This window comes from Mus musculus, chromosome 17 (assembly GCF_000001635.26).
Source record: "Mus musculus strain C57BL/6J chromosome 17, GRCm38.p6 C57BL/6J".
Lineage (NCBI taxonomy): Eukaryota > Metazoa > Chordata > Mammalia > Rodentia > Muridae > Mus > Mus musculus.
Window position 1 is genome coordinate 26,886,765 of NC_000083.6, and position 126,543 is coordinate 27,013,307.

The following is a 126,543-nucleotide window of genomic DNA, read 5'->3' on the forward strand; positions in this document are numbered from 1 at the left end:
CCTGATTATCAACATACTGAGTGCTGAGTTCTGTCACTTTGGATACGTTTGACGTTCACTTTCCACAAATTTAAACTGCAGGTAACAAAAGCTAAGTTAGATGTCAGACGAGAAAGCAAAATAATGTCCATGAAATCCCTCGAGTACGGGATGCTCTGTGAACAGCATTTGTCATCTTATGGAAGTATCTGCTTTTGTGAGGAAGGCGGGATGCAGGTTCATGCAGCTGGGGCACACACTGTTGTGTGATTGTAAGGCACATACGAGCAGAGCCATTGTGTGTAGGCCGAAGGCTAACGCAGTGTGAAGGGAGGGCTGAGGGCTTGGTCTGGCATCATTAGCCTGATTCTCAAGAGATGGGACTGCAAAACAGAAGAGGAGGTGCCTGGAGAAGGGATACCTCAGCAATGATGATTGTCAGCCATGGAACCCCCCACAGCAGGTGGGCCCCATTCCTGTTGGAGGCTGAAAAACATCAAGAGACCTGATTTGTAAGTTTTTTAAATGATATTATCCAGGAGTCCTCTGTGAAACCAGACAGAAATGACTTTATCAGCTATTCTCAACCTGTGGGTCGAGACCTCCTTGGAGTCGAGCCACCCTTTCCCAGGGATCACTTAAGGCCATCTGCACATCAGATGCTTACATAGTATGATTCATACCAGTAGAAAAATTACAGTTATGAAGCAGCAATGAAAATAATACAGGGGTCACCACAGCCGACTGCAGAGGCGGAATTCAAGATTCTGACTGAGCGGGGCGTGGTGGCGCACGCCTTTAATCCCAGCACTCGGGAGGCAGAGGCAGGCAGATTTCTGAGTTCGAGGCAACCTGGTCTACAGAGTGAGTTCCAGGACAGCCAGGGCTACACAGAGAAATCCTGTCTCCAAAAGCAAACAAACAAACAAACAAGATTCTAACTGAAGCAAGCAGGCACCTTCTGCTTGCCAGTGATTATGAAGCGTCCTCTTCTTCATGTGCCTGTGAGGTGGGGCCATTGCACATGTGTTTGAGGAAGAGTCTGAGGGTCAAAGAGGGTAAATAACTCACCCAGGACATCCCTGACTTCTCTCATATGCTTCTTGAAGGTTTAACTCCAGGCAAGAGCTACCTCGCTCTTCCTGAGTCTTTCAGGCTGGCCTGAGCTCTTGCTTTTCCAAGACAAGACTTAAGTGGCCCCTCTTTGTCAGGAGTGACTGTCAGGATTTCCTCTCTTTAGAAGGGAACCTGAGCCTCAGCCCAGGCTCCCCCAGCTCTCCAGTCCATTGAGTAAGACGATCCCTGGGGACTTGATAGGGACAGAGGCATGCTTCCTGCCCTGGGCTGTCTGCTGGAGGCTTACTGGCTTTTCTTTGTAAATACTCTCTGAAATACTTTAGTATTTCATTTGATTTAATTGCATGTGTGTGACTCATGTGCTGTATGCATTCTGGGTACCATGCACATTCCTGGGCCCCTTGGAGGACTGCCACATGGACGGGAACCAAACTGGGCTCCTCTGCAAGAGTAGTGAGTGCTTTCAACCAGAGTCGTGCCTCCAGCCCCCTTAAAGCAACTCTTTAAAAATCAAAACAGTTTGATTTTACAAATAAGAAGAAATTAAGAGCTCAAGCCGTTATTGCAGATAGATCTGTGTTCCAACAAGTTGTCACGAGGAAGGTGACAGCATCTACATCTAGGCAGGCTGGGAATCTACCTTCATAGGGGCCCTTGGGGGAAGTAGAGGCATGGGGAGTGGACTGCTCTGCGAACCAGGGAGTAGCTGCTGCTCTGTGACTGAGTAAGAAGGCAGGGGCAAAGCCCCCAGCAGACAGAGGGATGGGCACATTGCAGGGAAGGGCTAGGCAGCCTTGATGCAAAGGAGGGTAGCTACAGGAAAAATGGCTGTGCAGAGGGAGACATTTGATATCTGGGCCTAGGGTAGCAGGGAAGCCACGTGGAGTGAGAAGAGTAGGGCTTTCTTAGGGTCCCAGGCAGGCTGCACAGAGGCTCTACCCACCAGCATCCCTAACCCACATGTGCCAGGTGGGAGCCATTACCTGACACCCCCACACTGTTTACTTGTATTAGGTAAAAAAACAAACTCAGAAAACAAAACCCAATGGTTCACACTTCAACTCAGTACTCCTTCCCCTAGAAATGGGTGAAAATTAGTCTCCCAGGTCTAGGTGCAGGGACGCTCAAGAAGCTGTGGCAGAAAAGGAGGTCGAAGGGGTGAGGGAGAAAAGGGGATCAATGTTTGTTTATTTATTTATTACCCTAGTGAGGAGGACTGGACCTAGGCCCTACGCATGCTAGGCACACTTCCTGCCCCTGAACTAGATGCCCTTTCTGTCTTGTTACTTTTAGTGTTTTGAGACAGAGTCATTACTAAGTTGCCCAGGCTGGCCTTGAACTTGAGATACTCCTGTCTTAGCCTCCCATGTACCCGTGATTATAAACCTATGCCACAAGGCCCAGCTAATGTCAAGAACAGACCCTCTGTGTTCAATGAAGGAAGTCCAGGAGGTAGGTGTGGGTACATCAGACTCTTGTCCCATTAGAACACACCATGAACTCCCCTTTGGGAGGAAGAGTAATGACTCAGCTGAATTTTCACCGTTTTATTGATGGGGCTATCAAGATGGAGGTTCTCCTGGTTTTGAACCTAGGAATCCTGTACTATAGAAGGTCGCCTGGCAGTGGCTGATGCACCACGTGGCTGTTCTCCCTCTGAAGGAACATCAAGGAGTCAGGAGACACCTGGAGTGTGAGATAGGAATATGGAAGTGGAGAAGTAGCTGAGACATGGATATTTGCTACATGGAATAGGGGTCCTCTCCTTTCTGTTTTTCTGTCTGTTTGTTTTTTATTTTGTTTATTTGTTATTGTTTTAAGACAGGGTTTCTCTGTGCAGTCTTGAGTGTCCTAGAACTCACTGTGTAGAGTAGGCTGGCTTCGAACTCACAGAGATCCGTCTGCCTCTATCTTATGGGTGCTGGGATTAAAGACATGCCCGGTATGGCCTATTCTGAGTTTCATGTAAGTTGCCAATAATAGCAATCAGATTTTGTGTTGCTATGGTTTGTGTGTACCCCAAAAGTCTGCATCTGGGAACTTGGTCCTCAATAGAGCAGTGTTGAGGTAGGGCCTTTGAAAAGTGATGCGGTCCCTTAGGAATGGATCAAAGTATGGATGGCTTACGAAGACACTGCTTTCTGTGACACATATGCAAATCTCACTGTGTGATGATGAACTACCCCACGATGTGCAGGAAGCAGGCCCGTGTCAGAGGCTAACCCCATGCTCCTGGGCTTCCCAGCCTCCAGAGCCAGGAGCTAAATATGCATCTGTTCACAAGATACCAGGTCTAAGCCCCTTAGACACAAGATCATAAAATGAATTAAGACAGGTTAAATCCAGACAGAACCCTCATTTCTGCCATCCCTCAGTTTATGGCCTCCAGGCACCGTTGTCCCACGATCCCTTCTGTCGCTTTCTGAACAGCTTCACTGTGATGTGAAGAGGTGAAATGGAAGCATCATGGAGTGCCCAGCCAGAGCATCCATGCTTCACCTGCACCCCCTGGTTATGTGATGTGGCCAGATGAGCTAACTCTCTGCTATCAGTTTACAAATCTGAAAAGTGGAAGCAACACTAGAGCCTGCTCCAAGGGCCTAAACTGCTATGACTGCTTTCCAATTGCAGGTACAGTTAGGCTGCAGGTAAGTGTTTGGGTCTGTGACAGACTGCAGGATAATAGTGAGCCCCTAAAAGGGCAATGGAAGCCATCAGGACCCAGAGCTAAAGAAGGGTGGGGACACAGTGAAGGCCTTGGCCAGGCTCCGCACACTCTGTGTGCTCTGTCAGAAGTGCAGAAGTGTGCACTGTGGGGCTAGCAGTGCTCACAGGCATATCAGGATGGGCAGAGACCCTGGCCACCGAGAACACAGCTCCTATTCAGTGACAGGAGCCTCAGCAGGTCCCCAGGTTTTTGAAGGAGGTGGCTTTCCAAGCATGTTACTGTCCCTGGCTATCTCAGGGAGGCAGACCCTGCCCATCCAGCTGCCCTGTGGCCCTGTGTGGAGGGGAAGTCAGCCCACACTTACAACCAGAAAGCTGAACAGGTGGAAAAAATACAAAGTTTCCAAGTGAGGGAAAGCCTGTGACAGAAGAAGAAAGATATCTTGGTACAGATGTGCAGTTTGTAATTTAGGATGTTATAAAGCAATCAAGACATTTTAACAAGTAAAAAGTTCATGAACTAGAAATGCTGTAGTAAGTTAACTGATCACATAGGGCTGAAGAGAGAGACTTTTTTTTTTGTTTTTGTTTTTTTTTTTGTTTGTTTGTTTTTTTGAGACAGGGTTTCTCCGTGTAGTCCTGGCTGTCCTGGAACTCACTCTGTAGATCAGGCTGGCCTCGAACTCAGAAATCTGCCTGCCTCTGCCTCCCAAGTGCTGGGATTAAAGGTGTGCGCCACCACCACCCGGGTGAGAGAGAGAGAGAGACTTTTTCCATGCACTTTGGGGTCCAGGTGTGCAGTGCATTTGATCATTAGTGTTAGCAGAGTGTCGGGCCTGCCCTACCCTCCATGCTCTTGAATGGACTTACCCGTAGCAGCTCCAGCCTAGCCGAGGGCGCTATTCACTGTGAGTGCCCTAGGTAATGAATGCATCATTTAAAAATCTATCAGTCAGTCAGTCAGTCAGTCAGTCAGTCAGTCAGTCAGTCAGTCTCTGTCTTTCTGTCTGTCTGTGTGCACAGGACAAGTGTGTCTTCGCCTATTGCTTTCTGTTTTATTGCCTTTAGAGAGGGTCTCTCACTGACTGGAAGGTTCCTTGTTTTTGTTAGACTGGCTGGCCAGCAAGCTTGCAAAAGCCACTGTTCTCTGCCACCAACACTGGGATTCCAGGCACGTGCAGCCATGTTTGGCTTTTTTGTGGTTTTGTTTTGTTTTGTTTTGTGACTGGGTCTCCTTATGTAGCCCTGGCTCCCTGGCGCTCCTGAAGCTTGTTATGTAGACCAGGCTGGCCTCAAATTTACAGAGGTCAAGCTGTCTCTGCCTCTCAAGTGCTGGGATGAAAAGCACGTGCCAAGCACACCTGGCCTTTGAGAATGGCTCTCACTCTAGTTTTACTGTACTTAGGTATGGCTACTACACAGATAAAATTATTTTACAGTTACCTCCAGCATTCTGTACAGAAGCACGCTTTGCAGGTTTGGAGCCCAAGTACAGTCCTGGGCCAGACATGTTGGACCTCTCTATCCAGCTTGTCTCCTAGGCTACAGCATGGAGCCTAGATGTACAGCACACTCCATGATGGTTACATAAGAAAGAAAGAATCTTGCAAGGCTAAGGGAAGAGTGCTGGCCTAGCACCCATGAGGCCTGGGTTCTAGTACCGAGAAAGGAAATGCAGTGAGGAGAGAGGGAGGGAGGCAGAAAGGGAGGGAGGAGAGGAGAGATGGAGGGAGGAAAGAAAGGAGGGAGAGAGGGTGGGAGAGAGGGAAGAAGGGAGGGAAGGAGAGGAGAAAGAAGGAGAGAGGAAAGGAAAGAAGAAGGGAGAGATGGAGAGGGGGGAAGAGAAAGGGAGGGAGGGAAGGAAGGAAGGAGAGAGGGAGGAAGAAAAAGAGGGAAGGGGGGAGAGATCCATTACTACAGGATGAAATCTGCCAATTTGCTAACCACAGTCCTCTCAGAGTGTGTACCCATGGAGGATACATGACTGTGTTTCTTGGCTGTGGGACTCCCTTCCAAAATGACCTGTTCTGGCAGATACAAGGTCTGCTGAGAGGGTGAGCGTGTCAGAAGGCTGGCCAGGGGAGGCCAGGGGAGGAGGGTCTGGGACCTTTGCCCTCAGCTGTACCTTTGTGAGTTCTGCTGGCTGGGACCTGCCAGGCAGCCTGTCTCTCTGGTCACCAACACCTCAGCCTGTCAGGAGGAGGCTCATTCCCTCTGCTCAGTACAGACACTGCAGCCCCAGGAGGGAGGGAACACAAAGGCCATATCTAGCCCTAGTCTCCTGCTGTGGAGCTGTGTCTACAGTCTAGGCTCAGATGACAGAGACAGAATTGAGCTCTGGATGACAGCTGGACTCGGAGCTGTCAGTCTGTCGGCCAGGGAGGGTGGACACACTCCGGGCTTGCTGGTTCTGCCTAGAGAAGCTCGGCCCTGACGCTATGCAGAACCTCTATTTATAATTTCCCGTGATAACAGGGCCATTCATCCGCGCTGTTGGCCCTAATTGCGCCGGAGCGGGGGATGACAGCTTAATTATGAACCTCACAAAAATTGAACTTGGGCTGTATCAACAAAGTCCAATCGCTGTCACTCAGGGGTAGCTCTTTGCCCTTCATTGTGGCAAAGGGCACTTGGAAAAAAAGAGAGAGAAAAGAAAAAGAGAAAGAGAAAGGAAAAGCTTGGCCGAGTTCCATTTCCAACAGACTTTTATTTTCTGGCTCCAAAGCATCCCAGTTTGGGAGACAGAAAGAAGCCCTTTTCTGTTTGCTGGGGAGGTAGCTGGCTGGTCACTGCCTGGTTGGAGTGGTGCCCCCCCACCCCGGAGATTCGGGATATGAGCATTAAAAAGGGGTCTTGGGGATTGCTTGTTAGGGATTGAAAACCGGGTGCAATTCAGCCCACAGATGTTTTATTTGGCAAGCAGAGTTTTCTTTTTTAAACTTTAAAAAACGTTGTGGTAAAATCTACATCGCACAAAATTAGCCATTTTAGAGCCCTCAGTTCCCTGCTCTGTGACTTTTACAGTATGGCCACCAGCTGTCTCCCAAGTGTTTTCACCACCTCAGAAGAAACCTCTGTACCCGTTAAGCCCCAATTTCCTGTTCTATCCCTCCAAGGCCCTGGCCAAGGCATTCTGGTCCTGATGTTGTGGATGCAGCCACTGTGGCCCTCAGTGTCTGGCTTGGCACCACATCTTTCCCTCCCGAGGGAGGTTCCTTCACACTGTCTCAGCACAGGAGAGGCTTTGTCCTGGTTCCCGGCCGCCTTATGGAGACACAATTCCTGGCTGTGTCGTGCATGAAGCCTTCTCTACTTTCTCTTCCTTGTCCACGGTCATCCATTGTGTCACCATGTCAGAATCAAATGAGTTGTCAACAGTGAGCTGAAGTTCACAGAAGAATGGAACAGCTTTACAAGCCTATGCGTCCCTGCTACCCAGCGCTGGGAGTCTGGCTGCCCTGGCTAGACATGAAGGAACAGAGGCTACTCAAGCCACTGTGCCCGTGAAGATCACAGGGTGACAGTGTCTAGGGAGAGCCACCTTCTTGCTCCCCACCACTGTTGGCTTTTTCTGGCGGGGAGAGACAGTAAGGATCAGGAATTCTGTCTTAAGGGAGGTATGACCCCTGCTCATGGGAGGCCCTGCCCTGGTGTTTGGTTACTCTGTGCTTTTGCCCTTTGTGTTTCTCTTGAGAGACACACCAAATACTTGCGTGGTCTTGGTGGGCAGGGTCTGTGCTGTATTCTCTTAGGCTGAAGATCTGGCTGTGTTACATTAGGTGCCTAGATCAGGCCCAAAGGACTCTGTGGGAAAGCCTGCCTGGGCTTCTAAGTAGGGAAGGAGGGATTTGAGTGCTTGATGTGGCTGCACCTGAAACCCTGATGGTTTTGGTTTCCTGCTGGAGATGGCAGCCAGGGCCTCACATACATTGAGGAGCAGTCTTTACTGAGCTGCACCCCCAACCCAGCTCTTTCTGTTGTATAACTCAATTTGGCAGCACATTGTGTTGGGAATGTGTTCTGAGACATGCAGTTAGGCAGTCTCATCACCATGGAAACATGCGCTTACACAAACCTAGATTGTCTAGGTCAGGCACTAAGCACGAATGACTCCTTGATGCCTCTAGGGAGTGTGCAGTAAATCCAAATGGCTGGGCTGCTGAGAGCACGGCATGGTGTTATGCACTCGAAGCCGACAGCAGAGACGGAGCTGTGGCAGCCACTTACCACAAGCACTGTGTGCAGACCACAATCACAGTGGCTGTCCTTTGTGATCCTGCCAGTTGTGCAGGTTTGTTTACACCAGCACAGCTACAAAGTGCAGCCTTGCACTGGCTGTATCACAACAGGCATGGCCACAAAGGGCCCTCTTCTACTATATTCCTATGGGACCACCATCACATATATGGGCTTCTTTCCTATTTCTGTGATAAGACACCATGACCAAGGCAACTTATAGAAGAAAGAACATATTGAGGTCTCTCAGTTTCAGAGGCTGAGTCCATACATAGCATAGCGGGAAGCATGGTGGCAGGCAGGCAGGTATGGTGCTGGAGCTGAGAACTTACATCTGAGAGCCAACCATGCAATAGAGAAAGCTAACCAGGCCTAGCGTGGGCTTTTGAAACCTCCCAGCCCATCCTCAGTGACACACCTCCTCCAACGAGGCCACACCTCCTAAGCCTTTCCAAACAGTTCCACCAACTGGGAACCAAGTATGTAAACCCATGAGAGCTTTCTCATTAAAACCACCATATGGTCCATTTGTCACCTGGAGAACAAGCATAAATTTTATCTTTTGTCCCCTTAATGTAGTTTCATTAATCCCCCGAAGTCTACAAAACACGGCTTGCTGTTGTCATAGTTACTGGTCATTTATGGAGGATGGGATGGAGGTTAGGGAGGTGACTCCTATTTTGAGTAGCTGGCCTTGGCATTTAACAAGCATAAACACCTGTGCACCTGTGTTTAAAGTATCCAGGAAAGCTGGAAAAGTTGGAATCGTAGGGAAATACACTGAGAAGCCCATCACTCACAGATCACTATCCCTGAAGCTGTAAGAGAGTTTAAGGTCCATTCACATTTTCTGTAGTTCTGTTTCCCCCTGGCAGAAGTGGAGAGTCGTTCTTAGCATCTCCCTGAGTCCAGGGACGTGGGGAGGCCACAGGCTCCAGGCCACTCTGCTGCTAGAACTTTGTCCTGAAGGCTGCTGTCAGTCTCCTCTTTCACGACGGCCCCCCTTGTTCATGCTACCACTAGGTGGCGCTGTGGAATACTGACCAGCTCCTCTAACTGGATGTGAGAGGGAGACTACATGGAAGGACACCAGCTGTGAACACGCAGCTGCTTAACGTGTGGGTACCACTCAGGGCAAGTGAGGAGGGTGTGGACCCTGCAGAGAGAGGACTGAAAGTCGCAAATCAACGAAGGGGTGATCATGAAGAGCTAATAGGAAGGAGGGCGAGACAAGGAGATGGTGGGAGTTCTGGAGTTGCCTGGGGAGGGGTCAGGGGTGAGAGAGGTGAGGTGGTGGGGGCTTGGGCCAAAACTCAGAACAGTAGTATAATGGCAGCAAAAAGCTACCCAGAGGCTGGAACCTGAAGAGGGACTGAATTCCTGTCCTCAGCCTAAGCATGGAGTCTCAGAGGCTGAGGCAGGAATGGGCTATTGGGGTAAGCTTAGGGAGTTCACTGAAATAGAAGCATAGATTGTGTGTGTGTGTGTGTGTGTATGTGTGTGTGTGTGTGTGTGTTTTCTGTTTCTGTTGAGTTCAGCTAGTCCTGAAGGCAGTGGCTCTTTCCTCCTGTGATGAATTCTAACACACCCTGTGAGGAAGCCCAGATTTATAGGAACCAACCCTGGTTGCCTTACTGTGGACACACAAATAGGGTGATAAGTAGGGACCAGTCAGGAAGAATGGTGGAATCTGGTGTGGGAAGGGAGCCATCAAAAGTTGCTAAAATTATATAGTCAGATCTACAAGCCCATTTGCCGTTTCTGCCCACCCTGGATCCATGCGGCCCCTGCCCACTACTTCCTTGCTTTCTTGGGGGTGGATGTGGGAGGGGGTTGTTCTTCTATCAGCTCCTGCTGCCTCACAGTATCAGCAGTCTGACTTCACGCCTGAACGTGCCACTCGTCGTACTGGGAGCCCTCCCAAGTCTGAAGCCTGGGTGGTCCCTGTCTGTGGCGATGATGAGGATATAAGGGGGCCTTCACACTTCCTTGGCTCCTTGCATCCTTCTCCTCCATGGCTCACACACCTGTGGAGAAAATACAAGATTCAATGCTGTGAGTCTTAGTGTGGCCATTTTTGCATCTCTCCTCTCCGCCCAATACTTTTTGGGTACAACTGAGATGTCCATGCACTGCAAAGCACCATGGGATAGGAACAGAAGCAGAATACGGTCAAGAGGCTGGGAAAGCTTTTTAGAGCAGGCAAGTCTTGAGCTGGCCTTCAAAAAACAGGAATCCATCAAAGGAAAGACTAGAATCTGAGAGCTCGGGTTTGGGGTATAGCCTGAGCAGATTCTGGGAGGGGACTTCCTGCCTCCTGGTGCAGGGAGGAGAGACAGAGGAAAGAAGGGCATCTAGGGAGGAGGGGTGCCTTCCCCAAAGCTCGGAGAGCTCTGTCAGACTACGCATGTTTGTCTTGTCAGGGAGGCGCTGGGTGCTCAGGCCCAAGAGGCCTGACCCAGGGGCAGTTACCAGAAAAGCCCATCTTAGAGCTCAATGTTGGTAGACACCTACCAAGTGCAGCGGCTTTCAGGGCAGGCAGTGGACATGGGTACATCTGCACAGGCAGTAGATCTGATTGCCTAGCTCAGAAGGACGCCAGTGTGGGCACTGTAGTCTGCATGTGTAGCTCCTCTCGCTGTCAAGGTTGCCTCTCTGTCATCTCTTAGCCAGGGTGTGTCTGAGAGGTGTTTCAAGAGATGACAATGGCTTATTCCCTTGATGGATTCAAAATTTGAGGGAACTGAGAGGCAGTGGGATTGTTGAAGGTGAGGCCTGCTGGGAAGACTCAGTCACTGCCTGCAAATGCTTCTAGAGGGCTGTTCCTTGCCCTGGCTCCTTCCTGTTGCCGTTCTACTGTTTCCTGTCCATTATTGGTAAGTACTCCTTCAGTCATGTGCTCCGGTGACCATGATTATCTGTCCCAATGTCCTTCCTACCCACGTGCATAGGAAGCAGTGACAGAGTGCTTTGAAAACACCAGCTAAAGCCAACTTTCTCTCCTGGACTTGTTCTTGTCAGATATTTCGCTTCAGTGATGCACAAGTGATGACTCCATCCTCCATCTGCAGGGCCCAGCAACTTCAACAGAGAGTATTTGGAAACAAAGTGAGGAGTGCTTGCAGTCTTTCCAGCCTTTCCTCCTGACACTCCCTCAACCCAGCCTGGCGGCTGTCTGCAGGGCATCGTAATATCTGAGATAAGCGAGTCATCTAGAAGCGGTGTAAAGTGCACAGGAAGTCCTGCTCACACCTATGCCTATGTCCGTTTTCTAGAAGGAATGTGAGCATCCCACGGTTTGGTAGCCTCAGTTTCCCTGGAATCCATCACATGTATACTGAGAAATAACCATGTGTGAATCCAGTCAGGGTGGCCCCCAAACACATGTACTGAGCATTTCTGTTTCCAGGGATCCCCACTGCCATACTGAACATGGATGGGTCACACTCAGGAAAGGCCAGCGCTGTGCTGTTAGGCTGCTGCCATGCTGGACCCGAGGCTCTTTCAAGAGAGGCCCTTGGCACTATCCACAGTAGCCACACTATGGAAGCAACCTGTGTAACTAACCATCGATGGGCAGGTGAAGAGTGTGGACTGTAGATACATAGTAGAATTTATTCATCCATGAAGAAGAAGAAAATTATATCATTGCAGGAAAATGGGTAGTAAAACAGAAGAGCAAGATGAAATGTTTTACCACAAATGTGGAAACGAGAGGTTGAAGAAAAAGATGACCTGGATATAGAGGAGAGGAGAGACTTTTAGGGAGCGGCAGAGCCTGGACCAGGGAGCAAATGGACAGAAAGAATGTAGAAAGATGAGAAGACATTAATCAATGCTCAATGCCTGTATGAAGATGCAAGAGTACATCCATTCCTTTGCATAATTAATATGTATTAATAATCATGACAAAAAATATGGTGGGTTATAGCATATGCTCATTACAAGGTTTCTCAAACTAGCATATCTTGGTTTCAGGTTCACTTAAAACTATTGAAGAGCTCAGTGAACTTGTGTGTGTGTGTGTGTGTGTGTGTGTGTGTGTGTGTGTATAAGTATGCTCACAAGTGCATGTGTGCATGCTGTGTGTCTTGGGCATATATCTCAAATAGTTGCCATGTTATGAGAGAAGTTAGAATTTCTATGTACATATTGTTATTGATTCATTGCATATTAATTGAATTATAAAAAGACACCAATATTAAACATTATTAACATGGTGTGGCATATGGAGAATGAAAGCTCGTTTGGTAAAGCACTCACCTTGCAAATGTGAGGAACTGAGTTCTATCCCAGCATGCGTGTATAGCGAAAAGCTGGATGTAGCAGTATGCCTGGGATTCCACCAATGGGGAAGCAGAGACGAGAGGGTCCTGGGGTTCACTGGCAAAGCCAGTCTAGACAAACTGGCAAGCTCCAGGTTCACTGAAAGAGACTGAGCAAGACCCTCAACATTGATCTTTTGCCTCCTGATAAACACATACATACATACACACACACACACACACACACACGTATTTAAAGGATTTTTAAAAAAGGAGTTGCCCTTTGGTCCAAGTCAGGGGTTTTTGCTGTATCTCTGTGGAGTGCTACAGCTTTCCCAGGATCCCTGGCCCCTCCCAACCTGCCCTGCGAGGTGACTGGGTTCAGCCTCTGTCCAGCAGTGGCATAGTTCACTTCTGTGCTGCCCAGCTCACTGTACTGCCAGTCCAATCCAGTGACCCCAGGGGACAGTGGTTCTGTGAAGATGGTCACAGTATGAGTGTTCCTGGCTTTTGGACTCTGGCTTGCCTTTATGCTATGGGTTGGATGTTCCCTTCAAAACATGTGCTAGAATATAATTGCTGCTGTCTAGTGAAGAAGTGGAGCCTTCGAGAAATGATGGATTAATGTTGTTGTTGTTGTTGTTGTTGTGGGAGTAGTTCCCTCTGTGTTTCACATGGGGTCTTTCTCACCACAAGATATCATGCACTAGGTGATGACAGAAGAGGGGAGGGTCCAAGGCCAGCACCACCTTGGCCTTCCCTGCTCTAGAATTTTGAGAAATAACTTCCATCTTTGTAAGTGATTCAGACTCAGGCATTCTGTGACAGTAGCAGCAGGACAGAGACACCCGAGTTTTTCTCCCAGGAGGATTCCCTGCTGAGTCTGTCCTGAAGGTGTGTGTGTGTGTATGTGTGTGTGTGTGTGTGTGTGTGTGTGTGTGTGTGTGTGTGTGTGTGTGTGATGACTAAGGAGGGACCAATCCCAGCAGATGTTCATTCGTGCAGAGACACAGCTGAAAGACTGTCAGCTTCCTTACCCTGTTTCTGGTGCCTGGCCTCTGATTCTGCCTGGCTTTCCCTCTATTCTAAGCCCCCCTGAGCTGGCTTCTGTCCTGAGTTCTGTAAGCTGTGCACACAGTCCTGTCTTTCTGCAGGGTGCAGGCCTGGCCTCCATTGTTGACACAATGCCTTATGTCCTTACCTCACTGGGACTCCATAAAAGCCTTCTCCATCTCTCCTCCCAGGTGTTGTCATAAGCCCCACATCCTCTGACAGCTCTGAGGACTCCGCACTTTCAGATCTTGTAGGATGGTGCAGGCCGTACAGTGGTGGCTGCTCTCTGTTCTTTCCTATGTAACTCCAGCCTAACAGTGGGCGCTCCTGGGACCTCTCCCCTGCAAATCAGACATTCTGCCTCAGAGCCTGTGTCTAAAGACCAGAGGGTTAAAGAGAGTCTCAGCCACAGGCAGGCATCTTGGCCAGCTTCAACAGCAACCTCTTCTAGGTCCCATGGCCTGGGTCTCAGACCCTGTGATGGATTGTATATGCTTGACCTAGGGAGTGGCACTGTTGGGAGGTGTGGCCTTGTTGAAGTAGCTATGACCTTGTGGGTGTGGGCTTTAATACCTTGGTTGTAGTTGCCTGGAAGTCAGTATTCTGCTAGCAGCCTTCAGATGAAGATGTAGAGCTAGCTCTCAGCTCCTCCTGTACCACGCCTGCCTAGATGCTGCCATGCTCCCACGTTGATAACAATGGACTGAACCTCTGAGCCTGTAAGCAAGACCCAATTAAATGTTGTCCTTTATAAGATTTGCATTGGTCAAAAAAAAAAAAAAAAAGATTTGCATTGGTCATGGTGTCTGTTCATAGCAGTAAAACCCTAGACAGGCCCCCTTCTTGAGCACTGGTTCATACTGAGTGCACACCCTGGGATTGCAAGGAGGGACAGGACCACATGGACTGAGCAGAGTTGCTGGCAACTGATGTGGTTGAGAAAAGATATCAAGTTTTCTACAAAGAAAGGGGGTTGGACAACTAAGGAATTTTTTTTTTCTCGAAAATGCTGCCATTTTATAACACGTAAGCTCACTGACTATGATACATAACGAAGTCATTCACGGAGTTGCCTAAGTGCTCCTTGGCAAATACCTTAGGACAGCCAGCATAGAGCCAATGAAAACAAACTCGCTCATAGCAATAATACTTCTCAAAAAAAATTATCGAGCCTTTTCAAATATTTTAAAGAACCCTAGAGAGATTTTCATAAATAGATTTTCTTTTAGCATTCAGGAATTATCTAGCTAGTGAAACTTTCAGTTTTTTAGTTTTCACCAATAAGTGTTAATGTTCTCACTCTATACAACACTTAGGCTATCTAAACTAAAACTACAAAGGCCTCCTGAGTTCCCAAAGCCACTTCTATCTAAAATTCAGGGCAAGACTTTATTTACCATGTCGTAACATCCTAATCTATGAAACAATGGAATATTTTAATTTTTTTCTACCTGATAAATACTTACTGGAGTTTTGAGAAATAAAGCTAGCTCTAATTGTATATTTAAGTGAAATAAAACTGTTTTGTAACCAATATCAAAGACAGTTACTCCCCTCCTTGCCCATAGAGAAGTCTGTGATATAAATATTTATACTTACTGTTCATTTCTTTTAAAATCATAATATTAGTTAAGAGTTCAATCTCAAAAATATTGGAGATTTTTTTGCAAACAGGAGTATTGCCATGTGAAACGCAGAAAAACAAACCTCTCCCCTTTGCTCTGCACTTCTTGCTTTAGCTTTCTCCCTCTCTGAGTATTCCATACTGTGACCATTATTTATGGTTTCTAGAAGACAAAGGTTAATATATTCCATTATTCAGTTAATATTTAGTTAGTATCTGTTATGCTCTCAGATATATGTTTTGAATCCAATATATTTGTTGTCCAACGAAACATATATTTGTCTTTTTAAAAAAATTATTTTATTTATAATCCAGTCATTGCTCCCCCTCTCTCTCCCCCCTCCCACAGTTCTTCACACCATTCTGCCTCCACTATGCCTCTGAGAGGGTGTTCCCTTCCCTCCCAACATCCTTCTCAGGGGCCTCAAGTCTGTACAGAATTAAGCACATCCTTTCCTACTGAGGCCAGACAAGGCAGTCCTCTGCTTTATAAATGTGGGGGCCTTGAACCAGCCCATGTATGCTCTTTGGCTGATGGCTGGTTCTCTGGGAGCTCTCAGAGATCCAGGTTAGCTGAAGCAGTTAGTCTTCCAATGAGGTTGCCATAAATGTGAGAAACTGCTATTTTGACTCAAGAAGCTATAAAAGAAAGGAAGAGAGAAAGAGAGAAAGGAAGAAAGGAAGGAAGAAAAAAGAAAGAGTGGGGCATGGTGGCACACGCCTTTAATCCCAGCACTTGGGAGGCAGAGGCAGGCAGATTTCTGAGTTCGAGGCCAGCCTGGTCTACAAAGTGAGTCCCAGGACAGCCAGAGCTTCAGAGATACCCTGTCTTGAAAAACAAAAAAAACACACACAAAAAAAAAGGAAAGAAAAAAAAAGAAGAAAGGAAGGAAGAAGAAAGAAAAGAAAGTCATAGATAATAAAAATGAAACAAAAACTCTAAAGCCAGGTTCATAGAATGCTGAAGTCTTGCTATACGCAAGGAGAAAACAAGAATTATGGTCTGCTAAAATGAAGGATGAAAATAGTATGTTAACAAAAATTGAATTAATACCTTGTATTTTTTGGTGAGAAATCTGGTGACAGAAATCATTTCAGAGAAAGCAAACTGAACAAAAGCTTCTGTCTGTAACTCATACTGATTGTAATCTCATGAGGAATTGGATTTTCTGTAGTCTAGATGGGGGTTAGTGCTCACTTGTGGAGTACAAGCATTGTTACTACCTGAAGGAACAATGAATCCTTGGGCTACTTTTCATATTCTCTTTGAATAAATCATCCACAGTATACTCGGTAGCAGAAAGTAAAGAGAGGCAGAGTCCTCAACAGTCAAGGGTTGTTACTGGGACTCATTAACCCCCACCTATGAACCAAAACCAATAATTTACAATATGTGTGCTTTTACTAGCTAGTTTTACTCTGATTAACAAAAATAAACAAACAAACAAACAAACAAGCTTTTTTTTTTTTTTTTTTTTTTTTTTTGGTTTCTCTGTGTAGCCCTGGCTATCCTGGAACTCACTCTGTAGACCAGGCTGGCCTCAAACTCAGAAATCCACCTTCATCTGTCTCCGAAGTGCTGGGATTACAGGCGTGCGCCACCACTGCTTGGCTATGTCAGCCTTTTCTTAACTGAGTCCCCTCAAGTAACATTTGGTGCTGAACACCCAGGAGAGAACAAATGAACTCCCAGGGGCCTGGCCTCTCCTAACTGAACAGAGCTGCTAATCTGACTCTCCTAAGAGAATTCATGTTACTGAGTCAGGAAGTTTCTCTCACCCTAATGAGCACCTATTACATGAAAAGGGATGCCTCTCCTCTGTGACTCCGAACATTTCTCTCTAACAAGTCTCTTAGTCTGGTTGGGGCTGGTGCTAACTGAAGTTCTTGTCACTAGGGTGTCAGGTCCAAAGGAAAACTCCCAGTTCCCCAAATCCCAAAGGGCAGTCGGAATATCCAGCAATGAGCTCCACCTGGCCTATAGGAGGATTTCTCATAGATAAAGCCTGAAGGCAGCATTCCTTGGGAACTTGTGAATCTGGCTCCCACTTTCTGAAAGGAGTCATTTCCCTTACTTATGGCAGAAGGGACATGTGACTACCTGTGGCACCTATTGGCATATCAAAATACATGGTGGTCTCCAGCCTGGGTCTCCATCTGCTTGGATATGGGTTTAAGCCAATAGAAAGTCTTCATGTGCCAGCCAGAGACTACGCTGTGTGCTTGGGATCCCAGTAGCATTGAGCTGTCTGCAGGGCGAGCTTTTAAGGGCGGGGGGTGGGGTGGGTGCACGAGCAAGCACGCATGTACGTATGCACACTGATATTCTGGGTTGCCATACTTCAGTTAACAAGAACAGTTAGCCAGAAGTGGAACTACAGAAACCACAGGTCAGCACAGGTAGAGAGATTTCCAGAACTACAGACTTTGATGGATTAGGTCTTTCTTTACATTTTGTCAGGGGATGCTGTCTTGTGCTGAGCCTTACAGCCTGAATGGCACTTGTATCCTAGAGCCAGTAGTGCTAAGGTCTGGGGACCTCCTAAGTCCTGGGGCTTGTTTCACAGGCTCCATCTCTAGCCTTACTGGGAACCTGTCACATGGAAAGAGACACCTTGGCCAGTTGGGACATTCCTCTCTGACAGGTCTCTCAGTCCACTTGGGGACACCCTGAATTGAAATTCTTGCTGACAGGATTCTTGCCCTTCCCTGTCCCATCCTTGTTGGCCCCTTTCCTAAAGTCACTCCCATCTCCTCCTTCTCTGCCCCAGGCTCCCTCCTCCCTGGTCCCTCAGCTTGTTCCTGGAGCCAGAGCTCCCTCCACAGGCTCATAATCTCTTTTCCTCCTCAGACCCTGAGACTCAGAGATGTCGCTAAAGCCTCCCTGTTTTACTGCTTGGCTCCAGAACATTCAGTCGCCAAATTCTGGTGCATTGTGACAACTTTTACCCCCGAGAATCTCTTATCTTTAAACTCTCACCACTCCCAACATCCTTCTGTCCCAAGCCTTCCCTGCTCCATGCTCGCACTAGTTCCGCCCTCAGATCACTAAATTCAGTCTTACAAAGATTCACACTGCTTTTCCATATGGATAATATTTTTAAAATTGTTTTATGCTGTTCTACTCTATAAAAAGGCTGACTCTGGAGTTAGGTCATGGCCCCAGCTTTCTCCAGAACCAAGCATGCTTGTTTCAAAATTTCCTCCAAAATCTCTATCCCGGGTGAGGCAGGCCACCTGACTCTGAGACAGGGTGAAAGAGAGCAAAACAGAAAGGGCCAAGACGGGCTAGAGAGATGGCTCAGTGGTTAAGAGCACTGACTGCTCTTCTAAAGGTCCTGAGTTCAAATCCCAGCAACCACATGGTGGATCACAATCATCTGAAATGGGATCTGACACCCTCTTCTGGTGTGTCTGAGAACAGCTACAGTGTACTTAGCTGTAAATAAATAAATAATAAATAAATAAATCTTAAAAAAAATGTCGAGGCCAGCCTAGTCTTCAAAGTGAGCTCCAGGACTAAAGAGAGAAAGGGCCAAGAAAGATGCTATGTGCTCGAAAACAGCTAAAAAGTAAAGTATTCCCCACAGCTTACAGCTGCATATCCCACACTCCTTGGCTTGAATTCTCTCTCTGAATCACTCTGTTCTCTTAGAGCTCCAGAACTTTTACTAAAGTATAAACTTTATCTCAATATTTGTAAGACCATTGTGTAATAAACTTTCTGTTTCTCAGGGTAAGTTCGTAGGGTGTGGCTAAAATCAAGAACAACACACAAATAGCTTAAGACTTGTAACAGCAGGCTTGTATGCAACCTGAATTCCACTCTTGTTTAGGAAAATAGATTTTGTTGTTTATCACTGGCTGTCTCCCCAGCCAGCTTCCTAAGTGATGACACCGGGACATCTCATCAGTTATGAAAGCTGGGCCCCAGCTTAGGCTTGTTCCCCACTAGTTGGTATGACTTAAATTCATCTATTTCTATTAGTCTACATTCTGCCACAGGGTGTGTTACCTCAATCAGTTTTTTATGAAACCAATCAGAAGGGGTTGGAGGGAGTGTGTACAAAATACAGCTTTAAGAATAAAATACCGAAGACAACCTTTATACAATGCACAAAAGGATCACCCCCAACAGTCTTTGTGGTTGAAAGAGTGTGCCCCAAGGGCTCATCTTAGCTTACATAGCAACTAATGAAAGGAAATAAAACTTGAAACCTGTGATTCATGTAATGTATGTCAAATAGCCCAAAGAGTTGTTTGTGAGCTTTAAAACCTGGGGCTGAGAACATAGCAGAACAGACCAGGACATGCCCGGGCAGGCCCATCGCCTCCCTATCTCCCACCCCTCTGACCTAAGTTAAATGTTACAGGCTGTTGATGTTTAAATGGACCAATCATGTGAAACCGCGTCAATTCCTCCCCCAGCCCCACTCCTTTTCTATAAAAACCCCTAGCTCCCAAGCCTCGTGGTCGAATCCACTGGCTCCTGTGTGAGATACGTTTCGACCCAGAGCTCCGCCATTAAAATACCTCGTGTTGTTACATCAAGGTGTTGTGTTCTATTCGTGATTCTTGGGTGCACGCCGAATTGGGAGCTGAGTGGGGGTTTCCCCACTAGGTTCTTTCATTTGGAGGCCCCAGCGAGATCTGCGTGACACCCAGGAACCCCGAAGAACCCCTTGGAGGTGCGTTTGTTTGTGTGAGTCTTGTTATGTTGTCTGTTGTCTAAGTGTCTAAGTGTGGCACTGCTGAATTTGTGTCTTAGTTTTTTAGTTCTGAGATTGTGGGTTTGAGCCCCACCTGTGTTACCAGTTCTGGTATTCTGTATTCTGGCAGTTGCCACTGTGGACCGTAAGGACCCTAGTGGCTGTGGGAAGATGATGGTCTATTTCCCCACAGGCTGCACCCTTGGAAGACATTCCAAGGGAGACCCTGGAGTGCCCGGGGTACAGAACAGTCAGGAGGACCTGGCTGTTGCCTGGCAGAGTGAAGAAGAGTGAGTGCTTTTCCTGCCAGAGGAGTGGACATGGAATCCCATTCCATCAGAGGTAGCGTTTGGCTGGTTGTATAAGTCCAGACGCGGACGAGTGTTTTGGATGTCTTAGTGTTTTCCGTCTCTGTCATTGTGTTGTGTTTATTCTTATTCTTCACTATGGGACAGACCGTGTCTGCTCCTTTATCTTTGACTAAGGACCATTGGACGGACATTAGGGCTAGAGGACGAAATTTGTCAGTAATAGTGAAGAAAAAGCCATGGATGACTCTCTGTTCCTCGGAATGGCCTGTTTTTGGAGTAGGTTGGCCACCAGAAGGAACTTTTTACTTACCCACCATAAGAGCTGTGAAGGCCATTGTTTTTCAGGAAGGGCCAGGGTCGCATCCAGACCAACAACCGTACATCACAGTATGGGAGGACTTGGCACGCTACCCACCCCTGTGGGTTTGCCCATTCCTCCCGCCTCTCCACCCTGGCACCAAGATTCTAGCCATCCCAGAAAATGGTGAGAAAGAGAAACCGAAACCACCGCTCAGGGGAGATGATGATCGCAGCACACCAGTGATGAAACCCCCCAAGATCTACCCAGAGATTGAAGAACCCCCTGAGTGGCCCGACACCCCTCAACCCCCATCGTATGCTCCCCAGACCGAACCTTCAGCTCCCTCAGGACCCCTGCCTCAGGCCCTGGCCGGAGGAGAGGGTCCCTCCACAGGAACAAGGAGCTGGCGAGGAGTCACCCCTGAGGGGCCTGCAGATTCAACCATGGCGCTCCCCCTCAGGGCTATTGGGGCTCCCCCTGCGATCCGAATCGTCTACAGCCCCTACAGAATTGGCCTTTTCCCTCTTCTGACCTCTATAACTGGAAAGCTAATCACCCCCCTTTTTCAGAAAACCCTGCAGGACTCACTGGGTTGGTTGAATCATTAATGTATTCACACCAGCCGACCTGGGATGACTGCCAGCAGCTTCTGCAGACTCTATTCACAACTGAGGAGAGAGAGAGGATTCTCCTCGAGGCTCGGGAAAACGTCCGAGATGAGGCTGGGCGCCCTGTTCAAACTCCAGCTGAGATAGATGAAAGATTCCCACTAACCCGTCCCTGATGGGATTATAATACGGCACCAGGTAGTGAACGACTGTTCAATTATCGCCAGGTCCTAGTGGCGGGTCTCAGAGGTGCGCCCGGAAGCCCACGAATCTGGCCAAGGTAAGAGAGGTTATGCAGGGAGCGACTGAGCCCCCCCCCACTCAGTCTTCTTTGAAAGGCTCATGGAGGCTTATAGGAGATATACCCCATTTGACCCCACATCTGAGGGTCAAAGGGCCTCAGTAATTATGGCCTTCATTGGCCAGTCGGCTCCTGACATTAGGAAGAAGTTACAGCGAATTGAGGGCTTGCAGGATTACACCATAAGGGATGTAGTTAGAGAGGCAGAGAAAGTGTATCATAGGAGAGAAACAGAAGATGAAAAGTTAGAGAGAGAGAAAAGAGAGAAAAGAGAGGATGAGGATAGGAGAAACAGGAGGCAAGAAAAGGTTTTGACTAGGATCCTGGCCACAGTTGGAGAAAGAGATAATGGAAGAAGAGGTAGACAGTCAGGGAACCTGGGAGACAAAAGACAGCAGGGACCAAAGAGACCCAGAGAAGGCAGGCAGCGCCTGGAGAGGAACCAATGCACATATTGCAAGGAAATGGGCCACTGGAAGAGCGGCTGTCTGAACAAAAAACTAGAGGTAAAGGTGCTTTCTCTTGGAGAAGATGAAGACTAGGGGGAATGGGGCTCGGTCCCCCTCCCTGAGCCTAGGGTAACCTAAGAAGTGGAGGGGACCCCCGTGGACTTTCTAGTCGACACGGGAGCCGAATTTTCAGTACTCAAAAAACCTCTAGGAAAAGTGAAGAAAAATGAAAAAACCTTGGTGATCGGGGCCACGGGATAAAAATCGTATCCATGGACCACATCCCGAGTAGTAGACATAGGGCAAAATCGAGTAACTCATTCGTTTCTAGTCATTCCAGAGTGTCCTATGCCTTTATTGGGGAAAGACTTACTAACCAAGTTAAAAGCACAAATAACTTTCACCTCTCATCGACCGGAGGTTTTCTGGGGAATAAAAGCGCCCCAGACTCTAGAGCTGTCTTTACAACTAGGGGAGGAATATCAACTTTACCAAAATAAAGTAAAGCCCCCTGAGGGATTACAGGACTGGTTGAATCGATACCCTCAGGCATGGGCAGAGACAGGAGGAGTGGGGATGGCAAAACTGGTCCCCCCAGTGGTGATTAAACTTAAGTCTGGGGCCACCCCTATAGGGGTCCGACAATATCCCACGAGCAGAGAAGCTCAAGTGTGGGAAGCCACATGTGCCATTGCAGAGTGGCACTGACTACTGCTGGCCACCACACATAAGTTTGGACAAACAACCAATGTGTACATATGCAGTAAAGTTTTTTGCAAAGACACTGCCTGGCCCGGGCATGATAATGAGGCTTTGAGAGTATAACCAATCAGATGTGAGACATGCAAATGAGGTATGATAATGAGGTTCTGTGAGATACAAAGAGAGAGAGTAGCCAATCAGATGAGGAACATGCAAATGAGGCGTAGTGCATAACCAATCCAGGTGTGAGACACACCTCTCCTAGGCCTATATAAGCAGCACCAGTTCTGGGCTCGGGGTCTCTTCGCCTCTGTAATCAAGCTCTCCCAATAAACGTGTGCAGAAGGATCCTGTTGCAGCGTCGTTACTGCTGGCCAGTCTGGCGTGCGCAAGACTCAAGAGGGTATATGCCCCCAAATCAACAAACTGCTCCAACAAGGGATTTTGGTCCCATGCAAATCCCCTTGGAACACTCCTCTACTTCCAGTAAAAAAAAAAAAACAGGGACCAGTGACTACCGTCCAGTCCAGGACCTTAGAGAAGTCAACAAGAGAGTTCAAGACATACAGCCCACGGTGCCAAATCCTTATAACCTCCTTAGCACCTTGCCACCTGGTCGGACATGGTACACAGTCCTGTATCTCAAAGACACTTTTTTCTGTTTGAGGTTACACCCCAACAGCCAGCCCTTGTTCGCTTTCGAATGGCGAGACTCCGAGAGTGGACAAGCCGGACAGCTCACATGGACGAGGCTGCCTCAGGGATTCAAGAACTCGCCCACTTTGTTCGGTGAAGCCCTACACCGAGATCTTGCTCTTTTCCTAGCCAATAACCCACAGGTGACTCTTCTGCAATATGTAGATGACCTGCTCCTAGCTGCAGAAACACGCGAGGACTGTGAAATTGGGACCCAAAACCTCCTGGGCAAGTTAGGTAAGCTGGGGTATCGGGCCTCTGCTAAAAAGGCTCAGTTATGCCAGATAGAAGTGACCTACCTAGGATATGTCCTGAGAAATGGACAACGGTGGCTCACAGAAGCCAGAAAACAAGCTGTTATGCAGATCCCGGCCCCAACCACTGTTTGCCAGGTAAGAGAGTTCCTGGGGACCGCCGGGTTTTGCAGACTCTGGATTCCCGGATTTGCCACACTGGCAGCTCCCTTGTATCCACTAACCAAAGAGAAAGGGGAATTCACCTGGACCAGAGAACATCAGCTAGCCTTTGAAACTCTCAAAAAGGCACTGATGCAGGCTCCAGCATTGGCCCTGCCAGATTTAAACAAACCTTTCACCCTATACATTGATGAAAGAAATGGAGTGGCAAGGGGAGTCCTTACCCCGGTTTTGGGACCATGGAAGCGCCTGGTAGCCTACCTATCAAAGTAACTGGACCCAGTAGCCAGTGGATGGCCCTCCTGCCTGCGAGCGATAGCAGCCACAGCTATGCTAGTAAGAGATGCTGACAAACTGACTATGGGCCAGAATGTTACCATAGTGGCCCCACACTCTCTTGAGAGCATCGTCAGGCAACCACCGGACCGCTGGATGACCAACGCCCGAATGACGCACTACCAGAGCCTATTGCTGACAGAGCGAGTAAGTTTCGCACCCCCAGCCATTCTCAACCCCGCCTCCTTACTACCTGAGGCTGACGAGGCCCCTGCACATAAGTGTGAAGAAATACTGGCAGAAGAGACTGGAATCCGGCCAGACCTCACAGACCAACCTTGGCCAGGGGTGATGACTTGGTTCATGGACGGAAGCAGCTTTGTGGTAGAAGGTAAGCAGAGGGCTGGGGCAGCAGTAGTGGATGGGAAGTCTGTCATATGGGCCAGCAGCCTGCCGGAGGGTACATCAGCTCAAAAAGCGGAACTAATCGCACTAATTCAAGCCTTAAGGCTGGCAGAAGGAAGGGCTCTTAATGTCTATACCGACAGCCGGTACGCTTTTGCCACGGCTCATGTTCACGGAGCAATATACCGACACCTTGGACTGCTGACGTCTGCCGGCCAAGATATCAAAAATAAAGAAGAAATTCTCAGCTTATTAGAAGCTGTTCATCTGCCCTGTAGGGTGGCAATTATCCATTGCCCAGGACACCAGAAGGGAACTGGGCCCGTTGAAAAGGGAAATCAAATGGCAGACCAAGAAGCTAAAAAAGCAGCCCAAGGGCCAATGACTCTGGTGGTGAGAACCCAACAGCCCGCTGCTGAGGAAATAAATAAAAGAACCCTCACAGAAGAAGAGGGGCGAGATTACTTAGCTAACATACACCATCTGACTCATTTAGGAACTAAAAAAATACTAAAATTGGTTAGTAAGCCCCCCTATTACTTTCCTGGATTAAAAAGAATTGTGGAAGAGATAGTAAAAAACTGCCATGCTTGTGCACTTACCAACGCTGGGTCTAGCAGGCTCCAGGAAGGAAAACGACTGCGAGGAGACAGGCCTGGAGCCTACTGGGAAACTGATTTCACTGAGGTGAAACCGGCTAGGTATGGAAATAAATATCTCCTAGTTTTTATAGACACCTTCTCGGGATGGGTCAAAGAGTTCCCCACCAAGAAAGAAACGGCTAATGTAGTGGTCAAGAAGATACTTGAAGAAATCCTTCCCCGCTTTGGGATACCTAAGGTAACAACGGACCTGCCTTCGTCTCCCAGGTAAGTCAGGGATTGGCCAGACAACTGGGGATAAATTGGAAATTACATTGTGCATACAACCCCAGAGTTCAGGACAGGTAGAAAGGATGAACAGAACGCTAAAGGAGACTCTGACTAAAATAGCCTTAGAATCCGGCGGGAGCGATTGGACAGCCGTTCTCCCTTATGCCTTGTTCAGGGTTCGGAATACACCTGGACCCCTTGGCCTAACTCCATTTGAATTAATGTATGGGGCGCCCCCACCCATTTTTATGACCGTAGGGGATAAGAATCGCCCAGATGTGTCTTTCTCTCCTTCTTCTAGTCTTTTGGCTCGATTAAAAGCTCTCGAAATAGTAAGAAAAGAGTTCTGGGAACAGCTAAAAGAAACCTATGTTGCTGGTGACACACAGGTGCCACATCAGTTTGAAGTAGGAGACACAGTCCTGGTGAGGAGACACCGAGCAGGAAACCTAGAGCCGAGGTGGAAGGGACCCTACTTGGTGCTACTGACAATGCCCACCGCGGTCAAAGTGGAAGGAATCCCCACTTGGGTCCACGCATCCCACGTCAAGAGAGAACCCCCTGGAGTCAGCCATGATGAGTGGACTTTGGAGAAGACTACTAATCCTTTTAAGTTGTGCCTGCTTTGTAGGAGCCATCCCAAAGGACTTCAACCCCCACAGTCCTGTTCAACAAACGTGGGAGGTACTCAATGAGGGGGGTAGGGCTGTATGGACAATCGCCGAGGTACACCCTCTGTGGACTTGGTGGCCTGATCTTTTCCCTGACATCTGTAAGTTGGCTATAGGAGCCCCTCCTGGATGGGACTTGGAGGGGTACCCTGACATTCAGAGGGTACCTTTAACACCCCCTCCGTATGTAGAAAAACATTCGAGAGACCCATGGGGTGGTTGCTCTAACCAAAGAAGTATGCTTCGAACTCATCCCTTCTATGTCTGCCCCGGGCCCCACCGAAGTCAGTCCCTCAATTCAACATGTGGAGGTAAGGCTGACTTCTTTTGCAAGAGCTGGGGTTGCGAGACACTTCAGGTACAGCCCGCTGAAAGCCCTCCTCGAGCTGGGACTATATTAGAGTAACAGCCAACTATTCCCTAGCGTCTTATGTACCTGGAGGATTTGACCTAGACGAGTGTACTGACTGGTGCCATCCGCTCCGTGTCACCTTCACTGAACCAGGGAAAAGAGCTCTGGGATGGACAAAAGGGTATACCTGGGGTCTTAGGATTTACAAGAAAAGATATGATGAGGGATTATTGTTCACTATCAGATTAAAAATAGAGACCCCCTACAATCCTTTAGGCCCCCAACCAAGTCCACACCCCTCACCCATATTATTACTCAGCCTACTCCAGTGATTGCGGACCCCCTTAATATGGCCGCTATCACCCAACCTCCCACTCCTCATGTATCTCTAACTATTACCCCCGCGATTCCTTCAACAATGTTTAACCTAGTGAGAGGAGCCTTTTATGCCCTTAATAGAACTGATCCAAGCGCTACTGAGGACTGCTGGCTATGCCTGTCCTCTGGTCCGCCTTATTATGAAGGAATCGCCTTCAATGGAGATTTCAACAGAACCAGCAGCCATACTTCCTGCTCTTGGGGAACAGGACAAAAACTGACCATGACTGAAGTATCCGCGAGGAATCCAGGTCTCTGCATAGGCATCCCACCTTCCACTCACAAACACCTATGCGGACAAATTCAGTCCGTGTCCAGAACGGAAGCTAATTACTATCTTGTATCTTCCCCATACCTTCAAAACCAGTACCAGGGTGACACTTACACATTACCAAGCACAGCTGTAGCACAAGGTTCAAGTTGGCTATCTCTGGAACATAGCTTCTTTATGCTCTCAGGAAACACTTCCCAGAAGATTTCACCTCAGTGATGCTGGTTTTTTCTTAATCATCACTAATTTCTTAGCTCCAGTCAACCAGCATCAATTATCCCAGTAGTTCCTTCTATTCTGGACTCTAAAGCCAGAGCCATGTGTCCAAAGCTGCCAAATTCTGCTGCTTGCTGGGGCTGAAACATGGCCCCTTGTTCTATCACATTATCACCAGCTTTCAGGGTTTTTTTTTTTTTTTCGGTTTTTTGTTTTGTTTTGGTTTTGGTTTTTCGAGACAGGGTTTCTCTATATAGCCCTGGCTGTCCTGGAACTCACTCTGTAGACCAGGCTGGCCTCGAACTCAGAAATCCGCCTGCTTCTGCCTCCTGAGTGCTGGGCTTAAAGGCGTGTGACACCACCGCCCTGCTGAGTCTCTTATCCTTAGCCTCAGGCAGACTCTTCAGAAAAGGGCAAGAAGTAGTCACATTCTACACCAAATACCACAAGAATACTCTCTAGGCCACATATTGATATTCTCCCCTGAAACCTCTTGGGCCAGGTCTGCACAATTCAAATTACTCTCAAAAACAAAATCTTCTATATTCCAACTAGAATAGCCCATTAAGTCTCATTTAAAGCATTCCAGGCCAGGCGTGGTGGCATATGCCTTTAAGCCCAGCACTCAGGAGGCAGAGGCAGGCGGATTTCTGAGTTCGAGGCCAGCCTGGTCTACAGAGTAAGTTCTAGGACAGCCAGAGCTATACAGAGAAACCCTGCCTTGAAAAACAAAACAAAACAAAACAAAGAAAGGAAGGAAGGAAGGAAGGAAGGAAGGAAGGAAGAAGGAAAAAGGAAAAAAAAAGCATTCCACTGCTTTCCAAACCCAAAGTCCCCAAATCCACATTCTTCCAAACAAAACCATGGTCAGGCCCATCACAGCAACACCCCAGTCCCTGGTACCAACGTCTGTCTTAGTTAAGGGTTTTACTGCTGTGAACAGATACCATGACCAAGGCAAGTCTTATTTTTTTTTTTTTTTTAAGATTTATTTATTTATTTATTATATGTAAGTACATTGTAGCTGTCTTCAGACACTCCAGAAGAGGGAGTCAGATCTCGTTACGGATGGTTGTGAGCCACCATGTGGTTGCTGGGATTTGAACTTCAGACCTTCGGAAGAGCAGTCGGGTGCTCTTACCCACTGAGCCATCTCACCAGCCCCCAAGGCAAGTCTTATAAAGAACAACATTTAATTGGGGCTGGCTTACAGGTTCCTAGGTTTAGTCCATTATCATCCAGGCAGGCATGGTGCAGGAGGAGCTGAGAGTTCAACAACTTCATCTAAAGGCTGCTAGCAGCATACTGGCTTCTAGGCAGCTAGGAGTAGGGTCTTAAAGCCCACACCCACAGTGACACGCCTACTCCAAAAAGGGAACACCTCCAAATAGTGCCACTCCCTGGGCCAAGCATATACAAACCCTGACTATTGGCAAGGTTAAGCCTAAAGCAAATAACTAAAACAAGTATTTGTTTAAAATCAGGTCTACCTAATAGAAGGATTACATATTGCCTCTCAAACCCCTCAGAGCTCTGCTGACTATTGCATTTACGGTTCCCCTGACCACAAATACCAGCTCCTGATAGCAGCAGGAGGCTGTCTCCAAAGAAGATTTGCAGCAACTCACTCCCCTGGAGCTCGCTTCAAGTGTGGTACTACTGACCACTGGGCAAAGAACTGCCTGCTGGCAGGGCCTGCCCAAGTTGTTGGGTTGACTGTTTCACCAAGGTGAGTCCGTTCTCCCAAGTTCTTTCTCTGCAGAAAAATCTCTCAGACCTTCTGGGTGTGGCTGCTGCAGTCTCCAGCTGCTCTGCCTGACAGCTGAAGACTGACCTAGCCCCCAAAGAAGCCACTGAGATCACATACTGTGAGGATCCTGGGCTGGCTGGGGGTAAACCTCTGTTATTCTAATTGATACATAAGGAAGATATTTGTTTTCCCTTTGCTGTCCAGATGTGTCCTTCTCAGAGCTGATAGCCTTGGAGCTCTGGCTGCATCAGAGTCCTTCCTGAGCCAGCTCCTATCCCAAGGCTGCAGGGGCCAGGTCAGTCCATCCCATGTGTAAAATCTCACAGGTTGGTTTACCTTGCTGTCAAGCTTCATGCCAAGAAAGATAAACTCCCAAAACAGGTTTCAGTAGAAGACAAACTCATATTCTATCACACAATAAAACTTTTGCTTTTTTTCTAGAAAGTCACTAGGGAAATACTGTCTAGTTTAAAATTATAACCAGTTTGTAAAATTATAACCAGAAATTTTTTAGTGTTCCCTCATTAACATTTGTAGACTTGGAAACATCTCAAGTAAGAGGGCTGTAGATTTACAACTTGGTGTCAAGAAACATACTGTTTATTTACCCAGTTATGTATGTATGTGTGTATGTATGTATGTATGTATGTATGTATGTATGTATGTATGCAGGTATGCATGTGTGTATTTCTTTATTTAAGACAGGGATTCTCTACAAAGCCCTGGCTGCCCTGGAATTTACTTTGTAGACCCGGTTGGCCTTGAACTCAAGAGATCTGTCTGCCTCTGCATTCTGAGTACTGGGAACTGGGATTAAAGGTGTGTGCCACCAAGCCTGGCTTATAGTTTTGTTTTGATTTTTTAATCTAAAAGATTGTTTATTGACCTGGGCATGGTGGCACAGGGTAGCCCTGGCATCTCTAAGTTCAAGGCCAGCCTGTTCTACAAATAGAATTCCAAGACAATCAGGGCTACACAGAGAAACCCAATCTCGAAAAAACAAAATAAATATATAATTTATGTTATTTATATATATTATATATGCTTATATATAATAGGTATTATTGAGTATATATTATGTATATGTGTAAAGATATGTTTATGTATATAATACATATTGTTTATGTATAATATATATTATTGGAGGCAGGAGGGGCACAGAAAACTTTGTGGCGAATTAGTTCTCACCTTCCACATTATATGAGTTTCAGGGATAACCAGTTTGCTATCCTCCCGGACCTGCTCTAGACTTATGACTTTATTACATCTCCAGATATGGGCTCCAATTTTTCTTTTACTTTTTTTCTTTTTTGAGGACAGGTCAGCGCCATCAACCAGCTCCCACTTTTCGGACCTGAGAAAGCGGACCAAGAGCAACCTCGGTTTAACAGTCTCCAGTCTACAGGTTTGTCGAGGAGGTGTGCAGGTTCAGCAGCAGCCGCTAGGTGGCGCTCGCTCCGCCCCGACACCGCTCAGGCACCTTTGCACATGCGTATTGCCTCCCCCACGCCACTCCTCCACACACGCGCACTTCTGACGCAACCAGAGGCCTAGCTCCGCGCTCCGGAGGGGGAGAGGGAGAAATAAGGAAGAGCGGATCCGGAAGTAGGATCCAAGGGGTCTAGTTCTCTTGCTCCGGCGGACTAGAAGAGTCGCGACTCAGGGGGCGTGGCCCCGGAGGCGGAGGGCGCCGTGATTGGCTCGCGACCGCAGCGCCGGCGCGGATTGGCCTCTGCGGATTGAAGTGCGTTGACTGCGCGGAGGTTGAAATTCAAAAGTGACTGGTGTGGCGGATTGGCTTGGCCGATTGGCCTGGCGAATTGGCCTGGCTCCGACGTTTTGCGGCGCGAGCCCTTGAGAGGACGCGGGTCTCGTCACCCTGCCTGCTGCCTTTGCATCCCTTCCTGTGCGGACCACCATGGACGTGCAGGCGCAGGTGAGTGCGGCGGTGACGGCCTGGCGCCAATAGCGGAGGACGCAGGCCGGCCGCCCGGAGACCCGAGTCCCGGGGACAGGTCGGGGCAAGCCGTCCTGCAGGGGAGGGTCGCACCGCCTCGCGCCCAGGACACCAGCGGCCGAGTCAGTGAGGGCACACACACACACACACACACACACACACACACACACACACACACGGCGAGGTCCCAGGACAGTCGCTGCGACGTTGGTCCGCCATTCCAGTCGTGCAGGCGCTACCATCCCGTGTCCCTTATCCCCCTCCAGCATTTCCCATTTCGAATTCTCAAGCGGATTCGACATGTTTGTGCTTCTCAGTTCTTGCAGATCGCCTTGTGGGAGAAGCGAGGGTTCTGAGAGAAGCCTTGTCGCTTGTCCGCAAAGTACATTTCTTGCTGATATCCTGTTGTGTTGCTGCTGGATCGAGATAGAGGAAGGGGAGAGGAGAAATGGGGGCATCGGCCCAGAGGATCCTTATTCCCTCGCCTGCCTCTTCCTTTTGCTCATTTGGACTGCTGACTAGTTTATGGGGGTGCCCTTCTCCACCACAAGCATCTGAGGCGTATGTGTGTGGTAATTAATGGACTGATCTCTCTGGTGTCAGGAAAGACCGGCCTGCATTCTTTGTTTACCAGCATTTCAGTCTAGACTGACTCACAGTCGGTGTTCAGCTTGAAGAGACTTTCTGGTATACTCACAGCCAAAAGGGAGAGCACTGCACTGTGACAGGTGACAGTTAAAAAGTAAAATAGTTTTTCTCAGATTTGTTCCTGCAGTATTTGCCAAGCATCTTCTGGCCCTGCACAGCTGTACTTATGTAGGAGACAGGAGTCCTAGCTACCAGTGAGCTGACAGTCCCTGGGGAGACAGACATAATACAATTTGTATCTCTATTGGGAGGGAGTGAAGGACTGTAAAGGTTCAAGCAGATGGAAGGGGAAGAAGAAAGCTAGGAGGAGCAACATTAAGGTACGAGTTAAAACTGGAAGGAAGAGGTCTGTGGTGCAGTGCTAGGGAGCATCCAAGAAACACACCTGGGTCTATAATCCCCTGAACCAAAAGCAACAAACCATCCTGAGGTCCGTTGTGCACCTGAGGTCACCTGTGAGGAGGCTCAGACCAGAGCTTGGAGATTCAGGCCATTGATACATTGTCTCCAAAAAAAAAAAAAAAAAAAAAAAAAAAAAAAAAAGAGGAAAACAAACCCAAAAGAAGCAATATATATTTGATCTAGTAACCTGAAGCTGGTAGCATGCCCAAGTATAGCAGGGTTTGCTTGCTGATTTTTTGTTGTTGTTTTGTTTGGTTTTGTTGGGGTTTTTTTGGGTGGTAGTGGTAGTTGTTTTCCCTGTGTAGCCCTGGCTGTCCTGGAATTTACTCTGTAGACCAGGCTGGCCTCAAACTCAGAAAACCTCCTGCCTCTGCCTCCCGAGTGCTGGGATTAAAGGCGTGCACCACTACGCCCGGCTAGTAGTGCTTTTCAATTAGTAATAAAGTTGGGTTTTTGTTTTTTGAAATAGGGTCTTACCATGTTACTTTGGCGAGTCTAGAACTGGCTAGAACTGGTCTACCCACTGCTGCTTCCAGAGGGTTGGGGTCACTGCTCCTGACTTTGTTGTTGTTTACTTTTTAGGAAAATGTATGAGAACCAATTTAGTGAACATCTTTCTTTTTTATATACATCACTGTCAAGGTGTGACTTTTGACATTATGGTGTAACATTGTTCTCTACAAACTCTGCCTTCCACATAGCTTAGCCTGGGATGCATATGGCTGTGGCAGCTAAGGAATTGGTTACTGTAATTGGTTACTGTACTGGCTAGTTTGTGTCAACTTGACACAGGCTGGAGTTATCACAGAGAAAGGAGCTTCAGTTGGGGAAATGCCTCCAGGAGATCCAGCTGTAAGGCATTTTTTTAACTAGTGATCAAGGGGGGAGGTCACCTTGTGGGTGGTGCCATCTCTGGACTGGTAGTCTTGCTCTCTTCTATAAGAGAGCAGGCTGAGCAAGCCAGGGGAAGCAAGCCAGTAAGGAACATCCCTCCATGGCCTCTGTATCAGCTCCTGCTTCCTGACCTGCTTGAGTTCCAGTCCTGACTTCCTTGGTGATGAACAGCAGTATGGAAGTGTAAGCTGAATAAACCCTTTCCTCCCCAACTTGCTTCTTGGTCATGATGTTTGTGCAGGAATAGAAACCCTGACTAAGACAGGTACTTTTTAAGTTATAGAGATGCTGCAACCCCCTTGTCCTGTCCTGTCCCTAACACCACCCCATCCATGTAGCCCAGACTGACCTGGAATTTTATGTAGCTGTGGATGGATGGCCAGGACAGCTTCTTTTAATGCTTCTAGCCAGAGAGTCAGTGAGTTGAGTGCAAAGTTTAAAGTGCACACGAGCTGAGGGAGACTGGAAACAGTGGTGGGCACATGCTCGGGTTCACTGCCAGACAGTTCAAGTAGTGCTGCAGCTATCAGCTTGGAGAGCTTAGGATTTGCAACCAAAGCTGTCTGTTTATTTACTCTGGGGTGTGTGTGGCTGCCAGTGAATGCCCTTATCTCCTGAGCTCCCTAACCAGCCTTTCTGTTTTTGTGCTGGGATTGAATGGTTCTCGCCACATGTTCTACTCACAGGCCATCTCCAAGTCTCTTTTGTTCATTTGTCCAATTGTAGTTAAACAGCCTTGCTAAGTTGCCTAGGCCAGCCTCAAGCTTGGAATCTTTCTGCCTCACCCTCTCCAATAGCTGGGATTATAGGCATCTGCCATCATGCTTAACCAAGATCATTATCCCGAAGCTGGACCAAAAGCAGTTAGTTCATTAGGCTTTGTAATATGTCCAGGGGACCAGGTGTGGAGGCATATGTTTATAGTCCCAGCACTAGGGAGGCAGAGGCAGGTGGATCTCCATGAGTTGGAGGCCTGGATAGTCTGTCTACACTGTGAGTTCCACGACAGCCAGGGCACAGAGAAACCTTGTCTCAATGTCCCTCCTCCAATAATATGTGCAGGGGTACATGAGTGCTAAGGCAGTTCAAAACGTGGTCTTATCAAAGTACATTCTTGCAGGACTCCCATCTTAATGACCTGTGTCCTTTTTTTTTTTTTTTTTTTTTTCCTTCTCTGAGACAGGGTTTCTCTGTGTAGCCCTGGCTGTCCTGGAACTCACTCCGTAGACCAGGCTGGCCTCGAACTCAGAAATCTGCCTGCCTCTGCCTGGAGTGCTGGGATTAAAGGCGTGCACCACCACTGCCCGGCCTGTCTTGTTCTTAAGAGTCTCTTTGCCCACAGGGTGTGGTGGTGCACACCTTTAATCCAGGGGCTTGGGAGGCAGAGGCAGATCTATGTGAAATTGAGGCCAGCCTAGGCTGCAGAGCAAGTTCCAGTACAGCCAGGGCTTCACAGAGAAACCCTGTCTCAAAAAAGAAAAAAAGAAAAGAAAAACAAAAGAAAAAAAAGAAAAAATGACTTTGTCTTTTTTTTTTTTCTCAACAGAGAAAGGGAAGGGAAGGGAAGAGGAACGTAGAACTGAAGGCGGCCCTGGTCAAGTCCTCCTCCCGACTGCCCCTGTCAGCAAGCAGCCTCAAGAGGGGTCCTGACCAGATGGAGGATGCCTTGGAGCCTGCAAAGGTGAGATATGTTTTGAATGCAGAGAGTAAGAAAGGCAGGGAGGGATAAAGACCAGTCACTATGGAAACTCATCTTTATCTCTCCCCAGAAACGGACACGAGTCATGGGTGCAGTGACCAAAGTTGACACATCCCGTCCCAGAGGACCACTCCTCAGCACAGTGTCACAGACCCAGGGCCACAATGCAGGTGGGCTGTGGAGGTGGGTGAGACCAAGGGTGTGGAAGTGTACTGCTCTCTCCCTCTTTTTTCTTTCCATTTGTATCTGTCTCTGAGTGGATAATCCCCTTTCACTTCGTTCAGAACTCCAAAGGCACAAAGGTTGTTCGGTGGAGTTTGTACTTCCCACCTCTCGTCTTGGACACCTGGTTCTTCCAGGCTGCTGTGCATGCTAGGGGAGAGTTTGAGTAGACCAGGGTGAGGAAGCAAGCGTGAACTGCTAACAGCACGCTGTATGCACAGCACGGCTGGCTTAGGCTTCTTACTCATTCGGTTTGGGCATAGTGAGTCGTTCCTGGTCCTAGATGGGCATCAGGAGCTGGACAGACACTGTAAGGACAAGGACAGGAGAGTCCTTTAAAAAAAAAAAAAAAAAGGAATGACTTATTTCTTTTATGTATTGTGAGTACACTGCTGCTCTCTTCACAGACTCATCAGAAAAGGGCATCTGATCCTATTACACATGGTTGTGAGCCACCAAATGCTTGCTGGGAAGTGAACTCAGGACGTCTGGAAGAGCAGTCAGTGCTCTTAACCTCCGAGCCAGCTCTCCAGCCCCCAAGGAGAGTCATCTTGTTTCCAACACTTTAACGAACATATATACCGGTGCATGCCACCTAAGTGTTGTACCATCTCGTTTTTCCCATCCTCGGACAGCTCAGAAAGGCCCTAAGAAGACAGGACCTGGTGGGTGCTCTGCTGTTGGTACAGGTAATAGTGCTGAAGCTGGGCTAACCAGGGAGGGCTCTGGTCCATGTAACAGCAATAGTGATGGAGGGGCTCTGGTCCTACAAGTCTTTTAGGGGAGGGCTCGTGTTGGGATCACATCCGAGGACTTGCACATTAGGAAACACAGCCCTGGGCTGGTGAGATGGCTCAGTGGGTAAGAGCACCCGACTGCTCTTCCAAAGGTCAGGAGTTCAAATCCCAGCAACCACATGGTGGCTCACAACCATCCGTAACGAGATCTGACTCTCTCTTCTGGAGTGTCTGAGGACAGCTACAGTGTACTTACATATAATAAATAAATAAACCTTAAAAAAAAAAAAAAAAAGGAAACACAGCCCTTGAGTCTATTTGGTTGGTTGGTTTTTTTTTTTTTTTTTTTTTTTTGAGACAACTCACTTTGTAGACCAGGCTGGCCTCGAACTCTGAAATCCACCTGCCTCTGCCTCCCAAGTGCTGGAATTAAAGGCATGTGCCACCAAGCCCGGCTTGTTTTAAATTTTTATTTATTTATTTTTTATTTTTATTTTGCTTTATGTGTATGTACCTAAGAATGCATGCATGCACGCGCACTAGATCCTCTGGAGCTAGAGTTACAGTGGCTTGAGGCTCCTGACAAGGATGATGGGAGCCAGGCCTGAGGTCTGTGAGATCAGCAGGTGCTCAGCCTGCTCAGCCAGCTTTGTGGTTTTTGATGATTTTTCACTGTGGCTCACATCAGCCCCCTAGTGCTCGGGGACAGGTGTGTCCTAGGTCCTATTTGTCCAGCCTTTAACTCCATGTCCATTCTACTTCTCTAGTGCTGAGGAGCCAGAAGCCAGCTCCCGCTGCTCCTGCGAAGCCTGGCAGTACGTGGCATATAAACCTTGGGTGAGAGGTGGGGGTGGGGGGAGGGGAGGTGGGAGTGCCCAGGAAGCTTCATCTTCTATCTTCCTGTCAGGAGAGGAAAGAGGTAGCTGAGGGCTGAAGACTGAAGGGTAGAAGGCCAAGGCTCCTGACCCGTGTTTGCCCCTTGTGTGCCCATGTTAGCATCCACTGCTCCTGTGGTGGTAGGGAAGAGAGCTGGCAAACGCCCTGCCTGGGACCTGAAGGGCCAGTTGTGTGACCTCAATGAAGAGTTGAAACGCTATCGGGAGAAGACTGAAACGCTGGAACTGGAGAACCGGGGTCTTCGGGAGCAACTCAGAGAGGTCCAGGAGCAGGCCACGACCCTGGGGACAGAGCGGAACACCCTGGAAGGGGAGCTGGCCAGTGTACGCAGCCGAGCTGAGCAGGACCAGCAGAGGCTGGAGACGCTGAGTGCCCGTGTCTTGGAGCTGGAGGAATGTCTGGGTACCAGGGAAAGGCTGCTTCAGGAGCTTCAGGGAGAGCGGCTGCAATTGCAGGAGGAGCGGAGCACACTGAGCACCCAACTGGAGGAGCAGGAGGTAAGGCCAGCCGCACAGGTGACCCTCCCTAGCTGGGACCAGGCTCCCCTGAAGCCTCAGAAGGCCTGAGCTCTCTCTGCAGCAGAGTGTCCACTGGGCCTGAGCAGCTTCTCACACTGCTGCCCTCGCCCTCACGGCTCCCTTCTCCCTCCCTCTTCCCATGTGTGTGAGCTCTGCTGAGCACCAGGCGGCTGTGTGGTGTGGCCTGGCTGCCTCTCAGGCACTTGGGAAGAGCATGCCCGCCTTGCCTAGCTCACTCCTGTGTCTTAGTGTTGCTCTGAGAGAGCTTCCTAGATGGCCCCTTCCCACTCCTCGTAGTGCTGGGACTTTGTTTTCTTCTCTTTCTCTCCTTGGCAGCAGGGCTGGGGATTACTGAAGCTCACTCCTCTGGCTGGGCCAGCCAGGTCCTGGGTTCTTCCCGCCTCTGATCCTCCTATTTGGGATTACAAGTACACATAACCAGGTCTAGCTTCTTTTTCTTTTTAAAATCATGGGTGCTAGGAATTTTAACTTAGGTCCTTCTGCTTTTACATCAAGTGTAAGATCACTGTGAGATCTCTGAAGTCCGTGGGGCACACACACCCCCACCCCGCCCCCTATTTTCTTCCTCTTTCTTTCCCAGACTGCGAAGTCCATGTGCCCCATCTTGGCACAAGACCTGCTCTAACTGTTTGCATCCCACCCTCTGTCTCTCTGCTCTGAACAGAGGAGGTTTCAGGCCACAGAAGCAGCTCTGTCAAGCAGCCAAGAAGAGGTGGTGTGTCTTCGGCAGAAGACTGAAGCCCAGGTGACCTTACTGGCTGAGCAAGGAGACCGGCTCTATGGGTTAGAGATGGAGCGGCGGCGACTCCACAACCAGCTGCAGGAACTGAAGGGCAATATCCGGGTGTTCTGCCGCGTGCGCCCTGTCCTCGAAGGGGAATCCACTCCATCTCCTGGCTTCCTCGTGTTTCCTCCTGGCCCTGCTGGACCCTCTGATCGCCCGACGGGCCTTAGCCTCTCACGATCTGATGATCGGCGCTCCACCCTGACTGGGGCCCCGGCACCCACTGTCCGCCATGATTTCTCCTTTGATCGGGTGTTCCCGCCGGGAAGCAAGCAGGAGGAAGTGTTTGAGGAGATCGCCATGCTTGTCCAGTCAGCACTAGATGGCTACCCTGTGTGCATTTTTGCCTATGGACAGACAGGCAGTGGCAAGACCTTCACTATGGAAGGAGGGCCTAGGGGAGACCCCCAATTGGCAGGGCTGATCCCTCGGGCCATGCGGCATCTGTTCTCTGTGGCCCAGGAGATGAGCGGCCAGGGCTGGACATACAGTTTTGTGGCGAGTTACGTAGAGATCTACAATGAGACCGTTCGAGACCTGCTAGCTACTGGGCCCCGCAAGGGACAAGGGGGCGAGTGCGAGATCCGTCGGGCAAGCCCAGGGAGTGAGGAGCTTACTGTCACCAATGCCCGCTATGTCCCTGTTTCCTGTGAGAAAGAGGCAAGTAGGAACTGAGCAGGGGGAGCGGACTGAGGGGCAGAAGCTCAGCAGGGACGGAGGATGGGCTGTGAGGGTGGCAGCTCCTCCGACTGAGAGGGTGGACTGCGAGGAGGAGTGGAGAGTGGTGACACTCTACCAGGTGAGTCTCAGGACTCACTTCCTGCCACTAACATTGCCAGTTCACCCTAGCGGGGATGCTTACCTGACTGTTCTGTCTCAGGGCTCAATTGCGCCTCTGGAGGTCTTCAGGCACTGAGGCCTCTTGGGTTGTCTATCCTTTTATTCTTTTTGAGAGCATTGCACTGTAGCCCTGGCTGCCTTAGAACTCAAGACAGACCTGTCTCAGCCTCCGGAGTGCCGGGATTATAGGCCTAAGCCACTACACCTGGCCTGTTTTTATTTCGAGAGCCGTGGCCTCACAAGAACCCTTGAGCTACTCCCTCTGTGTCTCAAGGAGGTTTTGAATGTCTGGTTGTTGTCCTTTGCCTCCCAAGCAGCCGGGATTACAGGCTGTGTGTTTAGACCCCGTCTGGTTCTGTCAGGTGCGCACACACTCACTCTGTTGCTCTGCGGCTTTGCTCCAGAAGGGCAAGGACGCCTGGCCAGCATGTCCCAGCTCTGAGCGCCTATCGCCTTGTCAATCCCATCCCTAGGTGGAGGCCCTGCTCCATTTGGCTCACCAGAACCGGGCTGTGGCCCACACTGCCCAGAATAAGAGATCATCACGCAGTCATAGTGTGTTCCAGCTGCAGATTTCTGGAGAGCATGCAGCCCGGGGCCTGCAGTGTGGCGCTCCCCTCAACCTTGTGGACCTAGCTGGGAGTGAGCGGCTAGACCCTGGCTTACCCCTAGGCCCTGGGGAGCGTGATCGTCTTCGGGAGACACAGGCCATTAACAGCAGTCTGTCTACATTGGGACTGGTCATAATGGCCCTGAGCAATAAGGTAGGAATGGATGTATGGGCAAGTAAGGTGAGGGGGCCATGGCATAGCTGTGAGAACCCTGCTTGTCCTAACTGACTGCCCTTAACCCTCCAGGAGTCCCACGTGCCTTACCGAAACAGCAAGCTCACCTACTTGCTGCAGAACTCTCTGGGTGGCAGTGCCAAGATGTGAGTAGAAGGGAGACTGAAAGGACTGTAAGGGGGCTGGAGAGATGGCTCAGCAGTTAAGAGCACTGACTGCTCTTCCAGAGGTCCTGAGTTCAATTCTCAGCAACCACATGGTGGCTCACAACCATCTGTAATGGGATCAGATGCCCTCTTCTGGTGTGTCTGAAGACAGCTACGGTGTACTTAAATAGATAAATCTTTAAAAAAAAAAAAAAAAAGGAAGGACTATAGGAACTACAGTCTTAGATGAGGAGGAGAGAGACGCTGTGTATGTTGTTGGCAGACCACTGATGTGGGCTTGGACCCTTTTCTTTCCACAGGCTTATGTTTGTGAATATTTCTCCTCTGGAAGAGAATGTCTCCGAGTCTCTGAATTCACTACGCTTTGCTTCCAAGGTACAGTGACTATTCTGCATAGTTTTCTATTCTTGTGACAAGACATTGTGACCAAGGAACTTAGAGTTTACTGGGGACTTACAGTTTCAGAGGGTTAGAGCCCATGACTATCATGATAATAGAACAAGGCAGTAGGCAGGCAGGCAAGGCTGGAGCAGTAGCTGAAGCTCACATCTTGAGACCCCACCATCAGGCAGAGAGACCGGGAGTTAAATGCATTCAGAGCCCCCTCTTCCCTGCAAACACACATACCCTTCTCTGGGAAGGCCACACCTCCTAATCCTCTCCAAACAGTCTCCACTTCTCTCCACCAACTGGGGCCTGAGTATTCAATACACGAGCCTATGGGGCCATTCTTCTGTGAACCGTCACACCTGCCCACACTGCAGCATCTCCATCATGCCTCCTGTTCAAGCTAGGGCACATCTATCCAGAAAGGACTTAAACTTGCTAGGCATCTTGGGTACTGCCCACCTGATTCCTTTTTTTTTTTGGTTTTTTGAGACATGGTTTCTCTGTGAAGCCCTGGCTGTCCTGGAACTCACTTTGTAGACCAGGCTGGCCTCGAACTCAGAAATCTGCCTGCCTCTGCCTCTCAAGTGCTGGGATTAAAGGCATGCGCCGCCACTCCTGGCTCTGATTCCATTTTTAACTTCTGGCATTTGAATTAATATTTTTAGAAGAAATAACCAGCCAGGACTGTATTGCAAGAAGAAGCTCTGTCCATGTTCTGAGACCTCTCCTATCTGTTGGTACTCTTGTCCCTTGCTGCTTTGCTCTTTGAATGGCTGGAAGATTACTCCCAGCGCACTGGGATTGCGAGTTACTTTCAGCTCTGTGTCGGACTCTACTAGAGTGTTCTCTCCAGTCCCCACTGCTGGGCTGGAGCATTTCCACCTTGTTCTGATTGCAGACCAGGCTCCCTGGACACCTCTGCATTTCCCAGTCACATCTGTCTAGAGAAATGTGTTGGAATGGAATTGCCAGAACAAAGGACATGTACAGATTTTTGAAAATTTCCCAAATAGTTATTGAAACTCTAAATCCCACCAGGGGCTAGACAGTACCCATGACCTCCTCTATTGTAGGGATGAGCAGGCCTCAGGTTCATTACTATCTACCTTGGTGGGTCATTTTTCTCCTGGTTTCCCCTTTTCCTGCAGGTAGAAGAGCTTTTTGAGTTCTGACTTAATTTGGTGTCTGATCATGACTGGGTCTGCCCTCTGCCAGGCAGAGTGGTCAGGCATGTAACCACCTGCACTGTGCTGCCTAGAAAATTACTTGACCTGTTTATCACCTGCTTGTCAGGGCTTAAACCGGGTCCTCGTCACAGTAAGCATGAGCTATGTGATGAGCCTAACTTCTCAAAGCTAATGAGCAGGCTTGAGCCATATATGGTGGCACACATTTTTTTGTCCCAGTACTTGGTAGGCTGAGGCAGGCTGATGTCTGTAAGCTTAAGGCCATCAGGGTCTACAGAGTGAGTTCCAGGACAGCCAGAATGATTTAGAGAGAGACTGTCTCAAAAGGGGGTGGGGGACAGCTTTAAAGTGTTTTACAGGTTCCACAGATGGCTCGGTGGTTAAGAACACTTGCTGCTCTTGCAGAGGACCTGAGCCCCACCCAGCACCTGACATCCTGACATCTAGCTCTAGGGACTGCTACACCCTCTGCAGGCACCAGGCATCCTACACATAAAATAAACGAATCTTAAGTTATTTTGTGTGTGGTTAGAGGATAACTTGTAGGATTGCAGGACTTGTTTCTCTCCTTCCTTGTGGGCCCTGGGATCAAACTTAATTTGTCATGGCATCAGATTTGATGGCAAGCATCCTATCTAGCTGAGCTGTTTTCCTGCCCCCAGTCCTAACATCCAATATGTTAATGTCAGCCCTGTATGGGACAGGAGGGATGCTAAGTCGGCTTCTCATGCCTTTTAAGATTTCTTCGTTTTTATTTTATGTGTATTGGTGTTTTGCCTGCGTGTATGTTTGAAGGTACCAGATGGCCTAGAATTAGAGCTACAGACAGTGGTGAGCTGTGATGTAGTTGCTGGGAATTGAACCCAGGTCCTCTGGAAGAGCAGCCAGTGCTCTTAACCACTGAGCCATCTCTCCAGCTCCTAAATAGAACTTTCATTCTCCTGTTGTCTCTGGGGTTTACTGCCCCTGTCTGCTAACCTGGTCCTGGCCCTGGAAGCTTCTAGCCTTCCTTCAGTCTAATCTAGGCCTAGGATGATTTCAGCTTCTGAGACTTAATGCTGAATAAGTTCACCCTTTCTGGTTCTTTCTGAGCTCTGGCCGGCTGGCTCAACTCACTGTTGTGGCTGAAACTCCTCTCCACGCTGACTGATCAATCTGGCTTCTCTCAGCCTTTCCTAAATCGACTCTGCTTGGCCTCCTCATGCTAGGTCTGGCAGTCTGTGCGAATCTTCTGGCTCCTTCTCAGACTCTGGCTCGTCTGACTTCACCTGTGTCCAGCTTGTTCTCTCTCTGCAGCCAGCTCTGTAAAACTGTCTCAGTAAAGCTGCCTTTCTCCACTTCTCTCTCTGCACTGCCCCTCTTAAGTAGCCCCCTCTTCCTCTCTGTTCTCCTGAGTTGGGCAGATCCTATTCTATCAAATCTTTCTTTGATTTGTCACTTTGTCTGCCACTCAATTAGACATCACTTTCAAACATGGGTGCTTCCTTCTACAAACTCACTTCACCTTCATTGTTTGAGATTAAAAGAGTGTACTAAGGGCGAGTGCATTCCAGCCAGAGGGGTTAGAGGTGTGTGCAGAGGCTGAGCCACACCTCAACTAAGCAGGTTCTTTTCAGTAAATCACACAAATCTGTGGGTTCATAGAGTGATGGAATCCTGCAGCCATGATCTTCTACCTCCACCTGCCAAGTGCTGGAGGTGGTGCTGCTTCCCTGGCCGTACTCGTGTCGTGATGTCCACTTCAGTCTCTCCCAACCACCTCAGAAGGTCTGTGCGTTAGGTTTGTCTAGTGCGGGCATCCTCTCACTTGGAGGAGATGGGTCTGTTTGCTGGGAGTACTTGTTTACTGTACTGTGTTGTGAGGCCGTGCCTCTTGTGGCTGTCTTTACTTGAGGCAGGATGTCTGTGTCCTGGTTGCTCACTCTTCCCCTCAGCGTTTTGCTGTTTGGTAGTTAGAGATTTGGTTTGGTTAGATTGGTAATTCTAGTTCAAATTCTTGACCTATTTAATAGCTGGGACAATTGGTATGCCTGTTACATCATAAGTACCCAGTCTAGTTCTACATTTATTAAGTGTTTGCTTAACTTTTTTTCTCTTTTTTCTTTTTTTGGTGGTGTTAGAGGTCTCCCAGAGAGCCTGTGTGTGTTCAGCAAGTGCTCTATCCCTGAGCTGCCTCCTCTGCTGCCACTGCCATCTCATCTCTCCTTTATTTCCTGTTTGAGGCAGGTCCCAGGTAGCCTAGGCTCACCTGGAGCTCATCTCCAGCCTGCCTGTCCGTTGCTGAGACCGAGACCTGTGTCCAGGCTCATTGGTTCTCAGTAGTGAGTTTATGAAATAGTAATGCTACATCCATTATTTTGTTAGAGGGCTTTAGAATGGTGATTTCTAATCAGTATTCATTACTACTGACTTTTTTACAAAGAAGCCCTTACCAAGTAAAAGCATTCCTCAGATGCTGTTGTGGGTCAGTCTGTGAACACGTGAAGCAGAGGTCTGAATCAGAGTTAGAATAGCTGTAGCCTGTTAAGCGTTAAAGGTATGGACTAACTGACGCTGACATGGGAATGTGCTGTGCTGAGGTGGACATGCATGAGGTGAAGGGAAACATGCATGCAGACATGCTGTATAGGAAAAGGTGCATGCAGCTCTTTTTTGGATAAGTATTTTGTGTGCTTGTATATGTGTGCACTATGTGTGCCTGGTGCCTAAGGAAGCCAGAAGAGGAGGCTGCATTCCCTGGTACTGGAGTCATAGACAGCGCTGAGCTGCTGTGTGGTTCCAAGGACCTTTGAAATTCAGCCTGTGCTCTTAATCTCAGGACCTTTTTCCAGCTGCAAAATTTATTTATTTCTTTATTTATTAATATTTAGCTGTGTGTGGTGGCACATGCCCTTAATCCCAACACCTAACTAAGATGCAGAGACAGATAGATTTCTGAGTTTGTGGCTACCTTGATTTACAGAGTAAGTTCCAGGACAGCCAGGGCTACACAGAGAAATCCTGTTTCAAAAAGAAAAAAGAAAAAAAGAAAAAGGAAATAAAAGTTGTATTTCATGTGACTGTTTTGCCTGCGGAGGATGTTTGTACATTTGTACTTGGTATCTGAGGAGGTCAGAAGAGGGCATTGGATTTCCTGGAACTGGAGTGGGTTGTTGTGAGCCACCATGTAGGTGCTAACAACTGAACCCAGGTCCTCTGCTAGTGCTTTTAAATACTGAGTTGTCTCTCCAGCCTCAAGATGCTGAATCCTCTATAGGTTTTCATTATTGAGTTCCTATCCTGAGTGACTCCATATGTGCCCATAAGCTTTTATTAGGAAGGCATGCATTATAGGTGTGTACATACTTGACACCCATCCGTCTTTGATCATCACAGTGCTACATCTTTGGTCAGTATGAGGACCTTCAAGTTAGCTCCTGTCTCATTTCTTTGGGCTGGGCAAGCTCTCTACCACTAAATAAAAATCCCACCACTCATGTATCCTTTGATCTGTACCTAGTAGTCTATGTCTCCAATTTTCTTCTGTGGTGATTTTTTTTTTCCTCAGGAGCCCTAGTTTTCCTTCTTTCTTTCTTTTTAATATTTATTTATTTATTATATGTAAGTACACTGTAGCTGTCTTCAGACACACCAGAAGAGGGAGTCAGATCTCATTACAAATGGTTGTGAGCCACCATGTGGTTGCTGGGATTTGAACTCAGGACCTTCGGAAGAGCAGTTGAGTGCTCTTACTTGTTGAGCCATCTCACCAGCCCCTCTTTCTTTTTTTTAAAGATTTATTTATTTCCTGTATGTAAGTGTACTGTCACTGACACACCAGAAGAGGGCATCAGATCTCATTACAAATGGTTGTGAACCACCATGTGGTTGCTGGGAATTGAACTTGGGACCTCTGGAAGAGCAGTCAGTGCTCTTAACTGCTGAGCCATCTCTCCAGCCCCAGGAGCTCTAGTTTTCAAAGGAGTTTAATGTCTTGACAGGAGTGCTTTGGTGTGTCTAGTCCAGGGTGTTGCTGAAAATGGAGACCTCTCTGCTACTGTAGTTTTTGTGTAGGTGTCTCAGTTAGCTTTCTAATAATGTGATAAAACTCCATGATCAAAAACAAGGTGAAATAGAAAGAACTAGTCCATGTCCAGGGATGTCAGATCAGTAACTTCTTTAGGCCATAATGGAGTGCTGTTTACTGCTCGCTCCTCTTGGCTTCCTCAGCCGGTTTTCTTACCTCATTGGGGAACCACCTTTTCAGGGGTGGCACTGGCCCACACTAGGGTTGGGTCCTCCAACATCAATCATTGATTAAGAAAAGGCTTGCTCACAGGCCAATCTGATGGGATATTTTCTCAATTGAGGTCCCCTCTTCTCAAATGAGGAGTAGCCGGTGTCATGTTGACATAAAAACTAGCCAGCACTATAAAGCTTCGTCTTTTCAGTCCGGTCTCTTCCAGGCTTAGTGGACATAGCATCACCATCCCTCCAGGGGGCAGGCTGGACCTGCTTCCATAACAGAGACTTCAGAGATTCAGATGTGGGCCCAGCACGGGGCAGAGTGGGAAGGCTTCTCATCTGTAACCCTTGACCTTGTGTGACCCTGTTTATCTGTCCACAGGTGAACCAGTGTGTCATTGGTACTGCTCAGGCTAATAAGAAGTGAAGTCGGATCCAGAGCCCTTGCAAGCCAGTGCGCATGCGTCTCTGTTTTAGTGTGTATTTATTCGGTGGGGGTGGGTGGGAGTTGAGACATGATATTACTGGGTATTTATTATGTAATAAAGAATAATCTTTTGTATGTTAATCCTTTTCTTAATCTTAGATTTTAAAAAATTGTGTGCAGTTGTTTTGCCTGAGTGTATATGCATGCACCATGTGCATGTCTCCTGCTCCAGTGAGTTCAGAACAGGGCTTCAGGTCCTTCAAGAACTGGGATTATGGAATACATGTGGGTCCTCTGCAAAATCAGTCAGTGCTCTTAACCGCCCAGCCATCTTCCCAGCCCGGCCCTTGTTACAGCTCTAAACGGTTTTATTAACTTAACGGTTTTAGCTGCCAAAGGAAGGTATTGTAAATAAATACTGTAAGCACGTAGAAATGTCCATTGTGATGTGTTTGCAGAGTGAGGCTATGGGCTTTCACTTGGTGGGGCACACTTTGCCGTCCTGATGCCTCTTCTCTACCCTTCGGCACTGGGCCCTCTTAACAATTTCTTAGGACTGCCAGGCCCCAGCCCCAGCCCAGAACAGGAATGCTCTTGTCTGGTGTGACTGCCAGTGCACTCCACAATCTCTTTCTTTCCCTGCCCACCGGTTCGAACCATGGTTCCGTGCCGCCTAGTGCCTATTGGCTGGTGTGGGCACGTCACTAACTCAGTACTAGTTCCAAATAGCCCCTTGTCCTTTCCCTCCCAGGAGGAGCAAACCTACACCAGTGCTCTCGCGGCCGGAGGAGTGGCCGTGTGCCCAGGTGCGGCGCACAGGCGGGGTTACGCGTGCGCAGAAGGGCGGGGCGACAGGCAGCGTGAATGGGGAGGGCGGTGCCGCGTGCGGAGGCGGAGCTTGGAGTGGCCACGGGGGCGGGGCAGCTAACGGATGTGGCATGGGGCGGGGCCCGGCCCTGACCTGCAGGCTAGCTGCCAAGAAGGTTATTTCCTGCTGACCCAGAGCAAGCCTCCCATCCGAAAAAGGGGCTGCAGGGATTTCCTCGACCTCCGCGACCGGCCGCGCCCCCAACAGCGCAGCGCCCTCCGGGCCCGCTGGAGGTGAGGGAGGTGCTGCCTGCCCGTCCCTCTGTCGTCTCCTCCCCCTGGTGCTCCCCACCCTCCACTCTCCTCCCTCCTTCTGTCGACTCCTCCTGCCGCTGCTGCTGCTTTGGCTGCTGCGTCATACGCCCCAGAGCCGCCAGGACGGAGGGGCTGGGCCCGGGGACCCCCTGGCCTCCGCCTGCACGCCCCCCGGCGCTCACACTCAGTCTTCCCGCACCGGAGACTCATCCAGGTCTCTTGAGTCTGACCCTACCTGGCTTCCAGCTGCCCCGGCTGTCACCGGTAAGGAGGAGGCGGGAGGCCTGGAGAGGGGGGCAGGGAGCTGGGGGTCGGTGAGGAAGAAGGGTTGGAGAGCCTCCTGGTCTCAGCTTAGGGTCTGTGCTGGGGCGACTCAAGTCCCTCCTTGGACTGACAGTGTAGGGGAGTAGAGACTTGGACAGGGACACGCCCCCCTCTTGGGGCACTCAGGGAAGTTATCTAATCCCGGGTCAGAGAGCCCCAAATTTGAGGGTGACCTAACATCACCTGGCACCAGGGTGGTGGTTCTAAATAAGACACACAGGCCTGGGGAGGCAGCTGTTTCTACTCGGGAAACGTCTTCAGAAAAGCTCCCAAAACATCTCTGGGCAACAGATTGCCCCATTTAGGATCCCTGTAAACAGCTGGGCAAGGTGAAGCTAAGCGGTAACCTTGATTCCGCAAAGATCATTTCACCTGAGTCCCTAGGAGCTGGGAAACTACAAAACGAGGCAGGGGAGATGGAAAAGAGTAGAGTCGAGAAGCTGACCAGAGCCACCCACCTTTATAGGGCTCAGGATTAGAAGACTGGGGCGTTGGAGCTGCTCCACCAGGAACAGGGTTTCTTTATCCATAAGAGAAAACAACGAGCTCAGGGAAACTTTCTCAGCACCCATAACTCTAACCATCCTATCTTGGAATAGGCCCCCCCAGGATGCAATGGCGCAGCTCCCCCGGCTGAGCCGTTTGGGTGCCCCCTCTCTCTGGGATCCAGCTTCCCCTGCTCCCACCTCAGGCCCCAGACCTCGGCTTTGGGAAGGCCAAGATGTGCTGGCCAGATGGACTGATGGGCTGCTGTACTTGGGTACCATCAAAAAGGTAAGACCCACCTCTGATCTCACTGCCTTCCCAGTCTCCAGTCAGTTCTCATTCCCATTTTAGCATCACTGGGCACCCATTCCAGGTGGACAGTGCTCGAGAGGTGTGTCTGGTCCAGTTTGAGGACGATTCCCAGTTTCTGGTTCTATGGAAGGATATCAGCCCAGGTGAGACCTTCAGACTGAAGCCTGTGACAGCAGAAGCTGGAGTGGGTGGGGACACTGGTTGTTGGTAGGCCTCCTGACACTTTGTTCCCTCACAGCTGCCCTCCCTGGGGAGGAGCTGCTCTGTTGTGTGTGTCGCTCTGAGACCGTGGTACCTGGGAACCGGCTGGTCAGCTGTGAGAAGTGTCGCCATGGTGAGAGGCCAGGATACTTAGGTGGTGCAGTCTGCCCTGGGTCTTCTGGGTTGCCACTAGCCCTGCCTTATAGCATGAGTTATGTCTCCTGTCCTGGCCAGTCTTCACCCTGTCACCACATCTCTCAGAACAGGGCGAGGGAGCCATAGATCAGGTGACCCAGGCCATGCAAAGCTGAGGGGCTTACATTACCTTTCTTAACCGTGCTTCCTTGGGCTAGGCCCTCAGCTGTGAGAAGCTTGTTGACTCACCTGCAGTGTCAGGATAACACACACAGCAGGACTTAGATGCACACAGTGGTCTACCCTCAACATTGTCCTTATTCAGCTTATCACCAGGACTGTCACGTTCCCAGGGCCCCGGCCCCTGGAGAAGGAGAGGGCGCATCCTGGGTATGCCGCCAGTGTGTCTTTGCAATCGCCACTAAGGTAAAGGTGCCTCTCTGCCCCTGTGTGGGAAGCTCCTGTGGTCTCTCCTCCGTTCCTGCCTCTCTGAGGTCTCCATCTGTCTGTCCCTCTGCAGAGGGGAGGCGCACTGAAGAAAGGTCCCTATGCCCGGGCCATGCTGGGCATGAAGCTCTCCCTGCCATACGGATTAAAAGGGCTGGACTGGGATGCTGGACATTTGAGCAACAGACAGCAGAGCTACTGCTACTGTGGAGGCCCTGGAGAGTGAGTGGAGAGGGTGTTGTCAAGCTATGGGATGGGGGTTGTTGTGGTGGCAGAGCCCGGGAAAATGGGTGAACAGGGGGCGAGGGGGCCCTGTGGTTTCAAGAAGGCTGTCTGAGGGCCACAAGCGCTGTCTCCCCTCCAGGTGGAACCTGAAAATGCTGCAGTGCCGGAGCTGCCTCCAGTGGTTCCATGAGGCCTGCACCCAGTGTCTGAGCAAGCCCCTCCTCTACGGAGACAGGTGAGACAGGACATGCACGCATGCTCGGGAGTCCACCTGTGCTCTCCCGCAGTCCTCTGCAGCCGGGGTCAGAGGGCTGAATGAGGTGCATCCTCTGTCCTGGCCCATGTGCAGATTCTATGAATTTGAGTGCTGTGTGTGCCGGGGCGGCCCTGAGAAGGTCCGGAGGTTACAGCTTCGCTGGTGAGATGGGTTGTGATTCATTTCTGTTGTCCACCATGTTACCCTAATGACCCCTGATTTTGATAGCGCCGATGCTGCTGACAATTCCATGCTCCTCCAGGGTGGATGTGGCCCATCTTGTCCTCTACCACCTCAGCGTTTGCTGTAAGAAGAAATATTTTGATTTTGACCGAGAGATCCTCCCCTTCACCTCTGAGAATTGGGACAGTCTGCTCCTGGGGGAGGTAAGGGTTCTAAAGTGTGGGAACTGGGGTGGGAGGGACAAGGAATGTCTGCTTCCTTGACCCATTTACCCTCTTCTTCAGCTCTCAGATACTCCCAAGGGAGAGCGCTCTTCCCAGCTCCTTTCTGCTCTTAACAGCCACAAGGACCGGTGAGTCAAAAGAGGGAGGCTCAGGGGTGAGGTGCTAGTCTGGATGAGGAGAACTTTGCTACAGCACGGACCTGCCGACATTCCCCTTGTCCCAGTTTCATTTCAGGGAGGGAGATTAAAAAGCGAAAATGTCTTTTTGGTCTCCATGCTCGGACCCCTCCTCCTGTGGAGCTTCTCACTGGAGATGGAGCCCCCACCAGGTCACTGGTCCAGGGGGGATGGGGAGAATTCTCAAGGATCTGTTTGGAGGGTGCATATAAAGAAAATGGGGGTCTGGGGTGGCTGGGAGGGGGCTGGGGGGATAAAGAGACCTCTTACAGCTTCCCTTCAGGGCAGGGCCCTGGGGGAGGGGTCTCACGTCCCCTGGGGAAACGATGGAGGTCGGAGCCAGAACCCTTAAGGAGGAGGCAGAAGGGGAAAGTGGAGGAACTGGGGCCACCCACGGCAGCACACAGTCGGCATGGGTCCCGGGAGCAGAGGGCCCTGCAGGTACACGGGCAGGGAATTTCAATGAGGCAAACCGGAGGGGGTGTGAAGAAACCCAGGGTCACCTCACAGCCCCACTGCCTTCTCCTACAGGCCTCGGTGTCTCCACCACCCCCCAGCCCTAACCAGAGCTATGAGGGCAGCAGCGGCTACAACTTCCGGCCCACAGACGCCCGCTGTCTGCCCAGGTGAGTGCCTGGTCCAGATGTGCCCCAGTCATTCCAGACTCTGTCACCTGCAACTCTTTTCCCTTTCCACCTTCACTTGTGGATTGTTGTCCCAAAGAGCTGTGCAGAGGCAGCCTCTACCCAGCTTTGAGTATGTGAGCGCTACCCTTCCCTGCTTGAGGTGCTGACTTGCCTGTCCCCAACCTCAGCAGCCCTATCCGGATGTTCGCCTCCTTCCACCCTTCTGCCAGCACTGCAGGGACCTCTGGGGACAGTGAACCCCCAGATAGGTGAGTCTATCCCGTCGACACCAGTTCCCTCCTTTCAGGCTTTAGTCTCTGAAGCCCAGACTAGCATCAGTCCTGCCCGCCCTCCTGCCACCCACCCACATCTCTCAGGCCTGTCTGGTCTCACTGTTTGTCCTCTGTCTTCCAGGTCACCTCTGGGACTTCACATTGGCTTCCCCACAGACACCCCTAAAAGTTCACCCCACTCAGTGACGGCCTCATCTTCCTCGGTCCCAGCCCTGACCCCAGGCTTTTCCAGACATTCACCCCCTTCTCCCTTGTGCCGTAGTCTGTCTCCGGGGACTGGGGGAGGAGTCCGAGGTGGGGTTAGCTACCTGTCCCGAGGGGACCCTGTGAGGGTCCTTGCTCGAAGAGTGCGGCCTGACGGCTCTGTGCAGTACCTAGTTGAGTGGGGAGGGGGGGGCATCTTCTGACAGCCTGCTTCTGCTCCCCTCCCCATTCACACACTGGCACTTTCATGCCCTGACCTCTGACCTCACCTACAGCTGGGATGTACCTGGAGAGATGGGGAGTGGTTCTCCCTCCTGCCCAGGCTGGAATCCAGGGGAGTGAAGAGGTCCTCTTCTCTGCCCCTTCATGACTCCTAATGCCCCCCCTCATTTCCTTTGATGTTATTTTGTTACAGCTTTTGAGATAATTTTTTAAGACTATTTAACCCCTGGGATTAGAGATTGGGGGGGGGGGTTTGGGTGGTCCAGGATTCCAGACTGTATGACTGTAATAAAGATAAATAAACCTAGTAGGCATGAGTCATTTTGAAAGATTGACAAGAGGCGCTCTCGATCTTCCCGACCACATCCATGTCACAGAGAAAAGGCATCAGGAGCAGGAGAGGATTTATTGGGGGTTCGGTCATCACATGGAAGCCAGGGGGCATTAAAACAGGAACAGGGCTCCTCATGGTAGGGCTGTGCCAGAATTTGAAACCGATTCTGTGACCTGGTGCACCCAGTGCAGGTACGGGGGATTTCCCTGCTCCACAGGCAGTGCAATCACTTCGGCCACTTCATAAGGGTGCACAGATCTGCGAAGTGATAGGGCGAGGTTATTTGGACACCCAAAGATACACCCCCTAAGACACCAGCCCTGGACTCCCCAGTAAGTTCCACCACACAGTGTCCACCTCAGCGCTTGGGGGAGGGGAGGCGGGGAGCGGGGTTTCTTCTCACTCAGTGGCAGAGTGTTTGCCTGAAATACTCAAGGCCCTGCCTGGTTCATCCCCCAGCCCCACCACCACCACCAAAAGAAAATCTCAAAGTTCTTACCGAACAAACTCTGTCAGAGCAGGGACCAGGGAGCTTTGGGTTTTAATCATCTAAAGGGCAAAGACAGACATAGTTCAACCAACGGGGTAGAGAACTGGTGTCAGGAGAGGGCCAGAGTTGTCAAAGGAGCCAGGCAGGGGGGGAATTTTCTCACCATCAGCACCTCACTATCTTCCTCGATCTTTCCTTTCCATTCATAGCTGAAGAGGTCAGAGAAAGAAGGGAACAAAGTCTTGGGAAAGGAAGATTTCTCCCAGAAAAAGCTCTCAGCCCCTCCGGGTAGATTTCCGTTTCTAACTGACAACTCACATGGATGTGATCTGCGGGATGAGGTTGACGCAGGCTGCCAGACGCTTCTCTACCACTGCCCTGAGGGTGAAGCGAGATCAGAGTGTGCACGACCCGGAAACAGCACCCTTCCCCTAACCCCAACGCTCTCTCTAGGTCATCTGGCCGAGGTCCCCACCTGGCGATCTCCTTGGCGACTTTTTCGTTGGGACAAGTGACAAAGGCTGCAGAGACTGATCCTGGAACGTAGCCGGAGCCCGAGGCCGGAGGGGGCTGGGACGGAGGGCTTCCAGAAGCCATTGACAGCAGAGCTCGGGGTAGCAACAGAAGGCGGGAAGCCACCGGCAGTAGCGCTGGCATCCAAAGAAACGACAGGAGCAGAGTGGCCTGGAGCAGGGGGGAGGGCGGATTCAGTGTCCCCACAACTGCCCCAGGAAATTGCACCTGGGCTGCCTTCTGGGGCAGACACCAAGCCTCTGCGCTGCCTTTTCTGCACCAGGAAGAAAAAAAAAAATGTCCCTGAAACTTAAAAGAAACTTGGGACAGCTCCTCTGTTCCGCTGCAGAAGCTGGGTGAGACTTCGAGACCGGAAAAGGCGGGGCCAGACTCACCCCTCCGCCGAGCAAGACGCCGGGCGCCCGCCCCCAGTTCATGCAGCCCGCGCTGGTAGAGAAAAGAAGAAATCAATGGCCGCTCATTGCACGGACGAAGGACCCCGAGCCCCGGCGGAGCGGCCGCCTCTTACCTGCAGTAGCCACGTGACGCGAAAACAGTGTGCACCACGTGACAGGAGCAGCCCTGCCTTCCCGGAGTCTCCAGACCTGGCCAATCCCGGCCCTCAAGTGGCCCGGTAGCCCCGCCCTCTTAAGTGGGCGTGGCGTCGAGCCCTCCGACCAATCGGCAGCTTTATCTGAGGTCGTGCGCCCCAGCGGCCCGCCCATTTCCGTGAATCCTCAACCGGTTGCTGGCAGGGGAACGCCGCTGCGGCGACCCGCCGTCACGTGATGAGGCCTGTCCTTTCAGGCGGCGCCGCCTCAGGAGCAGCGAGCGGAGGCCAATTGCTGGCCGGCCTCGCGGTCCACGTGACGTGAGACCTGGCGACCCGCGCTGTCGCTGCGTCAGGCTGGGGCCGGGGAGTTGTCCTGAGCTCCGGAGTGTGCCTAGTAACAGCCCCCCTCCCTCCCCGCGCTGACAGGCAGCCTTGGGTGGGGACAGTTCCCCCCACCCCCCGCCACCGCCCTTGCGTTAGCACCGAGCTGAGAAGCCAGCTGTCCCTGGGTAGGGGGCAGTGATCAGGCAGGCTCAGACCTGGCACTGCCGTGGCTGGGAGAGGAAAGACACCTTTTCAAAGCACTGGGTGACACCTGTAAATGGGCTAGTGGGTGATGGAAGATACCCAGAGCCCAAAGCTTCGGACAGAGGCTGACAAATGAGTGGAGAGGAGAAATGAGAGTTGCAAGTTAGAGTTCAGAGTGTGACCCTGTTCTTTCCCCCTTGCTGACTCTTCTCCCCAGGACTGGCCCACCTCTCGGTCTTGGGTCTCCTTACCTTCATCCATTCCCCCAAGGAACCAGGACCTGCCCTACATAACCTCCCTGGAGCCTAAACACATCCAGTGACCCAAAAATGGAGAGGGGACCAGTGAGAGGACAGAGAAGAGGGTGGAGACAGCAGGAAAAAGGGCCCTGCCGCCCAAATATTAGCCCTCCCTCCAAGGTCTGGGGTCCTTGGCATGGGTGGCTCCTGTTAGGCTTCTGCATTTTCTTGAGTTGGGGGGGGGGTTCTCAGAGATCCTTGTGTGTGTAGGTGAGGGGTTGGGGGTCCAATATTTGGGTCCTGTGGGGGTGGGGGTCCAATATTTGGGCCCTTCCTAGGGTCTGGGTTACCTGGGGAGTTGTTTCAGGAAATTGAACCTCGCAATCGGTCACTAACTCACATCTTTCAGATGTAATGTATTTTAGATCTCTATGTGGTCATCTTCATCTTTGGGTCAGCCGAATGTCTCCTCCTTCATCCCCAAGTTTGCAGTTTCTTTGAGATACGAATGTGGGGTTTCTTACCTCTAGCTAGATTCTAAAATTTAATTCTGGCCTGGGGCACTTTCTAATATTGGCTTCATCTTTTTCTTTGGGTCTAGGTCTCTGTTTTGGGTCTCCCAAACTACAAGTCCAGGGTTCGAATAAGATTAACATGGGTCTGGAGAACCTTGCTGACACTAGAGTCTCATATTCTGGTCCCTGACTCCTTTCTTTAATTTAGGGGGTGGGGTCTGAGCTCAGAGGTCTCTTTCCTTCTAGATTTGGATCTGTGAGACCCAATTTGTTGAGTATGGAGGTGGGGGGGGGGTGAGGTGGTGAGTATCTTTCTCTGGGTCTGGGGTCTGTCTGAGGGTCTTGGGTCAGCTTCTACGGGACTTCCCTGGTGTGTATGAGTCAGGGGTCCCTCGTTCTCTCCTTTTCCGGGTCTCCCTGGGTAGGGGTGGGGGCTGCAGTCTCTCCCTCCTCCTCCTGCTCTCTCTTCTCTAGCTCGCTTCCCCCGCCCCCCCTCTCTCTGCTGCCGCTGCTGCCGTTGGCTCTTATTCTCCTCCTCCTCCTCCTCTCTCCTCCTCTCTGCTCCTCTCCGCTCCTCTCTCCTCCTCTCTCCTCCTCCTCCTCCTCCTCCACCTCCTCCTTCTCCCCCTTTCTCTCCCCCTCTTTCTCTCTTCTTTTTCTCCCCCCGTCCCCCCGCCCCCTCCCCCTCAGGCCTGATGAGCAGGTCTCGAGCCTCCATCCATCGGGGGAGCATCCCCGCGATGTCCTATGCCCCCTTCAGAGGTACGGTGGTGGTAAGGGGAGGGGAGGGCCAAATGGGGGGGCAAGAGGGGGAGGGGCAGCGGGCGGGGGAGGGCCGGGGCCACCGAGGGGAAGGAGCGGCTGAAATGGAGGGAGAGGGGAGGGTCGGGAAGGCAGAGGTGGGAACAGTGGGAAAGGAGGGATTAGAGGCATAGGGGTAGGATAGAGGGGCTGGGACACGGGCCTTTTCAAGGGGGCTGAGGGGAAGATGATGGAGGGGAAAGCGCGTCAGAAAGGGATGAGAAGGGAGGACTGAGTTTGGGGAAAGGCTGCAGAAATGGTTTGGATTTGGGAGCAGAGTGAGGAAGAAATTACCAAGGAAGTAGAGGCATGGTCTTGGGAGAGGGTAGGGGGGAAATGAAAACACAGGCGGCATGAGAGACCAAGAAGGTGGGAAGGGAATTTGGTGAGGGGCTCAGGGTGGTAGGACTTAGGAAAAGAGAGGAGGATGGAGGGAGGGAAGGGGCCAGATGGAGAAAGAAGGTGGCAGTGGGGGGGTGTGGGGGGTCCAGATGGAGGGAAGAGAGGAGAGAGAAAAAGGATTGGGGGAGGGGACACCAGAGAAGGGGGAGGATCAAGTGGTTTTTTTTTTTTTGGTTTGGGGGGGGGGATGCAAGTAAGATTGAGGGGTGGGGACAAGGGCCAGATAAAAATCCTGAGGGTAACTGGCCCTCATTAGGACTCTGGAGAAGTGAGATGCAATCCCTGAGTCTCATTTGCTTTCTTAATCGCTTTGACCCCTTCCCCCACCCCACCTCTTCTTTCCAGTCCCCCTCCCTGCCTCTGCTGTCCATCACTTATATCTTTCCCCCCATATGGTGTCCGTTTCTTATATGAGTCCCCCTTCTGTTCTTCCCCTGTATTGGTCCCTATCTCATATCTCTTCTCTTTCCCTCCCTCTCTTCTAATAACTACCTTAATACACCACTGCTGCTCCTGGGCCCCGTGTCTCAGATCCCCTGACAGGTCTCTCTCACTCCCTCTGCCCCATGTTGGCTGAAACCTTCTGGTCCATTCCCTTGCCCTAGGCAAGCAACCACCATCTTTACCATCTTCCTTTTCTCTTAGGTTCACGCTGTTACTTGTCCCTCAGCTCACCCTCTGTTTCCTATCCCACTTCCCATCTTGTCACATGGTCTGTGCTTATTTCCTCTTATTCCCCAACCTGGTGATTCCTCTCTTCTTGTCCCCTCTGCTTCCTGGGGTGATAGAGATTGGGGGGGGGGGTTACCAAAACACAGGTTTTGATCGTTGGAACAGGGCTCTAAGGAATTCCCCCATCTTGGACCCTTGTGGAACTTCTCATTCCAGTAAAAATTTCCCATTTCCCTGTCCTCTGCCATGTTCCATTGCTTCCTAGGGTCATTAGTATTCTTAACTATAGAATCTCTCTGTGTGTGTGTGTGTGTGTGTGTGTGTGTGTGTGTGTGTGTTGTACCTAAGCTAAGATTCCCTGTGTCCCTTTCCTGTTCCCAGTAGAACAGTGTCCCTTGAGGTCTATCCTGCTTGCCCAGCTGCAGCCTAGAGCAGCTCCTCTGTTGTGTTTTGGTTATATGTATTAACAGATTTTTCCCCTGGATACACCATGCGTTGAGATGTACTAGGCCTCAAGTGTTTGTGATCTAAGTTATGGAAGGTTGTTGTTGCTATTGTTGTGCTGGGGCTTTGAATCCTAGTGGGGTTTTTTTTGTTGTTGTTGGTTTTTGAGTTTTTTGTTGTCATTATTGTTTTGGTTTTTTTCCCCGACCACTGAGCTATAATGACCAACCCTGTCAGTGACCTTTGATATTTAGAAAATATGAGTAGAGTTTCCAAGAAAGCATCGAGACAGTGAAATTTTGAAAGCATTGTGAGGTCTAGGCACAATTCCCAGGTGTTTATCTTTCTGTCTGACCTGCAATTTGGGTAAATTTGAGAATGGTGGCCATCATCAGTAAGGGGATGGAGTTTCCTAAAGTTACTCTAGGGCCTGGAATGAAGCTCAAAGGCCAGTTCTCCTGAAACATGCCCAAGTTAATTACCCTGCACAGGTGATAGCCCTGGACTTTTCTTCCTGTGAACATCCTCCAGTTGATCCCTTAAGCCTAGTTTTATCACTCCAATATCACCAATCTAACTCTTCTGACTCCCTGAAGGCCTTTCCTTCACTGTGTCCCCATAAATGGTATGTGGCAACGATGCTATCGAGACAGCAAAGATGGAGCACCTGAGTGTGCATAACTGTTGATCCCATTTTTTTTTTTCTGGAAATTTGTTTATTGTCAGATTTCATCTTGGGAAGTTCCTCTGACATGAGGTGTGGCTGTTCCACTCTTTCCTCCACTCTTTCTAAGTTCCTCAATGTGCCCAGTGACAGCCAGGTGCGGCTGTCAGCTTGTAGAGTTGGCTCCTCCCTATCTATGAAGATTGGGTGGGAAGAGGAGGGCTGACTCCGGAGCCTGCTGTGGACAGAGAGGCCAGACCAGTCTTTGGTCATCGGAGCAGATCCCTGATCCCTGCACAGCCAGATGCAAAGACGAGCTACCTTCCCCTTGGTAACGTCTCCAAAAGGGTGGCCAGGGTAGGAGTAGGGAATTAAGGGAAGAAGAGAGGGGAGGCCTCACGCCTCTCTGAACATATAAGACCCCCCCCCATTCCTTTCTTTCTTCTTAATTGTTTAGTTCTCAGAATCTCATGACTCAAATATGCTTCAGTGCACCATCTTCTTTTCCACAGCTGGGTACCTCATATTCTCCTAAATATGTGAGGCCGCATCCATTGTAAGCAGCTTATTAATGCCCTTCCTCTCTGTGTCTTTTGCCAGTTTCATAAATCTCTACCCCTCAACACTAGTGAACAGGCCGAGTTTTCCCCCTTCTACTGCCCCTAGTAAAGTCCCTCTCTGTCATGTGACTAATTCTCATCTTTGAAGCCACGCTCATCCCCTTCCTGGAACCTCCCATGATGCCACTCAGCATGAAGGACCATCCCCCGACCCAAGACCTCTCCAGGCGGGTGGTGCCCCTTTTCCCTCTCTGCAGACTCTCCTTCCCACTTTAGGTTTCTACACCCAGCGTATAGACCCTCCCTCACTGTCTGTGTGTCTCTGTCCCCCAGATGTACGGGGACCCCCTATGCACCGAACCCAATACGTTCATTCCCCGTACGATCGTCCTGGCTGGAACCCTCGGTTCTGCATCATCTCGGGGAACCAGCTGCTCATGCTGGATGAGGATGAGGTGAGCGGGGTGAGGAGGAGGTGGGGCAAGCGGAGAAGACTGACCACGGAGAGAGGACGATGGGGAGAGTCCTCTTCAGTGAGCGGGAGAGAGAGAGAGAGAGAGCCCTAAGAACAGGAAGGAAAAGAGACAGGAGGTGGGAGGAGGGCGGCCATTGGGGTTGTTGTACACAGCCAAGGTGTTAAGAAGATAGACAACCTTTCTTTGACTTCCACTAGAAGGTCTTTGAGGCCATTGGAAGTGCTGCGGAGGAGCTATGGTTCTGAAGTCGTGAGGGTGCCTACTGATTTCACCCTATCCATATTATGGGGGAAGGAAAGTGAAGAGCTTAAAGCAAGTGAGGAAGGGGGGCCTTCCTTCCTCCAAAGGGGTCCTCAGCTTTCTCCTCCCCGCCTCTCCTAGCTCTTCATCACAGGGCACAGTGCAGGCTAAGACTAGGCGATCCTGAGGAAAGTCAGGAGAAGTGGGAGCGGCTGGAGGGACTGACAGACCACAGGGGTCACTGGATTTTGGCATGAATGGAAACAAAAATGGTGTGAGCTTCAGACTAGGTTTCCTTCTGCCTCTACAGGGAAGGTTGGGTTTCAGGAGAGGACATGGAAGGAAGAGGTAGACAACTGTAGTGTGGGGACCTGTGCACAGGAGCAGGACTTGGACTAGCCAGAGTGAGGAGGTGGAATGGCCAGGGCAGGGCGTCTGGAAGGAGATGGTTAGTGGTCATGTGAGGTCTAAGAGTCTAAAGGGTGTTGGTTCCATAGTAGGAATGGGCCCAATTCTGAAGGGTGAGGCCCCCATTTGTGATTTGGGGAGCCATCTTCAGAGAGTGTAGGGTGCCCCAGTAGAGGCAATGAGAGTTGTGCCTAAACACTGTGGGGGCTGGGCTGGATTTGGGGCTAACCAGGGTGTAGAGGAGCCTTGAAGTCAGGTGAAAATGTGGACAGAGAATGTCCAGATCATGAACTACAAGTGTCTGACAGGGAGCATGGTAATTGGCCGCAGGAGAGGTGGCCTGGTGGACCTAAGTTTGGAATACTGGAAGGCCTTTGAGTGATTTGCTATTGGTCATCAGCCTTGACTAAGGATTTGAAGTCCATTGGGTGGTCTGGGAAAAAGAGCCGATAGGAGTGGGAAGTGCAGCAGTGAGAAGGAAGGAATCAGACATGGAGACAGGGGACCCACTAGCCACCCGAGGCCAACAGGAATAGCCTGTCTGGTAGGAAGGTGGGAGTGGGAAGGCGAAGATGGAGCTGGAAGAATGAAGGCCCTTGGGAGCTAGAATTGGGCGGATGGTGGGGCTGGGGCCTCGTGGGAGTCTAGCTTCTGGTAGGGGTGGAGGTTAGGATGACGACTCCCAGGGGGAGCTGAGGTGAGGCCTAGGGAAAGGTAGAGCTGAGGGGAAGAGGGTAAAGGAAGAAGATGCAAAGGGGGGTGGGGGGAGGTGACCAGGCCTTTTTGGGGGAGGGGAGGTTGGGTCCCAGTCTGGCCGCAAGCCGGGCTGTGGGAGGGAGACAAGCTGTGGAACTGATTATAAATGCAGCTGTGACAAGCTTGAGAGAGAGAAGGGGGCGAGGAAGGTAGGAGGTTGGGAGGGAAGCGGGGGAAAATGGACGAACTGAAGGTCACAGGGAAACCAGACTCAGGAGGTAGCTAACTCCTGTGGATTTGCTGGAAGCGCTAGTGGGGTTTGGGAGAATTCTCTAAACTGTTTGAAGAGAAATGGAGGGAGAGCAGGGAAACGAGAAGTCCCCTCACCAGGGCCAAGGGAAATGGGCAGGGGTGGAAGGGGCAGGTGGGCTGGCAAGGGGCCGGCCTTCCATGAAAGGGGAAAGGAGGGATGGCGCAGGCCCGTGAGGTCTGACACACTCCCCAATCCCCTAGATACACCCCCTTCTGATCCGCGACCGGAGGAGCGAGTCCAGCCGAAACAAACTGCTGAGACGCACCGTCTCTGTGCCAGTGGAGGGGCGGCCCCACGGCGAGCATGGTACGGCGGCCGAGCAGGCTCGTGCCCCGGACAGTCTCGGGGAGCGCGGGCGGGGGCGGAGAGCAGCCGTGATCCCGATCCCGATCCCGAGGACAGGGCGCCCTCGTCCGGGCTGCCGGGCTGCGCGGGGTACCGGGGCTGTTGGTGAGCGGCCCCCGCGCGTCCATACACTGCTTAGCTTTGCTCCCCTTTCCTCTCCAGCAGTGAAGTTTGACTGTTTCCCTGGTGCTTGTAAAAATAATCTGCTTAGATCTTTAGTCTCCTGTCTGTGCTCCTGGCCCAGGCCCTCGCATCCTCCTTCTGAGAACTTGGAATGACCTATTCCCTGCCCTCCCCCAGACCCGAGTCCCGCTCGCAAGCTCCCATCTTTTTCCAGATCTTCAGGCCTGTGGCCTTTCCTTCATCTTTCCCCCTCAATTGATTCCGTTTTCTGCAGTCGTATCACTCCCTATTTTCTTGATTTTCCCCATTCTCATTTTCCATTTCCCCTTGATCCCCGTGTTCCTCCCCTCTGCTCTGGGAACTCCGTCAGACCCCCATCTCCTCACTGTCTCTCCAACTCTCTCCCTCTCTCCATCTGTCTCTTCCCCTTCCTCCTCCCTTCTGCCCCCCACCCCCCTCTTTAGTCATTTAAAAAAAGATTTTTGTCTTCCTCTGAGAAGTTCGCTTAAAAGGTTTCCATGGGAACAGTGAGGGGAGATGAAGGCAGAGAACAGGGATCTGCAGCCAAGGTGCAGAGAGACGCCCTCAGTCCCCGGAAGCCCCCTGCCACTGCCCAGTTCCTCAGCATTTCTCTTCCATGACGCCCACCCAACCCCATGAGACCCCTTTATCCCACCATTTCTTCCTCCCCAGGGTTACAGGCTTCCTTAGAGAACCAGAAGCCCCTGTTATCCAGCCAGCTGCCTGCTGATAGGCCTAGGCCTCACTGCCCTTGGGGGCCAGCTTTGGCACCCCAGGCTGGTGGTCAGGGATGTATGTCACTGTCATGGAAACTGACATGAGGGTGTAGGTAGCACGCTGAGGCTAACCAGGAGGCCGCTGTGGTGAAGAGTGTATAGAGAATGGGTGATGTCTGTCTGTCGAGTCCATGTCAGGCATGTTTTTTGTTTGTGCAGTGTGTACCTGTGTGCACTGGAATGGTAACATGCTCACAGAGCGTGTTTGTCATGTGTCCTGCTGTTGGCAGTTGGCCGCTCTGCCCACACAGTTCTGTTTCCTTAGAGTCCTCAGAGTGCTGAGGCCTTTGGTGTGGGTCTCCTGTGTTTAGGGTGAAGTTAAGGTGGCCTGTAAAGGTTACTGACTGTATTGGGGCTTAGTAAAGGCTGGGAATGTTTCGGAGATATACATATATATCTCTGAAATATTCCCAGCCTTTACTTTATATATATATATATATATATATATATATATATATATATATATATATATATATATATATAGGCAGGGTTTATTAGAAGTTAGTAGGTGGTGAGTGTTTGGAATCTTCTGAGGAAAATAGAATGTGTAAAGGGCATGGAGGATGTGCAGGGGACATAAAGGGTTTTGGGATTGGGGGGGGGGGCTCCACTTTGCAAAGGTGTTTGCTGAGGCTGTGGACGCTCCAGCCCGGGAGAGGTCGCCGGACCTTTGAGGGCATTGGAATCTAGGGCTCCTCCTCTGCTGGGTGGAGCTGCAAACCCTCACTCCCTTCAAGGGTTTCTAGCTCTCTCTTTCTCTCTCTTTTTGGGGGTGGGGGTCCTGTTCACGAGGCGATGATGGGAGGCCTAGTTGGTTTTGGGGGTCCCTCTGTCCCCCTCCCCCGTCTCTCTCGCGCTGTCTCCGGGCGACGGGGCTCGTGACAGAGGCGGCCACGGCAGCAGCGGTCGCCTAGCAACGGCGGCGGGGCCCGGGCAACGGCGGCAGCGGCGGGAGCGGCGGCGGAGGGAGCCGTTCCCGCGGCTGTCACCGCGCGGCCGTCCAGGCCGTCCCGGGCCCCGCCACCGCCCCACCGCGTCGGGCGGCGCGAGCCGGGCCGCCGCCCCCTCTCCCTCCGCACCCGCCCCTCCCCCGCGCAGAGCGGGCCCCTCCCCCATCGGGGGACACCCTCGACCCCCCGGGGGGCGGTGCGAGGTAAGGGCGGGGCCGGGCGGACGAAGCGCGCGCGTGGGGGGCTGCGCGCGTGGGGCGGGGGCGCGCGTGTGCGTGGGTACGGGAGGGGCCTGGGGAGGCCGCGGTGGCGGCGGCGGCGGCGGCAGCTGCTCCCTCCGCATGTTCTCGCTGCATCTTCCGAGTGGGGGGAGTTATGGTAACCGGAGCGGGGGGGGGGGGCAGTAGAGGTCGGGAGGGAGGGGGTCTGGGCAGCTTCCTGCTTGTGACCGCGCGTGGGGGCGGCTGGTGTGAGGGGGTCTTGGAGCCCTACTGGAGGGCCAGCCCTGGTGTTTGCGTATGTGATCTTGACCGTGGTTGTGCCCCTGTGTGTCGGTGCATGTGCACATGGGGCCCAAATCCTCTTGCACACGTGTAGCCAGCACTGTGCAGGTATGTCCTGTCTTGCCCCGCCTCTGCCAGTTAACAGCCTGAGGGCCTGTGGGGCCAGCCACCGGTTTATGGGGCAGTCTGTGGACATACTAATTCATGTCACCTCTGACCCTGAGTGTGCATGTCCCCGGTTGAGGTTGATGTGTAGGAATGTGTGGCTGGCCAAATGAGAATTTTCAGTGTCCCTGGTGGCAGGTGTGTGTCTTTGCATGTGTGTTCCAACACTGGCCTGAGAATCTGTGTCAGTCCCAGCATGGGTGTCCAGGGCGTGTCTGGATGTGGGTGGTGGTATGCCAGTGTTCCGGTGGTGAGGACAAAGTGTGTGAATGGTTCCTTACAGTCTGACTGCATGAAACACCTTTGGACTAGGCAGATATGAGCCTCTCTGCCTGGCCCCTAGATGGGGACAGAAAAGCTTGAAGGGAAAGAAGTGAAGGGGTAGAGGGAAGTAAGGATGAGAGTCACCAAGAGGAGGAGAGCAAAGAGCAAGGGAGAGAGAATGTCTGGAGAATGGGAATCTAAGAGCACTGAGCTGGACTTAGAGAAAAGAGGGCAGAGGACAGGGAAGTTGGGAGGTAGCTGAAGAGCCAGGCCTCTCTGTGGAGCATTCTGAGAGGGTGGAGAGAAGTGGATGCAGGAGGGCCTAGGCTGCCCCGTCTGTAGGAGGCTATCCAGTCACAGAGGCTGCTTCCCAGTGAGGCCTGTCACCACGGAGACTGCAGAGCGTGCCCTCCCCCCAGGTTCTCTGCTCCCTCTCTAGCCCAGCTCCTCATCTTCCTCTGGCACCCTCTCTCCCTGGCTCCCTTTGAGAGCTGTCAGCTGGATATGGAGAAGAAAGGCTACACGTAGGGTAGGGATTTGGGGGATTGGAGGGTAGGAGAAATGTTTGTGGGTGATGTCAAGATTAGAGACATTGGAGAGGCGGAGTCCAAGCCCTTGCTCTGTGTGTGTGTGTGTGTGTGTGTGTGTGTGTGTGTGTGTGTGTGTGCAGGGTGTGTACTGTGTGGGTGTATGCACAATGCCTATGTTACGGGTCTGTGTAGGTGGCTGTTGTGTGTGTGCTTGAGTGTATCTATCATGCAGGGATGGGACATAGAGACCCAGCATGGCAGTGTGTGCTTTTCAGGTTTGCTGTGTGTACATGGCTGTGTGCTTTTCTCTGTCTATGTCACCGCAGGCAGCACTAATGACAGGACACCCCATGTTCCTGTCAGTCTGCCCTCTCCTGTGCTTTTTGCCTCGTTCTTGTGTCAGAGTCCTTGGGAACATGTGTGTGGCCTCCATGCACCTATGACTTATTTTTGAGGTCCTGATATGGTGTGTCTTTCCTCCAGGAACTGTACAAAGCAATTAGCTGATTTTGCCCCCTCTGCAAATGCTTGTAGTTCCAAAAGAAGGTTTTAGTGGATTTAAACTTAAGGCCTCTATGCCTTTATTAGAGATGCATGTGTGTGAAAATAATGGCTGACCCAGGTTCCCTGGAGTGAGAGTAAGGCAGCCATACCTGAGAGATGCAGAAGAGTGGATGAGGAGGGAGCCATGCGGGGCTCTGGGTGACACAAGGCTCACTAACACATTTGCTCCTCATTTTTTTGTTTTATTTGTTCTGTTTTCCTGGTAGCCATCACAGATGCTGGTGATTAGAGTCATGGAAAAGCTAGAAGAAAGCTGGGGGGGGGGGTGTTGAGAGGAGGGAGCTGTCCCGAGTCAATGAATGTGTTTGTACTGTTAATGTGAAGGATGAGTGTTTGTGCTTTATCTGACCATGGTCAGGATGTATGTGTACACGGTGCAGGGGCGACCCAGGGGGCTACAGCCTACTTAAGCATGGGTCTCAGGGTTTACATGTCCATTTATGTAGGGTACTGCCCACATGATGGCCGCAGAGTCCACTCCAGCAGTTCTCATGTGGCTGTCTGAGTTCAAGTGTGTCTACCCCATGGCAGTGCTCACAAATGTCTAGGCATGTGGGGGTCCCCATGCTCAAGGCTGTCTGTACGTCTCCCCGAAGCACATACTTTCCTATTATTTCTCCTAATGCGGCTGTGATATACATGGTTGCTGTATTTTTGTGCTCTACACACGATTCCTGGGAGACTGAGAGGGTTCTCGTCTCGGGATCCAGACTTGCTTGTGTGTGCAAACCTGAATCTGTCCGTAAAAGGAGCAGGGAAGGACCGGCTCTGAGGCAGTGGGCAGTCTGGAAGCAGACATGAAAATGTAGTGGGGTTTTCACTGTTTTCTTCTGGAACCTAGCGGGTTAACAAGCCGTTCTTCCGGTCGCACCCCCCCCCCCCAGCCTGTAGCTTCTTGTTGCCATGGAGATGGTGGCCCCGCCCCTGATGCAGCACCAGCCCCCCCATTGGCTGCAGTGGTGACTGTGGGGCTGAGGGGGGAGCCCAGGCCTGGGCAGCCATTCTGGAGCTGGAGCCGGAGCTTGGCATCCCCCCACTTTCATTCTCCTTCAGCCCTTCGGCCCCTCCAAATTCCCTAGCAGCAGACCTTCGGCTCCCTTCCTCTAAGCTCCTGTTCCTTCGATTCTTGACAGGCTGAGCTTCATCCGCATTCACCTCCCCCCCACCCCCCCTTCTCGCCAGCCTTTACTTGGGAGTCCCCAGAATCCCACTGCCCTTCCTCCCCACTCCCCTGCATTCTTTTCTTCTCCAACCATTCACTAGCACTGCAGTGCACGTGGAACCGGCTCTTCTGCCCGCTCCCTATCGGTCCCTTCCTCCGATCTTCTGTTCCCCTCACTCAGCACAGGTCTCTTCTGAGACCTCCCCCTCCAGTCCTGGGAGGGGGTCATGGGAGGCAGCCCTGGACCTCCAGACAGACAGGGTCTCTGGGAGGTGTGGGGCAGGGGGAGGATGTGCCTAGCTGGGAAAAGAGGAAAGCCCATCCATGGGCAATGACCTTTAACCTATCTCCCCAAGCAAGCCCCTTCTTTTGGGTGGGGGACAGGCAAACTGAGGCTCCCTGGGCCGTGGGTAATCTTCATTAGGGAGGTTTCACTGACCCTCCTGACTATGCCCCCCTGCTGACTGACTGCCTATCCAAGTCATGGGCTTAAGGCCTCCCACCCCGACCCCGTCAGGGGGCTCCGGCTCAGGTTCCTTGCCCCCTCCTTCCCACCGCCAGCCTCTCCGCCGCCGCTGCTCTTCTTGCTGCTTTCCGGGGGGTAGGTGAGGCCGGAGCTGAGGGACCGAGGGAGGTGGCTAATACACTGGCCCAGGGTGGAAGTCGGAACTCATAGTTCCCCAGCCCCTTCCCCAACTTTCTGTTGGGCCCTTTCCTCCCCTCCAGAATACCACTTGGGTCGCTCGAGGAGGAAGAGTGTCCCAGGGGGGAAACAGTACAGCATGGAGGCCGCCCCCGCTGCGCCCTTCCGGCCCTCGGTGAGTGAATGAATGCCAGTGCCTGCCAGATGTGGCTCAGCCTGACCCTATCTCTCCCAGCCCCAGCTGGAGCCCCATGGTTCTGAAAGAGAGGACCAAGGAAGAGTGTGCATGCATCCCCACCTCTTTGGTTTACCCCTTCTTGGCTCTGCCCCCTACTTCTTGGACCAGCCCTCCCACCTTTTCCAGCTAGTTTGTGTGTTTGTGTATCTGCTCACATCATACAGCACCCGTGGGAGCAAGGAAGACAAACTGGTGTCAGGGCTCCTGTCCCCTTTCCTCTTCTCCATGTTCTTCCAGGGATTCCTTGCCAGCTGAGGGTGTCCAGGGAGACTCTGAGCCGCCCCAGTCACCCCTATTCCCATTTGCTCCCCAGCAAGGCTTCCTGAGCCGGAGGCTAAAAAGCTCTATCAAACGTACAAAGTCACAACCCAAACTTGACCGGACCAGCAGCTTTCGACAGATCCTGCCTCGCTTCCGAAGTGCTGACCATGACCGGTAGGTACTGGACCTGAAATTAGATGGGGACTGAGAGGAGTGGGGGATTCCCTGAGAACAAAGGTTAACGGGCTCATGTTGGTCGGGGTGCAAGAGACATCTGAGAGGAGCTGGCCTAAGCCACGAGTAACCAGAAAGAAGTGGTGACAAGGAAGGACCTGCTGAGGCAGGGAAGGAGGCGAAGGTGAAGCCAAGGAGGGCAGGACTCGTGGGGAGGAAGGAAGGTGGCTCCCACCCTGGGTAGGACTAGTGACAGAGCTTACTGGGTGGTGAGAAGAAGCCAATAGGACCCACCCAGGTGGGAGGTGAAGAAGGGCAGGGATTAGGGACAGCAGGCTGGACATGGGTAGCTGGTGTTGAATGAGAAGGATGAGGGCTCTGAGGTCCCAGTAGCAGGGCCAGTGGGGAGCAAGAGAACAATAGGAAAGGTAGCGTCTGGTATGCAGGTAACAGAATGGGGACAAAGGCTGGGGTTAATTCAGGGCCTGAGGAATAAGGAAGGAGACCTGGCTGCTTGCCTTTGTCCTTCTCTGGGCTTCCCCTAGTCCAGTCACTCCCTGGAGAGAGTCTGTCCTTTTCCCTTGTGTCTGGCTGTCCTAGGGACTGAGCAGGGTAGGAAGGTTGGGATCAGGTGAGTCACACCTTTCCCTGCCCCCTTCCAAGTAACCAGTGCTGGATTTGGGGCTGGAGGGGGGGGGGTGAGGGCATGGTATTCCTGGCCGCGGGGGCGGGGGGGGGGGGCGCCGGGGGAGCGTGGTGCTGACGGCAGCCAGAGCCTGTGATGACGGGGCTGCTATAAATAACTTCATGGAGGCTCCCACACCCGAGCTCCCCTCCTGCTTCCCCATGCTCTCCATCTTGGTCCCCTACCCATTTCCACACCACTTGCTATCTATCCTTTCTCCCCTTGCTCGGGTACCTCAGCCCGGCTTGTCCTGTGCTCCCCGCGCAGCACAGCGCAGCGCAGCGCTGTCCTCTGCACAGCACACGCTTGCTCTTCCTTAGCCTTACTGCGCCTGCTTTTGCCCCCTGCTTGCTGTTCTGCCTCCCCTTCTTCCCAAGTCTGCTTTCCAGCCTCTGACCTTTACTCTGCCCCGTCTGCTCCTTTATTTGCCTGGGCCTTTCTCTCTTTATCTCTTGGTTGTACTAAAAACTTACTTCATTTATAGTTTGAATCATAAAATGTTTATTAGGCACTAACTGTGTGCCAGGTCCAAACCAAACATTACTGTATTTCCTCTGTGACTCGAGTCTTTGCTTCCAATTTTTTCCTTTATATTGAGATTCTCATTTCTGGAGTCACCTAGACATGTCCAGGCCATTTTGTTTTTTCTTTCTTCTCTTTTCTTTTCTTTTCTTTTCTTTTCTTTTCTTTTCTTTCCTTTTCTTTTGTTGTTGTTGTTGTTTCGTTTTCGACATGGTTTGTGTTTGTTTTTAAAGATAAGGTCTCACTGTGTGACCCTGGCTAGCCTGGGGCCTGCTATGTAGACCAGGCTGGCCTCAGACTTAACAGGGATCTACCTGTCTCTGCCTCTTGAGTGCTGGGATTAAAGGTGTGTGTTACTACGCCCAGCAGTTCTGAGCTATTTCTAGGTATCCTGAGTATGAGTTGATGCAGATAGGTCTCTTGAAGGGTTTTGGTTCCCCCCTGCGCCCCCCACCCCTACCCCGTACCTCCCACATCCACAGGAGGAGCCTGGGCTTCCTCTGGTGAGCAGAGTCCTCAGTGAGGAGAGAGGACCTTCCCTGATGTTTTTCTGACCCCTGTGCTGCCAGGGCCCGGCTGATGCAGAGCTTCAAGGAGTCACATTCCCACGAGTCCCTGCTGAGTCCCAGTAGTGCTGCTGAGGCCTTGGAGCTCAACCTGGATGAAGACTCCATTATCAAGCCAGTACACAGCTCCATCCTGGGTCAGGAGTTCTGCTTTGAGGTAGTAGCCTTTGTGCTGAGATGGACTGAGTGGGCAGGGATGCAGGAGGGTGGGGCCTCGAGGGCCTGGAGTACGGGCATGTGGAGCTGTCAGGGAAACAGCTGGACCAGGGAGGAAGGTGTGGTGTAGTCTCCAGCCTCTAGGAATCACCCCTCCTTGGAGCCCCACCTCAAATCCACACTCCTCTCCAGGTAACAACATCATCTGGAACAAAATGCTTTGCCTGTCGGTCTGCAGCTGAAAGGGACAAATGGATTGAGAATCTGCAGAGGGCTGTAAAACCCAACAAGGTACTGGGGAAGAAGGGAACCAAGGAGGCTGGGGGCCTAGTGAGCTAAAGGGTGGGGATTTGGAAGGAGGGCCCTGGGGTGACTTCCATTATTCAGAATTCCCCTTTATTCCCTTTTTCCCCCAACTGCTACCTTCCATCATGCTCTACTTCCCTGCCATGAAAGCCATGAGCCAAGGATCTGATGGAAGGCCTCGCTCACACCTCACACCTAATGGGTGGTCTTCCAGCTGCACTCGCAGTACTTTGTGAACCCTGGCTCTCTTTATAAAGTCTACCAAGTACAGTTGGCCTTGGTGACCTCAGGGTCCCCTTGACAGAGCCAAGACTTATGTTCCCTGAGAAAAAGCTGCCAGTCTGTCAGCTGGTCTGACTCCAGTTTGTAGCAGGCTCACAGTCCTGGCCATCTTCCTCTTTTTCCCCCAGGGCCTTTATTAAGAAATCCCACTTAAAATACTAGACACAATCTGAACCACACATGGCCCAGGTACCACACTGCTTTCCACATAGTGCCGTAGCATGTGACTCTCACCAGGAGCTTGGGCCCTCCTCAAGTCAGCCCTCAGCTCACACTGTACTGGCCCTAGTACTTTTTTTTTTTTTTTGAGACAAGGTTTCTCTGTGTAACCCTGGCTGTCCTGGAACTCACTCTGTAGACCAGGCTGACCTTGAACTCAGAAATCCACCTGCCTCCGCCTCCCAAGTGCTGGGATTAAAGGCATGCGCCATCACTGCCCAGCTGTTGGCCCTATGCTTAACGCAAGTATTATTTTGTTTTGCAACATCTGATGTTTCTGTGGGACTTTCTCATTTGTATCTTTGAGGTCTTCCTTACTTAAAAAAAAAAAAATGTTGCAGGCCGTGGTGGCATAGGCCTTAATCCCAGCATAGAAGCAGGTGGATTTCTGTGAGTCCAATCCAGAGTGAGTTCCAGGATAGTCAAAGCTGTGTGGAGCGATCCTGTTTCAAAAAAAAAAAAGTAAATAATCTAAAAACTTCCATATTTACTTGTAGGGGGGGAAACGGGGGAGGTCACAGTGCTCACGTGGAGGCCAGAGCCCCTCCCACTCTGCTGTGGGTCCTAAGGCTCACACTCACACTGGCACCTTCACCAAGGAAGCCATCTTGCTGGCCCTCAGTGCGTTTGACTCATCACCTAAGCATCTCCTAGCATTAATCCTGTAGGAATTCCTTTCTCTGTTAGCATCCAAGGCTGCTGTAAAAAAAGTCACCGTGAACTGAGCCAGCCAAAGCTCTTCTCTCACAGATCAGGGGTCTAAAGTCCAAGATGAGCAAGGCCATGTCAGTTCTGAAAGCTGTCACCTTCAGTCTGTCCCTCTTTACATGGCTAGCTTCCTTCTGTATGTCTCTAATGTGATAAAGTCACCAATTGCTGGATTAAGAGATGACATTAATCAAGTATGCCCTCATCTGAATTGACATCTGCCAGGACACTATTTCTCAGATTCTAGAGAGAAATAATTCGCCACTATTCGAACCCAGTGTACTTACTGCTCTCCTTACGGCCACCATCTTGATCTCGTGTGCTCACTGTCTTTCTGGTGTGTCTGTCTTCACCCTTTTATCTGCCCCAACCACTTCCTCATGCCAGGACAACAGCCGCCGAGTAGATAACGTGCTGAAGCTATGGATCATAGAGGCTCGAGAGCTGCCCCCCAAGAAGAGATATTACTGTGAGCTGTGCCTGGACGACATGCTGTATGCACGAACCACCTCCAAGCCCCGCTCGGCTTCAGGAGACACCGTCTTTTGGGGCGAGCACTTTGAGTTTAACAACCTGCCTGCCGTCCGGGCCCTTCGGCTGCATCTGTACCGTGACTCAGACAAAAAGCGGAAGAAGGACAAGGCTGGCTACGTTGGCCTGGTGACTGTTCCAGTGGCCACCCTAGCTGGGCGCCACTTCACAGAGCAGTGGTACCCCGTGACCTTGCCGACAGGCAGTGGGGGCTCTGGGGGCATGGGCTCGGGGGGAGGAGGAGGGTCAGGGGGTGGCTCAGGGGGCAAAGGGAAAGGAGGTTGTCCTGCTGTGAGACTGAAAGCCCGTTACCAGACGATGAGCATCCTGCCCATGGAGCTGTATAAGGAGTTTGCAGAGTATGTGACCAACCATTACCGGATGCTATGTGCAGTGCTGGAGCCTGCCCTGAATGTCAAAGGCAAGGAAGAGGTGGCCAGTGCACTGGTTCACATCCTGCAGAGCACAGGCAAGGCCAAGGTGAGCACTGTGGCCCCAGGGAAAGCTGGCTTGAGCATGGCTGCCAGCTTGTGGGCGGTGAAGAGAGAATAAGATCATGAGGTTGGACTCTGTAGAGGCTGACCCTGGGGTTTTCCTGGGCTCCAGGACTTCCTTTCAGACATGGCCATGTCAGAGGTAGACCGATTCATGGAGCGGGAACACCTCATATTCCGAGAGAACACGCTCGCCACTAAAGCCATAGAAGAGTATATGAGACTGATTGGCCAGAAATACCTCAAGGATGCCATTGGTACTTCAGGCCTTCTTCCTGAACCTCCTTGTGCCCACCCCACCTCCCCTAAACCTGGCTTCCCAGACCCCATATCCACCTTCCTCAGAGTCCCAGGACCCCAGCCTCCAACCATCTGATTCTGCCATTCCTCCAACCCAGGGAGCCCCTGTCCCTGCCCTTGGAAAGTGTGACCGCTCCCTGTTGTACATCCTCCCAGGGGAGTTCATTCGTGCTCTGTATGAATCTGAGGAGAACTGTGAAGTAGACCCCATCAAGTGCACAGCGTCCAGTCTGGCAGAGCACCAGGCCAACCTGCGGATGTGCTGTGAGTTGGCCCTGTGCAAGGTGGTCAACTCCCATTGGTGAGACTGGGAACGCTGGGCTGGGGGGCCAGGGCTGGGCAGTTGTGTGTTCATCTGTTCATCCATCTGTCCATCCTCAGAGGACTGAGCATCAGTACGGGCAAAGCATTTTCTGGGGTATCATAGAACAAAGAGGTGAATGAGGGCTGCTTCCTGACCTCAGATGGCCTCTAACCAAAGTGAGCAGGGACACACGAGATGCAAGAAAAGCCACAGAGCCATTATGATGTGTGTTAAGGGAGGGCCCCTGGGTAGATAGAGCAGTGATGAGGTGCCCAGGGCTGGGCTGTGAGGACCGGCTCAGGAGCTGGCATCTGTACACAGTAGGCAAAGGACATTTCCAGGGCCGTGAGATAGCACAGGTGTGATGTGAGGAGGCCTTTGAGCTTCAGAGGATGGCTGGCAGCTGGTGCACATGGCTCTAGTGGAGGCAATAGGAGAGAGCTGTGCTTTGGGAATGAGAGAATCTGGAAGTCCAGGGCTCAGGAGTCTGCAACTGTCAAAATGCTTTGGGGTAGCTTTGAAGGAGTTGGTACCAGGAGGAAGCATGACTGAGACTGGCTCACAAGTCAGTGAGCTATATGGGGAGGGAGAGAAAGCAGCCCAGACCATTGGAGGCTCTGGTCCAGGTGTGGAAACCAGATGTTGGATCAGGGTGTAGTTAGAAGGCCTAGAAAGGGTCTGCTCAAGACCAGCTAGAGGAAGGATCAAATCAGTAGGGGTCGTCTGAGGGGTTGTGTGGGAGTCAGGATGACTCAAGAGGTCATGAGACTGCAGTGCTTAGGAGACCCACAGCCTCATTGACAGAACCAGGGAGTCAGAAGGAGGAGCCAGCTGGCAGTGTGGGGGCGATGGTGAGCTCTGTTTTACACTAGTCAAGTTTAAGGTGTCAGTGGGACATGGAAGTAGCACTGGGAGGCGGGAAAGAGTGAGCTGAGCCATTCCAGGGACTGGGGATCATGCCTGGGGCACGTCCATCCCCATTTCCCTGGAATCCAGAAGAGTTGGGGGGTCCGAGCTCCCTGTACCTCAAGTGACCCTCCATCTCTCTCCCATCTCTGTCTCTTCCCTGGTGTCTGTTTTTCTTCTCCTCCTTTCCTTGTCTCTCTCCCACCCTCCGTCTCTCTCCCACGTGTCTATCTCCCCTCACCCCTCTCCCCCTCTCCATTTCTCTCTCCAGAATCTGTTCCTCTACTGTGGCCCTCTTCTTCAGCAGCCTCCTGTCTTTCTCCTGCAGTCCCTCCCTCCCGGTCTCTCTCACCTGTCTCCACACCCTCACCTTCTACCACCCCCTCAGCATGTTCCCTGAAAGCTGAGGGTCTCTGGGGCTCAGTCCCGGTCTCTCTTTCTCTCTTTCTCTCTCTGTCTCCCCACCCCTTCCCCCCAGCGTGTTCCCGAGGGAGCTGAAGGAGGTGTTTGCATCTTGGCGGCTGCGCTGCGCAGAGCGGGGCCGAGAGGACATTGCTGACAGGCTGATCAGCGCCTCGCTCTTCCTGCGCTTCCTCTGCCCGGCCATTATGTCGCCCAGTCTATTTGGGCTTATGCAGGAGTACCCAGATGAGCAGACCTCACGAACCCTCACCCTCATCGCCAAGGTCATCCAGAACCTGGCCAACTTTTCCAAGTGAGGGAAACTTCAGGAAGGGTGGGATGGCCGTGGGCTTCTGGAAGGGTCTCCCAAGTCACCACAGCATCTGTGCCCCTGTCCAGGTTTACCTCAAAGGAGGACTTCCTGGGCTTCATGAATGAGTTTCTGGAGCTGGAGTGGGGCTCTATGCAGCAGTTCTTGTATGAGATATCCAACCTGGACACCTTGACCAACAGCAGCAGTTTTGAGGGCTATATAGACTTGGGCCGCGAGCTCTCCACACTTCACGCCCTGCTCTGGGAGGTGCTGCCCCAGCTCAGCAAGGTCAGTGGAGGTCCCCTCTGTCCCATCTCCAGGTACTTCCAGAGGCACCTGGGCTGAGAGATTATCTCTGCACAGAACTCTTGTCACCTTCCTGTTCCCAGAAATGTCACCACCACTTCCAGTACACATCACAAAACCTCTACCCATGGCCTCTGAGGCCCTCTTAGAACTGGGCACTTACTCATCAAGTGACAGCCTTGTCCTTCCAGGAAGCCCTCCTGAAGCTGGGCCCACTGCCCCGGCTCCTCAATGACATCAGCACAGCCCTGAGGAACCCTAACATCCAAAGGCAGCCAAGCCGCCAGAGTGAACGGACTCGGTCTCAGCCCATGGTGCTGCGAGGGCCATCAGCCGAGATGCAGGGCTACATGATGCGGGACCTCAATAGGTGAGCACCCTGCTTCCATGCTGCTATGCTCTAGGAGCCTGAATGCTCCTGGATGCTTCTCGCTGGGCCTGTCTGTATCTCTAGCGCTCAGAAGGGAAGAAGGGAAAGTTCTTAGGGACAGTGGTAAGGGTGCAGGCAGTGGGACCCTGCCACAGCTGGCTCACTTGGTTCCCTTGCCAACCTACTGCTTGTCCTTAGGCTGTGGCTCAGCCATGTGGTACCTAAGTCATCAGGTGTCTCTAAGAGACCTAAGCCCCTGCTCCCTCATACCACCTTGCCCCAGAGAGCTCTCCACGATCCAGCATTCAGAGAAGCAGCAGGTGGAGCCGAGTGGGCCCTGGAGCCCAGCATCCGATTTGATGAGGGAGGGCAGGGAGGGCCTGGGCCTCAGCTCAGACGGTGTCCTTCATCTTGTGATTACTCTGCTGTTCCTCACCCGTGTCTTCCGTCTACAACACCACGCCCCTCCCTCCCACCATTCCTCTATCATCTGTCCACACCGCTCTCCTTCTCCTGTCTGTGCTTGCCCCTTTGCATCTCTCTCCAGCTCCATCGACCTTCAATCCTTCATGGCTCGAGGCCTCAACAGGTGAGGGCTCTGTGCTCCCCACCCTCTGTCCTGCTGCACTGGCCTTCACCCACCTCTGCTCCTGTCCTTCACAGTGCACCTCATCTCCTCCACGCCTGCCCAGACCAGCCCTCACTCCTCCTTCTCCAGGCCTTAACGCCCTTCCTAGGCCTTGTCCCTTCCCTTCTCCCATCCTCCCGGCCTGCCTCTTCAGGGCTGCCACCACCAGCTCTCGGCCCTCCTCCCCCGTGGGCCCCACTTTCACCTAAGGCCAGCACCAGCCCACAGGCTCAGGCGCCAGTTGTCCTGGCCTCACTCTGCCTGTGTCCCCCTTTGCTTCCAACAGCTCTATGGACATGGCTCGCCTCCCCTCCCCAACCAAGGAAAAACCACCACCACCACCACCCGGTGGGGGTAAAGACCTTTTCTATGTGAGCCGGCCACCACTGGCCCGGTCCTCCCCAGCATACTGCACGAGCAGCTCGGACATCACAGAGCCAGAGCAGAAGATGCTGAGTGTCAACAAGAGTGTGTCCATGCTGGACCTTCAGGGCGACGGGCCTGGAGGTCGCCTTAACAGTAGCAGTGTTTCCAACCTGGCAGCTGTTGGGGACTTGTTGCATTCCAGCCAGGCCTCGCTGACAGCAGCTTTGGGGTTGCGGCCTGCACCTGCCGGGCGCCTCTCCCAGGGGAGTGGCTCTTCCATCACAGCAGCTGGCATGCGCCTCAGCCAGATGGGGGTCACTACAGATGGTGTCCCCGCCCAGCAACTGCGCATCCCCCTTTCCTTCCAGAACCCTCTCTTCCATATGGCTGCTGATGGGCCAGGGCCCCCAGCAGGCCATGGAGGGAGCAGTGGTCATGGTCCACCTTCCTCCCATCACCACCACCACCACCATCACCACCACCGAGGGGGAGAACCCCCAGGGGACACTTTTGCCCCATTCCATGGCTATAGCAAGAGCGAGGACCTCTCTTCAGGGGTCCCTAAGCCCCCCGCCGCCTCCATCCTTCACAGCCACAGCTACAGCGACGAGTTTGGACCCTCTGGCACTGATTTTACCCGCCGGCAGCTCTCGCTTCAGGACAGTCTACAGCACATGCTCTCCCCTCCCCAGATTACCATCGGTCCCCAGAGGCCAGCTCCCTCAGGGCCGGGAGGGGGCAGCGGCGGGGGCAGCGGTGGGGGCCAGCCACCCCCCTTGCAGAGGGGCAAGTCTCAACAGTTGACAGTGAGTGCCGCCCAGAAACCTCGGCCGTCTAGCGGGAACCTGTTGCAGTCCCCGGAGCCAAGCTACGGACCTGCCCGTCCTCGGCAGCAGAGCCTCAGCAAAGAGGGCAGCATTGGGGGCAGCGGGGGCAGCGGGGGCGGAGGGGGTGGGGGGCTCAAGCCCTCCATCACCAAGCAGGTAGGTGAGGGCAGGGTGAGGTGGGGCGGGTGACAAGCAGGGAGGGAAGCAACAGTGTAGTCTGGTGTGACAAGTCTCCTTCTTTGTGGCCGGTAGTCCCACCACTCAAGAGGCAAGATGGAAGGAAGCTAGGGCTAGGTAGTGAAATTGTCTCTAAACAAACAAAAATCTCACAAACATAAGAGGGCCCTCAGCAATGTCCCATGAAGTGTTGAAGTACCAAGGATGTGTAGATGAACAGTTGAGGACCCCAGCCTTAGCACTTCATCCAGGCAGGCAGCATAACTTCACTAGTTCAGACAGAAAAGGGCTAAGGCAGGGGAGCAGGTGTGGGGGGATCATTTGTGTTTTCTTCCTCTGAGCACGCCCTCCCTCTCCCACCTTTCTGCTGTCTGCCCTTCCTCGCTGGTCTCAGCATTCCCAGACTCCATCCACGCTTAACCCCACAATGCCAGCCTCGGAGCGGACCGTAGCCTGGGTCTCCAACATGCCTCACCTGTCGGCTGACATCGAGAGTGCACACATCGAGCGAGAAGAGTACAAGCTCAAGGAGTACTCCAAGTCCATGGACGAAAGCCGGCTGGACAGGGTACGCTGGCCTTCCCTCTGCCCGTCCCTCCTTTACCATGCCAGGGGAGGAAGGCCGTCAGTGCTTCCAAGGGAAAACACCCATGCTCAGTCAACAGGGTAAAAAGAAGCAGACAGTCCTCTTTTCTATTAAGAGTAGAAAGAGTCTTTTAGTCCAACTCTCTCTGTGGGTTATCTATACTATCTCTACTAGAGATGGAGAGAGCTGTTTCGTTTCAGCTCTGAGGAAGAGAATTGCTCCAGGATTAGGGCATATGTGGAAACCACCCAAGCTGAGCCTGCTAGCACAGGCCTGTGAACTGTTTGTTACTCAGGAGGCTGAGGCAGGCAATGTCAGCTCAAGGCCAGCTTGGACAACCTAAGGAGACCCTGCTTCAAAATAAAAAGTGAAAAGAAAGCTGTGGGGCAGATGTTTGCTAGGACGCATGAGGCCCTAGGTATCAGCAAATTCTACCAGAGGGCTAAGCACTCTTGTCCCAAGGCAGCCATCTATCCCAGGCCATGAATTCCCTCTGCTGTTCGCCTAGAATGGCATGGCTTAGGAGTAGGCCTTCAGAGCATGGTAAAGGCCTCTTTTTTGGTTTTTTTTGAGACAGGGTTTCTCTGTATAGCCCTGGCTGTCCTGGAACTCACTCTGTAGACCAGGCCGGCCTCAAACTCAGAAATCCACCTGCCTCTGCCTCCCGAGTGCTGGGATTAAAGGCGTGCACCACCACACCCGGCCTTTTTTTTTTTTTTTTTTTAATTTATTATTATACATAAGTACACTGTAGCTGACTTCAAATGCACCAGAAGAGGGCGTCATATCTCATTACAGGTGGTTGTGAGCCACCATGTGGTTGCTGGGATTTGAACTTGGGACCTTCAGAAGAGCAGTCAGTGCTCTTACCCACTGAGCCATCTTGCCAGCCTGGTAAAGGCCTCTTAGGTCGCCTCTCCCAGCTGTATAGTAGATGAGGAAAGCCCAGTTCAGCACCACACACAAGAGCTTCTAGAAGGGACAATCAGCTGGGAAGATGCACTGCCTATGGCTAGTGGTGCCCCGTGTGACCCCTGTGTGTGCCGCTGCAATTCAGGAGCTAAAGCTTTAGCGTTATTTAACTGCTGAGTAGCTATGTGTAAGCTGGGAATAGAGATAGTAATGGGGCTTTGGGTTTGATCCCTAGCACCAGAAAAAAACAGAACATACAAGTACTACATGTATTGACTACATTAAGCCACATGGAAATGAAGAGCCTGGTCTGAGCTCTTCTGTTCCTGGAATAGTTGTATTCTCAGTCTGGGAGCCCCTTGACTTCTTGTCTGTAGGACAGGACTAGGGAGGGAGTCATACCCGAGACAGCACCTGCCCCCACCTCACCCAGTGTGGCTTGTTTTTTTTCCCCTATCCCCATGTGCTCAATCTTGCTTTGGAATGTTTGTCCCTCTGGCTTTAATCTGTAGAGAAGCTTCTCAGGGAGTGGCCAGGAGTCTTGACAGACCCTGTAGCCCCATATGCCCCACGCATGCGTGAGAGCAGGGCACACTTCGAAGGTGTGGGGCTGACTTTGACTTTGCACCACCTTGAAGAAGCCTCAGTATTATTTCAGAGCTTTCTTAAAAGCAGATAAGAGTGTTCAGTAGGCAGAGAAAGGATGGGGGTACTCCTTTGCCATGGCTGAAATGACAGGGATGGGAGTGGGCTGGTAAAGCCAAGGCTGGGCGCCTCTCACAGTACGGGGTCATGTGCCCGGCGGGCAGGTGAAGGAGTATGAGGAGGAGATACATTCGCTGAAGGAGAGGCTACACATGTCCAACCGGAAGCTGGAAGAGTATGAGCGGAGGTTGCTGTCCCAGGAAGAACAGACCAGCAAGATCCTGATGCAGTACCAAGCCCGCCTGGAGCAGAGTGAGAAGCGCTTGAGACAGCAGCAGGTGGAGAAGGACTCCCAGATCAAGAGCATCATTGGCAGGTGAGGGGCGGCCCGGGGAGGGAGGAGGGGCTGAGGCTGCAGGGAGAGGGAGAGGGGGAAACCTGCTTAAGGCATTGAGCTGCTCTTACTGCGGCCCGCCACTGCTTGCACACTAACTCCTGAAGCCCTAGAGATACACCAGTGACTGTAGCCTAGCCACCAGTGTCTGGACTTAGGCCTGGACTCCCTATCAGTTCTTCTTAGCCCAGCCTGTGGGGTTCACCACAGAGCTAAGAGGCAGTTCCTAGCCACAGGAACTCTTAATCACTCCTGTGTCCCTGGCCAGAGCTCCTTGCCCAGGCTTAGAATGGGTTCCATTAGAGGGCTTTTAGCTTGTCAGTGTTCCAAAGAACCTGCCTCCTCAGGGGCTATCACAGCCAGCGCCAGCTGCACCCAGATCTGCTGTAATGTTTTGAGTGAGATTTAATTAGAAGAAAATGGTCTCTGCCTGAGACACTTGAAGTCCATGGCAAGGACTCTCTTATGAGATGAGTCCTCAGTAACTCGTGCATGGTGCACGGGGCCCAGAAGCTCCATCTCTGCACACAGGGTCTCTAGGAGGCCGGCTGAGCTGGGGGATCTGGCTGGCAGGAGACTTTGAGATACAGAAACCTAGTTGTACAGAGTTGTGCACACTTTTGTGGTTTTTTCCAGACAGGGTTTCTCTGTGTAGCCCTGGCTATCCTGGAACTCACTCTGTAGACCAGGCTGGCCTCAAACTCAGAAAATTGCCTGCCTCTCCCTCCAGAGTGCTGGGATTAAAGGCGTGCACCCACACTACCTGTTTACTTGTGCACACTTTGAATCCAAGCTTTCAGGTGACAGAGGCAGGTGGATCTCTTAGAGTGTGAGGCCAGCCTGGGCTACATAGAGAGTTCTAGCCAGGGCTGCATAGAGAAACCTGTCTCAACAAACAAACAAACAAACAAACCAAACAGACAAACAATGACATAGAAATCTCACCAGGAGCACCCATGGCTGTAATCCCAACGTTTAGGAGGCGGAGGCAGGAGGATACAGCTACACAGGGCGTTCTAGGCTTCCCTGCCTAGAATGTGAGACACTATCTGAAAACCACAAATCAAGTCTACTTTCATGAGTTTGAGGGATGAACTCAAGTGCTTAAGAGGATATACAGCTCTTCTAGAGAATCTGAGTCAAATTCCCAGCACCCACTTCAGGTAGCTTATAATTGTCTGGAACTCTAGCTACAGGGGCATCTCATACATCTGGCCTCTGCAGGCTCCTGAACTCGTGTGCACAGACCCACACACAGATACACACAGTGAAAAATATATATAGGCTTGGCGGTGGTGGTGACACAAGCCTTTAACCCCAGCACTCTGGAGGCAGAGGCAGGCAGATCTCTGAGTTTGAGGCCAGCTTGGTCTAATAGAGTGAGTTCTAGGACAGCCAGGGCTACACAGAGAAACCCTGTCTTGAAAAACAAAGCTGGATATGGTGACACATGCCTTTAATTCTATCACATGGGAGGCAAAAGCAGGCAGATCTCAGTCTAAGGTCAGCCTGTCTACACAGTGAGTTCCAGGCCAGCCAAAGATACACAGTGAAACTGTCCCCCCAAAAAACCAACCAACATACATACATAATTACATACATGTCTTTAAAAAGGCCCCAGAAGGTAGGCATGAAGATCCATGGGAGAAAGTGGAAAGCAAGACTCTGGTGACAGGCATCTTTTAGGTAATGGGGGAAGAAGAATTCTGCGAGGGGAAATATCAGAGGTTTTTCCAGATATGCAGGGGTTCCCCAGGGTCAAAAGTACCTCAGGTGGGCTCTGAGTCCGTGCCCGCCACTAACCCCACTGAAGCCCGTCCCTTCAGGCTGATGCTGGTGGAGGAGGAGCTGCGTCGGGACCACCCCGCCATGGCTGAGCCGCTGCCTGAGCCCAAGAAGAGGCTGCTCGACGCTCAGGTGGAAATTACAATGTCATTTATCTTCTCCGTGTCCCATCCCCATCCATCCCACCGTCTCTGTGCACTCACCGCACCAGCCGCGCCGCCCTGGCCCCATCACCGTCTGTCTGTCTCCTGTTGTCCTGTCTGTCTATTCATCTGCATCCCGTTGTCTGTGCCTCCGTCACTCCTGGCAGAGCCAGCCTTACTCCTGTGCCTTCCTGTCCTGTCTTCCCACTCTTGCCTGCATCTCAGGACCGCCTGCCACCAGAGCCTCAGCCTCTCAGCTCCCCTGCCTCCTCCCAGCCCACTCCTGTCTGTTCCTTCAGCTCTTCTTAGCCAGAAGGCTGAAGGTTCTCCTGGATAGAACGGAGCATACTGTAATCTGAGCTGTCATTTATCTAGCCCTGGGTACCCTAGAGACTCAAGGTTCTCTTGACTCTTGACTCTTCAGATCCAAAAGGCCTCTCCTGGAGACCCCTTTCCATAGTTGAAGTTCAACTTCCCTTTGACCTGTGGTGTTTCCCGAGGCTACTGTCTAACTCCTTGTGGCCACCCTCTCTGCTCCTCAGCCAGCTTCCAGGCCTTTCTGCACCCTGGCCCCTGCTTCCCTCAGATCCTGCTCTTTCCTATCCATACTCCTCCTCCCTTTGCTCTAACCACCAGGCATCCCTGCCACCACCACCAAGCTTCCTGACCCCATGACCCCACTCTCTCCCCCTGCAGCTCCTCATCAGGTAATTCTCCTGGTTCCGCTTTGACCACGGGCGGAGGACACTGGGGGAGGTGACTCCGGACCACTGCAGGTTGGTGGTGAAGCCCACCCCCTCCAACTCTCTGGAGCCTCTCCCCTCTCACTGCTGTGCACCACACCCAGAGACCCTCCACAGACCCCTCCCTCCCGACACCTCCTGCACAGACCCCTTCCCAAGGTACAACCAGAGCTCACCTGCTGACACCCCACACCTACCCTTTGATGCCTAGTAGTACCAAATTGGACCCTTAGAAAGACCAAGCAGAGTTACAGGCTTCCCAGTTCTCTCCAGACTGGCCCACCAGCCACCTCCTGGCACCACCCTCCTTTCCTCTACCTATCCAGTGTCTGTCTGTCACCCCCCATTTCACCAGAGCGTCCTTGGGAGCTGGGATGTTGGAGTGGGTGGGACAGGGTGGAGGGATACTGCGCTGGGGCCAGGCTAGAGAGCTGTGCTGACTCCAGCAGGTAGGTCAGGTTCCTGCTTCCTCTCCTGATCCCTCACCCCCTCCTGCTGTGGCCTTCTTTGCTCCTTCTCCTTTGCACCTGTGAGGCAGAAGGAATCTGAGGCCTCCTTAGTTCTGCTGGGCGGAAGCCCTGGAAGAGCTGCTGTTGAGATGTCCTGGCAGTGACAGAGCAGGCAGCACAGGCGAGCACAGGTCCTGGGCAGATTTGAGGCCGGACTGTGAGTCACAAGTGAGGGAAAACTGCTCCCTAGAATGTATTCAGGGGCTCAGTCGCCAGATTTAGTACCAGGCAGGGACACCAGGAACAGCATGTTAAATAGCCTCTTCTGGCAGAGCCCAAGTTGCTGTTGGTAATGCCACTCATCTCTCCCACTGCCGCCCAGGAGCCTTTCAGGACACATATCCTACCTAAAAGCCAGTGAATAGGGAGCTGTCGGGTCCACCTGTCCCGAGGCACGTTTCTGTGGGAAGGATCTGTGGTGGGCAGTGGCTCCACAGTGTAATTTTTACTCTCTGCCTGCCCGGCCTCTGTCACAGTTGTCAGTGATCTGTAAATAAATGCTGAGAGACACCAAGGAGCCTCACCATTTAAAGAGGACTCCTGCAGTGAATTCTTTTGTAAAATGAATAATGGTACCCTAATTTATCCAGTTTCTAAATTTGGGTTCATGAGGGCGTAGGGGGCATGCCCATGTGTCGTTATGAGCAGACATGCAGAGTGGAGACGATCTGGGGTTCCTTCCCTGCTCTCCTGCTGTGTGTGCTCAGGGTCTTCCACGACTGACTGCCTGGGACATACCCTGAGCCCAGAGGGTAGCTTGTCTAAGGTTATATTTGGGGTGGCCTTGTAACAACAGGTGAGTCTTTGATTCTGATACGGAGGTGGGGGAAGCTGATCTCGGGAGGCTGCATTTTTTTTGTGTGTCCTTTGGAGATAGGGTCAGATATAACTACATGCTGCCCTACCTAAATGTCTTGTAGCTTAGACAGTAATTTGGTTATTTGTTCCAAACTATTTGTAGGCTTTGATCTCACTGCAGCCCAGCTGCTACTTAAACCTAATAGAATTCATTTTAAGTTGGATTTTAAAGGCCAAGTACGTGTCCAACATTGTGGGGCCACACGGCCCCCTCTTCCAGCACAGACACAGAAGGCTGCGTTGAGAGGAGGAGCCATGAAGTGGGTAAAAGAGCCATAGAAGCTTCTGAAAATAGGCCCAAGAGTGGCCTCTAGGGTCTGCTACTCAAGCTGGAAACCTGGGGAGGGGAACCAAGGCAGAAGAAGGATGGAGGGTTGGGAGGAAGGGACAGCCAGTCTGGGAATTCACTCTGGGCACAGTGAATGGCTTTAAACCAGTGGTTCTCAACCTGTGGGTCATGCGCCCTTTGGGGTCTAACAAGCCCTTTACAGGAGTTCCCACATCCGATATGTACATTATGATTCATAATGGTAGCAAAAGTACAGTACTGAAGCAGCGACAAAATAATTGGATGGTTGGGGTGACCACATGAGGAACTCTATTAAAGGGCTGCAGCATTAGGAAGGCAAGGGCCACTGCTCTAATATTGGGAGTCTTCCTACAAGATGTCGCTCCACATCACCTCCCAAATCCCTTCCTGTTTCCACTACAGTCAAACCTAGTTTGGGATGTTATATTTGAAAGGTCCACTCTGATAGCTGACAAAACTGAATGACAACGTCTATTTAGGGAAATGCCTGTCTTTCAAACACAGTAAGTAGAACTCTGTGCACAAGGCTTCCTGCCACACAGGCCCTCAGGGAGCACACATACAGAATGAAGTCTGTTTGCTGGCATAGGTTAAGTCCCCTCCTACAGACATGTTTTCCACCAATTTGTTTAGTACAGTCTTTTTTTTTCACAGATAAAGGAAAACTCAAGTCCTGGTTTTGTTCAAATTATTAACAAACTTCCAGATCTGTAGGGGTTTGCACTAATGAGGTTTTACTGTACTGCCTCCTCTGTTTCCTCAGTGCGTTCTGGGAAGTTCCTGCCTGGGGTGGAGGGTGCTGGGAGGGGGCTCCATGGAAGTGGGGCTGAGGGGGGGGTAACAGTTCCTGAAGTGGGCATTATATTGGAGGGAAGGTGAGAGCTAGCAGGTTTTGAGCTGGTTTTCTGGTGTAAGTCTGGTTCAAAGGCTCCTGGTAGGAGTTGGGGTGAGGTTTCCTGGAGGTGAGAAACAAACAGGAGAAGGGTGGACATGGCTGTGGCTGGGCTGGGTTTGGGTGAGCACAGCTTGGGGCCACATCCTGGCCCCGCGAAGCGTCTCAATAAGTCCGCGCTCTCCTCTTTGGTGTCTTGCAGGAGAGGCAGCTTCCCCCCTTGGGTCCAACAAACCCGCGTGTGACGCTGGCCCCACCTTGGAACGGCCTGGCCCCCCCAGCCCCACCCCCCCCACCCCGGCTGCAGATCACAGAGAACGGCGAGTTCCGGAACACCGCAGACCACTAGCCCACCCAGCATCACAGACCTCCTTCCCTGTGCACCCTACCCCAGCCCACCCAGCGTCACAGACCTCCTTCCTTGTGCACCCCACCCTGGAACATCACCAACCACCAGGACTGGACGTCGCCAAGGGACAGCGGGATTGTCTCCCTTAATGCCTCCTTGGGGCACCCATCTGCCGACCCCACTACTCCATTCTAGGAGGGAGAGTGGGACCCTCAGCTGCCCTCTTTCACCCCAGTACACCACCTACCCCACACAGACCCCTTCACTCTGGGGTGCTATCCCTGTCCTCTGCCTCATAGTTCCCCTGAGCACTGGGGGGACAGACCCTCACCCCCACACTGGGGGTGTGGCACCTCCAAACTTTCAACTTCAGGGTGATTTTTTAGCAGTAACCAGAGCTGACAATCTATAACTCCCCTCTACCACCCCATTTTGGCCTCCCCTGCCCCCCCTTGTTATGGGGAGGGGACCCCGGGTGAGGGGGCCCTATTACCCCTTGATTTCTCAGGAGCGTCTGGGGGGGCTCAGCACGCACAAACTCCTTCTCCTCTTTCCACTCTTACATTAACTCTCCCCACCCAGAACCCAGATGGGGTGGAGGGGGCCACCGGGGCAGGGAGGGGGCGGCAAGGGGGGAATGGGAGTTGCCTCCCCTTCTTCCCACACCTGATCTGCTCTTGGCTGGTCCCAGAGCGGGGTGAGGGGGCTTATGCCCCCCCCTCCCCCAGTGTGTTGGGTGGGGTGGAATTGAGGTTTGGATGAGGGGGTTAGGGTATAGGAGGCCATGTGTGTTGGGTTGTGGAGGGACAGACTAGCTGATCTGCCCTACCCTGACATGCAGCCAGCCCTCTACCCCTTCCCTCTCTTGTCTCTACTCCCATGGGGAGGGGGGAACTTACTCTAGGAAAAGCCATGTCTCTCTCCCCCAGGATGGGGGGACCTGTGTTGGAGGATGGGTGTTTGGGGGCCCCCTTACATGACTCTGTCCCCTGGGGGAGGTAGGACAGGGCTGGGCTTCCCTCTCACCCTCACCCTCACCCAGTCTCCCTCCCTCCCGCCAGCTCCATGCTTTTTCGGTGTTTTTCTGTACATAGCTCTCTGGCGGTATAGGGGAGGTAGGATGGATGGGGTTTGGGGTGGGTAGGCCATGGAAGGGGAGAAACCCCTCCCGGGTACCCCCTCTTCTCTGACTGCTGCCCCCTACCCAGCCTTGTCTCTTCACTCCTTGCGTTTGGTATTGAGAATTCTTCCCAGACTCCAGACTCGATCTTTCTTTTGTATGGACAGCTCTCCTTCGGTCTAACCCTCTACATACACCCACCCAGCCGGGGCCAAATTTATACTTATATAAAAGTTGTAAATATGTGAAATTTTATCCCATGCCCTTTCCTCTGCTTTCCCCATCAGGCCTTACCCTTGAACCTCCTCCCTCCTCTTTGGCTGTTGTAATTATCTGGGGTTTGTACTGTACATAATTGGGGAGGGGGGCTGGGAGGCGACCCCTCTGTACAGAGCTTCCTGGCTCCCTAGCCCCACCCCTCACTTCCCTCCCCACCCACCACCTTAAGAGTAGGGAGAAGATCTTCTTACTCTTTTTTTTTTTTTTTTTTTTTGCTGTTTGTTTACTCGTTCTCCTTCCTGCCCCTGCTCCCAGACTCTTGGTCCCCCACCACTGCCCCCCCTTTTCTCCCACTCCCAGGCCCATTTCCTTTTTTTTTTTTTCTTTTCTTTTCTGGAGTGTGTGGTGAAACAGAAAAATCATGTTTAATAAACGGAGATTGTTCTTTTATCACTGGGCTGACTTTTATTTATTTTTGGATTTTCAAGACAGAGAGTCTCCTTGTGTGGCTCTGGCTGGCCTGGAACTCTGTAGACCAGGGTGGCCTTGATTGAACTCAAGAGATCTGCCTGCCCCTGCCTCCAAAGTGCTGGGACTAAGTGCTGCCTCCCCCGGCGTTGGGCCGACTTTTTAGCCCGGGGTCTCCAGAACGACCTGAAGGGTGACAGGGACTACTTTTGGAAAGAACAGTCCTCTTACATTACACACTATACCACCCAGTCAGGAGAACAATATATACCGCAGGGTCTTCCTGGTGAAACTCACACTCCCGCTCTCTCTCCGCCGCAGCACTGGACTCGCTTTAGCGCCCCAAAGACTCCAAGTGCAGGGTCTGTGCAAGACCCTCTTGACTTAGGGCTTAATTGTGAGGACGCTCCTCTGCGAAATGGAGGAAAGGACCCAGGTCCTCAGCAAGCGTGCGCTCCAGACTTCAGACCCGGTTGTCCCGCGTGCACGCGGAGGGCAGCAGCACCTACCTCGCGCGGCGGGACGAGGGAAGCAAGCCTTACTGCGGAGCCCGTGGCTCCCCTCACTGCTACTCCAGAACTGAGGGAACCGCCTTCCACTTCCGCCGCCCTCCCCAAGCCCCGGCCCTCCGTCCGCACAGCCAATGAGGAGACGGCTTGTAGGCTGCCGCTCTCCCATTGGCTGCAGAACTGGTCCCGCCCTCCGTGCCTGGCCGCATTGGCGTCCGGCGGAACTGCGGTAGCTTCCGGCCGGCCAGGCGCACTGGCGGTTGAGGTGCTCCGACGCGGTCGCGCGTGCGGTGGGGGCGTGTCGGTGGGACGTCGCGGGGCCGGAGCTCACTGAGCCGGCCGGAGCGAGCACGGTGAGGAGGGGCGAGCGGTGGCGGAGGGCGACCGGAGCCGGCGAGGTGGGGCGCCATCCCTTCCCTCCTTAGCTTCCGCTGGGCCTGGAGGTGTAAACCCTGGTGTTTTGTTGGGTTTCCTGGTGGGCGGAACTAATATACAGAAGCTTGTCACCGAAGAGTTTTCAAGGGTCGGTGGCGAGCGGCTTGAGACAGGTCTCATACCCCGAACTTGTGTGACCCCAGTCTCTTTCCTCCGCAGCCTTCACCCCGTATAGAACCCTGCACTGCCCGACTCCCCGGGATTTATTTCTCTTCCCGAGGTAGCCATGGATGCTTCGACTCCTTTGCCTCCCGCATCCTCATCTCCGAGATGCAACCCAGCCCCACAGACAATCCACATTGAGTTCCCTCATCATAGCTCTTCGCTGCTGGAATCCCTGAACCGCCACAGGCTGGAGGGAAAGTTCTGTGATGTGTCCCTCCTGGTTCAGGGCAGGGAACTTAGGGCTCACAAAGCAGTGTTGGCTGCTGCCTCTCCTTACTTCCATGACAAGCTGCTTTTGGGGGATGCGCCCCGACTGACTTTACCGAATGTCATCGAGGCCGATGCGTTCGAGGGACTGCTTCAGCTCATTTATTCAGGAAGCCTCCACCTGCCGCTGGATGCCCTCCCTGCCCATCTCCTTGTAGCCAGCGGCCTTCAGATGTGGCAAGTGGTAGATCGGTGCTCAGAGATTCTTCGAGAACTAGAAACGTCTGGTGGGATTTCAGCCGGTGGAAGAGCCTCCAGCCTCACACTTATTTCCACAACATCTTCAGGAGGCTGGTGCATTCGCTCTTCCCCTTTCCAGAACCCAGTACGCTCCTCTGCTTCTACAGAGAATTCTGTTCTCCCTGAGAGCCCCGCTGGAGGGGAGGGGAGTGAACTAGAAGGAATGTTACAGATTCAGGTGAAAGTAGAGGAGGAAGAGGAGCAGGGGTCAGCAGCTCCACTCTTTCAGACTCCTCAGCCGGAGAGAGTGTCGGGAGGGGTTTCCCAAGCTTGTGGATCCCACCCATTGCCTACACCTGCTCTTCCCAGCAAGCCTTCAGAGGATGAGAGCTCAACAGTAGATCCTCCTGCCCCTCCTGTACAAGCTTCCCAAATCTTATATGTGAATCAGGAAAACGTTGAGTGTAAGGAGGAGATAGCAAGAGGCACAAAGGAAAAGACCAAAGTACTATCTGGAGAGGACTCTGAGGAGAAGGAGGAGCTGAGATACTTGCTGTCCTCAGGAGGAGGGGAATCGTCTGGGGCAGGAGATCCATCGTGGAAACCAGTGGATCTTCATGGGAATGAAATCCTGTCAGGGGATGGAGGACCTGGAGGAACAGGGCAGGCTATGCATGGGCCTGTGAAGCTAGGAGGGACACCCCCTGCAGATGGGAAGTGCTTTGCTTGCTTGTGTGGAAAACGGTTTGCAGTAAAGCCGAAACGAGACCGACACATCATGTTGACGTTCAGCCTTCGCCCTTTTGGATGTGGCATCTGTAATAAACGTTTCAAGTTGAAGCATCATCTAACAGAGCACATGAAGACCCATGCGAGAGCTCTGCATGCGTGTCCCCATTGTGGCCGTCGATTCCGTGTCCAGGCCTTCTTCCTTCGCCACCGGGACTTATGCAAGGGCCAGGGCTGGCCCACTTACCACTGGACTTACAAATGACTACTGGTGCTCTCTAGTGATTTCTAGGACAAGATAGCCCCTGCTGCTGCTGGACTCTTACCTTCACCACCTCAGTCCTGGATTGTATAATCATTCCAAGAGATTATATATATTGTCATGAACCCCTTACTCTTGGGTATGGGTCTCACCCTGGTAGTCCAGGTTTAGACAGACTTTAGAAAATCATGCTTCTGGTCACTTAACCTAAATGGCCCTTTTTGTATTGATAGCCAGTGAAGGAACTGCTGAGCTCAGATTAATGAGAGAGGAGTTGGGGCATAGTCACCCAGTAACTCTTAACTTCATCTTCATGGGGGGGAGAGGGAGCTGGTCTCCAACTAGGAATGCATTTGATTCAGAGCTCAAGTAATTGCCAGACTAAGGTCTGAGCGGCTTCTCCCTCCCTGTTAGCAGTATTCTGTTTCTGTACTTTCTGTCATTTTCCAGATGCTTTTTAGGTTCTCACCAGTATACACCTTTCCCAAATATCCTTTTAAAAATACTTGAGTGGGGCTGGAGAGATGGCTCAGTTATTAAAAGCACTCTGCTCTTCTAGAAGTCCTGAGTTCAATTCCCAGCAACCACATGGTGGCTCACAACCATCTAAAATGGATCTGATGCCCTCTTCTGGCATGCAGGCATACATGCAGACAGAGCATTCATACATTTAAGAAAAATGTATTTGAACATGCAACAAGTGTGGTGCACACATTTAATTACAACACAGAGGAGGCAGAGGCAGGTGGATCTCTTCTAAGTTCAAGGCCAGCCAGGGCTACACATGGTGAGACCCTATCTTTAGGGGTAAAAATAGTACTTGAGCACTTTAGCAAACTGAGCATTTCATATTCTATTCTGAAAGTCCATAGTAGAGTGTATTCCCTCAGCAGCCTTCACCTTGTCCGCCTTTCACTACCACTGATAACTTGCTTATGATCACAATGACAGATATGACCCACGAACTCAGGAGATGGCAGGTGACCTACAAAGCTCTCAGGGTGGCATTTGCTCTCTGAGCAGATCGCCCTGCTTAGAGGAACTCAGGGTTGAAACCACACGTGGTGAAGTCTGCAGAGGAGCTACAATGGGACCGTACTGCTTTCTTCACCCACACTTGGTAGAGGTAGAGGGGTAGATAGTAGAATGGAGGTGAAGGGAAATTTAAGGTTGTTAATAAACTCTGCCCTGAAATCTAAACTGACAGTAGACTGGCTTGAGTGAGTGCTGTGGAGATGCAGAGCTGAGCTGCAGGAGAGCTGAGCTGCAGGAGATGAGTGTGTTCCTTTCCCAGCCAGTTACATCAATGGGAGAAGAGTGAGCTGGTATCAGAGACTTGACATGGAGAGTGCTATCCTGGACTCGGGCAGGCCCTGCTGCTGCTGAGGACCCTCAGGTGAGTTACTTTATGTCTCAGAGTCTGACCTGCTGCTACTGCTTGGTTCTCTGTCTTGGTTTGTCGAGATCTCGTCTTACTATATAGCCCAGACTGGCCACAAACTCAGGATCCTCCTTCCTCAGCCTGTGTAATACTAGGATTACAAGCACATATTGACATGTCAGGTTTATGTCCACTTTTTGAAAGGCTTTGGGTCACATAATATTAGCTTAAATTATTTCCTAATTTCTGGCAGTATGCATAATGTTAGATGGCACTTTGATTTATTCTATAAATACTTAGAACAGAGCAGTGTGCGAGCCCCTGGTTTTCCCTCATTGGAACAATGTCTCAGTGAGTAAGAGTACTCAGTGCTCAAACATGAAGACCTGAGTTCAGATCCTAGCACTCACGGAAAAAAACCCAGGTTTTGGGCTGAACAGAGGGTTCCACGGGCACCTACTGACAAGCCTGACATCTTGAGTTTGCTCCCCAGAACCCACATGGTGGAAGGAGAGAACCTGCTGGGGGCAGCAGGGCAGCCTGCACAGGAGAGGAGTGGGGGAGAGGAGGGAGGGAGTCAGGCATGGGTGGTCCATGTGGTTCACAGCTCTTGACTGACTAGCAATCAGGTGCCTCTTTATTTATATAGGTTTCACAGAACACAGACAGATTTAATGATTATCCAAGAAGTACAGATTGTGTGTTTGATTTTTCATTACATGTCCAGGGCTACAAGCTCAGTCACCATTAGAAAACACAAACAGAACAGATTTTAATAAATCTATTTATTTATTTTGGTTTTCCAATACAGGGTTTCTCTGTATCCCCCTGGCTGTCCTGGAACTCTGTACACTAGGCTGACCTTGAGCTCAGAGCTCCACCTGCCTCTGCCTCCCAAGTGCTAGAATTAAAAGGTGTGGGTCATCATCACCTAGTGTCTTGGGTTTTTTGTTTTGTTTTGTTTGATTGGTTTGATTGGTTTGGTGCTGGAGATTGAATCCAAAACCTCACGTTTGGAATTACGAATCTCACAAGTGAGCTACAAACCCAGCTGAGTCTTGATCTTGTGGCACTGGACTGAAAATAAGTTTCTCAGGCTTAGATTTTTCAAAACTTACTTTAATAAGGTTTCTTACACACTTTAACCTCCCTTCTAGCCCACCACCACTAGAGGGAGAGGAAAGGTTAACAGGGCAAAGGAGGGACGTGGGCCTGTTTAGAAATAGTTCTTGCCAGGCGGTGGTGGCGCACACCTCTAATCCCAGCACTTGGGAGGCAGAGGCAGGCGGATTTCTGAGTTCTAGACCAGCCTGGTCTACAGAGTGAGTTCCAGGACAGCCAGGGCTACACAGAGAAACCCTGTCTTGAAAACCAAAAAAAAAAAAAAAAAAAAAAAAAAACCCGAAAGCAAAAGAAATCAATCGTTCTTTTGGGCAATTCCATTCTTCATTATCAGGATATTGCCAGTTCAGTTCATAGGGAGCAGCAGCAGCAGCAGGAGCTCGATCCACTCACAAACACCATTCATGAATCAACAATGACAGTTTGATCCAGAAGAAACCATGAGGCTCTGCCAATCACCCTGAGTCCATGGAATGCGGCAAGAATTACCAGAAGTTCTTTGGTGTGTTTCTACAAACTCATAACAAACAATGGTCAGCAAAGAAGGCAAGGCTAACCAATGCCTCAACATGGTCAGTGAAGACCAGCATCAGCAAAGCCCAATAAAGACCAGCAAAGAGTGGCAAGGTGAGCCAATGCCACACAGTCATCTGTGGCCTGTTGGGTTATTTCTACCCTTTCCAAACATGGGTTTCTCTGTGTAGCCCTGCCTGTCCTGGAACTCACTTTGTAGACCAGGCTGGCCTCAAACTCAGAAATCCGCCTGCCTCTGCCTCCCGAGTGACATGTGTCCTCTTAAGTATCTGCTCTAGCAAAACACATGCCCTTTTCCCAGTCAGCTTCCAGAAAAACACCACATGTCCTCGGCAAAACCCTTCCACATAAGACAGTTTCCAGAAAAACATCACATGACACAACTGAGCCGCCAAAGAAACCAGAACTTTCCACTTTAGGCATGGGTTGAGGATGTGAGTTAGTGGTAGATGCTTGCCTAGCAAGTACAAAAGGTCCACAAAATAAGTAAATCTCAATAAGCCTTCAGGTTCATCCCTGTCCTCAGCCAGAGCATCTTATGCCTCAGTGTGACTGCAGTCTTGAAGGAAATTAAGTCCCGAGTAGAAGAGGGAAGCGTGAGTATAGTTCAGCAGAGACCCACTGAAGACAGTTTTCCACCTGTGACCCATCTGGGATACCTTAGAACCTCAATGTTGTAGAAATTTTTAACCCAAAACTAGGGTTTCTACCTTTTCTTTAACCATTTAGTTCCCAGATAAAACACACACGCAACCTTTATAATAAGCCTTAATCAGCCAGCACAAGAGCTAGGCAGATCTCCTCTATGTTCTTATGTCTATTTCCCAGCCAGTAATCTCATATAATCTGCCATGTTTCGTCTCTGCTGCTCTTAATTCCAGTTAGCCAACCCACATGGCCGTTATTTTAAGATTCTTACCCCCATGGCAGTTTCTCCTCTATATCACCTTCTTCTCTCACTTCATCGTTCTCCTGACTCCAAGCCCAGGAACTATAGACCCCACCCATGTCTGTTCTGCCCAGCTGTTGACTGTCAGCATCTTTATTCATCAGTCAGGGATAACTTGGGGAACAAAGCCACATGGTATCACTGGGTCTACATGTGGTCTCAATTTAGCACAGCAAAACACCTCAGTATATGTAGCATATACTTGAGTATTGAAGAAAGGTTGAGCCTGCCCAGCTACCTCCATTTGGCCTGTAAATTTTAAGGCAGGGTTAATGTTTTGTTTTGAGAGTCTCTGGCTGTCCTGGAATTTGATTTGTAGACCAAGCTGGTCAGGAACCTACAGAGATCCTCCTGTCTCTGCCTCCTGCGTGGTGGGATTAAAGGTGTGCCTGACACTCTTTAATCTTTATAATACTTGGTTATCTTGTGAGACAGATGCTGTGTTTAATCATTACCTGATAATGTCTTTTTGTTCTGGACACATCTTTGCTGAGCCCCTCAGCAATCTTACCTGTTAGTTGTGTGGAAACATTAAATTGGGACTGGAAAGGTGACAGTTAACACTTCTGCTCTTACAGACGACTCAGGTTCAATGCCCAGCACCCACATGATGGCCCACAACTGCCTATAACTCTTGCCCCAAGGGACCCAACTTCCTCTTCTGGCCTCCTATGGCACCAGGCATGCACATGGTGCACAGATATACAAGCAGAAGGAACACTCATACACATAAATGAAAATTTAATAAAGATAACCTAGGCATTGTTGACACGTGGCTTTAATCCCAGCACTCTGGAGGCAGAGGCAGGTAGATCTCTGAGTTCAAGACTAGTGTAGCTAAAGAGCAAGTTCCAGGACAGTCAAGGCTACACAGAGAAACTCTGTCTCGAAAAGCCAAAAATAAGAAGAATAGAAACAAAACTGCAAGTATAGATTGAGATTGTTGGGCTGAGCTGAGCGTGGTGATGCAGAAGGAGCAGCAATTCAAAGTCAGTGTCAGCAAAGTCACCTTAAAACCCAGTTTAACGACATCCTGAGCTATACAACACTGTAAGGACAAAAAGAAAAGAAACTTTTGCCAGATCCCTTTTCAAAACAGCACCCCAAGAGATCAGGTGCTTTCATGAAAAGTGACTTGGATAAATTACCTATGTCCTTCATGGCAAAAATCAAGAGGTCATGTGACCCTTATCTTGACTCCTTAATCATTGTTAACATACAAGGCATATATTCTTAAACTGTATATGTGTGTGTTTTATTGCATTTATTGTGTGTGTGTGTGTGTGTGTGTGTGTGTGTGTGTGTGTGTGTGTGTGTGCATGCTGCTTGCGTGTGGAGGTCAGGGCAGCTTGCAGAGTCAGTCCTCTTCTGCCACATCAGTGTGGAGCTCAAACTCAGGTTGTCCGCCTCAGCAGCAGCACCTTTGTCCACTGAGCCATCTTGCCAGACCCCTGACCTGCTGTGTGACATGTACTTCCCTCCCTGTGCTTACAGGAGTGTTAGTCATAGTCACGTCATCCCATACCTTCATCCCTGTGTCAGGTGTGTATCACTTGAAGTGAGAACACACAAGGAGATGTGTCCCTTGGTTATTGTGCCGCCATAGGAACACTGCAGAGTGCTTATGCAAACCCGAGTGCTGTGTGGAATGTAGGAGTGTGAGAACCTGTGTGGCTGAAGACGTGGCACATGCCTCTGACATGAATACACTGTGGAAACTACTCACCTTCCATATAGTCCCGTGGAGTTCAGCCTGATCTCAGGCTCACCAACGATGGTCTTGAACTCCTGATCCTGCTTCCACTTCCGGTGCATGGATGGCACTCATGGCTCATTCCCACCCCCAAAGGGTATGGTGTTTTTCCTGTTGCTGTGACCAAATACCTGGCAACCTACAGATTTATTTTTGGTTTCCAGTTTGAGGAGACACAGTCCATCCTGCTGGGAGTTGGGGAGGGGGTGGGAGGCAGCACACGGTGGCTGGATGCTGCATTACAGTTGGAGCAAGAAGAGGTAGGTTCTGTTATTCCCTGTGATCAGAACTTCAGCCTGTGGAATGACACTGCCTACACCAGGGTGCTTCCCCCCACCCCCATGTCAGTAGAACCTCTCTGGAAAGCCTCAGGCTTGTGTCCTAGGCTTTCTAAATCCTATCAAGTTGACTAGCTTAACTGTCACAGATGTGAAGGGAACTCTAACACACTCCATGACACTATGAACCACTGAGATATTCTGCTACAGGAAATGAACCAGCCACAAAAGCACAGATGATTTTCTTCTGTAACTGGCAGAGTGACAAACGTCTTTGAAAACCTGTAGAGGCTGTTTAAACTCATAGAGACCAAGCACTGTGCATGCTAGAGAACAGTAAGAGGGCTTTTGGCTCATAGGTGTGTGGCTTCTGTTTCAGCAGAGAACAAAGCTCTGGAAGTGGGTGGATGATGGTGATAATTTCACGGCTGTGTGAACATGCTTAATGTCAAAACTATACACAGACAAAATGGATAAAAATGGTAAACATTATTAGCTGGAATAAAAAAAAAAAAGAGCCCCCAGTAAATGAATGGATGAAGGCATTAACGTCAGTGGCTGCTACATCGCAAAAAGACAAGCAGACATTATGTTCCACTTGCAGAAAATGCCACCACCACATAGGAGTTAGTATTGCCAAAAATATCCACAGTGAAAATGATGAAGCCTTAAATGCTAGCACACACACACAAATGTCTGGGGCCAGGAAGCATGATAATAAGTCAACAAGCAAAGCTCTTGAAACTGAGGACAGACAGCTCAGCTTGACACGAAAAAGTGCTTTGCAAGAAGGGAAAGGATGGATTTAAAAGAATTTGGTGGCTGGCTGTGATGGCGTCCACCTCTGATCTCTGCTCGGAGAAGGATCTCTGAGAGTTACAGGCCTACGTATATATAGCAAGTTCCAGGTCAGTGAAGCCTGAATAATAAGAACCTGCCTTAAAAATAAGCACACAGAGGAATGTTAGTGGCTGTAGAGATGACTCAGGTGGTGGTGGGCAGAATGCTATGCTAGTGTGAGCTCAGATCCCCAGCATTTGAGAAAAGCTGTATGTGGCCTTTAATCCCAGCACTCGGGAGGCAGAGGCAGGCAGATTTCAGAGTTGGAGGCCAGCCTGGTCTACAGAGTGTGTTCCAGGATAGCCAGGGCTACACAGAGAAACCCTGTCTCGAAAGAAAAAAAGAAAAAGGAAACGTAAAGAAGTGATAAGGTGAAGAGCCATAGAGGAAGACGACACCCAGTACCATCCTCTGGATGGATGTTACACACACACACACACACACACACACACACACACACACACACACAGACACACAAAGCATGCACAGGTAACCACACCCTGACACACAGAGGATATACAAATAGACACAAAACAATAGAAATAGTTTTTAAAATATAACTATTATGGATCACAGTTTTTGGTTTTTCGATACAGGGTTTCTCTGTGTAGCCCTAGCTGGAACTCACTCTGTAGACCAGGCTGGCCTCGAACTCAGAAATCCACCTGCCTCTGCCTCCCAATTGCTGGGATTAAAGATGAGCGCCACCACTGCCCGGCATGGATCATAGTTAGGAAATTATTATTATTATTATTATTATTATTATTATTATTATTATTATTATTATTATACCTGAGACAAGGTCTTCTCCTGCAGTCTAAGCTGGCTTTGTAATTGCCCAAGATCCTCCTGCTTCTTCCTTCCTAGCACTATAACTGGGGTCATGTACCACAAAGACTAGTGCAAAAGTGGTTTTTCTTTCTTATTTTTTGAAACAGAATCACCCAGGCTTGCACTGAGAGTGGAAATCCTTCTTCCTAGCTGCCTAAGAGTTGTAGTTCGAAGTGTGAGTTGTCAAAGCCAGCTTTAAAATTATATATAAATATACATAATTTTACACGTATATATGTGTATGTTCAAAGCCATGGTATTAGAACAGGGACTTATCTGAATGGTAGAGAACATGCTGAGTGCATTCAACACCAGCTAACATGAGCTTAAGCCTGGCTGCTGAAGATGAAAGGATGAGAAGATAAACAGGTTAGAAGGGCCACGAGGAGGCCATGGTCACCTTGGTTCACCCAGGGGTGATGACATTCAGTAAATGGCTATAGAAGGCCCAAGGGAGACAAGTGAACCTCAGGCATCCAACCACATCCAAGTCTAAGAAGCTGTTGAGCTTCTTTCCTTAGCAGGAGTCTCCACGGGTGGAAGCAGCTGCTTGAACTCTGACAAAGCATGACACACTCCCGGGGGACAAGTGGTGCACTGGGCTGCCTGTATTCTGCAGGTTATGCAGAATACAGCAACAAACTAGGTGCCACTGAATGTGCCTTAACCTGTGTCCAGTTCAGAGACACACTGTGTTACTAAAGTAACTTTTATTTCCTGATGTAATTGTCATCTTTGAGGCTTACTGTCTCAGTCAGCTAACCTAGGCCTAGTCCACAAAGCTTCTAGCCTCCGTACAATCTAATCTAGGCCTAGGATGTTTTCAGCCTCTGAGACTTGCTGCGGAATAAGCTCACCCTTTCTAGTTCTTTCTAAGATCTGGCCGGCTGGTTCGACTCAGCTGTTCTGGCTCAAACTCCTCTCCAAGATGACTGATCCAATCTGGCTTCTCTCTCAGCCTCTGACTTTTTGCACTTCCTGGTCTCAAAATATGGCCATCTGTTCTAATCTTTCTGTTCCTTCTCATTCTCTGGTCTGTCTGTCTGTCTATCTTCACCTATGTCTGTCTTGTTCTCTCTTCATCCTGTCTCTGTACAACCCTCCCAGTTAAAACTGCCTCCTTCTCTCTCTCCATTGCCCCTCAAGTAGCTTCCCTTTCTTCTCTCTTCTCTGAGTTGGGCAGATCCCATTCTGTCAAATCTTTCTCTGATTCATCACTTTGTCTGCCACGCAATGAGACATCACTTTCAAACATGGCTGCTTCCTTCTACAAACTCACTTTACCTTCACTGTTTGGGAGTAAAGGCCTGTGCTGAGGCTGAGCCAACTAGAAACAGTTGATTGCATATCTTTATCAAATATCTTGCAACACTATGTAGTAATTTAAACATTGTAGCTTAATATAATCAGTTACAACAGCTGGGAAATGTGGCTCTGTGGTAGACTACTTGTCAACATGTACAAGCATTTATTTTAATTCCCAGCAAAAACAAAACAAAACACACCTGAAATATTACTCCCTGTGAATTTTGATTGTTGTTCATTCCTATAACCCTAGCATTTGGCAGCTGAGGCAGGAATACTGGGTTTAAGGACAGCCTGGGCTACATAGCAGGACTCAAAGGGGAAAAATGGAAGTGAGGAAGGAAGGTTAATTAAATGTTGCTAGAGTTGTAATAGAGAGGAGGAGCACGCTAAAAGGGGGTACTCTAGAGCAGAGGAGGCATTTCCTTATGGACATCGTTCAGCCTAATTGGAGAGAATATGGAGGGTAAAACTTAGCTAGGTTGTCCAGATGCCAAGAAAAGAGCCCCCAGGAGAAGCCAAGCTGGGTGGGACCTTGAACTTGGGCTCCCAGTTCCAGAAATGTTATGGGAAGCGCTAGAACAGCGATTTACACCTTTAATCCCAGCACTTGGGAGGCAGAGACAGTTTTGAATCGGAAGCCATCCTGGTCTACAAAGAAAGTTGCAGGCCAACTAGGGCTACATAGGATAATGAGACCTTGTCTCCTAAAAAATAAAAAAAATAAAAAATAAGCCGGGCAGTGGTGGCGCACGCCTTTAATCCCAGCACTTGGGAGGCAGAGGCAGGTGGATTTCTGAGTTCGAGGCCAGCCTGGTCTACAGAGTGAGTTCCAGGACAGCCAGGGCTACACAGAGAAACCCTGTCTCAAAAAACCAAAAAAAAAAAAAAAAAAAAAAAAAAGAAGAAGAAGAAGAGGAAGAAGAAGACAAGAAAAAGATTTATTTATTTATTTATTTATTTTATATATATGAGCAGACCTATGATTCCAGCAACCACAAAACCTAAGATGGCAGAGTTACCTTATGTTTGAGGCCAGTCTGGGTCTCAGGTGAGCCTAAGCTGCACCTCAAGGTTGAGATCAACCTGAGCTACTTAAGGCTGAAAAAAAAAAAAAAAGCACAAAAATCAGTCCCAGAAAATAAACAATAGGGGCTGGAATGATGGTACAGCAGTTAGGAGCACGGGCTGCTCTTCTGGAGGACCCAGGTTCAACTCCTAGCACCCACATGGTGGTTTGCAGCCATCTGCAATGGGATCCAATGCCCTCTTCTGGTGTCTGAAGACAGCTACAGTGTGCTCACACACATAAAATAAATAAATCTAAAAACAAACAAACAACAAAACAGGTGACAAGAAAAAGAGCTGCAGTGGTCATAGTTTCTCTTCCCAGCAATAAAACCTTAACTAAGACGCTCCTGTTCTCTGTTCCGGTCAGAGGGTAGGAGCCTGGGAAGGACAGCCTGTGTCCGCAAAGCTGATACTGCTGAAGAGCAAATATGAATTATCTAGGTTGCCAAATTACCGTGGTCTTGTTGCCTTTCAGACACTGTCCTTGTTTTTTGTCAACTTGGCTCAATCAAGCTATAGTCATTTGAGAAGAGGGACACACACACACACACACACACCCCCCAGTTGAGAAAAGTGCTCCCACCACATTGGCCTATAAGCAAGCCTGTGTAGGCATTCTCTTGGTTAATGATTGATGTGGGAGGGCCTAGCTCACTGTGGGTGGGCCCGAGTTGTGAACTGAAGCAACCCAAGCAAACCCTGAGGAGTGGGCAAACCAGGGCACTGCAAACCTGTGAGAGTTCCTGCCTGGGCTCTGTCAGTCTTGGACCGGTGCCTGGAAGTATAAGCGAGACAAACTCTCTTTTCCAAGTTGTTTGTTTTGTTTGATTGATTGATTGATTGTTTTGGTCACGGTGTTATATCACACGGTAGAAACCCTAACCAGACAGAAATCGATCTGGAAAGAATGGAACCCTGAACCCTCTGGTGACTGTGATCCTGAGGTCAGGCCCAGCATCATGAGCCTTAGCAAGCACTGTGTCACTTGGTGACATCAACAACCTCAGAACCCAAACCTGGAAGTGGAGATGTCACGAATGAATTAAGGTTCAAACAACTTCTGATCGAACCCTAATTGTCCGTGGGGGGATCTGCCTGCCACTGTAGACCAGGAATCCACTTTTAAGGTGGCCCCCAAGGAGCGGCTTTATGGGAAGTGACTTGCCCTTTGGTGTCAGGATAACGGCTCTCTTCTGCACAAAAACTTAAGACAATAAACTGGGTATGGTGTGCTGCCTCCATTTGGGAGCTAGCAGGAGAATTGGGAATTGAGGACCAGGGTCTCCCTCAGACAGAGTTTGAGGCAAGCCTGCACTACCTGAGTTTGTCTCAAGAAACAAGTCAGACTTCACCTGAGGCCAGAACCTTAAAAGGTACTTGCCTCCAGACCCATAAGCTCTGTTGCCAGTAGACCTGTAAGCAACCCCAAGTCTTAGCGTGTGGTGTGGATGGAGGGGGTTGCTCTGTAACTAACTCAGCGGCAATGGCACCAGAAGCATCAGAACTGTGCTACTAGATCGTCGCCACAACCCCGGCAGCATGTGTGAAATGGATTCTGTGTGAGCCTCCCCTTCCTCTGGCAAATGCTGAGACAACCCGTTTAGAAACGGGAAAGGCGATTTTTGTTTGTCTTTGGTCCACAGCTCTTGAGGCTTCAACCTATAGTTGGCCCTGCTGTTCTTAGGCAGGTGGCATGCAGCATGTCCTGGTGGGTGGCATGTTGTGAGCCATCATCGGGGTCCTCTGCAACAGCAACAAGTACTCCTAACTGCAGAGTACGCTCTCCAGTCTTGAACTGATCGCTTTGCTTCGCTTCGCTTCGCTTCGCTTCGCTTCGCTTTGCTTTGCTTTGCTTTGCTTTGCTTTTTTTAATGGAAACAATGTCTCACTATGTAACTCTGTCAGCTTGCAACTCACTGTGTAGACCAGTAAGGCCTTGAACTCATGGAGATCTGCCTGCCTCTGCCTCCTGAGTGCTGCGATTAAAGTTGTGTGTGCTGCCATGCCCAGCTAGCAAAACAAAGGCTTAGAAAAATGAAAACGCTGGAAATGGTACCGCAGAACTTTTAGTTCCAGCACTTGGGAGGCAGAGGCAGGTGGAGCGCTAGGAGTTTGAGGCCAGCCAGGGCTACACAGTGAAGTGGACACTTAAAGGTTCTTTGGAAAGTTGGTTGGATGGTGGTGTGCTGGGGCAAACACGTGAAGGGATGTTTAGCTGAAGCAGACACAGGAGAGAGGATGTACTGCTAAATCAAGCACATGAAAGGACTCGTGATAAAGGAGTCTTTGCTAACAACGTGCATGTACTGGGCCGCCTTACACTTCATAGTTGAACAGCATTTGTCAGGACTCCATAGAGAGAAACTCACTAAAAATCTTCTGGTGGTGTGCTGCAGTTTCTCACTACTTCTTCAGACTTGGGCAGATTGGCAGAGTGATGTCAGCTGAGATAGACTCAAGTGCTGAGGCAAGACCCCTGGAGAACAACAGACAGTGAGGGTGACTGGGCTTGGCTTACTTATAGAGCTAGCTTGTGAGTCTGGAGTCTTTGCTGATCTTCCATTCTCTGAGAAAGGCACAGCCGAGAACTTCTGGTGTTCCTCCTGGTCCCTCCTGCTGGCTCACGTCAAGGCTGAGGCCTGCCTGTCTCTGCTAGGTCATGCCACCACTGCTGATTCGTGTTTGCTATCCCAACTCTTACTAAACTGGACTGCTGGTGTATCCATGAAGTGTTTGCAAGTGGATCGAGCTGCTGCTACTAACCTGTGAACTGAACTGCAGATTTCTAGACAACACAGACAGGAGTTGCTGCAAAGAACCTTTCTAAACAGGTCCACTTCCCCTGTATTCTTTCTTTCCCAGTACCTCTGGTGGGTGGTGGGCTACAAGAGAGGTTAAAGCATTTAAGAGCCATCATTAAAAATAGGATTTGAAAAAATTAAGGTTACAACCCAGTGAGGCTTTTTTCTATGTGTTGGGGTTGAATATAGGCTTCACACACTAGACAAGTGCTTTATGACAAGCCACATTCTCAGCCCAGTAACAGTTCCTTTTGTGGTGTTGGCTAATATGAGAATGTATGGAATGTGTGTGAGGCAAATCCTTGCCCCTATATACCAGCTGTTCTGAGACGAGCCTACAGCAGTCCCGTGGGCACTGTGCTGTGAGGACCAGGGAACACCCAGGCTGTGGGGATTGTTGGACATTGGCTCTGGATATAGTGTGTTTGTGCCTGTGCTTATGTGGGTCCATGTGTGTGTGTGCAAGTGTGTATGCATATGCGTGTGTGTGTGTGTGTGTGTGTGTGTGTGTGTGATGTGTGTATGTGGTCTGTGTGAGGTGCATGTATGCAAATGTGCATGTTTGGGTACACATGTACATGTGTGTGTACACATATGCATATGGGTACATATATGTGTGCATGCATATGTGTAGAGTATGTTTGTGTGCATGTGTGTGTGCATATATATGCACACGTACATGTGCACATATGTGTGCTTGTGCTTTGCATGTGGGTACATATATGTGTGTGTGCATGTGCACAAATGTGTGTGTGGATGCATATTCATGCCTGTGCATGTGTAGGTACACATATGCGTGTGTGTCCACATGTGTGTGGAAGCCAGAGGTCCATGTCATTGTCTTCTTCAATTGCTTCTTCAATTTTTGTTTCTGTGAATGCACATGGCCTGTTTGTGTACATGTGTGCCCCAGTACACATGTGAGTGTGAGAGGGCTTTGTGGAGTTTGGCTCTCCCTTCCATCTTCACGTGTGTTCTGGAAATCAAACTCAGGTTTTCAGACTCACACAGCAAGCAGCTTTACCCACTGAGCCATCTCACTTCCTTCATTTTTTGAAACAGGGTCTCTCACTGAACTTGGAACTCATGGATTAGGCTAGACGGGCTGCACAGCAAGCCCCAGCGGTCTTCCTGTCTCTGCTTTCCCTGGGCTGGGATTGCAAGTGCATGCAGCCACGGTCAGCTTCCTCTGCACACTGCTGGAGATCTGAGCTCAGTGCCTCATGCTGTCTCCTTAGCCCTGCTCATAGACTTATTTGAGACAGGGTCTCTTACTGTGTAGCCCAGGCTGGCCCCCCATTTATGATCCTCCTACCTCTCGCACTGTCATGCCTGGCTTCGCTATATCCCTGAAAATAGCTTCTTTATTTAATTATTTTTTTAAAGATTTTATTGTATGTGTATGGGTGTTTGTCTATATGTCTGTCTCTGTCCCACTTTCATGCCTGAGCCCTCAAAAGCCAGAAGAAGAGTTTTTTCTGAGGCAGGGTCTCACTATAGCCCTGGCTGGCCCAGACTTTTCTGTGTAGACCAGGTTGACCTGAAACTCCGACATCTGCCTGCTTCTGTCTCCCAAGTGCTAGAATTAAAGACGTTAGGTTTTTCATTTTAATTGTGAATGCCATGATGCAACAACTTTTTTTTTTTTAAGTCCCGGTGAGGCAGCTGGGGAGGTCAGCAGTTGAGAGCAGCTGTGGCTCTTCCTGAGTACTTGAGTTCAGTTCTCAGCATCCTCGTCTGACAGTACCCACGTGGTGGCTCACAACTACCTCTGACTCTAGACCTGGAGGATCTGAGCCCCTCTTCGGTCTCTGAGGGCACCAGGCATGCAGACGATGCACAGGCGTACATACAGACCAAACACCCATATTCAACATAAAATAATGGAGTCTGTAAAAGAACATACTTAACTACAATGTTATAGTTACTAAAAATAATTCCTTATTACAAGTACCACTCTCTAGATCCATGCTTGACTGCTGTGGTGTTCAGGATCCGTTCACTCTCAAGCAGCTTGTTAGTTCCAGGTGGTTGCCCGAGTTACCAGACACTTCCTGTAAGCGCCGTGAAGGACTAGGGGTAGAGCTTGTCCTAGCGTATTCCAAGCTTGATGTGTTTACAAAAAGATAAAGAGAGAATGAAGGGCAGGTGAGATGTCTTAGCAGTTAAGAGCACCGACTGCTCTTCTGAAGGTCCTGAGTTCAAATCCCAGCAACCACATGGTGGCTCACAACCATCTGTAACGAAATCTGGTGCCCTCTTCTGGAGGCAGTCAGTGCTCTTAACTGCTGAGCTATCTCTCCAGCCCAGACCCAGACCCAGGCCCAAACCCAGACCCAGACTCTGCTCTTAATTGTTCTAAGAGTCAGGAATAGCGCCTGGTGCAAGCCGTGCCAGAAATAGTTGTTGAACAAACTTGTAAACAATGCTTTCCCTCTTCTTCCTCATCCCCTCTCCCTTGGAACAGCCCCCTTTACCCTCCAGATCTCTTCTTTTGTGGGAGGCAGGTGGTCCAGTCCTGACCAAGACTTGCTGTGTACCAGGGTGACCTTGAACTGAGTGCTGGAGCACAGGTGTGGTCACCAGGCCCAGTCTTTGTTGCACCTTGAGACTCTGAAGGGCTTTGCACAGTTTCGACTTTCTGTTTGTTGTACAAGCATACTCTTAACTCCCAGAGGGTTAATTCCTTGTGCATGGCCCCTGACTACCCCAAGATAAGGCCTCATTATGTAGCCCTGCCTGGCCTAGAATTCACTGTGTAGACCAGGCTTGCCTCATATTCACATGGGTCCACCTGCCTCTGCCCCCTGAATGCTGTGATTAAAAGCCTGGGCCCTGTGTGCTTTCTGAGCTCAGATTATGAGCTTGTGTTGATGACCTTGGGACAGACTGTCTTAGGCTATTACAGGGTTCTGTTGGCTTCATTTTTATGAGTGTGTGTCAAGTCTGTTGAGAAATGAAATTACATGGATAAGAATTTGAAGTAAGATAAGCAAGGCCTAAGTTATGTAAGAGACACTTCTGTGTCTATAGAAGTCCACTGGAGCTTCAGGGATGAGCTATCAAACCTTCAGGAGCCAGCACAATACACGGCAAAAGATACCTTAAGGAGTCTCAGGAGGCTTCGTGTGGTGGCCACAACTTTAATCCCTGCACCCAGGAGGGAGAGGCAGGAGGATCAATGTGAGTTTGAGGCTAGCCTTGTCTATAGAGTGAGTTCCAGGACAGCCAGGACTACATAGAGAAACCCTGTCTCAAAAAACAAAAACAAAACAAAAAGAGTGCTGGCTGGCTCCATCCCTACCATACATGTGGCCACTCAGAGCTGTCTGTAACTCAGCCCCAGGAGATTTAAATCCTCTTCTGGCCTCCTCTGGCACCAGGTACACAACATGTGGTACACAGGCATACACGCAGGCAAATGTACGAATATATCTGTACAAATACTTTAAAAACTCTCTCTCGGGGCTGGTGAGATGGCTCAGTGGGTAAGAGCACCCTACTGCTCTTCCGAAGGTCCGAAGTTCAAATCCCAGCAACCACATGGTGGCTCACAACCATCTGTAACAAGATCTGATGCCCTCTTCTGAAGTGTCTGAAGACAGCTACAGTGTACTTACATATAATAAATAAATAAATCTTAAAAAAAAAAAAAAAGAAAAAGAAAAAAAAAAACTCTCTCTCTCTCTCTCTCTCTCTGAGTCCTTTGGTGTCTTCGTAATAGATTCGAGAGAAGCAGTGTGTGGAATTGCCGGGCACTGGCTGCAAGGAGACCATTAGCCAGAGAACCCCACTTAGAACCAGGGTGGAGGCCTGCCACACTCATTGCTTTCCTACAGGACTCCCAGTGGAGAACACACACCACTCTCTGGCTCACGTAGTATTTTTTCCCCGTTTAATTTTGAATCAGGCCAATTACTTCCATGGATTATACAGATGTATTAAATAATTGAAGGAATGGGGAAAGGATGCATAAAACCACAAAGGAATTACCATCTTAAGTAGAGAAATTTTCATATTCTATTTTCTCACTCGTTTTTTTTTTTTTCCAATTTGGGATTTTGTTTATAGACCAGGGAAAGCAATGATATAGGCAGCTTACTGTATTTGAGAAGCCCCCAGAGCCTCCACAACCCAGCAAAGTAGATCTGTGCTGGGCACCTGGCACTCAGCACACCCTGGTGGCTCTAAACTGCTAAAAGGGAGCTGGGAAACACAGCCTCACAGAAATGAGCCAACTCAGCTGATGGCCGTGCTGTGTGAGCCCAGACGGGCTTCAGCCTGTGTCTGCCTGTGTCCACTTGGCTTGCTGGCTCTGGGCGCCTCCGTGTGTAGCTCTTCTGGGGATCATCTCCCTCAGGAGAGGGATAGGGAGGCCTGGGGCACCCAGGAGTCATATACAGGTTTTGTTGTTGTGGGACTTAATTTAAATTTTTTATTTGTAATGGTGTGCGTGTATGTGTGTGTGGGGGGGGGTTCACATGTGCATGTATGTGTATGCCCATTAGAAAAGGGCATTGGATCTCTCGAAGCTGAAGGTTCAGGTGTTCGTGAGCCTCCTGACGTGGATGCTGAGAACCAAACTTGAATTTTTAAAAGAACAGTAAGTTCTTACCCACTGAGCCTTGTTATTGTTTTTTGCATTGAGACAAGGGCTCACTGTGTAGCTAGCTCTCGCTAGCCTGGGTCTCGCTACATAGACCAAGATGAACTAGAACTCACAGAAATCCTCCTGCCTCTGCCTGGTTCTGATTTGTTCCGCTCTTAACTTTAAAGTATTTTTAAGATTTATTTATGTGTGTATTGAGTGTATTGTCTGCATGTGTGTGTGTGTGTGTGTACCACATGAGTGTCTGATGCCCTCAGAGGTCAGAAAAAGGCTCTGGGTCCCCTGGAACTTGAGTTACAGATGGTTGTGAGACACTGTGTGTCCTGGAAACTGAACCTGGGAATTGAACTCAGAATCTCTGGAAGAGCAGTCAGTGCTCTTAACTGCTGAGCCATCTCTCCAGCCCTTAAAATTACTTTTATATATTTTTTACATCCTGACTGAGGTTTCCCCTCACTCTTTTTCTCCCAGGCCCTTCATCTGCCTCCCTTTCCCACCATCCACCCCTCCATTTTCTTTTCAGAAAATGGCTGAAAGGCGAAAGGCTGGCTCTACCACCACCACCACCCACACACACACACATCAACCAGCCATGACATATCAAGTTGCAGGAAGAATAGGAGGAGGAAGGAAGGATTTTTCTTCCTTTTTAAAAAAAGTTTGTGGGTTGGTGAGATGGCTCAGCGGTTAAGAGCACCGACTGCTTTTCCAAAGGTCCTGAGTTCAAATTCCAGCAACCACATTGTGGCTCACAACCATCCATAACAAGATCTGATGTCCTCTTCTGGACTGTCCGAAGATAGCTACATAGCTGCACTGTACTTACATATAATAAATAAAAATAAATCTTTAAAAAAAAAAGTTTAGCCAGGCATGGTGGCGCACACCTTTAATCCCAGCACTCCGGAGGCAGAGGCAGGCAGATTACTGAGTTCGAGGACAGCCTGGTCTACAAAGTGAGTTCCAGGACAGCCAGGGCTATACAGAGAAACCCTGTCTCGAAAAAAACTAATTAATTAATTAATTAGTTAATTAATTAAAAGTTTGTTTCTGGGGGCTGGTGAGATGGCTCAGTGGGTAAGAGCACCCGACTGCTTTTCCGAAGGTCCGAAGTTTAAATCCCAGCAATCACATGGTGGCTCACAACCACCCATAATGAGATCTGATGCCCTCTTCTGGTGCATCTGAAAACAGCTACAGTGTACTTACATATAAACAAACAAACAAACAAACAAACAAATAAATAAATCTTTTTTAAAAAAAAGTTTGTTTCTGTTTGAGACCAGGTCTCACTGACATCTCCGGCTGGCTTGGAACTCACTCTGTAGACCAGGCTAGCCTCAGACCCACAGAGCTCTGCTTGCTTTGGCTTCTCAAAGCTGGGATTCTTGTGAGCTCCCACACCCAGCTGAATAATTTTTTCTTGTTAATTTCTTTTTAAAGATTTATTTTTATGCATATGTGTGTTCCTGTGTGTGCACACAGAGAGCTGGGTCCTCTGGAGCTCCAGTTGTGGGCAGTTGTGAGCTGTGGGCCGTCCTCTGCAAGAGCTACAGCCACTCTTACCTGCTGCTCTGTCTTAAGAAAGTGTGTGGAGCCAGGCAGTGGTGGCGCACGCCTTTAATCCCAGCACTCGGGAGGCAGAGGCAAGCGGCAAGCAAGCAAGCGGCTTTCAGAGTTCGTTCGAGGCCAGCCTGGTCTACATAGTGAGTTCCAGGACAGCCAGGGCTACACAGAGAAACCCTGTCTGGAAAAAAAAAAGTGTGTGTGTGTGTGTGTGTGTGTTTGTATGTGTGTGTGTTATGTATGATATATATAAACACAGTCATCCATGGGCCATGGTATGGGAGGTTGGGAGGACACTTTGGGAGTCAATACTCTTCTTCCACTGTGGTTTAGCCTAGGGTAGTGTGGGCATATATTTTGCTCAACCTACGTTAGTAAGCGTACAGCCTCTCCTCTGGCCCACCACCGACCAGACGCAGTGGAAGAGAAAAGTTGTCAGGATGCAGGGGGAGTGGACTGTCCTGTTTAGCAATAGTTCTTCAGGGACAAGCTCAAGCTTCTTTGTCAGGATATCAGCAGTCCAGTCCTCTCGGCGGACACCACTCACCAGCCAGGGCAGTTCAGTCTGCAGGAAGCTGCAAGGTTCGCCAACTGGCCAGGATCCAAGTGAGCTGCAAGAGGTCGCAGGGCCTCTCGAGAAGTTCTTTGGCGAGCTTCTCTCTGAGGCGTCACCACAATCAGAGCTCAGCAACTCGCGCAATGTAAGGTGAACCAGTCCACGAGTGTACTTCATGAAGAATAACGAGGCAGAGCAGAGCAAGCCAGTGCTCTCTCCCACTGTCTGTGGGGAAAATATCATTTGACATGACTTGACTTTCCAAAGAAACCAGAAGTTTCCCACTTCCGGGTAGGGAGAGGAAACAAGGAGGGTGGAGTCTCCAAAGTCGAGTGTGAGCTGTAGTGTGCGGTGGATGCGTCTTAGTTAGGGTTTCATTGCTGTGAACAGACACCATGACCAAGGCGACTCTTAGAATGGGCAACATGTAATTGGAGCTGGCTTACAGGTTCAGAGGTTCAGTCCATTATCATCAAGGCAGGAGCATGGCAGCATCCAGGCAGACGTGGTACTGGAGAAGGAGCTGAGAGTACTAGATCTTGATCCAAAGACAGCCAGGAGGGGGGGTCTCTTCCACACTGGGCAGAGCCTGAGCATAGATCTCAAAGCCTGCCCCCCACACTGACGCACTTCCTCCAAACAAGGCCACACCCACTGATATTGGCACTTCCTTAGGGTCAACGCCTTCAAAGGACCCCAGGGCGCTCCTATGCTCCTATATGTGTTTCCTCTGAGAAGCTGGGGATGCCCTCAGGGTTCAAAACCTCTTCCAATCTGCCACCTCTCTACTCAGCTCAACGCAGTGTCCGGGATGAGAGAACTGCTTCTCATACAGTCTTGGAAGAATGGTGTCAGGAATTCACCAGTGAGACCTAGATGATCTGGGAGTGCAGGCCAGGGCTGTGGTCTTCATCCTTTCTTGCTCAGCCTTCCGAGAGGATGCCGTGGAAATGGATGACATATAATCAAAGTTTCAGATGTCAGGAAACTGGGGCAGTCAAAGTGCTGGATGACAGAATAGCGGTCCAAAAATAACCGAGTAGCCTAGAATGGGGGGCTGAGCGAAGATGAGAAAAAAACAAGGGAGCTTTGCTGGCTGTACTGCCTGCCTTTGCCCTCTCGTATGCAGGATAAGAGTGTGTGGTCAGCCCTCCTGTGTGCAAGCTGAGGGGTGTGTCCAGCCCTCCTGTGTGCAAGCTGAGGGGTGTGGTTATCCCTTGTACAGGCTGAGAGAAGTGGTTTCACAGCCTCAGTGCACGTGAGGAGTACATGGGCTTTCTTTTCTTTTCTTTTTGTTTAGATTATTTCACTTTATCTTTTGCATAGGAGTGTTTTGCCTTGGCTGGGCGGTGGTGGCGCACGCCTTTAATCCCAGCACTTGGGAGGCAGGCAGATTTCTGAGTTCGAGGCCAGCCTGGTATACAGAGTGAATTCCAGGACAGCCAGAGCTACACCGAGAAAACCTGTCGGGGGGCGGGGGGAGGGGGAAGGAATGTTTTGCCTGCATGTACGTATGTGCAGCATGTGTGTCCTTAGTGCCCATGGAGGTCAGAAGGGAGTATAGGATCCCCAGGGACTGGCGTTACACATGGTTATGAGCCACCGTGTGCGTGCTGTGAGCTGAACTGAAGTATTCTACAAAAGCAGGGAGCGCCCTTACCCACTGAACCATCTCTCTAGATCCATGGCTTATGGGTTTTATAGGGAGTCTATAAGTGAAGCCATATTGATCGGCCACAGAAGAGCTGTTCCCAGCCTGCCTTTGACTGGGGTCAGATCCCTGCTGAACACAGGCATGCTCATCATTCGTGAGACAACCGAGTCACTAAGGAAACTTTTATAGCATTCTGTTCTAGACCCTGGAATCTGCAAGGTCACCCTGTAATGAGAGCACCCTCTCACTGGAGAAATTAGCCTTGAAGGAAACTGGGGCTGCCCCTCTCCTTCGTGGACATTGGACTGTCTCTTAGTACCTCTCCGGAATCTCCCTGCAGAGGCAGGACTTCTGCTCCTTCCTGGTTCTTCCTTGGCTAAAAGTCTGAAGCTCCAGACCCAGAAAACGGCTTCGAGGTTTGGTCTTCCTCCTCTCAAAATGGCCACTCTGATTAAAACAGTTTCCTGTCTTTCGACCTTCCTTTTGTCTACTTTCTGCTTTTGAGACAGGGTCACATGTAGCCGTAGCTGGATGACCTAGGAATCTCTCTGTGTGTAAGATGACCCTGGACTTTTGATCCTCCTGCCTGCACCTCCTCAGAACTGGGGTTATGGGTATGCCCCACTACTCCTGGGGTCTGCAGTGCTAGGCATGGAACCCAGGACTTTGGGCATGCTAGGCCAATGTGCTACACCTAAACTGTTCAAGAGTGAGGACCACTACCTGGGTGGGGAGCAGCTGGGCTGTGGAGAGCTGCTGAGACCTGGGTGGGGAGCAGCTGGGCTGTGGAGAGCTGCTGAGACCTGGGTGGGGAGCAGCTGGGCTGTGGAGAGCTGCTGAGACCTGGGTGGGGAGCAGCTGGGCTGTGGAGAGCTGCTGAGACCTGGGTGGGGAGCAGCTGGGCTGTGGAGAGTTGCTGAGACCTGGGTGGGGAGTAGCTGGGATGTGGAGAGCTGCTGAGACCTGGGTGGGGAGCAGCTGGGCTGTGGAGAGTTGCTGAGACCTGGGTGGGGAGTAGCTGGGCTGTGGAGAGTTGCTGAGACCTGGGTGGAGAGCAGCTGAGCTGTGGAGAGCTGCTGAGACCTGTTCTTTGCCACTTTGTGGGTTCTTCTTTCTTCCACCCTCATTAGCAACACCCACCACAGGCAGCCCAAGCACCCGCCACTCCAGCTTCAGGGGGTAAGATGCTTCCTGCTCTAACATGCTCTAACATACACACACACACACACACACACACACACACACACACACAGCCCTGCATGGTGGTGCACACCTTTAACTCAGCACTTGGGCAGCAGAGGCAGGCAGATCCCTCTTATTTTGAGGCCAGCCTGGTCTACATAGTGAGTTCTGAGGCTCCACAGTGAGATTCCATTTCAAAGAAAACAATAACTATTGCTATTTTTAGAAAATGTCTGTGTCTATTCCCGAGCACCCATAAACCAGGTGTAGTAATGTGGACATGAAATTCCAGCAGCTGTCAAGAAGGTCAAAAGGTCAAGGTCATCCTCTGCTACAAAGTGAGTGAGAGGCCATCCTGGGCTACAAGCAAACCTGACTCAGAAAAAATATATGTTGCCAGGTATGGTGCCGCATTGTGAATGGGTCTGGTGCTGTGTGTATTTTGATGTTAATTCTGCTCTCCTAGGAGGGTTGAGAATGAGGAGTGAGTCCCTTACTCCGGTGACTTCTTGTAAACCACCCCCTAATGAATAAAGGAGCCAATCACTGGGCAAGTAGGAAGAACTTCCGGGTTGGATAGGGGAAGAGAGGAAGAGGAGAGAGAGAGGGTCCTTTTTGGACAGGGATAGCGACAGGACAAGATGTAGCTACAAGTGTCTACGGGTTTCGGTGGCGGATCCATCAGGATTTGCTACTGGGGGATTTAGATTTAATATGGCTTACAAGATTAGGATTCCAGTTATTGCACCCAGTGATTGAGTTTCCATCATTTCTTTTTCTTTTTTAAAGATTTATTTATTTATTATATGTAAGTACACTGTAGCTGACTTCAGACACTCCAGAAGAGGGAGTCAGATCTCCTTACGGATGGTTGTGAGCCACCATGTGGTTGCTGGGATTTGAACTCTGGACCTTCGGAAGAGCTGTCGGGTGCTCTAACTCACTGAGCCATCTCACCAGCCCCATCATTTCTTAACTAAGTTTGTGTTGTTTTCCTTCACACTGTGGCTTGTTCAAACGAGAAAGATACGTCGTCAAAGCGTGGGTTTGTCTGTGTGGTTTGCCACAGAGGCCGTGGGGGATCTGAAGCACGGGGCTGGTGTGGTATCGACCCGCCAGTGGGAATTTAGCGTGCTGGGTGGAGAGATTTTGGAGCTCTGAATCAGTCTCCCTGAGATAAGAGCTGGCCAGGCTTGAGAGTAGCAGGGTGTAGCGCGGGAACTTGGAGTTCTTGTAATATTTCCCGCAAGATTGCTGTATGCCTGTAACCCTTTGGTAACAAGAGGCTAAGGGGAAAAGAATTTGAGTTCCAGGTCAGCCTGGGTGACACAGTAAGAACTTGGGTAAAAAAGTCCAGGGGAGCCGGGCAGTGGTGGTGCACACCTTTAATCCCAACACTCGGGAGGCAGAGGCAGGCAGATTTCTGAGTTCGAGGCCAGCCTGGTCTACAGAATGAGTTCCAGGACAGCCAGGGCTATACAGAGAAACCCTGTCTCGAAAAAACAAACAAACAAACAAATAATAAATAAATAAATAAATAAATAAATAAATAAATAAAAAAAATCCAGGGAAGGGCTGGAGAGATGTCCAAGTGGTTAAGAGCACTGGCTGCTTTTCCAGAGGTCCTGAGTTCAATTCCCAGCAACCACATGGTGGATCACAACCATCTGTAATGGGATCTGATGCCCTCTTCTGGTGTGTCTGAAGACAGTGACAGTGTACGCACAGACATGAAATAACTAAGTCCGCAGCTTGGAAAGGTAAGGCTAGAATGGGAGCAAGTGCATGCCTGTCACCTCAGCACTTGGGTGCTGAAGCAGAGGGTCCCCTCTGCGTTTAGCTTGTTACAGCACGGGCACAAGCAGGTGAATGACTTAAGATTGATCGGAAGGACTCCGGTGGGTGAGTGGGCACAGAGTCAGGAGCTGTGTGGGTAGCGGGAAACAATCAAATCCCTTCTCTCATTTGGTTAAAGAAAAAAGAACATGTGCATGCACATGTGTGTACATGTGTGTGAGGAGACCAGAGGAGGGTGTTTGATCCCTAAAGCTAGAGTGACAGGGACTCGTGAGCCACCCAGGGGTGCTAGGAAGCAGATTTGAGCACTCCAGGAAAGCAGTAGCGGCTCTTAGCCACTGAGCCATCTCTTCAGCCCCTCTCTTTTAATTTTTACTACATTAAAAAAAATTAATTTCATGTCTGTGAGTACACTGTTGCTATCTTCAGACACACCAGAAGAGGGCATTGGGTCCCATTACAGATGGCTATAAGCTACCATGTGGTTGCTAGGATTTGAACTCAGGACCTCTGGAAGGGCAGCCAGTGCTCTTAGCCATTGAGCCATCTCTCCAGCCCAAATGTGTAACCCAGGCTAGCCTTGAACTCATGATCCTCCTCCCTCTGCCTCCTTCAGCAAATCCTACCAGCGTGTGCCACCACAACAGGCTCTTACTACATTTTTTATCATCTCTCTGTCTCTGTGTGTGCGTGTTCATGAGACAGAGCGTCTGTACAGGTCAGAGGACATCTCTCAGGAGTCGGTTCTCTCCTTCCACCCCATGGATCCAGAGGACCAAACTCAGTCTGTCAGGCTTTATGACAAGCCATCTTCACCAGCAGCATTTGTGCATTCTTCTCCCTTACCCCTGTTCATGAGTGACTCCGAGAACTTCCTGACTGTGAAGACAAGACAGCAGGCAGGACCCACCTCCTCGGGTTGTGACGGGGATGAGCGGAAATGGCAAGCTCAACTCACCCTGCTCAGCACCTGGCTCCTGAGGCATTCCAAGGGAATGTGACTGTCTACCTCTACAGATCCGCGCATGCGCGTGCTCGCGGGCCCCATTCTCCCTGTTGTTCCCGGCGCTATTAATTTCACTTTCTACTTACTATTTTTGGCACTTCAGAGGAGGAGTCTGTGGCTTTCTAGCAATTCTGGATATTATGGTGTTCTCTCTCACCTCTCACGGGGTTTCAAGGCTCATAAACCTCCCCCCTCCGGGCTTGCTGCCTTATTCCTGGCAATTTGGAAGGCAGTGCTGTGCCATCCTGCCCACACTTGACTGTTGAGGATCCCCCCTCCCCCAGCCTTTGCTTAAGAGGAGGGTCTTATGAAGGCTTTATTTTTAAGTAAGACTCTCTACCTCCATTTCCCCTGCCCCCATGCTTCAACCTCTCCTGCTCTCCTGAGACAGTGGAGGGCTTCCATCCCTTTCCTTTCTCCCCGCACTCTGGATTTCAAGATCAGCCTGACCCAGAGAAGGGGCAAATGGACCACATATATGCTGGGGTAGCCACACAAAGACCAGCAGAAATGGCTCACTCCATCCTCACTCATTCATACGAGAGTTGGGATGTTATAGGCCACTGGTAAGGCTGGGTGTGACGGCGCACACAACTGTAATCCGAGCGGTCAGAAACAGGAGTGCTACAAGTTCGATGCTAGCCCAGTACACGTGGCCTGTTCTAGGGTAGCCACCCTGTCTCAGAAAACAAAACAAAAAGCTGTGTGTAGCTTTCAAGCCAGCCTGGAAAGGCAGCCTCTCCTCCCGCGTGCCCTGTCTTCCCCTGTGCCCCCAACCTTGGTTTCAAATAGAACTGCAAATGGAAACCTGGCCAACTCTGGCTGAAGTCCTCTTCCCAAGACCTTTCTTCTTTAGCCTGAGGTGGCCTCAACCCACCATTCCCCAAAGCACACCACACATCTGTGTCTCTAAGTGTAAAATTGCAGGATGGACCGCACAGACACCCTGCATTCAACAAGGCCTGTGTCTTTCGCTCCAAGGTGGGTTCGGCTACCCAGGGAAGACAACAATGAGTGTACACCTAGCCCAGTGCAGCCACAGACGGGAAGCAATTCCATCTCTGTAAGTCTACAGCGCCCCCTTCAGGAACAGACAACAGGAAAGGGTGTCACCACCTGCAGGCAACCTCCTAGGCCTGGCCAATCCAGGCTGCTCTCTCTGACTCTTGACCATTGCCCTTGGCACTGCTGTTCCAACTCCTGCCGGTCAACTCCTTTGGCCACTAAAAGCCTAGAGACAGCTGGGTGTGTTGGCGCACACCTTTAATCCCAGCACTCCAGAGGCTGAGACTATTCAGATATATTGTTGGTCAGCCTGGTCTACACAGAGAGAGTTCCAGCACAGCCAGGGCTACACAAAGAAACCTTGTCTGCAAAGTGGTGGGGAAGACCTAGAGACCTTGAAGAAATTACCTGTTGAAATGGTGGATTTCAGAAAGGCAGAAACCAAAGCCACGTAATTAGAGTCACGTGATACAGGTCCCTCCCTCCTGCCCAGGAGGGAACAAGTGTGGCCTGAGCCGAGTTGATGGGTTCCCGTTGCACAGATCTTCCTGGGAAGACATGAACAAACATCTGCTTGCCCAAGGTGGTCGACCAACTTATCACCAAGGAGGAATTCCAACCCAAGGCTGAGTGCTGAGCCGGTGAGCTCTCTGAGAGTAGGAAAGGAGACAACTGAGCTGCCAACTCTCTGAGAAGAAGGCCCCAGCACTGCAAAGACTCATGAAAACTGCACCCAGGAAGTGCTTACTGCTCATGTCTGTCTCTTGGACAGGTCCCCTTCTTTAGAGATTTATATTTTCAGTTATATGGACTGGCATCTGTAAATGCAGTATCCTTGGTGGCCAGAAGAGGGCGCTGGATTCCTCTGGCTCTGGAGTTAAAGGAGACGAGCTGTCCGAAAGGGACTGGTAACCAAATTCTGGTCCTTTGAGAGACCAGCATGTGCTCCTACTGCTAAGCCATCTCTCCGGCCTCTATTGTCAAGCCTTACAAGACTCCTTCCTCCCTCCTGGAGCGGATGTGTCGATTGGGAATGGAGAGGAAGCACACAGGAGGGTCCTGGCTTTCAATCCCCAGTCACCCATCCTCTTATGGTTAGGCGTGCTTGCTCTCTGTTCCCACCCTGACCAGCTATTCTCTGCAAAGCCCCTTGTACTCATCTGATCTGGGTATGTTGAATGATATCTTTCCCACCAGAGATATAAGTCCACTCCCTAGTCCTGGGTCCCGTAAGGTGACCGGATCTAGAAAAGGGATGTTTGTAGATGTGAGGACTCTGAAAATAAATAATCCTAGGTTATCTTAGGCCAATGTCTAGTGATGGCTGTCATAGGATACATACACACATGGTGGGGCGGGGGGGGGGGGAGCTGGCATCTTGATGTTTAAGTATATATATATGTGTTGTTTAAAGACATTTGGCTCTAAGGAGTGGACACAGTACCTTGACAAATCAGAGCCCTTCCGGAATATTCTCTGAGGTAGCAAGGTTGTTGTACTTCTTGGGACACTTGGCTCCCTCTGCCTTGCTGGCCCCACACTGCTGTTACCCTGCCTCACAGGGCTGGATATTTCTATTGATTTTGACTTCTAAGCATTAGACATCTCACCTGGACCTTCCAGAGACCCTGGTTAAGATCGCCCACCCTGCCACTCTGAAGATTCCAACCACCAGCTGTAGGCCTGCTCTCTGGAAACTCTCCTCAGGTTGGAAGCCAACACAGCAGGGGTTTAGAAAAGAGTGACCTGGGGCTGGAGAGATGGCTCAGTGGTTAAGAGCACTGACTGCTCTTCCAGAGGTCCTGAGTTCAATTCCCAGCAACCACATGGTGGCTCACAACCATCTGTAATAGGGTCCAATGCACTCTTTTGCTGTGTGTCTGAAGTCAGCTACAGTGTGCTCACATTAAATAAATAAATATTTTTTTAAAAATAGAAAAGAGTGACCGAGGTGGTGGTGCACACCTTTAATCTCAGTACTCAGTAGGCAGGCAGAGGCAGCAGAGCTCTGTGAGTTTAAGGCCAGCTTGGGATACAGAGTAAGTTTCAGTTCCAAGGCTATACAAAGAAACTCTATCTTGCAAGGGGGGGAGAAGGAAGAGAGAGAGAGACAGAGAGAGAGAGAGAGAGAGAGAGAGAGAGAGAGAGAGAGAGAGAGAAGTTTCAGGCTAGCCTGGACTACATGAGCTTCTGTGTCAAAAAGAACTGTGCTTACCAAACTCAAGCCACACATTCTGCTTGCTGTTTGAGCGCAGGACCAGTGGCCCCGACTGGTGCAAGTCCTGCAGGTATCCGATGGCAGAGCCCAGGTCCCTGAGGCGCTCTGGTGAGACTGGGCTATCCTGGGCTATCCCGACTCTGCTGGAATGTCTCTATGGGAACCCAGCAGGAACTTTTCATTGGGCCTTGGCTGCAGGATTAGCAGAAGACCACTCATGGCAACCCAGCTTTTGTCACCTGCTTTTTTCAAGAAAGCATTCTGAGTACCCAGACCGGATCTTCCCTGTTGTCTATGACTGCCCTCAGAACTCAGGAGCAGAGCTGAGCAGCTGCGCAGGAGCAAGAAGCCCACACAACCTAATGTGCTTGCTCTGTGGCCCTGGAGGAGGCGGCTAGCCAGAGTGAGTCAACACGAGGTGAAGGCTCTCCCGACCACCAGCATGCTGAAGAGGGGTCCTTTTCTTCGCTGCAGACATTATTCACATGGGGTTTGAACCAGCATGGTTTCTTTTGTGTCAAGGCAGGTCCTCTTAGTGGATTCTTCATGGTGCCCCCCAGCTTTCTCTGCTGTTCCTGCTGGGATGATCTCTGAGAGTCCAGTAACGACAGGTTTCCCCCGGCTTGGCTTCCCCACACCCCTAGAACTCCTCAGGACATGACTTGGACCCCTGGTGGCCCACACCACTCAGAGACACCCATGCCCAGGGAAAAGGGTCGTGTACACTCAAGTACCTAGAGGACATCTCTCGCTGTGAGGTGCACAGTGGATAGAAGGTTGTTAGGATGCTGCTTCACACAGCTTCTAGGAGACGGAGCATTCTGCAAGAAGAGCTACCTATCTTGTGTCATGTGTGTCTGTGTGTGTCTGTGTGACTCACTTCACGGGAGCTCCTGTAGCTCAGGTTGGCTTCAAACTTGATAAGTAGCTGAGTATGACCTTGAACTCCTGATCTTCCTGCCCTCTGGATGCCACGTACCACAGAGCCTGGTTCAAGGGGTACTAGAGATTGAACTCAGGACCCCATGCATACTAGGTAAACACATCCTACTGACTGCAGCCTCACCTCTGTCCCTGAAATCTTTTTGAAGATGTTATTTTACATATATAGATGTTGTGGCTGCACGCGTCTGTGTATCACATGCATGCAGTGCCCACAGAGGCCAGTAGAGGGCGACATCACAACTGGAACTGGACTTGGAGAAAGTCCTTCGCCATCCGGTAGTGCTGGTAATCAAACCGGTGTCCTCTGGAAGAGCAGTACTTTTCAATCACTGAACTATTCTCCGGCACCCCTCCCCCATTCTTGTTTTCTTCATACTCCGTGAAGTTCTTTCAGCAGGAACTCTTTGATGGTCAGTAAGTGGCCTCTCTGTATGTTCTCTTCTCTGCATGTTCTATTTGATATGAGGAAAAGGCCTCCCCCCACCCCACCCCAACCAGGTCCTTCGACATCTGCCGCATCCCCCAAGGTTTTCCTGCTGTGTGCGCTGCCAGCACACTCCGAGCCTAGGGCTAGCTCCTGAGCCATGTTTTCTCAAACCAGAGAACCGCTGTGCTGTGGACAGACAGGACCACACAGCAACTCCTGCGCTCGCTCAACTGCAGAGCTGGGTGGCACCAGCATGCGGCACCAGCATGCGGTCACGTGTTTGGAAGACAGTATATCCCCAGCAGTGATTTCTCACTCATCTTCCATCTTCAAAGACTTCAAAGGAAGCCACCCTCCGAGCTGCAGCAAAGGGTGCTGGGAACCACTCAGCGCTATAGATGTTCTGAGGAGCTGTAAGGTGGGGGTTCCTAGCGGATCTCATGCTCACCTCACCGCCTCGGGTTGCCTCTGGTCTCTCGGGATGGAGCACAGTCATTTAGTGCTCACCCAGGGCGGGCCTTGAACCCCAGTGTGCTCAGAACAGAGAGAAGCGGGGCTGGATGGAACACGCCAGAACCCCAGTGACTTGGGAGGCTGAGGCAAGAGACTGGAAAATTCATGGTTAGCCTGAGGGACAGAGGAAGTTCATACCCAATGCGGTTCAACTTAGCCAGACTTTGTCTCAAAATAAAAAGAAAGAAAGGGCTTAGTGGGCAGGGATTTGGGAGAGGTTGGGGTGTGTCTCAGCGTAGCGCAGACTGGGGAGCAGAAGAAGACGTTGGGTCCCCTGAAACTGGGATTACAAACAGTAGTAAGCCACCGTGTAGTGCTGAGCCATTTCTCCAGCCCCACAAATGTTGGCTTTGAGGGAAGCTGACGGGGCTCCCTTCTATTCCTGCCTAGGATGTAACTATGAGGAGAGAGCCTCGGTAGCCATTTTCAGAGCAGGCTGTGGCCGTGAGGAAGTCACATGCTGGAGATGCCGATGTGAAAACAGGAACCTGGAGCCAGGGAGCTGCCTGAAGCTGCCCACGCTAGACTTCTTCAATACAAGAGAACAACCTCCTGGCCGTCGACCACTGAAAAGAACCCTGCAGACGGAGCCGCCTTCTCTCAGATCTGCTGTGAGATGGAATCTTTCCCTAGCTTCCTAAGTCAGATCCACAAGTGTCTTCATAAAGGAAAAATCAGATGCAATTCTGGTAGCTTGTCGTGCTTCCTGACAGGACAGCTGACAGCTAAAGTATATTGGTTTCACATTATTAAATATTCCTGTTTATGTAACATTCCCCCCATCACCTAATTTTAGGTAAACCTGGACATATTTTTCATCCATACAGAGCTCAGTTATTTAAGATGTCCTAATGAGTCACACCACGCTTATATTAACTTCTTCCCAGGCATCATGCTTTTAAACTTTGTTTATTTCTAACCGTGCCTTATGTCCCACACTGTAAGCCATTCCTCATACCTCAGCAGACACATAGTGTTTAAAGCTCCTCTGGGGTTTAACACAGCTAAATCTTGGAAACAGCCCGCCCAGGCAGACTGAGTAGAAGACCCTTCACTGTGTCTTTAGAAACACTCCCAAAGGTTATTCCTCTGCAACAATGTAGCAGCTCGACACAGTGACTTCCGCCAGTAAGCACCTGGGAGGCCGAGGCAAAAGGATTGCCAAGAACTTGAGAGTAGCTTAGCCTACATAGTGTGTTCCAGGCCACCCAGAGCTACAGTGAAAGACAATGTCTATAAATAAATAAATAAAGCAAGCAAAATAAACTATCAGGAGAAAGGGGCCGAGGGTGGAACTCAGTGTCAGAACAGATGCTTAGTATTTGCAGGGTCTTGCATTCCCAGTACCACTTTTTAAAGAACAGATGTAGCTGGTCTTTGCTACTCTGTGAGTTTTTTTTTTCTCACCCTTTATCCCACCCCTACCCCCCTTCACTCCCTATCACTAGATAAGGAGAGAGGGGAAGGGAAGGGAAAAGAGGGGAAGGGAGGAGGAGAGGGGAGGAAAAGGGAGGGGAAGGGAGGTCCCTGGATCTAATTTCTTTCCTTTTGTTTCTTCTTTGACCATGGCTACTAATAAACCCCAACCAACCCCCACTGAAAGACCAAAACAACCTCATGGGGCTCTAGGTAAAAAATTCCCCACTATTTCAAACGTCACACAATCACAGAAACTATCTGCAGCTGCCAAATCCACGCCTCTGCTAGAGCACGAGGCAAATCACTGTCACCTGCCTCGGACAGTCCGGAGCTGCCCCACACCTGGGGTTAAAATGAAAGCACATTCTTATAATACTTCTGTGGGTTTTTTTTGTTTGTTTGTTTTGTTTTGTTTGTTTTTATTTTAAAGGAAACAGAATTCCAGTCACTACAAGCAGAGGTGCAGGGCTAGAGAGGAGAGAGTTGAGAGGTTAAGAGCTCTGCTCTTCTACAGGACCCAGGTTCGATTCCCAACACCCACATCATGGCTCACAGCTGTCCATAACTTCTGTTCCAGACCTCAGAAGACATCAAGCAAGCATGCGTGTGGTGCAGGTAAAACATCCATACACTAATAATAATAATAATAATAATAATAAATCTAAAAAGATCAGGAGCTGGTGATATAGCTCATCAGGTAAAGACACATGCTGCCAAGCCTCACAACCTAATGATTCTGTGTGAGACAGGGTCTATGTAGCTCTGGTTGGCCTGGAACTGGATATGTGGAGACCAGCCTGGCCTCAATTCACTACCTCTGCCTACTGAGTGCTAGGATTTAAAGGCATGTAGCCCCACTTTTGGCATGACCTGAGTTTCATCCAAAAAACCTCTTGTGCTGGGAGGTGAGAGCTCATTCCTACAAATGTCCCCTGTACAGCGTGTGTGTGTGTGTGTGTGTGTGTGTGTGTGTGTGTGTATGTGCAATGGGATATGTACATGTGCATGAGTGTGTATGATTGTGAACATGTACATACATGCACACGCACACACACACACACACATGGAAGAAAGATTTGGCCTAGTAAGGGGGCCTTTACTATTGTAACTAGTGAACCTGATACTTGAGATCTTGGCCAGTGCTGTGGCTATTCTTGGTTGTCAACTTGACTACATCTGGAACTAACTAAAACTCAATAATGGGGCATAACTTTGAGGGATTTCTGCCTAATTTAAAGTGGGAAGAGCCACTTGTAATCTGGATCTTTGCGGTGGGAAGAAACGCCTTTAATCCAGGTCTTTCCAGATCAGGAAACCGGCCTCTGATCTGGTCCACGCCTTCTACTGGAAACCTATATATGGACATGGAAGAAGGAAGCTTGTGCCCTGACTGCTGGCTAACCCTCTCCAGAACAAGTCAATTCCCTCACTGGTATTAAAACCTGCTTCTTCTGAGGATTCTGGCATATACAGAAGACCGGCTGAGACATCCAGCCTTGTGCACTGAGCAGTCACTGGATTCTTGGACTTTCTATTGGTAGAGAGCCCTTGTTGGATTGGCTGGACCACAGGCTATAAGCCATCCTAATAAATCCTCCCCCCTTATGAAAAAAAATTCACTCTGTAAGTTCTGTTACTCTAGAGAACCCTAATACACATACTCTCGCTGCCCTGGCAATAAAGGTCAAAGTCTACCATTATGCAGATAGCCTTCTAGGCTCAGCGCAAAATGGGGAACTTCCTTCACTAGCAGGGCTTCCTCAAACACTTCCCACACTAATGAGGCATCCCTGTATCTTAAGCCTTTAGCCAAGCACCTTTGCTCATCCTGGGTATTCTGACTTCCACCCCCCAAATTAGGTAATGCTTGAATCACCCCAAGTAAAGTGATCTCCCCAAGCTGGACCTGGTGTCCTCATTACAGTGTGCTTCCGAACGCTGCCGCACCCCCAACATCTGTAGTCTCTGCTTCATTTGCCTTTGTGGACTGGTACTGTTGACAATTCCCTGGGGCAGGGAGGGTCGCATACCCTCCTCTGTGTGTGTGTGTGTGTGTGTGTGTGTGTGTGTGTGAGAGAGAGAGAGAGAGAGAGAGAGAGAGAGAGAGAGAGTTGAAACAAGGTTTCTCTACACAGACCTGGATGCCCTGTAACTCACTATGTGACCAGAATGGACTTGAACTCAGAGAGATTCCCCTGCCTCAAATTCCCCTGTCTCTGCCTTCTGGGTGCTGGGATTAAAGGTGTGTGCCACTACGTCCAGCCATTTTATTATTTTTGTGCGTATGGGCAGGAGGTGGGGACAGGGGCAGTGGGCAGAGGCCAGAAGAAAGTGTGGAGTTGGAGTTAGAGGTAACTGTGAGCCGGTTGGTGGATATTGTCAGACTTTCTTGACCTAACAACTCCCAATGAAGACAGAGACTTACTATTACTTATTAAAGTTCAGGCCTTAGCTGGCTACCTCCCAACTCACTTGTTTAACTCAGTTAACCTGGTCTACACTAGCCCACGCTTGCCCTGTGGCCAGTTAGCTCTCACTATGTCCCGGTATGTCCGACTTCCTCCGTGTCTGGCTAACAAATCCCTCCAAATTCTTCCCACAGTTCCAGTCTCTACTGTTTTGCCTTTCCTCTGGAGGGCTCTGCTATAAGTCACCAGTTTTTTTTTATCAAATCAATCGGAAGGTGATGGAGAAAAATATTTACGAAATATGACGCAAGTGCTAAGCAATTGGAATAACAACACCAAAGATCAGACAGTACTGAACACTCCGCCCGTACAGAAATCAACATTTGAATAATATGAAGACAAGCTTTACCCAGAGCACAAGAGGGCGATCCCAACAGGTGTGGGTGCTGGGAACTGAACACTTCGAGGAGCAGTGAGTGTTCTGAACTTCAGAGCTGTGCCTCCTGCCCCTGAAAAGCAGGCTACCTGGGCAGGTCTGGCAGCCTCTTAGCCACTTCCTGATGTAAGCGTTGTTCAGCCATTTCTACATGGGCTTGGCCCTGGGGTAGAGGAACCATTTCAGACCTGTTAACACAACACACAGAGATCCCCCACCCTCTTATCAAGGGCAAGCTCCCTGGTCTCCAAAACTGCTTCACAGAAACCTCATTCAACCCTCTCCAGCCCTGCCTGTAGTGAGAATTCTGGAATTGTGGTTTAAAAAACAAACAAACAACAAACAAAACAAAACAAGACCCAAATATTATACGAATATGGTTTTGTTTTAACCCAGGTGTGGGGAAATGGGGCTGCTTCGCAGCAGCTGACTGTGATTTATGCCGTGCTCCACCAGAGGCACGGTTTTGCCAGCTGCAGACAGTGTCTGAGATTGTGTGATGTTTGGGATTGTGTAGATAAATGGTAGGACCCCCACCTCCATCCCCGCCCACTGCAAGGTGGAGAGTGGTGGTTGGTGGTCATTTGGGGGAGGGAGGTTGGTTTCAGTGTGTTAGTGGTCATGCTCAAAGAAGAAACAAGAAGAAGGAAATTAGATTTAAGGATCTCTGTCTTCCCCCTCCTCCTCCCCCCCCCCCCCCGCATTCTTCTTTCTCTCCTATCTAGTGATGGGGGGAGGGTGAAACTGGGGGATAAAGGATGGGAAGAAGGACACTTTTACCCTCTTTGGACACCCCGTGGCCACACACACAAGGTGCCTCTTTCTGTGATGGCTCATCCCATTCTTCCTCTAGGTCGGCTCAGATGCTCAAGTTTGACGAGTATGTGTGTGTGAGTATGTGTGTGTACGCTCAAGTGCCATCGTGATTAGAGGACCACTTATGGGGGTCAGCTGTCTCTTAATAAGGATTCTGGGGCTTGGAGGCAAATATCTTTCCCCACGAATCACCCCATGCTCTTCCTTGTTTTTTACATGTTTAGGCGGGCATGGCTTTGGCTGTCCTGGAATTCTCTGTGTAGACCAGGCTGGCCTTAAACTCACAGAGAGCCCCCTGCCTCAGTTATCTGGATGCTGGGATCACAGGAGTGTGTGACTTTGTGGCACAGCACACCAGCATCAGTTCTGATGGTGCAGGTGAGGGCTGGAGCAGGGAGCAGGAGGGGGTCCTTGCATTATAGAATCGTAGGCTACTGGGAGCCATGACGGGACTGTAGCTCTGTTGGTGGAGCAGCTACTTGTAGTGCACAAAGCCTGGATCTGGTTTTCAGGATTCGGTAAGACTCAGCAAGATGGCACCCAAAGAGGGCGCTGACAGTGTTCCACCTCAGCAACTGGGCTTGGTGCCGCATGCCTTTAATCCCGGCACTCGGGAGGCAGTGGCAAGCAGATTTCTGAGTTTCACAGGGTTTCTCTGTGTAGCCCTGGCTGTCCTGGAACTCACTCTGTAGACCAGGCTGGCCTCGAACTCAGAAATCTGCCTGCCTCTGCCTCCCAAGTGCTGGGATTAAAGGTGTGCGCCCCCACGCCTGGCTGGGGGTTTTTTGTTTGTTTGTTTGTTTTTGTTTTTGTTTTTTCGGCCCAGCACACTTACAGACAGTCCCTCAGATGCTGACGTCTGGCCTTAGGACCAATCAGGAACGTCTGAGTTCTCCAGTCCAGCGTGCTTCCTCGTGGGGGAACAATGTGAGACAACTTGCAGGATGATTTTACTTACTTGCCAGATAGACTTCCCATAAATTGGCATGCTGGTTAATTTTAACAGCTTGGAAGTTACATAAACGGCCAACAATAGAGAATCGGTTAAGAATAAAATTCATTATAGTTCCTAAGTATAATGTAAAACTACGTAAAGAACACTAAAAAAAAAAAAGTGTTCTTGTTGGGTGTGGTGCCTATGATCTAGGTGCTCAGGTAAGAGGTAGATAGGATGGAAGAGTTCAAGGCTAGCCTGAGCTACATAATGTGACCAGGACAAGCTGGCCTATAGAGTGAGACCTTGGAGAGAGAGAGAGAGAGGGAGAGAGAGAGAGAGCACCAGGCATGGTAGTGCACACCTTTAATCCCAACGCTTGTGATGCAGAGGCAGGTGAATCTCTGAGAATTTGAGGCCAGCCTTGGCTACAGGGCAAGTTTCAGGAGAGCCAGGGCCACAGAGAAAGAGCTTGTATCTAAAAGCCAAAATAACAAGATAAAAGTGAAAGGGTAGATATTGCCAAAAGAGAAGGTCCCAAAAGGAAGATGGTTTCCCTTTGGAGACATCACAGTGCCTTAGTATAGACTCGGAACTGTCACCAAACACCCAAAAGAAGCAAACTGGGAAAGCTAAATTCTGGATCGGGGTTCGAGAGATGCAGCCCACCCTGGCAGTGGGATGGCCTCACCACCACAGCAGGTGCCACGTGAAGCAGCAGGTCATATCAGGAAGTAGGGATCTAGGGCAGGAAGTAGAGCCTGCCTGCCCATCACCCTGAAGCCCCACCCACACCCAGGGTGGCCAGCTAGACCTCTCTTTCCTCCACAGTTTGAAACAGCGCCACCTGACAGAAATAGGGACTTCTGGTGGAGACTTTAAGAACATGCAGGCACAATAAGTGGTGGTTGTAGTGGGGGTGGGGGGTGGGAGATTTACAGCTCAAGACATAAGGACGGGGCAGCAAAACAGGAAGGAAGGAGCCGTGCTTCTCATCCACGTGCGGATGTGTGTGTGTGTTTGTGTGTGTGTGTGTGTGTGTGTGTGTGTGTGTGTGTGTGTGTGTTTCTGATGGGGTCTCCTGTCACCAGGGTGCCTCCAACTCATGCGTAGCTAAGGATAGCCTTGAATTACTGATCCTTTGATGAGTTGGTTGCTGTGGCTTACCACAGAAACCCTGGTTACAGTAGAGAGGAGCTGATGTGAGCAGTGAGCATTATTAGGAAAGACCCCACGACCTTGGGCAGCTCTGACTGGTGTTAGAGTTGGGGCGCTGCGTTATCAACAGCGCGCTATTGTATTTTTAAAGCTTATTTTGTTTTTAATTATGTGCGCATGTGGGCGCAGACACCCTCAGAGGTCAGAAGAGGGAGTCAGAGCCCCTGGAGCTGGGGGTACAAGGCAGCTGTGACCCCCCTAATGTGCATGCAGGGAACTGAAGTCAGGACCTTCACAATCGCTCTTAACTGCAGCCGATTCTCCACACTCACAATGGAGTCTTGAAGGGACAGAGAGCCTTTAATTCTGAAAGATGAAAGGGGTTTCCGACCCATAAGGTTCCGAGTAAGAGGAGGCGATCTCACATCACGTGATTTAGCCCAGCCTAGCCCACGGGCCAGGAGTCACAAGGCAAGAGAACAGTAGACAAAAGTCAAGTTATAATTCGAGGTTGTCCTCAGTGTAAGTGTCAGGGAGGCTGGGCTTGTTCACAGCTGCAAGTGGGAGGGAGATGACTGAGCTCCGGGAAAGCTGTGAGCCCATTTATCAACCCTGTCCCAGCAGAGGCTGCTGGAGGGGAGGGCCTGATTTCTGAGAGAGAGAAAGGCAGTGAGGAAATCTCTTATCCAACACAGAGACTACATGCAGGCACCACCTTCATGCTCAGAATGTTCTATTTTTGAGACAGCATTGAATGCTGTAGTCCAGGCTGGGCTGGGATTCACAATCCTGCC

The 126,543-nt window shown here is 50.5% G+C and overlaps 5 protein-coding genes, 1 long non-coding RNA gene and 4 other non-coding genes across 44 annotated transcripts; 7 read left to right on the forward strand and 3 right to left on the reverse strand.

The window, feature by feature from the left end:
• Positions 1–9,551: 9,551 nt before the first annotated feature.
• Gm41555 lies at positions 9,552–13,880 on the reverse strand. The gene is made up of 4 exons (XR_876700.1): positions 13,851–13,880; positions 13,426–13,618; positions 12,223–12,394; positions 9,552–9,986 (listed from the first exon to the last, which is right to left on the reverse strand). It is a non-coding gene; the product is annotated as a predicted gene, 41555 (long non-coding RNA).
• Positions 13,881–30,326: 16,446 nt separating this feature from the next.
• Positions 30,327–45,815, forward strand: Kifc5b (kinesin family member C5B). Its single transcript, NM_053173.2, has 11 exons — positions 30,327–30,521; positions 34,033–34,167; positions 34,256–34,355; positions 35,043–35,096; positions 35,912–35,959; positions 36,141–36,538; positions 37,245–38,024; positions 38,678–38,968; positions 39,062–39,135; positions 39,456–39,531; positions 45,340–45,815. Exons 1-11 carry the CDS (start codon positions 30,504–30,506, stop codon positions 45,382–45,384), a joined length of 2,019 nt encoding a protein of 672 aa, NP_444403.2. The 5' UTR covers positions 30,327–30,503; the 3' UTR covers positions 45,385–45,815.
• Positions 34,198–34,255, forward strand: Gm27775 (predicted gene, 27775). Its single transcript, NR_105933.1, has one exon. It is a non-coding gene; the product is annotated as a predicted gene, 27775 (primary transcript).
• Positions 45,816–46,362: 547 nt separating the features above from the next.
• Phf1 (PHD finger protein 1) lies at positions 46,363–51,144 on the forward strand. 3 transcript variants are annotated; one of them, NR_126158.1, is made up of 15 exons: positions 46,363–46,770; positions 47,430–47,604; positions 47,690–47,771; positions 47,867–47,962; positions 48,290–48,390; positions 48,485–48,633; positions 48,776–48,871; positions 48,986–49,054; positions 49,155–49,278; positions 49,360–49,427; positions 49,523–49,627; positions 49,759–49,916; positions 50,007–50,101; positions 50,290–50,370; positions 50,516–51,144. NR_126158.1 is itself a non-coding variant. In NM_009343.3 (15 exons), the coding sequence occupies exons 2-15, from the start codon at positions 47,446–47,448 to the stop codon at positions 50,799–50,801; spliced, it is 1,680 nt and encodes a 559-aa protein (NP_033369.2). In that variant the 5' UTR covers positions 46,363–46,770; positions 47,430–47,445; the 3' UTR covers positions 50,802–51,144. The 3 variants fall into 3 exon arrangements, 2 of the variants coding, with proteins under 2 accessions (NP_033369.2, NP_001289326.1); NM_009343.3 differs by having other exon boundaries at positions 49,748–49,916; NM_001302397.1 differs by having other exon boundaries at positions 49,748–49,916; positions 50,293–50,370.
• Mir6968 (microRNA 6968) lies at positions 48,708–48,775 on the forward strand. The gene has a single exon (NR_105934.1). It is a non-coding gene; the product is annotated as a microRNA 6968 (primary transcript).
• A 63-nt stretch (positions 51,145–51,207) lies between the features above and the next one.
• Cuta (cutA divalent cation tolerance homolog) lies at positions 51,208–53,120 on the reverse strand. 5 transcript variants are annotated; one of them, NM_026307.3, is made up of 7 exons: positions 52,687–52,774; positions 52,553–52,604; positions 52,120–52,328; positions 51,963–52,022; positions 51,808–51,853; positions 51,654–51,703; positions 51,208–51,412 (listed from the first exon to the last, which is right to left on the reverse strand). In NM_026307.3, exons 2-7 carry the CDS (start codon positions 52,592–52,594, stop codon positions 51,286–51,288), a joined length of 534 nt encoding a protein of 177 aa, NP_080583.3. In that variant the 5' UTR covers positions 52,595–52,604; positions 52,687–52,774; the 3' UTR covers positions 51,208–51,285. The 5 variants fall into 5 exon arrangements, 4 of the variants coding, with proteins under 4 accessions (NP_080583.3, XP_030105873.1, XP_006524895.1 ...); NR_104458.1 differs by having other exon boundaries at positions 51,808–51,885; positions 52,553–52,694; XM_030250013.1 differs by lacking the exon at positions 52,553–52,604 and having other exon boundaries at positions 51,808–51,885; positions 52,687–53,120.
• A 1,327-nt stretch (positions 53,121–54,447) lies between these two features.
• On the forward strand, positions 54,448–85,670 carry Syngap1 (synaptic Ras GTPase activating protein 1 homolog (rat)). Of its 29 annotated transcripts, none has more exons than XR_003952116.1 (20): positions 54,492–54,754; positions 57,869–57,990; positions 59,869–59,974; positions 65,798–65,889; positions 66,266–66,387; positions 68,164–68,317; positions 68,509–68,607; positions 70,219–70,842; positions 70,969–71,113; positions 71,313–71,457; positions 72,845–73,081; positions 73,168–73,369; positions 73,579–73,757; positions 74,305–74,346; positions 74,672–75,734; positions 76,150–76,323; positions 78,063–78,274; positions 80,106–80,209; positions 80,917–80,996; positions 83,735–85,670. XR_003952116.1 is itself a non-coding variant. In NM_001281491.2 (19 exons), the coding sequence occupies exons 1-19, from the start codon at positions 54,688–54,690 to the stop codon at positions 83,879–83,881; spliced, it is 4,023 nt and encodes a 1,340-aa protein (NP_001268420.1). In that variant the 5' UTR covers positions 54,486–54,687; the 3' UTR covers positions 83,882–85,670. The 29 variants fall into 29 exon arrangements, 25 of the variants coding, with proteins under 25 accessions (XP_006524300.1, NP_001268420.1, NP_001357962.1 ...); XR_003952115.1 differs by having other exon boundaries at positions 78,069–78,274; positions 80,119–80,209; XR_385324.3 differs by having other exon boundaries at positions 80,119–80,209; positions 83,735–83,819.
• Mir3083 (microRNA 3083) lies at positions 61,292–61,355 on the reverse strand. The gene has a single exon (NR_037244.1). It is a non-coding gene; the product is annotated as a microRNA 3083 (primary transcript).
• Positions 61,296–61,352, forward strand: Gm51291 (predicted gene, 51291). Its single transcript, NR_162790.1, has one exon. It is a non-coding gene; the product is annotated as a predicted gene, 51291 (primary transcript).
• A 744-nt stretch (positions 85,671–86,414) lies between the features above and the next one.
• Zbtb9 (zinc finger and BTB domain containing 9) lies at positions 86,415–89,439 on the forward strand. Its single transcript, NM_001005916.2, has 2 exons — positions 86,415–86,550; positions 86,792–89,439. The coding sequence occupies exon 2, from the start codon at positions 86,859–86,861 to the stop codon at positions 88,236–88,238; it is 1,380 nt and encodes a 459-aa protein (NP_001005916.1). The 5' UTR covers positions 86,415–86,550; positions 86,792–86,858; the 3' UTR covers positions 88,239–89,439.
• The last annotated feature ends 37,104 nt before the right edge of the window (positions 89,440–126,543 follow it).

Bases quoted from the DNA above. Each gene is read 5' to 3' on its own strand.
- Kifc5b (NM_053173.2), top strand. The intron at 34,356-35,042 runs GTGGGCTGTGGA...ATCCTCGGACAG, and splicing joins GACCCAGGGCCACAATGCAG to CTCAGAAAGGCCCTAAGAAG. The intron at 39,136-39,455 runs GTGAGTAGAAGG...TTCTTTCCACAG, and splicing joins CTGGGTGGCAGTGCCAAGAT to GCTTATGTTTGTGAATATTT.
- Phf1 (NM_009343.3), top strand. From the start codon at position 47,446: ATGGCGCAGCTCCCCCGGCTGAGCCGTTTGGGTGCCCCCTCTCTCTGG. The intron at 48,391-48,484 runs GTAAAGGTGCCT...GTCCCTCTGCAG, and splicing joins TCTTTGCAATCGCCACTAAG to AGGGGAGGCGCACTGAAGAA. The intron at 49,917-50,006 runs GTACACGGGCAG...CTTCTCCTACAG, and splicing joins GGGAGCAGAGGGCCCTGCAG to GCCTCGGTGTCTCCACCACC.
- Zbtb9 (NM_001005916.2), top strand. From the start codon at position 86,859: ATGGATGCTTCGACTCCTTTGCCTCCCGCATCCTCATCTCCGAGATGC.
- Syngap1 (XM_006524235.2), top strand. From the start codon at position 54,688: ATGAGCAGGTCTCGAGCCTCCATCCATCGGGGGAGCATCCCCGCGATG. The intron at 59,975-65,797 runs GTACGGCGGCCG...CCTCCCCTCCAG, and splicing joins GCGGCCCCACGGCGAGCATG to AATACCACTTGGGTCGCTCG. The intron at 73,082-73,167 runs GTGAGGGAAACT...GCCCCTGTCCAG, and splicing joins AACCTGGCCAACTTTTCCAA to GTTTACCTCAAAGGAGGACT.
- Cuta (XM_030250013.1), bottom strand. From the start codon at position 52,882: ATGGGCGGGCCGCTGGGGCGCACGACCTCAGATAAAGCTGCCGATTGG. The intron at 52,023-52,119 runs GTGGGGACCTCG...CTTCACCCTCAG, and splicing joins GTCGCCAAGGAGATCGCCAG to GGCAGTGGTAGAGAAGCGTC. The intron at 51,413-51,653 runs GTAAGAACTTTG...ATCACTTCGCAG, and splicing joins GCTCTGACAGAGTTTGTTCG to ATCTGTGCACCCTTATGAAG.